The sequence below is a fragment of the Stegodyphus dumicola genome, chromosome 7, assembly GCF_044657685.1.
Source record: "Stegodyphus dumicola isolate Sdum_Otavi_A_Nest chromosome 7, ASM4465768v1".
Lineage (NCBI taxonomy): Eukaryota > Metazoa > Arthropoda > Arachnida > Araneae > Eresidae > Stegodyphus > Stegodyphus dumicola.
Window position 1 is genome coordinate 161,967,574 of NC_140774.1, and position 144,179 is coordinate 162,111,752.

The window sequence follows — 144,179 nt, forward strand, 5'->3', positions numbered from 1 at the left end:
AATAAATATGCAGCGTGCTAGGGCGGCAATTGTCCAGAAGATCCAATTTGCGATAGAAAACAAAATAGATTTCATCTTTGGCCAAGAGTCATACACCAGAGAAGGAGTGGCAGCTGGATTTCCATTACAATGGACAGTGTTTCAAAAATCGGATCATGACCATGTTCCTAGAGCAATCATAGTCAGCTGTAACCCCGACTGGTCCCAACAATTATCTCGCTTGACCAAGACAACGTTGCAATTCTTCTAGAAGTCCATTCCCTCTCCCTCATCCTAGCGTCAAATTATTCCCGACCAACGGCGGAAATCGGCCCGATAACCAGATTCATACAAAGAATACTGCACCAATTCAGAATCCCTGATATGATCTTTGCGGGAGATTTCAACTCACACAATACAGCTTGGGCTTATCATACGACAGATCCTAAAGGTCGGGAGCTAGAGAACTTTCTCTCCTCAAACAATCTCATAGTTCAAAATACGGTAGAAGCACCGCTCTCTTTTGACAGGGTTTTTGCGCAGGGATGGCCAGATCTTACCCTGACTAATCTGCAAGCAGCACCTCTCCTGCAGGACTGAAAAGTCGAAGAGGACGAGAGCCTCAGCGATCATAAGTTCATAACCTTCTCCCTATCCGAAACTACCAGAGTATCCAAAATCCAACGTTACAACCTTCCTGACTGGAAAATAAAAACCTTTTCGAGAAAAGTAAAAACGCAACTAACACGCCTTGAACCCTCTCTCCAACAAGTTCACACAGCAGCAGAACTGGAAGATTTTTCATTAAAACTACAAGAAACTATGCAAGCCGTATGCAATCAGAATCTCCCATTTAGAAGCCCTAAGAGATTACAAGGTATAAATTGGTGGTCGAGTGCTCTCAGAATACAGCAACGCAAATGTAAAGCCCTGCGAAGAAAACGTAAACATGAAAAACGATTGGAGATCCAGTCTAACACCTTAACCATCTTCCAAAGGGAGCGAGCGCAGTATAAGAAGATGATTATGCAAGCTAAAATAACTTCCTGGCGGGAGTTCTGCACACAGACGAAAGACACTTACGACATACTTCATAAAATTACCACCGGTAAAATCTTTAAACCATCCTAGCTGTAGATCCCTTCAACACTTACCAGAAATCAGGAATACACATCAGATACTTTAAGGGCTGTTCTAAATGCTGTCTTCAGCCATGCCGACGCACAGTAAGACGCGTCACAACAAGCAAATATCAGAACAGAAATGACCTCTTTGGACACACCGGCATACCCAGAGATCACAGTACATGAGCTCCAAAAAGTACTTGCCAACCTGCCGCGTAAGAAAGCCCCTGAGCCAGATGGGATGGATTATGCAGTCTTCAAAGTTACGATAAAAGCGCATCCGACATTATTCGTCACCTACTTCAACAAGCTCCTATCAACCGGAACATTCCCAAAGCCCTAAAGATAGGACAGGTATTTGTAAAGAGGAATCGAAACCCAGCAGATGCCACATCCTTTCGTCCCATTTGCCTCTTATCGGCAATGGGTAAAGTACTGGAGAAAATAATTATGAACAGGCTGTGCCACCATTTGCATATACATGGCTACCTAAGCCCCAGGCAATACGGGTTTAGGACAGGCACGTCCACGGTCCATACGCTTTATGATCTCAGATAAGAAATACTAGAGAACCGTCATAGTGGCCACCATACGGCCATGATAAGCATTGATCTTAAGAATGCGTTCGATACACTATGGTGGCCGGCTATCAAACAGGCTCTGCGAAAGGCACAATGCCCGAGCAACTTGTATAGGCTCATATGCAACCACCTACAGGATAGAAGACTCCTGGCAATACATAACACGGGAACATTATAGCAGGAGCAGACAAGAGGATGTCCGCAGGGGTCGTACGCGGGCCCACATCTGTGGAATTTGACTTTTAACGAAGTTCTATCAGCAACATGGCCAGCGCATACCCAGATTTACGCATATGCTGATGACGCGGCATAAATAGTAAAAGGTCGGACTAGAGATGAGTTACAAACCAACTGTAACGAAGTATGTTAACTATTCCACGTCCTATGCAGTAACTTAAAACTGCAAATTTCCAGAACACAAGTCGAAGATTTTGTTAATCCCAAAAAAGGGAGGATCTCTTGTAAGAAGACCCACAATTAAGATCAATGGACAGAGGATACAGATAGTTAACCAGCTGAAGTATCTGGGTCTAACGTTCGACTATAAGATGACCTGAATTCCACACATCCAGGACATCAAACTCAGGACAATGTCCATAGCGAAACAGATGCGGCTATTCTATGGTCACAAATGGGGGCTAAATCCCCACATTGAAAAGGTTCTTTTCATTACCGTGGTGGAAAACATTGTTACTTACGCAGCTGCTGTTTGGGCTCACCCAATGTAAGGTAGGAAAGTAAAACACCTTTACACCATACAAAGACCCTTTGCATTTGGTATCACCAGAGCTTACCGTACGACCTCCTCAGACGGCATTAACGTGCTCGCTGGCCTCCTTTCTCTACACATTCGTGTCGAAGAGGAGGCAGCAAGACAATTCGTATTGCAACTGAAACGACCAGTTTCCTTTGATGAAGTCAATTACCATCCGGAGGATTACGAAACAAAAAGCTGCCAGTTCAGTGTCCATCCAGCGGTCAAAGGCACGGGAGTAAATATTACCATCAATCCCACTAGGACTGACCATCCTGCACAGCACACCATCTACACGGATGGTTCGAGAATTGACGAAAAAGTGGAAAGTGCGTTTGTAGTTATGCAGCAAGGTACAATAAAAGACCAATGGAAGGGACAGCTGCAGAAAAATAATAGCGTATTTCAGGGAGAAGCAGTGGCGATTGCACAAGCAATTCGTTACTTGCAATCCCACAACATCCGCAACGCTACTATCAAGACCGACAGCCTCTCATCCCTGCATGCAATAGGAAATCCAGACCATCCTTCCGGCATAATACAAGGTGTCCAAGAAGACCTGCGGAGAAATGCATTTCTCCGTACCAAATTGGAATCGATAAAAGAGCATGCCGGCTACCACGGTAATGAATTGGCAGACCATCTCGCCAAAGAAGCACCGATTTACAAATTGACCGACCGATTTACAAATTGACATCCCATGGCCTGTATCATTCTTTAAGAGGACTCTGCGTTTAAAGGCAATTGGGCTATGGTAGCAGACATGGGACAATAGCGAAACTGGGAGACGGGCTCATTACCACATCAGCTACGTGGATACCACCAGGAACATTGCTAACACTCAACTGGTCAGGTACATTACGGGTCATGAACCATTTCCAGAATATTTCAACAGATTCGGCATAAGCCAAACCAGTCAGTGCACCTGTGGACAGACTGGCTCTAAAGAGCACTACTTAACATCCTGTCCCCTTAATGAAGAGCTTCACGTCAGCTTTCCGTCCACAAATCGATAGGCCTTCTGTAAGTTTGTAATAAAGAAAAGGCACCTGGTCAGAAAAATCGGGCTCCTAATGGGCAAACTGGCAGAATACTGGTGATTTGGAGATGCCAAATATTCGTGCACTGTGGGTGGATCTCGGACTATGATTTGCTTGACAACATGTAGGACACGGTCAATGGTCAATATGTTGAATCTTCTGCCGAACTGCATGCAACTGTCCATATGTTTTGCGCTAACACCTCAGAGAACTAATACCCCTTCGGTCCTCCCAGCCAGACTGTATTGACATCCGACGGGGATTATTTCCAACCGATGTAATCTCAGGTTTTTGGTTATAAATTGCATTCCGCTCTGCGGCAGCACTTGTGTCATTCATTTATGTCCTACGTAGATATATTCACTATAACTATCACCAATCACCTCGACATCATAGCAGTGAGTAAAAATACCACAAAAAAACAAAAAGAAAAAAACCATTTACTACATACCCACCGCTTTACCTGTTGTATGCAAAGCAATTGGTTTTCAAAAATTTAAATCGTGGTACATTACATAATTTTTCATGATTTTGAACTACATATAGTACGAAAAAAGTATACGAAAAAAGTAGTATGTAAGAAATTACAAATTTTAAAAAGCATAATCTTAAATAACAAATACAAATTTGAAAATCAGTGACGTCATTGAATCAGTCCAACTCTTTCCATGACAGATCATTCGAAATCTGTTTCCATGACAGATGTCTTTCATGAAAAATATTTTTAAATTTGAAGTTCTAAATTTTATGAGAGGTTTGGAGGTACGTTTAAGAGTGATAAATACAGATGGCTGCATGACGCATAGTCACCCATTTTTTCTCCATTTTAGAAACCGTGCCACCGGTCTGGGCATTCTTATGTTATGCGCCCCTTGTGACAAATATATCACTAAGCTGGATACATCGCGAGAATATTCATGTATTGCCAGGATTCCCGCCAATACATGCATGGATGCATGAATAGCAATGAACGAGAATATCATGCATTTGTTTAGAAACAGTAACGAAATATTTGCGAGGTTTCCTGCATGACCAAGTCTCAATTTATTACTTTTATATTAGTCTCTAGAAGACGGGCATAATTTAAGTTTACCTCACAGTTACCTTAACAGGGTACGGAAACTTGATTCAGACTGTTAAAAAAAATTCATCTGCATTTTACTTTATGGCTTTTTTTAAAACTTAATTTTGTTAAACAACAAGCCTGTAATGGATGTGCGCACTGATTTAATGACGGAAGTTCCCACAGACTTCAATCATCTTCACACAAACTCTTCTAAAAGTAAAACATAATTAAGTAAATAAAATATTCTAACAACTATTGTAATGCCAAGTCATATAAATAATCAAATCTGTATCAACCAAATCCTTGAATAAGATTTGTATCACAGTTTTTGGATTTTGAGAAGCAATGAATTTACTGGCAATCAAAATAGTGTGAAACTGGTTTCAGAATCACTAACATCTGAAATAGCTGCAAATTCTTGCCATAAAAATTAATGTCGTAATAATGCTAATTAACGGAATAAAAAATGTATTCGCTGGCCGCGTAAGTTTGCTTTAATGTCTCTATATTCAAACAACTGGCTTTTAGGATACCAGTTTTTTTCCGTACTATAAAATGCTAATTCTTAACAGTGCTTCAGGACCACCAGTAGCCGAGCCGTTAAATCCCTGAACACTGGTAGGTGCGACCTGGGTTCCAGGCGAACGGTCTTGCTGCATGGGCATTTTCCTAATGTGTATGGAAGCGAGGTGTTTTTTCAGAAAGTGCTGCACGAAGGTGGGCCTTCGGTTAGGCAGACAGCCCTATTGTTATACCGTTCGCTTGCAGCCAGCTCCATCTATGCATTCTGAGTAGCTGACGCCTTCTTGTGCCTATTTCACTTGTTTTCCCTGTGCATAGTGTAATAGTTTCGTTGTGAGAGCCGTTGTGTCAATCACTTCTGCACGATACATATATAATTTTAGCTAAATAGATTTTAAAGGCACTAACTCTTCAATTCATAAATGGACATTAAAAGACGAGTTTCTCAAACAAAAATGTCTTTGCTTTAGATTGCCTTTGCTGATGATTGAAATCAACCGCTAACTTCGACGGGCAGAGACTATTTCAGCATTGCACTACATACCTCATTACACCCATTTGCTATCCAGCTGCTTGCCATGTGTAATGCTTTTCCACCACCTCAGCACTTTACTTCAGTTACAATTCATAGACTGCTTCACAAACCATATTGCTATCGGCAGGCTCCTGGGCGAAGGCGACTCAGGTAGAGTTCGGATGATGTTGCGTATGTTATTCCACTGACTTGAATGCTATTAGCATTATTACTACTGGCTCCTAATTACTGTCGTCTTCACGAAATGCTACTCCACTGCTGTTTACCATATGATGATATGAACGCTCTTCAAAATACTATGGAATTTCCCCCTCTACTTATTCATTCTTTTCATATCAACATCTGATCGAAAATCGTACAACTAACCGTATTAAATTAGTACCCGCATCTCAACACATATCCAGTCGAAAAATATCGTACTGAATACCGAATTCGGTTACTGAATATTAAATTAACATATTTCAAAATTAAAGAACAGTTAGGTATAGGAAATTGATATGCAGTTAACGTAAAGGAGAAGGAAAATATCATTATATAAAACAATTTATTCTTTTTAAAATGGCTGAATTATAATGAGGTTTTAGCTATGTTTATTTTTAAGTGTGCATTAATTGCTTGCCTTTGAGGCAGCACTAATGGCAGGAATATAGCAACTCTGAAGAAGACAGCTAATGTAGAACTCAAACTAGTGACATCGCCTTCAGCGGGCAGAACACGCTGTCACTAAAGAGTCTTAAACTTTCCTTTAAATACTATTTCTTTCTACACCATTAAATACGCGTCAGCTAAAATTTACATTCTTCCAGTAAAAAAGGAAAGGGAGAACACACAGGAAAGATGCGTAACATAAAATGAGTGGTTAAATAAAATAAATAAAATGTTTACCCTACGGAATCCTATTTTGATAAAACTATTAGGTGTGAACAGATTTACATCCGTCATGCTTAAACGCGTACCTACATTTGTATCTTCAATTGATTCCTTTACGTTAATAATCTCCAGTTGTCTTTTTATAATCCGAAACATGAAGTTAGTTATTCTGAAACTTTGAGCAAAGACTTCAAAATATTTATAAGCAATTTTACAACTATTTTCTAATAAATATTTGACATCAAATTTTTTTTGACAAAATAGTAATTTAATTTTGTAATGATTATTCTGATGATTGATACCACGTTCAAAACCCTGTAATGATTTGCAATCTAGTGAATCAGATGTTCCTGTTTTAAGTTCAGTCCCTACAGTTTCCAATTTACAAGAATTGAACAATTACTTCAAAAAATTAGTTTTTTTCACTAATGTCTCTCATTTTAAGGAATTCAGAAGACACGGTATCCCTCCCTATTCAACAAAACATCCAACTAATGTTTCATTTGCAACGATATTTTTATTCAAACCCTTCCTGTAACAGATGACCGATAGTAATGAGCCCATATACGAATTGTAAATTCATCATTTTGATATCTCTTGTAAGAGTCGGATAATTTCAAAACATTCAGCGTTTTAATTTTATTCGATAAATCTACATCTGAAGACAAGATATATGCCGACGCAGTATTTTCAATTTCTAGCAACTCGACTTAAAAGAGAGAAAACTGATATAAAGAGAGAAAACTCATCATAATTTTCTAATTTATTTTTCGCGATATTGAAAACTTTTCTTTCAGAAATTTACAACCAACAGAATATGTACTGAATGTAGTTCTTTCTAAAGAGGTTAAAGCTTTAATTGTTCCGAAACATCTCTACAGGTAAAACTATGCATCGAATATCAATGACGCGAACATCCAGAAAAATCAGTAGCCTTAAAATCTATGCGTGAAATTTTACTTGGATTCTCTGCATCCTCACTAAAGTATTCATGAAGAAATTTTCTCAGTTATAATCATAATATTGAGGAGTAATTGAAAGCTGTACCCTGCGACGTTATTCCCCCCTCCTGTTAAACTGAAATAAGATAAGCAACATTCCCTGTTAAACTGAATTGAACTGAATTCCAAAAGAAGGAGGATCTTCTCTTATTGTATGACTCATTTTTACGCTTTCCGCCATAGACAGTAGATGAGGCCTGTATCATTGCTAGAAATTTGTTTGTCTTCTTATACATAATAAATATATTGTGGTGTGGTAATAATAATGATTGTGCTTCTTAGAGAAAGTTAGATGGATTACCGATTTAAAAGGTAAGAACTTTGATTCTGTTTTATTTATCCGCTGTCTCGAGTAAGCTGCGTTCAAATATTAAAAAAAATGAACCGGGCGAATCTTCACAATTTAATCATGAGACTGATCGCATGTTTACTTCAACTAAATGCATAAAACATATCGAGATTAGCTATCTAGAACAAAAATACGAACAGAACAGATACTCTGCCATAAATTACCACTGGATAATCCGAAAACGAAAAGAGAAGCCTGCCTTCAAAAGCGAAACAAAACTAACATAGTTGTCTACTGCGTATTCGAAAAACAGAAGCAGAAATGGCTACTTGCTGCAAAAATAAACATTCAATTATGAAACTAAACAATAACCACTATCAATTGTCGAAATACGAACTTGAAATGATTCTGAAGAAAGAAAATTCCTCGGATTTTCTTGCGAATGAAACAGTAAAGGAAATCAACGCCGAGTGGATAAAAAGAGATGAACAAGCACAAGCTACCATAAATTTACTCGTAGAAGACGATCAAATCGTACGCATAAAAAATAAAACAACATCTAAAAAGATATGGAACGAATGAAAGAAAACTCATGAAAGAAAAATTATTTCCAGTAAACGTTACCATCTCAGAAAATTATATGCGTTAAAGGCAGAAAACGAAAAGAAGCTGAAAGAACACATCACGACAGAAAGAGGGAAAAGTGGATGGAGCACCAGAACTTCGTCGGTGGCTTTTACAGGTATTGCTCCGCGGTACTACTGTACCCCCTGGGCGTTGTGTTGGCTCGAGGTCGTGAACGAATTGCGAGGAATTGGTGAGGAAATAAAAGAGAGTCATATTGTAGCACTCTTACTAAGCGGCTTACCAAAAAGCTACGAAAAACTTATCACAGCTTTCGAAACACGGCCAGAACTGATGTAGGAATACGTAAAAACGAAACTCATTGAGGAATACTTAAGAAGAAAAGGCACGCTAACAGAAGAAACAGTTTCTTTGAAAACCAATTTTAAAACAAAGTGCAAGCATTACAATCAACGAAGATGCAATTATTGCAAAAAATTAGGATGCTTAGAAATACAGATTCTTTCATAAATGCAAAGAAAAAAACAAAAACGAAAGTAACTCATTTTTCAAAAATCAAAGAAAATAAATGCAAATGTTGTATTAGGAGCAAAATATCTGAATTGGCATATTCTAAGCTAACCGCTATCTTAAAACAAGCTGCACTTGGGACATAATAAGCAAGAATGATAACATTTTTTAAACACATTTAAAGACCTTTCTGCTGCACGTGCAAGATATTTTTTCTTGTAATAAATTTTCCATTTATACGAGATAATCTACTGCGTTTCCTTATTCGATTGCTATAATCAATAAGTTTCCAACACATATATAGATATTTAGTAAATGGAATATTCTGAACTGTCCACAGTAAGTGAAATATTCGAGATTAGGTGATTAAATGGTGTATTAACAAGCTTGTTTATGCGATCGGTGTCCGCCGATAATATCGCGGCAAAAACATCGCAGACGAAAACGTCGCGGAGAAAACAACGCAAGGCGAAAACGTCGTGCTACAAAACATCGTGGGAGAAAACATCGCAAAGACAAAACATCTCAGTTCTAAAACATCGTGGTACAAAACATCATCGTCGAAAATAAAGCGGTTCAAAAACTTCGCAGTTTAAAAATATCGTCGTCGAAAATATCGTGGTAAAAAATAAAGTATCTACAAATCATCGCATGACCATAACATCGCAGACATGCTTTTTTCAGGCTTTAATAATTGTAAATGGTTATTCACATAATGATTTGTGAGCGTAAGATGGAAAAAAGGATAATTTTTACTTTCATAGTTTTTATTAACTAATACATTTTTGCTGATAAAGTAAGAAGGAAACTTAAGCATAGAAAATTTAGCATAGAAGCAGGAAACTTAAGCATACAACACGACTTATAGCACTTAACAGAATTTTAAACCGACATAGTTAACTAGCAAAGGTCATTAATAAATTATTTTTTATAAAGTTTTTACTGGTAATTTTTCATGAAAAGTATAATATAAAAAAGATTAGAAAAAGGAAGGTAAGTAACTGCATGACCTTATCTATAAAAAAACATTGCTAACTTAATTGTGAGATTATTTTCTTCCCTTTTGTTAATCTAATACTCTTATAACGAAAATTATTTCTTGTTTTGCTTCAGTTTATTCTTAAAGTGTTATTAAAATGTTCATGCACAGCGTGCAGTCAGTTACTTGAAGGTCGATTTGTTAGTTATGACGAAAGTCAGCTACATAATATTTTAGTAGGCTTTGAATTTACTAGATTATGCCAAAGCACACTACGGCTATCTGGTTAAGGGGTGGGATTCCTTTCTGGAGTACATTCTCAGAAACTGGTTTATATACTTTATTCATTCATTATACTTTAGAAAAATCCCGAAAATCTTCACGCAGCCTTTTGTTTGCTTGTTTTTTGTTTCTTAGAAATAATGTATACTTGCAGTGAACCTTCTTGGTAACTATCTCCCTAAGACGAACAGTGCTTTTGAGATCAATAAACATAGGTTTTGATCATTACGCAAGTTCAGCACATTCACACAAGATTAAAAAAATACAGAATTTTGAGTAGTCGCTTTAAATTGGATTGCTTAAATTTACTTTTAGATTTAGACATTTCTTATTAGCACTTTAAAAGTATTATTTAATTTTTCATATACATTTTATTCGAAAATTTCGTAGTTAATTACTGAACTTACAGTGACAAACTTCCGAAGACAATTTTAATGTTTTTCTTCGGTGTTTCTTAATTTTAAAAATATCTTAATTTATGCACACGAGAAATCTGTAGCGAAAATAATATTTCTGAGTGAGCTTCTATTTTGCGGCGATTCTTTGTCCTCGGAATTCTTTGCCTAGCAACTATGAAGCGACTAATTTTTCTTGTAAATTTTTAATTAAAGATAAAATTTAATAAAACAAAGGCTTAATTTCCCTTAAATTGTTTTCAAGGAATTAAAACTGCACACATTTTACATTGACTTTTATTTTCAGTGACTGAAATGTTTCAAGTACAATTTTTTTTTTTTTTTTTTGTATTTAAATGACAAACTGTTTAGAATAAGAAATTATGATATTTTTATGTATCATTTTAAAGGTTTTATAAACATATGATTTTGAATATCAACCATAACTAAATTTTAAAATCCGGGTTCGCTTCGTGCATGACTATATTTTAATTAAAATAATCAGAAAGAATATTTTTAAATAAAATGAAAGTATTTAGTGCTTCTACGCATTAAACATATTAATTTTTATAGTTTACGTTTTAAATCAAACAAAAGTATCTTTCCGTTTTAATAATTTTACAAATCTTATAGTTTTTTTCTTTCTGTAATTAACTAGTTTTAGTTTCACAGTTCATAATAATAAAAAAAGATATACAATGAATTAGCTAAATCAATGAGAGGTGTGTTATAAGGTAAATGTAGAATTCAGTTTATCCATGTACACCACTGTAAATAACAAATATACTAATTGCTTGTCTGATTTTTGATGATTGAACTGGAAAAAAACACAGTACTTTTAAAGCATTATACCAATTTCATATATACATGCAAGGCTTAATTAGTATGTTGGTTGTGATTCGTACTATATATTAATACTTGTATATACTTGAATCACATGTTTTTTTTGGGGGGGGGTACTGGTTTGCTCAGACTACCACTTTTTTGTTAATTTTATTGGTGCAACATGTTTAATTTTTATATATTGGCCATGGTGTGGGAGCGTGAGAAGTTGTATATAGCCCTTATTTATTTTAAAATATTGTCCATCATTCATTTTTGTAGTCTTTATTTTATTGTACATTGTCCTTATATATTTTGGTAATAACCATGGTTTCTTACTCATCCTGTGACTCAATTATTTTATTGCATGTTATATGTTAGTGCATATTTCCCACTGAAAATATATTATAAAACTCTATTAATATACGTCTTACATATTAAAAACAATTAATTCAAATAGACTCATGAATCTATGAATTTTTATGAGCAAAAATTTATAATTTTACATGTGTTATCCAATTTCAAAAACAAAGATGTACAAGTTGTCAAAATATAAAATCTTTAAATGAAAGGAAAAATACTTTTTTGAGGAGTTAAATACATTTGACAAATGGCATTTAAAGAAGACGATTTTGCTGCTTGAAATCTGAATATCTAAATACTGAAAATTTAAAAAACAGCTTAAATTGTTTAATACTTTCAGTCCCAATTTATTTGTTTGTTTCAACTGACTTGACTTTTTTTATGTATTCTTGGTAATTATCACAAATGACACAAATGAAATTGACATAAATTGACAGTCTGTCACGAAGCCTCTATAAGAAGAGGCGCGCGACAATTTTGTAGTAGGCATGTTAGAAATGATGCCTACTACCAGTCTGACATCAATTATGTAGTAAATTGATGCGTGTAATTCCATCTATGCTTCTTTAAACATCTATTGGGACTGAAAGGGTTACGGGAAAGAACTAAATGCTATATTTCACCGCAGTTAAAATTTTCAGAATATTGATTTATGAGTTTTTTACAAAAGTTCATTTTTTAATAAATGATTTGATTTCACATTTTATATTCAGTTATTTTATTCATAAAATGAAATTTTTTCTTCCATTAATAGTAGTATATATTTGTTTGAAAAGAGAAGTGAGAATCCGGGTTTGGCTGGAAACTGTAGTAATCTGTATGCAAGATGAAAACAATTAGGAACTTTCGGGAAACTAAAGCTTGAAGCTCATAATTCTGAGAATTGCGTTGAAAAACAAGCTGAGCAGCGAAACTCTCCATGGCTGAACTCAGGAGGGAGGGACGAATTACAGCTAGGAGAGTCAACCATTAGAACGGGTGTTTCGAGCAAGCTTAACTCCTGGGGATCTGTCCCCTCTAGGCACTTAAAGCTATTTGGTTAATAAAAGACAGCTGAAAATTTCAGTCATTACTGATGATGCTCCACGTACAGAACAGAAATAGCATTTCTTATCTTATTAGTATTTGTATGTTTTACAGCTATTACACAGTTTAAAAAGAGAACCCAGAAAAGCTTAGTTTAGAGTTTACCAAACAAGGAGCTCCTTGTTACCAAGGTTGTAGGAAAAAATGTCACCCGGAAAAAAGGGAAACGGAAAGAATATCCCCGGAAAATAAGGAACGGAAAAAATGTCATCCTTCGTTTGCAATGGGAAATATAAGGCATGTTTAGAACGATCGCCAAGCTGGGTGATAAAAGTTTTATCTCAACAATCGTAACTTCGGATGACCGGAAACATGTGCGAGTAGAAGCAAGAAGATGTGTTGGCTGCTTGTTTCTTCCATGGAGCCTACCTCCATGGTTTCTTCGTTAAGGTTAAAAATAGAGGGTTGTTTAGAGAGGGAAGCTTTCGCGATGGAAGCCAGGGGGGAAGGCGGGTTGTCCAGCGTCGGTCATTGTCAGGTCTTTAGTAATTACTCTCCTGGCACCGCATATTGTTATAGCCTTAAGCTGCGGTTTAGTGAAACATTTATTGACGCACAACAGAAAACTAATTCATCCTGAGCTTTGGTATAAGAAACAGTTGTAGATGCAATTTCAAGTTACGGTTTGCGATAAGAATAGGACTAACTTTTTTACCTAATTAATTTTTGCATAATTTTTTTTCTCATTTGATTTTAATTAAAAGTAACGCATCTGCACAGGAAACAATTGTTTAATTTTGCACTTAAGTTTGAAAACAAGAATACCACAGTTATTAAAATTAAGAGGTTTATTTCAAAATTATTAGTCCCTGAGGGACTAATGTTTTCATTTTGCGATTTTGCGTCGAATCACTTTGAATGTCCGTTTCACTTTTCAAACTGTTGCCACCAAATATTGTGATAAAACAACGGTACCTAGAGCCATCGAGTTTCGAATGACGTAATCCTACTGCGAATATGGGCAACTGGAAGCCCAAATTTGAAATTTGGAATTTGTTTTATTATCGATTTTATATTTTGTAACGGATTTTTGATTAACAAACTCAAGAATTTCAAAGCGAGCCATTGCAATGTTGTACAGAAAAAAAACATTTTTATCTCCAGCGCGTGAGCCTGTGAATCGGAAATTCTAAAAATGTGCTCAATTTAAAATTATTTTGCGATACTGCTCTTGAACTGAATTTTATGGTTTAACCCGGCGGAAGGCGCACCAAGAAAGTTGCCCGCACATTTGCCATCTTTAAATCACCATGCACAATCGCCTGCAATGTTCCTTGCGCAAGCCCTATCTCTTCCTGCATCTTGCTGAACTTTTTTCTCCATGTGTAACGTGGATACGAGCCAGTTTCCCTTAGAAAGTCCTCCTCGAAGGCATCGCTTAGGCAGATAGCCCTCGAAGCTTTGCGGTAATTAAATAGCCTAACCTAACCTAACAATTCGCATACTGCAACAGTTTCGTTTTGAGAGTCGTTGTGTCAATCATTTCTGCACGATACATGTATAATTCTACTTAAATAGATTTTAAGGGCACTAACTCCTCATTTCATAAATCGACATCAAAAGACAAGTTCCGCAAGCAAAAATGCATTTGCTTTAAATTCGCACAAACCAATCGCTAACTTCGACGGGCGGAGTCTACTTCAACATCGCATTACGTTCCTGAATTACAACCATTTGCTTTCCTTCCGCCTGCCATGTAGGACGCTTCCCCACCAGCTCAGCAGTTTCAGTTACAATTCATCTACTGCTTCTCGAACCATATTGCTATCGGCAAGCTTCTAGGCGGAGGCGACTCAGATAAAGTTCGGATGATGTCGCTTATGTTATTCCCCTGACTTCAACGCTATCTGCACTGTTACTACCGTCTCCTAATTACTGACGTCTCCTAATTACTCCACTGCTGCTTATGATATGAACTCTCTTCAAAATACTATGAACTCCCCCCCTACTTATTCATTCTTTTCATATCATCATCTGATCGAAAAATCGTACAACTAACTGCATTAGATTAGGTCTACTGCCCCGGTACCCGCCCCTTAACACATATCCAGTCGAAAAATATCGTACTGAATACCAAATTTTGTTACTGAAAATTACAGTAACGCATTTCAGAATTAAAGAACAGTTAGGTATCGGAAATTGATATGCAGTTTACGTAAAGAAGTAGGAAAATATTATTATATAAAACAATTTTTCCTTTTTAAAATGGCAAAATTATGCTGAGGGTTTAGCTATGATTAATTTTAAAAATGCATTAATTGCTTGCCTTTGAGATTTTGTACGTTTCCATTTTTTTATTTTCCTATTTAAATAAATTTAAAACTTATATTAATAAAATTTACGGGGTAATATATTTTTGCGTTTATCTACTTCAAACCCTGAACATTAAATCTGAGTCATAATTACATTAATTATGAACCACAATTAGAATTAAGCTCAATTATTAAGTGAACTCCATAATCTTTTACCCATTTACACATTTCTAGTACACATTGTGCGAGCCGTTACTTTATCGAAGAACCTGTGTCGAAGTAGAACGAATATTTCGATTGCTTGCGAAAGAAGTCTTACGGAAGAGGGATCTGTTCACATTTTGGGAATAAAAATCAAGCATTCTTTTTACAAATGAAAGGGTAACTCTTGTCATACAGATGCAAATTTCTCCGAAGTATATCGTGTGTGACCAACCTGTATCTGATTGAATTTCTCGTTAGATTAATTTCATAAAAAATTATTCAATTCTATTTTCTAGGCGGAGGTTATGGTCTTAATCAGGCCAAATGGAACATTTTAAGTTTTTAAATATCGAAAAATATTCATTCGTTTCCAATTGCAACCTTGTGTTCAAAAATGAAGGCGAAGAAATCTCGAGTTTCGGACGAGCATAAACAAAATTTCACCTTTAGGTAGCTAGCGAAAACTATTCGTAAGATGCATTAACTCCTATATTTTCAGGTGTTCTATCCTTCTTTGTTCATGCCACAATTCTGGCTCAGATTAGAAGGTTATACAAATTTAAACTCAATGAGACAGAGCGTAGAAGTAGGAGTTCAGCTCGGCTGGTGGAGTGTTCTCCATTGCCTCATTAAAATATAGTTCCTGCCAAATGCATCTGAAGGCCAACATTAGATAGTGGCTGTGCAACTGGTAAGCTACATAAATGTTTAACTTAAGTGCAAAAGTCCCATATAGTTATTTTTGAACTAAACTTTATAAATATTTCCAATTGAACTATAATAGAAACTGCCTCAGCTTTGCCATACTATTTTTATACATTTTACTCGGGATAGTGCCCGGATCGACACTGGAAGGGAAACTGAAAGAAGATTCGAATGTTTTGTTCATGGATATTTTACCTGCGTCATGAGAGCTTTGCAAAGATCCGAGCGATTTTAAACCTCTGCTACTTGTGGGTTTGTTTCTATAAGCAGAAAAGACTAAATATTTAATTTTGAACATGCTCAGATAATACACGAAACTGCATATTTACCCAAGCAAATAATCAAACGAACAGAAATCAGACTCGGACATTCCCTTGAATACAGGCATTCAGTACTTACAGCATACAGACTCTTTTCTGTTTGATACATACAGACTCTTTTCTGTTTGTATCTCTTATCGAATATCTTAGGAAACTGAAGCATTTTGTTTTATTTATTTATGATAATAATAAATATTATTCAATTTTCGTCACCCTTGTACATTCACTTCAAACGAACACGATGTATATTCCCAATATCAGATATACTCCCTCCAAACACAACGTGTGTTAATGTGTAAATAAGTACTTATGTATTAATAAACTGATATGTATACTAAAATGTACTAATAAAATACTTATTAAGTAGTTTTAATCTATAACTGAGCACTGAATAACTGAACAAGACTGAAATAAGTTTTAAGTTACTCTTAAGAGTTAGGTACTCAAAGCGAAACGAGTTGCGAGGTATCACTTCTCATATATCTTTCTATCCATTCCTCATCGTATAGAGATTATAGGTGTTGAAGATCGTGAGCATTCAGGTGACGAAATATTTACAACGGACAAAGCGAACTCCTCATCCTTCCAAGCCCACCAGCGGCCGAGCGGTAAAGACGCTGAACACTGGTAGTTCGGTCTGAGGTTCGAATCCCGCGAACGGGCTGGCTGCATAAGCGTTTTCGTGGTTTTCCCCATGTGTAACGTGTATACGAGCCAGTTTCCCTTAGAAAGTCCTCCACGAAAGGCATCCCTCCCTTTAGGCAGATAGCCCTCGTGTGCTTTGCCATAATTAAATACACCACACCTCATCCTTCCCCCCTCACAATGCGAGTTGATTGCAAAAATTTCGTTCTCTAGCATACTATCGTGTCATAGCTACAAGGGGAGAATATTTTGTAGTATTTCATTGAATTTAAAATATTTTCTTGCTACTTTTTAGTACCTTAGAGGCATTTTTTTTAGGTTTATATTGCACAACGCATTTAATTTAAAACTCTAATAGTACCCCTTCGGAGCTCCATATGGTAATGTATTGTTCCGCAAAACTAAGGAAATTTCGTTTCTAAAAATCTGAAGCAGCCTACGCAAATAAAGAAAATTAGCCGGTTAGTAGATATCATGTCCAAAGGAACGACTTTCTCTCGGTGTCCTTTTTATTTTTCAATAGTGGTAGAACAACTGCTTGGAGTAAAGATAAAATAAACAAATTCACCAAGTGAACAACAATATAATCAATGCAGGATTTCCGAATAAGCTACACAAGCTATAGCTTAGGTCCCTCCACATTCTCGGGGACACCCCCCAAAAAATTCAATATAGTATAAATATCGTATAACAGACTTATAAAGAGTCCCATATATCAAGTCTGAATACGGCTCTGAAAATAGTTGAACACACGCTAATTTACTGCGCACGAAAGTTTTCCTAGAAAACATTGTACCCCTTTGGAGAAGACTGTATAATGTTCCCTGGGTAGCACCGGCGTCGGAATATTCCACCACGTGTGCGCTCCGATCATAGAAGTTATGATGGAAATATAAATTTTAAATTTGCTATTAATTGAATATTAAATTTTAAATTAAACAAAACACATACTTTGGGTCAAATCTTGAGTGCTGTTCCTGAAGAAAAGTTTTCCTTCCCTTACTAGACTGCGCTTTATTCACAGCTTTCTTTTCCTTTAAAATGCTGCTTAGTCTAAACTTTTTAACAAAGGCGCAGCGAAAACCTCTGGATTACTAATCAGTATCTGATTATGTTTACTTTTTAAGTCATTACAGATGGCTCATATTGAGATAAATACATAAACTGAACGATGGAGTTCCTTATTAGGTTGTTTGTTTTTCCTAATTCCCATACAGCAAGTTATAAATTTTCTTACAATTAACTTCTTGTGTAATATAAAGCCTTTATTTCCAAGATTTTGTTTTATTTCTAAAAGGTGCATATACACTATTACAAAACATTAAACGGCTAGAAAAGCGATCTCTACAAATGTATAGGGAATATTTCCGTCTAATCTGAAAGTTACAAGGTGCATTATATAATACATAGTTTCGAAGATTAATCTTATGTTGTAAACATTTTGCCTGTAAAGAATTGGTTACAAAGAATGGTTTTGTTAAGAATTATTTGTTTTCTTACAAACGTGTGCTAATTACGATTACGGAATCAAAACCCGGTAATATCTAATTAAAGTTTTTTGATGTGACCATAAGAAATGCGGTTTGTATGCTCAATATTGCTCAATATTTACTCAATGCTCAATATTTACGTTCCCTATAGAACGCGCTTTTTCTAGGACATTTTTTTCATTTGAAGGACTCGCTTCTTTAGATCCAAAATTCACTGGTATGTTCACACATTTTTTTCCTGGGCGGATGCCCATCGAATCCGGGAATGAGCCATCATAGATCGAGTATCCGAAAAGTGACACTTTTTGGTAGATTAAAAGAACCATTTCTTGTTTAATTTAGGAACGAAGTTATCATTAGCGAAAATAGACTTCATAAAAGTTACCACCACGTCGGATTACTTTGTGACGTCTTAAGTACGCGTGGGAAACATGCTTAACGAAGTCTCTTCTTTGCTTACTTATCCAAAAGGAGAAGAGGTTTTTAAAATTCTAAAATTTGTTGTTGTTTTAGATACTGAGCCTTTTAGTTCAATGCATAATATTCGGACTTTAATTCCTAAAATTTATAGTGATTCCACGTGCACAATATTTTCACTTGTAATTATTCTTGCATGTATTCCAGGTTAACGCCTGCATTGTCGTCTTTATAGCTATCTGTCTATCTATCTTGTATGTATACACTTTGATTTTATAATTTATTATTAATATTATTATTTTTATATTTATTTTAAAATTTGTTGTTGTTCAAAAAATCAAGTGGAACCGAACTTCAGTACTCTAGTTTAGTTCGAATTTTAATGTTTTAAATTATTTGCCCTTTACGAGTCGATTTGAAGCATTAAAAACGAATAATTAATTTGCATTTTCATAGAGTGTTTATTTAGTTTTGGTTAGTTTGACGTTATTAATTTATTATTTATTTTAAATATTTGTACGAAACATCAACATATTTTAACATTTCAATTTACAATTTACTTCGTTCTAAAATTTAACAGTGGCATGAGTTTTATATTTAAACTCTTTTCGAATTTTTTCCTACGATTTTATATTCTTTTTTCCTTCTATTTTTAAATTTTAGTTTTTATATATAACTAAAAGCTGTAATATGTATGTTTTAATTATTAGTATTTAACGAAAGAGAAACAAAGTTACATTGTGTGGTAATGTAAAACTGGGCAAACTTATTCTTTGTGTTTAAGCTAATATATGCTCTTCCAGTTTGGATGATTTCAGCGGGAAATAGAATATATCGATAGAAGCCTTGATTCAAAGAAGTAATGGATTTTAAAGTCAAAATAATCCACTGTAATACTTAATATGAATAATTGCTAAATAACTGACCACCAGTATTTTATTCCTTTCTTCTGATATAAAAATTTACAAAAGCACAACATATGGTATTTCATAAGGTTCTATCTATTAAATAAGACTGCACTGCCGCTTACAGGCAAAGCGGTGGGGTTTTGTAGATTGTGATACGGTTCTATCTATTAAATAAGACTGCATTGCCGCTTACAGGCAAAGCGGTGGTTTTGTAGAATGTGTTAGAGTTAGTTACTAAAGTTTTCAAGCTATATTGAAACTTTTCAAACATTTTATTTTTTCCGAAGTGATTTTAAAAGTACGTTTGTTAAGGTGATGCTTTAATATTTTAAGGGGACTCATACAACTTAAACCCCTCATGATCTTCGAATATGTGACTGTTGCAAGAATTGGGATATTTTATTTATTTTAAAAGCAATTACTTCCAACTTTTTAGAGCTGACTACATAGTATAGCTGCTTTGGAAACTAGTAACCAGAAAGTTTGTGTTGCCACAAATATTTTTGTAATTTAATCTTCTTTCTAACAAAATATTTCGCCGTGTTTCCACCTTGCTCGCATGATATTTTAAAAATGGCTAATGGTACTTGAATTTTGATGGAATTCTTTATATCGGCACTATTTTCTAACTGAACCAACAATCTGATGAATATTTTAATACTAAAAAATTTTATGGGCGAAAAAATAAAAAATTTTTTTAATAAAATACATTTTATAAACTCAACTCCGAATAAAATAAAAATTTAACGTGAAATTTTTAGAATTTTAGGTTCACAGTAGTTTCCAAATGTTATAAAAGCTATATATTAAATATGGAATTAAATTATGAAACGGAATGTTTTAAACCGTGCGCGCAAGTTGGAAACATGACGAAAAATTTTGTCACAAAGTGGATTAAATTATAAAAATATTTGTGGCAAAGCAAACTTTCTGATTACTGTTTCAGAAAGCAGCTATATTATGTAGTCAGCTGTAAAAAGTTGGTAGTAATTGCTTGTAAAATAAATAAGTTATCCCAATTCTTGCAACAGTCACCTATTCGAACATTTTATGGGTTTTAAGGTGTATGAGTCCCCTTAAGTGTTTCGCCCGCTGAAAAAAACAATTGCACGGTAATTCATGTAGTATAGCATGCTCATTGTTTACCCTTGCATCTATGGCAGTCTTTCATAGTTTGGTTTTATGTATCTCATGTTAAGTGAACAGCCAATTTAAAATCACTACTGACAACGACTACATAATTTAGAAATACTAATATGTATAGCAAAAGCTCTTAATAATAGAATTTAAATGCCATTCGACGGAACATAAAATGCATCTTGGATATGATCTTTATCCTTCTTGTTTTGAAAGGGAGGAGGAATTCTCTTTTAAATTAATTATCAATCAATGATAATAGTGATAGTAATAATAATAATAAACTTTTATCCTAAAATTTAATATGTTATTTGCATTTCTGTTCAATAAAAATGTTTTAGGTAGCCTAGCGTAAAACATTATTTTAAGAAGAAATTGTGATATCTAATGCATAGATAGATTAGGTTTTGAAAACGTAAATAAATACAGAAGGACAAACTTGAAAGAAACACTAAAGACAAGTCATTTTATATTATTAATTGTTTATAAATAAATCAGCATTTAATCGGCGAAGGCCATCTTTAGTTACATAAAAATAAATTTTAATGATACAATACATCATTTAGTAAAACTGATCTGCATTATGAGATCAGAGTTACTCCTAAGGTTTTCAGAAAGGATGAATTTAGAATTCATGATTGATTGTTGATATATTAAATGTGTTTTTTTAATTAGTCCGTAGCATTTCTCATTGTTTATTCATACATCTTATTTTTCTTATCGAATTTGGAAATGCCTATTAAAATCATAATGATGAAGTCAGGATGAGGACATTATTTTAATTACCTAGTTTTACTTTAAATTCCAAAATTTTACAAATCCTCCCAAATATATAAAAGCAATAAAAAACTGAATTCGTTTTACCCAAATTTAGCTTCCGAGAATAAGTGAAGACAATAATTAATGAATTTTTAAATCGATGATATAACTTTTGTTGTGTCAGAATTTTCGCGCCAGTTCTCTTTGATACTGACATAGTTTTAAAACTAACTGTGTGTAATTTCTTTACATAGATAACTATGTGTAATTTCTTTACAATCTCATACTTGCGAATAACTATATATATTAAAAGCAACCTTTATTAAGTATGCAAAAGGTAAGTAGAATTAAATTAAATAAATCTAATATGAGTATGATACGGCAATATAAAATACAGTCATGTAAAGAAAAATATGTCTTGACGGCGAAACGGCCGTGGGGAAATGACGTCGGCGAAAAGTAAAGACAGAGGAGGATACAACACGAGACACAAGTTTATTGCAAAGAGTGCAGTATGAGCTTGTCTGCCGTACCGTGTTTCAGCGTATATGACACTGTAAAAGATTTGTGAAAATTGAATATTCAAAATGATATTTTTTAATAATATTGGTTTACATTTTATTTACCTTTAAAATTTTGCTCAACTTGCTATAATTCAATAATAGGTGTTTGTAGTCCATTACGTTTTTATGTGTATGTCTAAGTAGAAAATATATTAATTATTGCATCTATTTTTTTTTTCTTTTTACTGTTGGCGTCAGAATTTTTTTTCTTACATCCACTATGTGTATTGTTTTGTTTTTACGTTATTTATCAATACAGAAATTCACAACCAACATCATCAAAATACTTTATTTTATTCGTATTTAAAAAAAAAAAAAACGCATGAGTACTTAATATCGTCTGTTGCCATGGTTACATTCTTCATTTCTCGTTTTTATTACTACAAATGCTTTGAATATGTTTTCATATCAAGACGCCATCTGGCGATAGATTGCTAACATTACTAATAAATGAAACACGGAAATTGCTAACATTACTAAATAATCTTCTTTGAAGTAATATATTGATATAAAGAACACAATTTAACCACAAAAAAAATTTGGATTTTGGGTACGATTTTCTGAAATATATGCATATTTAAGGACTAAAATTAATTTAGGAATTGAAATTACATGCATTATGAAGAAAATCTACTCTATTATTTTAAGTAATTTGTCACCTACTACTTTTTTCGCACACTGCTGCGGCATATAAAGTTTAAAGCAGCTCTACAATTCATAGTACCGCAAAATAATGTGTAGTTTAATGAAACCACTCTGTCGTTTTTAGGCAGAGTGGTGGCTATGGAAAAAAAAATTAAGTTCTATTTATCTGTTGTGTGCTCGGTATGCGTAGTGTTTCTTCCACTTGTTCATCGCGAAAGCTTTTAGGAACGTAATTCAGGAATTTGGGCGTGATTGACGATGATTCAGCAACTAATGTAAATTAATGGAATTTTAAAGAAATTCTGAAATCTTTATCTAGGAACGCAGTGTTAGGAACATGCGTAAACGCTCGTTCTTCAAGTGAAGCAAAGTTTGTAGTTAGGGGATTCCATTTTCAGCCGTATTCAAATTTGGATCCCATCATTTACTTTAACATAACGAAGTGACGATCCATCATCCAAGGTAAGGTAATGACGACATCGATCAAGATGGAAACTGTGTTCTGAAAACGTTTTTTAATGAAATGTGTCTGACAATCAAACAGGTTTCCATTCTATGCTACCGATGACTTTTAAAATTATATTCACAATTCGAGATTATAATTAGTATGACACAAATTACAATCAATTTGTTACTCACTAGTTTCCTCATATTTTCCTATCTTTTTTTTTAAGAGTAACAAGCGAAAAAGAGCATACTTCTTGTCTATTCCTTTTTTAATCAAACTGCTTTGCCTATTTTAGGAAGAGCGGTGGCTTTTGAATAAATACATTTGTGTTATATCCACTGATTGTTATTGTGCTTAATTTGTTTCTTCAGTTTGGTTTTTCTTTCAGAAAGTTAATGCAATAATATGCTTTAAAGTGTATATGATAATGGTGATTAATTCAGTTTGATTATTTTCTGATTAAATCTTATACTTGTCCACAAGAATTGCCAATAAGTAAATAATGAAGCTATTAAATATTACTATAAAGGGGATTTTTCGTCAGAACTCGTTGGTATACAATTAAATAAAATGCTTGCATAAATGAATGAAAAACTCGTTATAGTTACCATTTCGACGTTTCACATGCAGAAATTTTGTTTGAGACCTAATAATAATTTAGACTTTCTCTCTCAGTGAAATGTTTGTTGATACTTTTATAAATTTTGTTCCGCACAAATGTTTCCGCAAAATTATTACAATACAACATTAAGCGTTTCCCCCTTACTCGTATTCACGTTCACTCGGCTCGAGAACTCAGTAAGGGATTTCTGACCACAACGGCCACAGTTGGATAATCTTAAGGTTACTGGTAAGTAGTACCTAAACAGGAGAAACCCGGTAATGTTCCGGTATATGTCAAAGTATCAGTTATCTCTAACTTGATCTGAGCTGGTACCAACAATAAAGTGTTATATTCACATTGAATTTTCCCATTTTTAGCCGTTGTCTATTTTTCCCTTTCTGTTCACTTTTTGAATATTTGATTTGGAGTGAAACGATCTTTAAGTTAGTAGGTGCTTCGCAATTTATAATCCTTGATCCTTTGGTATTTAATTAGGAAAGTTCTGAACGCAAGACACAGTGTGGAAGTATTTTAGTTACAGGGAATTAGTGCTATATGCTGTAATATTACATCTGCGTTCAAGGTATGAAACCGGTCCTTTAATGACCTTTCAAAGTTTTCGTGTGAACGTGGACTTCTGTTAAATTCAACTAGTTTCGAAAGAGTAAAACTTTCAAATTTATTTTGAGATAGTGTGGAAAAAACGTTGCCTTATCAAGCTTCATAGACCTATAAAGGCCGAACATAATGTTGTTGAACACTGGTAATTCCACCTGAGCTCGATTCTAGGCCCGCAGGGGCTGATTGCATGGGAGGTTTCATGGTATGTCCTTCTGTTTAAGGAATATACTAATTAGTTTCCTTTAAAAACCCTTCCAAGAAGCCATTCTCCTTAGGCAGAGAGCCCACGCGTGCTCTGATATAATCAAATAATACATATTCTATGTTACATAAATGATCGTGCCTGTGGATATATATTTGATATAAGATGAAAGATATAAGTTGATAGAATAAGATGAAAGATATAAGTTGATAGAATAAGATTAAAGATATAAGTTGAAAAAGTAGATAACCTTATTATTTGCTGACATAGTGTGTAATCTATACTCTGTAAGTAAAGTATTCATTTCAAGAAACTCTCTTCAGCTATATATAATTAAGCATACATTTGCTTACTTGTATAATACACTGCTGACCAAAAGGTAACACGAAATGCAAATTTTGAACTTAAAAATTTTGCTTGAATGTCATTGGTGAAAATTCAAATGTCATTGCAGAAAAGAAACTGAAATATCATGCGATACGATCAGTTCAATTGGATTGTTCTTCACAAGTATAGAGCAATAGCATTGCGGGTAGAGATGCTTTCTTGATTTGAAAAGATGAGTCAAATAATAGTGCATGTTGAAATTTTCCCTGACAGAAAAAAACGTCATCTGACAGACAAAAGTAGGATAAAAGTATTGTTTTAAAGCTAAAAAATGTAAACTTAATTTAAGTGTGTGACGTTTTAATTATTAAGCCAATGCTCATCTTATAATACAAGGCCATAAATAAGAGGGCAAATCTTTCTCACTTTTCGGGGTGATAGGTAATTAGAAAGGATCAGTGCAATCTCAAAAGTGTATCCGAAAGGAGTGTCACCCACACATTTTTTTGCGGTTGTCAATGACCTTCGAAAAATCGGTGGTAGTTGCCGAAGAAAGATAATGCCATAGGAATATGAATAAATGTAACTCCTGAATATATTTATACACTGACAAATCTTTCATTCCAGAAATGGTTGCTTTAATTTCTATATTATATATTCTCAGATTCATCACTGAGAGCCGCCTGAGATAAACACTGACCTGACTTTGTTGTAAAAGTCTTACAGTGTTAATAGTCATCCTAGCAGATGAGATTATTTCTCCCGTATAAAAATATAAATATAACATGGGCATACAAGGCCTGGGTATAAGTAAAGATATGTTAATTACAGACATTGTCTTATACATATTACACGTGACAGTTATATAAAATCATGACATTTATGTTCCCATTTAAACATTATCTGAATTCATATTGTTACGAATTTGGTATTTAAAAAGCTAATGTTAGTTCAATTAGAAATTAAATGGTTTTATTTCTCGCGCAGTGCAGCGCGTGACGAATATTAAAAGAAAGCTAAGCCGGAAAATTGAAAATACAAGAGCGCGTGCATTAAATAAATAAATATCTCTTTTTATTTCGAGAAAGTACTGGAAAATTCTAGCGCGTGATTTTAAAATCTTATAAAAGGAGGAAAACATCTCAGTTTGTAGTAGTTGCTTAGTTTGTTGTTGTTTAGAAAACTACTGTTGTTGATTGTAGCGAATTCGCGGATTAGCGTTCTTTAGCTGTTTTGAATTACGTTCTATTGACATTTGAGTAGTTAAAAGAAAACTACTGTGAGATATTGTAATACTGCATGATAATTTGAGAAAATTTAAGCATTTTTGTTGTGATAATAATAAATTTTTGTTCATTTTTCATCGGACTTGTGCATTCATTTCATAACGAACCCGTACGCACGCAACAATTTTTGGTGTCAGGAGTGGGGTTTGAATGCCAATAACAAGAGCGATGGAAGAACAATTGAGACAGCTCATTAGTGCTTTTGCTGCATTCCAAGAAAAGATGGAAGCTGGCCAAGCATCATTTAAGGAAGAAATGAAATTGGGCCAGGAATCCGTTAAGGAAGAAATGAAATTGGGCCAGGAATCCGTTAAGGACGAAATGAAAGCCGTTCAAGCTGGTCAAGAAGAAATGAAAAGAGAAATTACTTGCATAATAGAAAATAAATTTGAAGCTATGGAAGGCAGAATTGACGCAGTTGAAAATAAAGTTGGACATATTGAAGAAAGAGTTTCTTCGGTGAAAGAAGAAATAGAAGAAAGAGTTTCTTCTGTAAAAGAACAAATTGACGAGAGAGTTTCTGCAGTTGCCAAAGAAATGGATACTTTAAAGAAATTCGTAGCGTCGGCAGGGAGCAGGAGTGATGATTTTAAATTCTTACCAATGCCTGCTCGTCCACCTCTGAAGCTATCCACATATGATGGGAAGACCTCCTGGCAGGTGTATAAGACACAATTTTCTATCGTGGCGGATGCGAATGGATGGGATTCCCAAGCTAAGGCCTGTCATCTCGCCGCTTCTCTAAGAGCCGACGCAGCGGATATCCTTCAGACTCTTCCCGAAAACAAAAGGTTAGATTTCGAAGCTCTGTCCGGCGCCTTGGAGTTGCGCTTTGGGGAGAAGTGTTTAAAAGACTACAGCAGGCTCCAATTAAAATCTCGTCAACAGAAGCCTACCGAAACACTTCAGGAGCTCGCCGCGGATGTTGAAAGGCTGTCCCATCTCGCCTTTTCGGAATGCCCGACAGAAACAAGGGAAATCCTGTCCTTGCAATACTTTATCGACGGCATCCGAGATACTGAAATACAGAAAGCTCTACGAATGGCGGATGTAAAAGATTTAAAAAGTGCTCTAGTGTACGCCATGAAATTTGAGGCAGCCCAGCAAGCCACTCGTCGAGACCGCCACCCAGTCAGAGCTGCTCAAGTCCAGGAGCCAGGGGATCAAGTCACCGCTCGACTTGACGATTTAACTAGACAACTGAACGCCTTGAGACGAAATATTGGTGAGAAGAAACCGACCGTTAAGTGCTGGAACTGCGGTGCTGAAGGACACATACGACGAAACTGCAAAACACCCCAGGGTACTGATGTTAAGACCGCTTCTAACAAGCAGCAGGGAAACTAATTAGTGGCCATCTCGCGGGGCGGAGGTTGCCAGATAATGAAAAGCCCCCGTTTAAAGCGCTTCAGATTTCTGCAGTGAGAGGCGGCAGTAATGGACTTTTCATAATAGGACATATTAATGGAGTTCCGTGCAATATGACTATAGATACAGGAGCCAACGTCACCATCATCCGAAAAGATTTGGCTCAACAACTAGGAAACAAACTTATCTGGACGCCGCCCTGCGTTACCCTCCAGACTGTGTCCGGTGAGAAGATCGACATCGACGGAAAAGTAAATGTTAACATCACGTTTGGAAGTGCCGCTTACCATCACACGGCATATGTAGCAGAGATCACTGATTCTTGCATACTCGGATTGGACTTTCTAAGGAAATACAATTTTTCCTTGGATTTTAAAAATAACGAATTGCATTCTACATCTGAGGACATAGCGTTATTTCTCGTTAATGATGAAGAAGTTAAATCTGTCCATAAAATCATAGCACAAGACTATATTACAATACCGGCAAGAACAGAAATTTTACTTCCTGGATCCATAGCCGAAAATAGAAATTTCCGCTACGGCATCATAGAATATCCCAATAACTGTAATATCCCAAAAGGAGTATTAGTAGCCTCAACACTCGTCGACCTATCCAGAACGGTTATCCCGGTGAGAGTCGCCAATGTAACTGAAAAGTCGAGAGTTATTAAGAAAGGTGAAGTGGTTGCAACATGTACTCCAGTAACCAGCGTTGAAAAAAAGAGTAACATCCCAGAATCCGTGTCCTCAGAGAGCATTACATCGGAGTTATTGCAGAATGCACAATTAAACGATAAAGAGAAAAATGCTGCCGATCGCGTCATTAAAGATCTTCAAGTTGTTTTCTCCCGCTCGTCTTCTGACGTGGGTCGAACTAGTTTGACACAACATAGAATAGATACTGGCGATCATCCCCCGATCAAGCAACATCCAAGACGTCTACCGTTTGCTAAACAGGGAGAGGTGCGAACACTGTTAAAAGATATGGAAGAAGGCGATGTCATCGAGCCTTCAGCGAGTCCATGGGCATCTCCCATCGTTCTCGTCAGAAAGAAAGACGGCTCAACAAGATTTTGCGTTGACTATCGCCGGTTGAATGAGGTTACGAAGAAAGACAGTTACCCTCTTCCTAGAATTGATGACATTCTAGACATTCTTTCTGGAAGCAAGTGGTTCTCAACACTTGATTTAAAGAGTGGGTATTGGCAGGTAGAAATCCATCCTGATGACCGAGAAAAGACGGCATTTACTACGGGACAAGGACTTTGGCAGTTCAAAGTGATGCCGTTTGGACTGTGTAATGCGCCGGCAACATTCGAACGTCTTATGGAGACTGTTTTGAAAGGCCTTTCTTACGAAGCCTGTCTGATATACCTGGACGATATCATCATCGTCGGAAAGAGTTTTGAAGAGCATCTAGAAAATCTTAGAAAGGTGCTTCAGAAACTGAAAGAGGCCAATCTGAAGCTGACTCCCGCTAAATGCAAATTGTTTCGAAAGGAAGTGACTTACCTGGGACATGTCATCTCTGCAGAAGGTGTGCGCACGGATCCTGAAAAGGTATCAGCGGTTAAATCCTGGACGCGTCCCGAAAATGTCCATCAGCTGAGAAGCTTCCTAGGGCTTTGCACCTACTATAGGAGATTCGTGAAGAAATTTTCTTCCATCGCAAGACCACTTCACAAGCTGACAGAGAGCAAGCAAAGATTCTTCTGGACAAAGGAATGCGAGGATGCATTTAACAACTTAAAGGAAGCTTTAACATCTGCTCCAATCCTGACGTATCCTCAGCTCGACAGACCATTTATTCTCGACACCGACGCGAGCAATGAAAGTGTCGGTGCTGTTTTGTCCCAAGAAATAGACGGCCAAGAACGTGTAGTAGCTTACTGGAGCAAGTGCCTGTCTAAACCGGAGAGGAATTACTGTGTCACAAGGAAAGAGTTGCTCGCCATAGTCAAAGCTGTAGAACATTTCCATCATTATCTATACGGGAGAAAATTCCTCCTCGGCACGGACCATGCCTCATTGGCGTGGCTTTTAAATTTCAAAAATCCTGAGGGTCAAATAGCCAGGTGGATACAGAGACTCCAAGAATATGACATCACTATCCGTCATCGTAAGGGATCATCACACGGAAACGCCGACGCCCTGTCTAGAAGACCTTGCCAAGAAAACTGCCGATATTGTTCCAGGGTGGAAGCGAAATACGAGCTGCTGACTCCGGTCGCAAGACAAATTACAACATCAACATCGGCTGCTCGAGACCCGTGGAGTGATGATGAAGTCAGGAAAGACCAGCTGGAAGACCGCGACATTAAACCCATACTTGATTTAATAGAGTCATCAAACAGAAAACCTACATGGCAGGACATTTCTATCTGTAGTCCTACAACAAAACAATACTGGGCACTCTGGGATTCACTTCACATTCGAAACGGCGTCTTATACCGGAAATTCGAGTCGGATGATGGGAAGACGTTCCGATGGCAACTGATACTTCCAAGATCCCGGATTCCTGATGTCCTCAAAGAACTACATAACAGCCCTACAGGAGGTCACTTTGGAATTATGAAGACCTTACAGAGAGTTCGTGAGCGCTTTTACTGGAATAATGCAAAGAATGACGTGCAAAAGTGGTGCCGATCTTGCGATGCCTGTGCAGGTCGGAAAGGACCGAGGAAACGCAGCCGAGGCAGACTGCAACGTTACAACGTAGGTGCGCCTTTTGAACGTATCGCCTTTGACATCCTGGGACCTCTGCCACGAACTGCTGATGGCAACAAATACATACTCGTTGTCATTGATTACTTCACCAAGTGGCCTGAAGCTTATCCTATTCCTGATCAAGAGGCAGTCACAGTAGCTGAGGTAATGATACAGCACTGGATTTCCAGGTTCGGAGTGCCTCTTCAGTTACATTCCGATCAGGGAAGGAATTTTGCCTCGGCAGTAATCAAAGAACTATGCAAACTACTTGGCATTGACAAAACTCAAACGACGCCATTGCATCCCCAGTCGGACGGCATGGTAGAGAGGTTCAATCGCACCATCCTTAATAACCTCTCATTAGTGGTTTCCAGAAACCAACAGGACTGGGACAAGAAATTACCACTCTTTTTACTGGCTTACCGCAGTGCTGTCCACGAGACTACCGGCTATTCTCCATCACAGATGCTCTTCGGTCTTGACCTTCGTCTGCCTTGTGATCTATTGTTTGGCCGCCCTCCGGATGCTCCTTCATCGTCTGAGGAATATATTCAAGATCTCCAGGCCCGGTTTGAAGTGATGCACAATTTTGCACGAGAGCGAGTCAACTTGGCGACGGAGAAGATGAAGACCCGATACGACACAAGAGCTACTGAACATCAATTCCACGAAGGAGACAAGGTGTGGTTGTGGAATCCGACTCGACGGAAAGGACTTTGTCCGAAATTACAGTCACCTTGGGATGGGCCGTACACAGTCCTAAACAGGCTGAATGACGTCGTGGTTCGGATTCGTAAGTCTTCGAACTCTAAACCTAAAGTCGTTCATTACGACAGGTTAGCTCATTACTATGGCCATAGTACATAATGTAAATAATTGTAAATAGTATAAGACCATGGTCCATTTTGTTTTTAAATGTGTATTTGATTTGTATTTGATAGCATTTGATTTGTTTTATGTATTACATTTATTGTTCATGTTGTTTATTATTGTAATGTTATGCTTATTAATGCATTTATGCCACAGTTGTAAGTTTTGCTTCCTGTCCAGGGATTGTACTGCCCGGGACGTGCAGTCCTTGGGAAGGGGGCAGTGTTACGAATTTGGTATTTAAAAAGCTAATGTTAGTTCAATTAGAAATTAAATGGTTTTATTTCTCGCGCAGTGCAGCGCGTGACGAATATTAAAAGAAAGCTAAGCCGGAAAATTGAAAATACAAGAGCGCGTGCATTAAATAAATAAATATCTCTTTTTATTTCGAGAAAGTACTGGAAAATTCTAGCGCGTGATTTTAAAATCTTATAAAAGGAGGAAAACATCTCAGTTTGTAGTAGTTGCTTAGTTTGTTGTTGTTTAGAAAACTACTGTTGTTGATTGTAGCGAATTCGCGGATTAGCGTTCTTTAGCTGTTTTGAATTACGTTCTATTGACATTTGAGTAGTTAAAAGAAAACTACTGTGAGATATTGTAATACTGCATGATAATTTGAGAAAATTTAAGCATTTTTGTTGTGATAATAATAAATTTTTGTTCATTTTTCATCGGACTTGTGCATTCATTTCATAACGAACCCGTACGCACGCAACAATATTTACAATACCTTTGCTGAGATATTCAAAGTAAACTTGTAATTCAGTTACACACTGAGTCGATTTTCTATGTCATTTTTAACTGCTTTAGAACATTATTTTTAACAAGTACATACGAAATGGATAGTAATAAGCTTACATTACAATAGTTTTTCCTCAAACAGTCATTTTACTTTTCTACGGGATGAGCTGTTTTTCTAATGGTGATCTTCTGTTGTAATAGCTTACATTACAACAGCTGGCTTGTAGTACTAGCTGGCTTAAACTTGGTAGGGAGTTACGTGACTCAATTTTCTGGTGCCTTAGCTGATTTGCGTGAAAGTGTAGCGACTGCTATTAAAGTTGTATTAAAGTCGCATTACCTATCGAGGAAGTAGCTTTGTTACTGTTCAATTACTTGGATACTACTGCGAGAGACAACTACACAAATCTGCTGCTCCAATATAAGCGACTTGTCACCGCAAAGTAGTCTGCTGTTGTAAGGTTTCTCTGCACGACTTTGATTTGCTACTGAAGTAATGCTGCAAAGATGCAATTCTCAAGGGGGGGAGGAGATTTCTTAGGATTTTGCTGAGCATTGCCTGATCACCTCCTATGTCTTAGTTATCGCCTGCTTGTTGCCGCAGGTATTCTCCGCCCGTTGCCAGAATTCATTCTTGGTAATTTTAAATGCAACTAATCTGTGTGGTGGACAGTTGAAGAAGTAGTGATCTGCATCACCTACGGCACCACATTCCCACTATTATGAGACTCGTTTGCCGAATCTCTTAAGATAATGTGGGAAGGGACCATGGCCAGTGTGGAATTTGTGCACCGTATATTTTAATTCAACATGTAACATTCGGAAAAGTGTACGTGACTATTGGACAAACGATCGACATTTTGTCATGAGCTACTGAAAATAATTTTCTTCATAGATTGGACTAAACCGAGTTTTTCTGGGTCACTTTCAAATCGCTTAATTTCTTCTTAAAACTAACTTCGAAGATTAAATGATATGCTGCCTAAAACCACTTTTGGATGTGTGGATTCTAATCGATTTGTGGTGTAAACAAAATATTTGATGCTTTCTAGCGTTCTTTCAGTTTTGGGCTGTAACATGTTGCGTACCTAAATGACGTTGCATGAAGCGAAAGTACTTACAATATATTAACACGTATATGTCTAATCTACATAGGAAAGGGAGTACTAATGAATTTCTGTTTGGCATTGTTATGAAATAATGAAGGAATTTACTTCCTATCAAGGAAGATATTTAGTCAAAAATTGGCCAAAGATGTTGCGGATTTTTCAAATAATGTATTTTAGGGTAACTTATTCAGCCAACTTTGCAGTGCAGACAAATCTGAAATTTAATGTGCGGGAAAAATCAATGATATTTTGATTTTAATTCAGTAAACACTTTTAATATGTTTTGAACGAGAAATATCTCTCTCTTGTTTCTTCACAAAACAAAAGCATTTGCTCCCCTTTTGGTCATAAAAAGGAAACTGAAAGAAGTTTAGTAAAAGTAAGAAATTTGTTATCTAAAATCTTTACCATACATTCTTAATAGCTCATAGGATATTTCCTTACTAATACGAAATGTGCAATGTACACATATCGAAATATAATAATTCAGAATAGCATAAAATACTCAAGTAAATAATTGATTCCTGTTTAAAATTAAAAATTTATTGCTCGTGTTGCCAAATGATAACACGAAATAAATGTTGAATTAAATTAAGTCAACTAAAAAATGTTGTTAATTTTTACGGTCTTTCTTTTTTCAATGTATATGTTACAAATAATTAAGACATTTTTCCCAAACATTATTCCGTCAGAAGTATTTCTTGCAAATTTCTCAAATGAAGAATATAATTAGGGCAAATTTTGGCCACTGAAAAATTCGAATAAAATAGACTAATCATTCTAAAAATATATAACCAATAAGTTTTTAAAGCCTAATTTTTGGACCCTAATTCGTTTTTAAAGCATTAAGAATGAAATCAACATCATGTTTTTCCAGATCTACCATATAACATAAGTATGTACACTGGTGTGCAAAACATAAGCAACAGCAGGTTTTTTTGCCATAACTCCACGAGAAATCAACTGAGAGACATAAAATGCAGAAATGAAGAAGAGTGTTATGTACGTAAAGGATGACGAAAGCATCGGAGCTGAAAAAGGAATACAATGCATGCGGTATGGAATCAATCAAAAAATAGCTTTATTGAACGCATAGTATCGTGACTCATGATTGTCTATCTAAGAGGAAGAACAACAAGCATCCTTAATATGTGATATGCCCTCCCCTCACTGCAATGTCTGCTTCGCACCGTCTCCGCATACTCAGAACCAGCTGGTGCAACATTTCTCGCGGTAGGAGTGCCCATTCCTCAATCAGCATCTGTCTGAGTTGTTGGGTGTCCTCCGGAGGATGTAAGCGTGGTGCAATGCGTCTCCCCAAAGCATCCCCCACATGTTCGATGGGATTTAAATCTGGGAAGTACGCTGGCCAATCCATTCGATTAATATCTTCACTTTCCAGTAGCTCATCAACAGCAAGACTCCGATATGGCCGTGCGTTGTGATCCATAAAAATTAAGTCTGGGCCAATGGCACCTTGGAACAGACGCACCTTGGAACAGATGGAAAAGGAGTACCTCCTCACAATAGCGATGCCCAGTTACAGACCCTCTGTCGAAAACGTGGAGCTCAGTTCGGCCGTTCAGCATAATGCCTCCCCAGACAAGAAATTCAGGACCACCGTTACGGTGTCTTTCCTTGATGTTACTGGGATAAAACCGGGTCTTGACCTCTCTCCAAATCAAAATGCGTTGAGAATCGCTTCTGGTACTGAACCGACTCTCATCCGTAAAGAGGACACGAATCTCTTGATCAGTTGCCCAATTTTTGTGCTCTCTGCATCACTGTAAACGGTGGCTTCGGTGGCCAACTTTCAATGGGAGGCAGCGTTCAGAACGGCGGGCGAATAGGCCCCCTTTGTGAAGGCGTCTGGCCACAGTAAACCGCGACACTTGTCGCCCTGTTGCTGTACAGAGTTGCTGAGCAATGGCGCTTGCTGACTGCTGTTGGCCTCTTTTCGTCTGCAGGACGATATATCGGCCATATCCTGCAGTTGTCGTCCTCGGGCGGCCACCACTGACCTTTCTAACCGCTGTACCTGTGGTTCGGAACGCTTTCCAAGCGCGCGAAACGATACTTTTGTTTATTCCGAACTCTGCAGCTACACTGGTGACAGGACGCCCCTCCTCCAGCTTTCCGATCATTCTTTCACGTGTGAAGTCGTCTAGGTGGTTTTTATCTAGCCATATTTCAAGAAATGACTCACTGACGCTTGCAACGAATATGTTGAATTGCGTCTCCGTCCTTCCTTTTATTCTACTGTTGAGTTGCGCGCACCGACATCACGCGTTTTGTGTACACTCACGTCGTAATTATATTTATATAGGCATTTATTATGACCGTTGCGTCAACGCGACACCAGCGGCTAATGGGTTAAAATAAAAATTATAACCCAAGTGTTACTCACTAGTTTTGTCATATACTCCTGCGATTTATAGATTTTAAAATTAGAACATCTTACAGTATATCCGAATGTATCGGGTGTTTTATTTAATCAAACTGCTTTGTCTTCATCTGGTAGTGTGGTGGCTTTGGAATAAAATTTAAATCTTTTATATCTGATGCTCTGTATTGTGTTTAAATTGTTTCTTCTGTTTGCTTTGCATCCTAAATGCTTTCAGAAATCGGTATTAGAATGTGTTGATGACTGGTGTTTGATTATTTTCTGATTAGATCTTTTTTACGTCTGCGAGAAGTGCCAATAATCAGGTAATAAATCTATGCAGACTTTTCGTCAGAACTCGTTGGCATACAAGAATATAAAATGCTTCCACAAATGAATAAAATACTCCTCATATTACCATTTCGATGTTTCATATACAAATATGTTGGCTAAAACCTGATAATAATTTAGATTTTCTCTATTAGTGTAATGATTTTTTATACTTTTATAAACTTTTTTTTCATATAAATGCTTCCACAAAATTATTACAATACATTCTCAAGCATTCCCCCTTACTCGTATTCACGTTCACACAGCTCGAGAACTCTGTAAAGGACTTCTTATCACAACGGCCACAGTTGGATAATCTTAGGTTACTGGCAAGTACTACCTACAAGAACTGTCTTAGCTGGTAAAGCGCAGCAGACCAACAATAAAGTGCTATATTCACATTAAATTTTCCCATGTTAAGCTATTGTCTATTTTGCCCTTTGTTATCTTATTGTCTATTTTTGAATAATTGATGTGGAGTGGAATGATCTTTAAGATAGCAGGTGCTTCGAAATTTGTAATTCTTGATCCTTTCGTATTTAATTACAAAAATTCTCAAGAAAAATCCCAGTATGGAAGTATTTCAGGCTACAGGGAAGTGTTGCTATATGCGGTAGAATTTCATCTGCATCAAGGTATGAATCCAGCTCCTTAATCGCTCTTACAAAGTTTTTATGTGAACGTTGATTGCAGTTGAAATTCATCTAGCTGCAAAAGAAAAACTCCCAAATTTATATTGAGATGGTGTGAAAACAGTATTGATGTGTTTTTGAAGCCACGTGGACCTATGAACGGCAGAGGAGTGAGATTGTCGAACGTTGGTACCTCGACCTGAGTTCGATTCTGGACAGACGGTAGACGGGTTGATTGTATGAGCGTTTTTATGATATGTACTTTGTTTAAGTAATATACTAACAAATTTCCCATGAAAACATATCCATAGTGAAAACATTTCCATGCCAATGGGTATATATTTGTCTTAAAGGTATGAGTTCAACGAATAGATTAATTGCTTACTTGCAGCCATAGTGTATAATCCATACACTGTAAATAAAGTGTTCTCTCCAAAGGACTTTTTTCAGCGAAATATAATTAAGTATACATTTGTTTTCTTGTACAATAAACTGCTGACCAAAGATTCACACGAAATGCAAATTCTGTACTTAAAGTTTTGCTTGAATTTCATTGGTCGAAGTTCAGCTGTCATTGCAGAAAGGGATACTGAGATATCATACGATATTATCAACTCAACTGAATTGTTGTTCCTCACAAGTGCAGAGCAACAACATTCCGGGCAGAGATGCTTTCTTGATGTGAAAATAGAGATAAAAATGAGTGAAATTATGGGACATCTTGAAATTTTCCAAGACCGATAAATATGTCATCTGACAGCCATTGCTTTAAAGCTAAGAAATGTAAGCGGAAAGAAAGTGTGGGTAGCGTTTTAATAGATTAAGCCGATACTATTCTTATTACATGGATCATGAATAAGAGGTCAAATCAGCCTCACTTTACGGGCTCATAGGTAATTAGAAAAGAAGAACGCCATTTCAAAGTGTATCCAAACGGAGCATCATTTCAACAAACCGAAATAACTACTCACCATAATCTACACAGTAGAACCATCTTCCCTTTTGATTTCCGCGCAACACCTATTCCCATATCACCACAATATTTTTTCACACAAAATTTGATGATACGCATTATTACCACAACATTCTCACCTAACTCCACTTCCTGATTTAAAAAAAAAAAAAAAAAAAAAAAAAAAAAAAAAAAAAAAAAAAAAAACTCACCTCTTTTTGTGAAGAGGAGCGGAAATTGGACTCCGCACTCATTAAAATATCAACACCGCCATTCAGGACAAGACATTTATTCCTACTCACTATACATATACTATGATACAGAAAAACTAGCAAAACAATACCTTGTAAGAATATTAAGATCAATTTGTTTTCACAATGTGAATCAATTTTCCGTACCTATTTGAGTCACGTAAATAATGTCACACTTGTAGAGATTAATATTAAAATATTAAAACTGAGAATTGGTCGTGCAGAAAATCTCACAAATTCTTCGTCCAAAAATTGTATGATATTCTCGTTCATTGAGCAATATCAGCATTTATCTCTGATAACTATTTAAGAAAATCTGTGATAACACTTCACTAACTTTTAAACAAATGAATGAAGCTTATACTCGTTGAGCTGTCAAATACTTCGAAAATTGTGTTCTTAAATTTAAAAAAAAAAATCATATTTCTTAATGAAATTTGTCTCACATGGAAAGAGGTTTCCATTCTATGATGCCATCGATATTTAAAATAATATTTCATAGTTTGAGATTATTATGACAAAAATTATAAACAATTTGTTACTCACTAGTTTTCTCACACACTCTTGTGCTTTATGTATTTTAAATTGACGATTTCTTCCTCAATTTCTCAAGATTTTTACAATTTGTTTTTAGGAAACTGCTTTTCCTATTTCAGTCAGAGCGGTGGCTTTGGAATAAAATGTACTATTGTTTTATCGGATGTTTTTGTGTTAAAATTGTGTCTTCAGTTTGCGTTCAGCGTAAGTTTTCTGAAGGTAATTGTGAAATCTGATTTAGATTGTGCGTTACTTTCTTATTAAATCTTGTTTACGTCTGAGAGAAGTGCCAATAATTAAATATTAAACCTGTGGAGATTTTTAGACAGAAATTCGTTGGTGTACGATTAAGTAAATGCTTCAACAAATGAATAAAATATTTCTTCGGCGTTTCACATACAGACATTTTGGCTGAGACCTAATATTTTAGAGTTGATCTCTCAGAATGATGTGTGTTTTGTCCGACACAAATGTTTCCACAAAATTCTTACAACACAACATTAAGCATCCCACCTTACTCATACTCACGTTCACGCGGCTCGAAAACTCAGTAACGGATGTTCTCACCACCATACCCACAGTTGGATAATTTTAGGTTACTGGGAATCACAACTTAAACAGTAGGGAAGAATTTTAAAATTCGAAAAACTAAATTTCCGAAGTATTTGACGGTTCAATATGTGTAAGATGCATTCATTTGTTTAAAAGTTAGTAAATCGTTGTCACAGATTTCCTCAAAAAGTTATCACAGATAAATAAAATATACTGATCGAAAGCAATGAAGGAGAATATCATGCATTTCTTTATAAATAAAAAACAAGGTTGCACAACCGAGTCTAAATTTTGATACTTTTATATTAATCTATACAAATCTGACATTATTTACGTGATTCAACTAAGTTCGGACAATTGATTCTGACTGTGAAAAAAATTAATCTGCGTTTTGTTGCAAGATTTTTTTCCTTAATCGGCACGGCTGTAATCAATATGAGCATTGATTTAATGTTCGAAGTTCCCTGAGACTTCAATCATCAATATACAAGCTGAATTTAAAGTAAAACATGATTAATATAACAAACTATTCTAACAACGATTGTAATGCCGATTTATATCAATAATCAAATCTGTATCTTCAAGCCTTTGATTTGGATTTATGTCAGAGTTTTCAAATTTTTAGGGGCCTTAATCATGTTCGTTTTTATTGGTAATCAAAATAATGTGAAACTGGGCTGAACACCATCAAAATCGTAGAATGTTTTCAAATTCTTGTCATAAAAATTAATGTTCTAATAATGCTAATTAACTGAACGGAAAATGCATCCGCGAGTCACGTAAGATTGCTTCGACGGCCTCTAATTCTAGAATGTTTGCTTAAATGATTAGTGTTTTATTCGTTTAGAATCGTAGAAAATGGAGGCTTTCAATTCTGAACTTTTTAAATTTAACCAACATTCTAAAATCCTCTGACGTAACATTTTCAAGTTTACAATGAGTTTTAATCTTTTTTTTTTAATCTGCTTTAAAAGTAAACCTAATGGTGCAATTAAAATATTCTAAGAATAGATGATTATGAATGTACATAAATGACTTTTTAAAAAATCATTAAAGCAAAAATGAATTTTCATTCATAGTTTTGTAAATTTTCATTCAAAACTGCCAAACATAAGAATCGTATTTATTTGAAAATACGAATGCACTCTTCGTATACTAATTTAATTTCCAAGTTTATTACCCGAGACTAAAGTTCCTCTATCGCACAGATTTTTTACTTTTATTAAAAGTAAATCTGAAATTTTAATTTATATTTTACATCAGAATGCGAATAAAATAACTGCATTATGAATCTATTAATCTGTTCACTTTTGTCGAAGTTGAAACTGCAAATGATTTAAAACAGTGGTATTGAAACTGTGGGTCGCGACCACATTCTGAATAATTTTTTTTTCGTTTCGAAAATTTCCAGAGTTAACATGAAGTGAATAAAAGTACTAAAAAGTCTTCATTGATGGTAAATAACAATAAGTCGAGTCTCTGACCAAAGCGCGCGTCCCAAAGCAAGTATCAGTGCGACCCAAGAAGCGAACGAAGAAGCGTCAGAGATATAACAAAAATCCGCCCCCGTTGACATATTTTACGTTTGCGATCGAGATTCAGGATCGACCTTCAACACGCACAAAGTTCTGTTTGGCGCTCCGATTTGGAATGAAACAAATCGCGTGCTGAATGGGGAGATTAAAGGAAGCCCAAATAAATGCACACATTTATTTACATTTCAACCGTGGGGGCGCACATAGCTTTAAAAATGGGAAGAAATAGGCAGAATTTCTTTTTGGTTTGACACTAAAATATGAAAATACATTTCAGTACTTTCGGAAAAAATATGTTATGCACATTTACGACTCTATTTACAGTCGATATAGATATTGCCAACAAATTTTCAACAGAATACACAGAATTGCTATGTGACTTTCAGATCAGAGAAAACTGATGATGTCCTTTGACTGGAATTTTATAAATCATGCCTAACTAGAACTAAATATGCCTCATAGTCATATGCTATTTATCGTCATCATTATTTGGAAGCTAGTACATTTGATAAAAAATATTTTCAATAGTAAAGCATACTAAGAGGGGAATCAGAACCAGAGAACGGACATCTTGAGAACTCCCTAAGAAATGCAAACACTTCAATCAAACCAGTTATTCACAAATTTAAAGGGAAAATTACATAAACTTTATTTCTTGCAAGGACAAACAAATTGTCAATTAAATTTTATTTATACATTGTAAAATAAAATGTCAAAAATTATTCTATGTTCCTATCATTACATTAAAAGAATCATAAATGAATAAAGAATTTTAATTATTTTAATATATTTTTAAGCTACTTTTGTCATCATCCATCCTTAGAGTAAGGCAGCGCAGCCTTGCCAGATAAGTGACGTTAATCACTGATTCACTTAAATTTTCTATTTATGCGATTACTTATACAGTACATATTGTGCAAATTTGAAATAATGCAGTCAACTCTAAATTTACTGCTTATAGGGGAATTAAAAAAATTTCTTTCAGCAGTCAAACTAGAAAAAAATCTGAGAACTTTTAAGTAAACGTATGCTAATAGTATGTGATTTGCTTATTTGAGAGGTTATGAGTAGTTACTGATAATAGGAATTACTTGTGTAGTCCAAAATATCTCTTCTTCCGGTGTGGACCAGGAGGCTAGACTCCTCTGGATTAAAGCGTCAAACAGATAGTCTCTATAATATAGCTGCTGAATGCTTGTATTAAGGCGAGTATCCTATTATGATAAATGCTGCCCCTTTCCCTAAAGCCTAAATGCGTTTTTTTTTAATATTTTAAAATCTTGAAACTGCTAATTTCTTAATTTTGTTTTGCTTGAAGTATGTCAATTTACGCTTAATAGTGAGAATGCATCTTTAGAAAAGAACTTGCAGACTATCTTTGAAATTCTCTTGAATTTATACCAAGAGCAGAACCCTTGTCGCACACTTTCTAAAATAGATATCTAAACTAATTTCATGAAAGTACTTGGTGGGAGTAACAGCCGAAAAATCAATTTTAAGCACAAAATAATGCAATAGATATAAGATATTTTATTCGAAAGCCACCGCTCTGCCTCGAGTAGGCAGGGCTTTTTCTTCACAGAGAAACGAGTGGCGTCGGAAGTGGGTCGCACTCATCTGTATATTTAGATTACGTAAAGCGCAAGGCTATATGAGAAAACTAGTGAGTAACGCGTTGGTTGCATTTTTATCATAATAATTCTAATCTCAAACTGTAAATACATTTTTAATAGCTATGGCATCATCAAATGGAAACCTGTTTCCGTATCAGGCGTATTTCATAAAGAAATTATGAATATATTTATTAATTTTAAGAACACAATTTACGAAGCATTAGAGAGCCCAACTTGTATAAGCTGCATTCATTTGTTTAAAAGCTAGTAAAGGGTTTTTCATAGATTTTCTTAATATGTTATCAGAGATAAATGCTGATATTGACCAAAAGTAATGAACGACAATATAGTACATTTTATAGAAACAGAGATATTTAGATTTCATATTTTAATATTAATCGCTACAATTCAGACATTATTTAGGTGACTCAAATAGGAATGAAAAATTGAGTCACACTGTGAAAAGAAATTGATCGGCATTTTCTTACAACGCTTTTTTTCTTTAAATTTCATTTTTTTAAACTACATGTCTGTAATCAATGTGCGCACCGATTTAATACTGGAAAAACACTGCAACTTTAATGATCATTATACAAGCTAACGAAAAGCTAGGTCATACAATAATCAAACAGGTGGCTTCATATGTTTAAATAAGATTTATACCTCTAATTGTAATCTTATCCATGATTTGTAATCTTTGAATAAGGTGCATATTTTGCAGAGGAGTTACTCATGTTCATTTTTAATGGTAATCAAACTAATGTGAAAGAGGACGTAAAACCATTTAAATCTTAAAATTTCTACAAGTCATTGTGATAATAACTAATGCCATAATAATGCGAATTAACTGAATTGAAAATGTATTCGCTGGTGATGAAAATTATACTAACGGCCTCTAGATTAAGACCACTAGCTTTTAGGCTTCGTGTTTTTACATCCTATGAAATGCTAATTTTTAAGAAACGTTCAGTCTAATATGTTGTATCATCAGCTCGGAATTGATACTCTATTTTTAACTTCAGATAGCAGATAATGTAAGGGAGTCTAATTACAAACAATGTTCACTTGAGTTGGGTAAACCTTTTTTACAATGAAAAAAAAAAAAAAAACTGTTAACACAAAACATAACGGGTTCAAATTGAAAATTATCTTAACCTTTTGAAATATTAGTCAATTTAACAACTACTAACTGCAATGGCAAAGTAAGTTCGGTGAAAATCCAAATAAAAAATGATTAAGCCATTCCTGTGGTTTATAACCGAAAATACAACACAAATGATGAGGTTATTTTAGCTTACAATTAAGTTTGAAGTATTATAAACACCAAGCATAGCTGAAAGTTTAACATATTATAGGTTTACACTACTCTTGCATAGCTTACCGGTTAACAGTGCAACTATTTTTTGGCCTTCAAATGGATTTAGCATTAAGTACCTTTTACTGAGGTAGTGTCGAACACCCCTTTACCGAGTTAAATTCTAACTTTTGCCGCGTGTAGTTTCAATGCATGTAGTTTAAGTGCCGCATGTCGTTTAAATATTTAAAACTTTCTGATATGAGCAAAAATTGTGGCGTCAACAAAGAACTGCTTACATCAAAATGTAAGTGTTGTGTGAAACAAACAGACATAAAAATATAAATGCAAACGTAATTGAAACATATAAATAGTTGTCGCAAACTTTCTAAATGTGAAATTCTTTTATCCCGCTTCCGAAATTTAAAATTAGTTTTAATGTTTCAATGCAAGGTTTCAACTGGAAATAAAGGAATGTTTATTGTTATTCAAAAAGCTCAAGGACTTCCAACAGTAACGATATGCTTAAAAGAAATATTTATCTACACCAAAAGATTTACATCTTTAATTTGCTAAAAGAATGCTTAGACTTTTATTCGTCAGCAAACGGACAGATACGTCTTCTAATAGACTTCACTCGCAGGGAGTCGAAGTATATGTTCTGCTTAGACTCGAATTCATTGAAAAAGCAATGGGTCGCACAAAATGGACATAGTCATATGTCTAAGTGTGTATAAAATTATGCAGTTCGTTTAAGTATTCAACACAATTTTTGTTATCCAAAACTAAAGTAAAGATTGATCAGAGTTAAGGTAAGTAGAGTTTAATTTATGTGATTCAAAGTTAAATAATGTTTTATCACATTATGGCTCAGACTGGAGTAGAAAGACTGTGAAATATATTATCCCCGTAACATTAGCTAATATAACATATAAATATATTAAAACATGAATCATTAGGCACCATGTGTAACGGGAATTAAAAAATAAGTACAGGTATATCTGAAATTCGTTAATTCACTTGGTAGCCGCTAAAAAATTTCAATTTGCGAAAACTTAGAAATTCTCCTGACATTTCAAATTGCTTCGGAGAGAATTTGGAATTTGTTTCCCTAATTTGAATTTGGAGATTTTTTTCTGATAAAATCGTTCTTTTATTTGTTAGATTATTCTTTATTTCAACGTATTTTAAAGATTATATTAGAATTATGGGCAGCTAGAATTTAAAATAAAGCCATATCACCCTGATATGGACATGGTCCAATAGGAGGTGCATAGGTTTGCACTCCAAAACAGCGTCAATAACGAAGGATCAAAACAAGGGCGTCCAAATTTATGGACCAAAGCAAGTATAAATGAGACTTAAGCGAAGCGGAAGGGAAATGTCAAGTCCCATTCCCGATGACGTACTTTACAATTGCGCTCTGTATTTAAGGCAGGCCTTTAACTTGAGAGACGGGATCTTTGGCGACCCCAAATGGATTAAAAATTATGCATTCTGAATGGCTAGATAAAGCAACCCCAATTAAACGCATATAATTATTTAGATATCAACACGTTTGACAAACGTAACTGTAAAAATGGGAAGAAATATGCAGCCTGTCGTTTTCATTTTTTACACGAAAATGAAAAGGTAAGGTAAAGGTAAAGGTAAAAGTATGGGGGACACCAGCGATGTACCATAAGTCAACTGGTAATGCCTTCCTATTCTAACTCTTTAAAAAAAAGGGGGTGGGTAATTGCAATTTTTATAAGAATTTGCATAGACTGAAGCTTTTCAAAAGGTCTAGAGTTTCCCTATTATGGTACATCGTGCAATTCCCCAGTACGCTCCGCATCCAGTATTTATTAAAAATAATGGTGTAGGGCATAAGTAGATTACAGAATAGTCGGAATACAATTTGAGAGTCACAAGATAAATTGAACATCTGATTTGGTGCAACAAAAATAGGAGATAAACATAATTAATAAACAAATAAACATAATGAAATAATTATAATTAGTACTGGCAACAGAATGTTAAAATGAATTGTTATAATAATGCTAAAGAGGTGGGTTTCCATGGGTTATTTCAGATATATTGGTTTATTGCAGGTTATAAAGTTCACGAGCGGAGCCATTTTGTCCATAATCATAGCATGTAAAAGTTCACTAAGTTTAAACTGTATGTGGACTTACACTTGACAGAGATCTAGGCCGTAGGAAGAGAGTCGTTGCATAATTTTCTGAAACTTTGAATATTGATGTTTATCTTTGATTAAAAACCTTTGGAATGCCAGGAGGTCAGTTCTTGGGGATTTTATGTGAATATCCTCAGTTATGGGGCATGAGAAACTATAATGATCAGGAGTTCCCTGTTCCCCACATATACAGATATCAGAATTTGCCAAATTTCTTGCGTAGAAATATGTGGGGAAGGGACCATGTCCTCTTATAAAGTAATTTAGTTAAGGATTCGAGTACAGAGATGCGAAGCTTACATTGAGGATCAAGTTATATGTGCGTCTTCCCTGTGGAGACTTGTTCCACAAATCTTGCCAAGATTTTGAAGCAAGTTGTTTTAGTCGGGACTTGAAATTGGAGCTAGGCCACGGAATGATGAATTCAGAACCATCTTGATTAATAGCTGCTTCTTTGGCTAGTTCATCTGCCTGATCATTACCAAAATGGCCATTATGTCCATGAAATTTGAATTTTGTAGTTTGGAATTTCGCCAAGAAGAGAGTTTATGTCGGATATCAATGGAGAGGAAGGTAAGGGATTTTTAATAGCTAGAATAGCTGCTTGGGAGTCAGATTTTATGCTGAATCCGTTGAGAATTTTGAGAATGGCTATTTCAGTCGCTGCTTTTATAGCTGACAATTACGCTTGGAAAACACTATTATTGTTATAGAGATGACCTTTTCATTTGACGATATTTGAGGGGGGTAATTTGAAAAATGACTGTGGAACCAACTTTTCCTTCAATTTTTTATCCATCAGTATAAGCAATTGGAGATGAACGTGAATTTTCTTCAGACGTGAGGAAGCGAAGCACTGGATGGATAAGATTGGGGTTCATTTTCTTTTCATAGTTGGATGGCCAAAAGATTTGGTTGTTGAATTCTGCAGCTTGGTTAAGTTGAAGGACTTTCATATAGGTGCTTTCCATTTCTGCACTGATTGATAATGGAAGAGTACCAGCTAAAATATCAAGTGCTATATTTGAAGTTGTGCGATACGCCCGAGTAATGCAAAGAGTAAAAGGCCTTTGAATTGAATATAAACATTTGATCTTTCTCACTGTCATTGGTTGTGCCCAAATTTCTGCTCCGTAATTTACCATTTTTGAGATGACTGTTTTTAGAAGAATACGTGTTACATGGGGATTTAAGCCCCAGTTATATCCATGCATAAGTCGTAGGCAGTTAGCTATGGATGTTGTACGAAGTTTAATATTTTGTAGATGAGGAATCCAGGAGAATTTATTGTCGATTGTTAAACCGAGGTACTTGATTGTATTCACAGATTTGATCTTTTGATTGTAAATTTTTAGAGCTAAAGCTTTAGTTATATTTTTTTCCTGGTTTATGGATCACTGAGACTTGGGACTTACTATGTGAAATTTGTAGCTTTTGAATTTTGCAAAGTTGGTTAAATAACTGGAATGTTTCGTTGTAATTATTCTGTAAATGTCTCTGGTACGGCCACTTGTAATAAAAGCTACATCATCTGCAAAAGCTACACTTTTTGAGTAATCTGGCCATGGATAGGCAATGATGTTGTTGAAGCTGATATTCCAGAGATCTGCACTCATGCAAGACCCCTGAGGACATCCTCGGACTTGATTACGCACAATTTCAGTGTTGTTGTAAAGAATCATACTTTTCCGTTTTCTGAAGTAATCTTGAATAATTAGAATAGATCAGTCTATACATTTATCATCAATATCACCCATCTGTAACGCACTAAAATGTAAACACAATCCGATATTAATCAGTAATCCAGGGCGTTTTAGCCGCGCCTTTGTTAAAAACGTATAGACAAAACAGCATTTTGGAGGAGGAAAAAAACTGTGAATAACGCGCAGTGAATTTCGAGGGTAGTAAGGACAAGGGATCTTTTTCTTCAGGAACAACACTCAAGATTTGAGGCAAAATATGTGTTTTGCTTAATTTAAAATTTAATATTAATAACAAATTTTAAATTTATATTTCCACCATAACTTCTGTGTTAGAAGTGCACACGTAATGTAGCCCGTGGTGGAATGTTTCGAAGCTGGTGCTACGCAGGCAACATTATACAGTCTTCTCGAAAGGGGACAAAGTCTTCCAGGAAAACTTTCGTGGGCAGTCATTTACCTGTGTTCAATTATTCATTTTAATGCTGTTAATTTGTTTATTTCATCTTTACTCCATGCACTTCGTCTGTCACTACTGAAGAATAAAAAGGACACTGAGAGAAAGTCTCTTTGACATGATAACTACTAACCGGCTAATTTTCTTTATTTGCGTTTATGGCTATTTATTGTCTAAACTTCTGAAGAGATTACTATATTACTATATTACTAGAGTTCAAAGTGATGCAAGAAAATCTGAAGAGATTTTTAGAGAATAAATTTCCTTAGTTTTACATTATCATAAGCAGCTTGGAAGAGGTACGAACAGGGTTTTGCTTAATAAGGCAAATGTACTCCGTAAGCCAAAACCTTGGTCCTCGGTTGAGTGCAATTCTAGCAACTACTATGTGGAGGATTTGTGATGCCTAATCGAGTTAGATAGAAAAAGAAATCAGTAGAAAATTTAATGTTTCTATTTCGTTAAGCCCGAATTAGTATTCACTTTTAGAATATTCATTTAAGATTTAAATCACTTATTTGCATAATAGATGACGCTATTTGCTCTATGTCTTCACTCATTTCTCTCGGGAGAAGACGTGAGCTTATTCATTTGCTCCGCTAAACAGACATGGACCTTATAGGAAAACTTATAAGGAACTTATGAGGTCCATGAGCACCGAAACATGTTGGGAATGATATTTTCGATTTTAAAAATTTAGTTTCAGTTGTTTTACAGTTAATTTGATGATAACAAAAAGTTTTCTTTTTTGCAAAGTCTGATTCAGACGTCGGTAAGGAATGTAGTTTAGCTTCTTCGGAATCGGATACTGATATTTCTACAGAAGAATATACGTAAAGTGATGATGATAGTGATATTTCTTCCTACAGAAAATTAATGAGAAAATTTCTGGATCTAAGATTCAAAGTGCAAACATTTTTAAGGACATACACACAAACACAGAAAAATTATTTTTGCCTTGAGATTTTTTTTGGTGAGTAATTTGAGGAGCTACAATTCTAAGCCTTCGATTTAGTTTGTTTTAATTTGCGCCATTGTAGAAATACGATTCGAAATCCAAATGTTTGTGGGGGCACACATTCACAGAAAATTATATTTTGCCCTTAGATTCATTTAAGGTCACGCATACAATCCTTTGTCTAAATGATAATTATTTAAGTACAGGAAAACTTATTCTTCAGCTGCAGAAGTGCAAATAACCTTCGAAACCTAGTCCTGCAAATTTATGAATATTATGCCGATTCTTGTTGCTCTTATTCCTCCAATAATCTTTATTCAGAGTGTTATTTTACGAAAACTAAATTATAAGTTTATTCTGTATAGAACGCAAAAGTATACTTGTTTCACTTCTGTTATAAACACAATAAGAAAGAACAGCAATAATGTTTATGATCAGCTGCAGTCATTTAGAAATCTATCAAAGAATTAATTTAAAATACGAAAATCATAAAATATAGCAACCGATGCGCAAACAAATAAATAAAAAGGTCAAACAGTAAATTTGGAACCGCGCATTAGAAATTTTCAAAAGTTCACAGTGAAAAGACTCTCTTTTTACATATTATCTACCAATTAAAAATGCAGTGATTCCTTTAGCAGCGACCAACTTATTTAGACAACAGTGCAAGATTCAAGCTTAATCTTCGATATTTTAAGTTACGCTGGTGTTACTGTCAATGCGAATGCATTCCATAAACATTAATCGTTATCTTGATACCACCTTCAATGTGGTTACATCACATTCCACAACATATAACAATATATTACAGCGGAAAAAAGACTATAAGCAAAGAAGCCGCTGAACATCAAGAAGAATAAAAGGCGTAACGCTGAACATCTCCTGCGAAAATACCTTTCAAACGATGACGTATTCCGCCCTCTTGTGCAATGTAAAGAATTGAAAGGAAAATAGGTTGTTATAAATTAAGGAGTTCGCCAAGAAAACTAGTCTTGGCTCAACATGAAAAAAAAGGGGGGCCCAAGGTAAATTTTTGAATTTCTCTGCGAATTTCGCACCAGATTTTACAAAATTTAAAATGTAAGCATAATTTGAGTCGTAGAATCGAAATGTGTAAAAAACCTGGTATGTTATTTTAGAAAAAGTCCGATTTTGTGTCAAAATACCTATGTTAGAAGAGTGCTATATATAAATCTAATATACATCCTAAGTCTCGTTTTCGTGACATGTAAAACGGAATTTAAATTTCGTCAATCGTCCAAGTAGAACGAAAGAATAGACCTGCCCCCCCCCTTTTTTTGCGCAGTGTACTTTCACATTTCTTGGCCTAAGTGGGAGCAAAATCTTTCTTCGCTGGCCGGGGTCTGAAGCACTTAGAGCCATAAATTTAGATAAAATCTGGTATTTAAAATTATTACAGGTTAAATTTTACTTTACGTAACTAATATCAAAACTCGGGAATGATTTTCAGTGTGAGATATTATCTGTACCATCTGAGGACCTATATATAAGGCAGACGTTTAACGTTTAATAAAAAAATATCAAAAAAGAATACATCTGTCTGGTAAACAGTAAATCTTATGAGTAGTACTATGGAAGTAATGCAGCCGAATGTGTACAAACTCTATAATTATCTCTTATTTCCACAATAATTAATGGAAAGAATTTAGCTCGAGAACTGTACTGTAGTTTAAGATCACTAACAAGTTTCTGTTGTTAATGATATGCCCTTTTCCACCATTTCTGAGAATTTTACTCAAATTAAAGATCTTTGCAGAATAAGACGAGATTCTGCAAAGATTCGAGAAAAAATGACGACTTCTTTCCAGTTATCGGCATCGCAAGAAAATGCCGATGTTGTTCTGCCCTGGAATGAATTCTTTTTATATCCTGGTACTCGAGTCCAAAAGAATTCTAAGATTCCAAAAGTGTTAAAATAATTTTAAAATGCAATAGTCAGCATTTGTTGTTACATATTATTGCATTTCTTATGGCCTGAATTTTTTTTCATTATTTAACGCTTTTCTGTTATATAATATATTAAGAAGTTTTCTTTCATCCCTTGCATTTCTAAACATAACGCGTCATGTTTAAAAACCAGGTTTCGATAAAATCGTGAAGGCAATGGATTAACAGTTATTAAACTGAATTTTACAAATCCAGTGATATAATTTACGCAGAATATTCTTCAAACAGAACTACGTCCTAAGCGAAATTTAATGCAGACGAAAGTGGTCTTTGAAATGACACTTTGCATATCATTTAGTGCATTGGATTTAGATGTTCTCTGGTGTTTAAATCTTGTTGTCCATTTCTTCTCGATATCGAAGTATTGCGTGTAATGGAAAACGATTACTTAAAATTTTTGAATGATCATCATCACTCTGTTTCTTGAGAGGGACATCATTTTACAACAGATATCATACATTAAACACGTTTCAATATTTTGTCGCCCGCATGTAATGGCAATTTTCACTATAGTTAGACATTATTATCAGAATATATTATAAATAACTGCACTTGAGTGTGTGTTAAAGTCGTCCAAATTTCCCATGAGGCTTTCTTGCACTTTCGCATGCGTTTCTGTTTTCCTGCCTAGACAAATATTTATTGTTTACAGTTTTTAAAATAAAATGTAAATGACAGAAGAAAATATAAAATTATAAGTAATATTAAATTAATTTAGAGAACTGTAAAGTTTCAGTAGGAAGTGAAAAGGTCACTTTAAATAGATTCAAAATAAGACAGAAACTAAAATATCTCATATAGATTTGAATTGTATGTTAAGAATTGGTATATGTACGTGTTTAAATCTAGGATTTTAACTGGATGCTCTCGTTCCATTTCAATTTCTCATCTACATTTACCATCCGAGAAAAGATATACGAATTGCTTCAGACGTTGTTTTTGCCGCTGTCTTAACACACCTATAAATATTCCTGTGGTCTTTGAATTACTTCCCATAGGTGGCAGTTCACGCTTTGCGGTTTTCGAAAATAGAAAAAGGCCTGCAAAAATTTTATCCGATATAGTTTCCATAACTTTCTATGTTAATTTTTTTTTTTTTTTTTAGAATTTTGTGTTTTATTTATATACTTATGTCCTCATTTTAAGATACCGTCAAGTACAGTCACCTTCGGATGGTCCTTATACATTCCTAAACAGGTTAACTGATGTTGGGTACGAATCTGTAAGGCATCGAATTCTAACCTAAAGTCGTTCATTACCCCTTACTGGGGTCATAGTACGTAGTGCGCATATTGTACATAGTGTAAATATTGTAGCAAAACCATTTGGTTCTAAATTTTTAAACTTTTGCACTTATTCATTCATTTGGTATTTGACTTACTTTATGGTAGTAACAATTATACTTAAATTATTATTTATTTATAATTTAAGTATTATATAATTATAAATAAATAATAATTTAAGTATTGCATTCATTTGAGGGTAGTGTTACGAATTTTGTACATAGAGAGACGATTTTCATGCATTTATATGTGAATTTGTATTTGTGCCGTTATTGTACGTAACCGGAATTTGGAGCCTTTTTACTTCCTTGTACGAAGTAAAAAGGAAGTATTGTAATTGCGAAAAGTTTCAGGCAGCATATTTCAAAGGAAATATCAATTTTAACCGCAATCGAATGCAATTTAAGGATGTTTTTGCGTGATATCTGTACGTAAGGACAGAATAAAATACTCTTTCCCTTCAAAAAAATTATAACACTGCTTTAAAATGAATTCTGAAAAGAATTTTTCGTGGCGTCTCTACGAACGTATGTATGTACGTGCGTACGTTCATACGTACACGTACGTACGTACGTATCTCGCATAACGAGTAGCCTCAGAACGTTGAAATTTTGTATATAGGACTGCTTTAACAAGTAGATGTGCACCTCGTATTTGGGTTGCAATCGGCCGGACCAAACGTACATAAATATATTTATATAAATATCCACTCTGTTACCCGGCTTAGTGATCCCAGTTTCTTTACTCTTATATGTTTGTAAATTGTACAGATTTTGCTTTAAAAATGATTGAATTATGTTGTTCTTATCTTCCGCTTAAGATTTTTATGCCTTTCGTAAATCTGGAAGCAATATTTGTACAATTATCAACAATTTAAAAGCTGTTTAAGTGCGGTTAAGTTTTAAATAACATGGCGGACATATTTGTTTACATTTGAAACAGCAGAATAGTAGATTTGTTGCCAATCTAGAGAGACTAAGCTTCGCAGCAACAAAGATAACGCCTTCATTTATTATTACCAATTAAATCATGCTTAATCCTTTCTGAAAATTTTTCGAGGAAATAAGTGTTTAAGATTTACTTCGTAAATTTTAATACAGATATTTTGAGTTTTTATGCTTTTTTGCGTTCTCGCGAAGTGAGAACTGAATTAATTGAATGAGAAATTCTCAATCGTCTGTGAAAAACTGTTTCTTTTTTGTTTTGTTTGCTTAATTTCTTGTATACATCAATCTAGCTTTATTATAGCATTTGAATAGAACATGTGGCAACGATTAGATAATTCTATTCTTTAAAGAATATAAATATTGTGCATTCTGAGTTATAATATGAACGAAATATAATACTGTTAAGTGAACCTAGCGCCAGAGTGTCGCTATGGTAAACAAAGTGAATTTTAAAGAATGCATTTATTCTATTGTGGTTTATGCGCTGTCGGCGAAGTAGATTTAATTCAATCCAATAAGTTTAAATGAAATGCAAGAAAAAATGGGTATAATTTAATATTCCGTACAAGGAAGTCATGTAGTGTACACAGCAGATTTTTTTCTTTTGCATTACATAAGTATCATTTAACGAAATTTTGTTTAATAAACTGAAAGATTTCAGAGCGAGCAATGGCAACACTAAAAGGAAAAAATATTCTTATCTCCACTGCGCGATACTGTTTGTCGAAATTTCTGAAGATATTCTGTTTTTAATTTTTTTTTCATAAAGGTATGTGCTTGTAAATTGTATGTGTATGTAAATGAAGAAAACGCTTGTTTAGCGTAGTTTAAAACATGGAAGCTTTCAAATTTTTTTAATCTATATTTTATTTTTGTTTTAATGAGTTGGCGTTCGAAATGTTTGGGGAACGAAACGTTAGGTAGTTCTGCTTATTTGTTTGAATTTTATTGTTTAAAATTATAACCTCTTAACGAGTTGATTTGATGCATTAAAATATGAATAATTAATCGGAACTTTCTTAGTTTTAGTTTCAAATATTTTTAAATAAATGCATTTCAGATTACATTTTGCATCTTCCTGAAATTTAGTAGTCGTAATGTTTCACTTTTGTATTCCCTCTAAACACGTTTTCTAGGATACCATATTTTTTATTTTCTTATTTTAAATTTTACCTTATAAGACGTAGGATTTGTTAATATTTAATGAAAGAGAAAGTAGATTGCTCTGTTTAGTGAACGCAAAACTGGAAATATTTATTCTTTCAGTTTTAAGTCGAGATGCACATTTCCATTTTTTTAACCAAGCCTTGCTTCAAAGAAGTAATGGATTTAAATTCAAATACATATAATTCAACCTACGCCAAACATGAATTATAGCGAAATTGCTGACCACCAGTTTTGTCGTCCTCTTCCCTGGTATAAGTAATTAAAGATTGTTTTACGGGCACTGCAAAGCAAAACAAAAGCGCATTTTTTTAAATAAAACTGCATCGTCTCCTTTGGGGCGAAGTGGTGATTACAATGTTGTGTTAAATCCTTTTACAGTATTTTGGTTGTCGCTGATGTCTACCAATTGTGGTCGCGAAGTTTTTCGGAACTTTGATTTGTAATGCGAGTGAAGGCAATTCGGGTAATTTAAAACTGGCGGAATTTGTAATCAAATTAAAAAATCCTCACCCACACATTTTCAAAACATATGCCGAAACCAGCATGGTTTTTCAATTTGAAAGTTTTGATAACTTTTGCGGAAAATAAAGTTAGGCTAGACATAAAACCCAGTTAACGTTACATGCAGGAATTTCTATAAAGCTAAACGCTAACGGAATGACTTATCAATCGACCCTGTTAAATAAAGGTATGTATTGTTATTCATTTTTACCAAATGTAAATTTTGATTTCTAATAGAATTTTCTATATTTACCTTGCCTGCAAATTTTGGTATTTTAATTAAGCACTACCAGTTGCTATTTGATTGATGATTAATAATGCCATGAATCATCAATATGAAGGGCATATTTCAGCATTTCATTTACTGAAGAAAGACACTGTTCTGTTTTTTTTAATGTGCATAAAAATTAATTAAATCAATGTGTTTCAGTTTACTTAATAGTGAAAATAATGTAATGTCAATAATTTAATACGTTTAGTAACGATTAGAAATAAAGATAACTGTAAAAATACTAGAACCAGCACAAAGAAAATTTATGAATTTTTCCGATCCCATAAAGAATGGCCGAAGTAACACTAATTTGTTACACCTAAATGCTAACTTAGATTCTCTGATCTACAATTTTACATAAACAATCAATTTCTTGAGTTTTGGGGGCCGTTGAATGTTTTTGACAGAAGTTAACACTTTTCAACGAATATTTTAAGTTATTACTAATTACATACATTTAGGACATGATATAACTTTGCTAAAATCTCATGGCATGGATATTTGCATAACTGGAATAGGTCTGTCATTTAGCTTTCAATAAGGTTTATTTTTTGAATTCGAAGCTTTAGTTCTTGTTCACTATAGACAAATAAATTGTTTTATATCGCCGTGACAAACACTTCCATAGCTGCTCAATCGAAAATGAATTTAGCTTCTCCGATATTGTATGTTAGAATGATTGCGTGACAAATCAGCACCGTTAACTCTATAATCGCATTGACAAAGAGTCGATTAGTACTTCTTGGAAAAACGACGGTTGAAGATTCTTCTTCTCCATTAAACTATGCGGACGAACATAGAGAAGACATTATTCAGTATTACTCTTTCTATAACTGGTCAGAATACTTCACATTAGCAAAATTTATATCACGAACAGTACTTGAATTTTTGCAAAGACTAAATTTGCGTGTTTTATGTTGTAAAAAGAAACTAACATATCAAACTATTTCTACATCTACTTCTACTACTATTTCGAAGTTCTTTTTCAGCCCGAATTGTACTTTGCTGTGAGCATCATAATTTGAATATTTAGAGGAATTCGATGGAGCATATACTGCGACTTGTAAGGAATGTAAAAACTGACGATGAAGAAATGGAATGCGATGATTCAGATGTTGAATACATCAGACTCAAGAAAAACACCTGACATATATGTCTATTTTTCTCGCTGATTTCAGCGGGGATTGAGACCAGCTCAAAGACACACACGAAAAGCAGGAAATCGAAAAAATAAAGCGCATATTAAAAGTGATACATTAAAGATACGTGCTTACGGGATCGATGACTATCTCACGATAACAAAAGTATTCTATTCAGAAAGAGTGTCTTATTTAGTTAAAATTTACTTATTTAGTAAATTTGGATAAACCGATAAAAGTAGTCATTAAAAGACTTCCTCCTACCACAAAAATTGAATCTATACAAAAGAAATCGCAGAATTAGGAATCCCAGTACTTAAAGTTTGTAAAATCACTAGTTATCAAACCGGACAGATGGTAAACCTACTCCTCTTTCTAGTAGAAACTAATAGAAATCTATAAGAAAAGAAAATCTATCGCTTACAAAAATTAAGAGGTCTTGAAATAATTGTTAAAAATTATAGGAAAACCCTGACCCCCTCCAATATCACAAGTGCCAGCGCTATTGGAAACAGAAGAAGATTTACCAGCGCGCTGTTCACGACGGAAGTCACGTTTCCTCTTATAAAGGTTACGCAATATACCCCAAAATAAGGAAAATTGAACCCCAGCCCACTGCGAATGAGCAAAATCAAAATTTTAAGCTTAACCAGGAAGAATTTCAGGCGCTACTCGGCGCGAAAACAGAAGGAAATCCAAAAATGAATCTAAATTGGGAAAATAGCAGAAAAAAAGAACACCCAGAAATAAACTTCTTTGACTGGTTAAAGAAAGAAGTAGTAAAAGCTAAAAAACTTTTTAAAATTTCAAAGCGACAAAATCAATAATGATAAAAATTGAGGTGGACATGGAAGCCTTGGAATATTTCTCTAATTTAAACTATGACTTTTAACGCGTATACGGATACTCCAAATCTGATTCCAGCAAATCAATGCTTTCTCAGAATCTCTTATGGTAGCCTTCAAAATAGAGAGGCAGCACTGCGATCCTAATCAAAAATCATATAAAATATTATTATACCATCAAATATGGTATACACTGCTATTCTTGCAAACTGTGTAACTAATGGAAACTATTTTTTATAATCGCTTCTTATAATCCACCGAATGATATGAACTTACAAGACTTGGACTTACTCTCATCTACAAATTACACCACTATCATCAGCAGGCGATTTAAACGCAAAAGATCGCTCCTAGAGTGCCAGAAAAACAACAGACAAGCAAATAGCATGTAAAAGCAAATAACATTTGACTCATAGCTCTTGATTCCTATACACACTATCAGCAAAAATAGGGTGATATTTTGGACATAGTACTCCAAAACTATTTCTCGCAGACTCCCTATCTGGATGTAAATGAAGAAATAGCTTCTGAATATTATTTCTCCGTAAATGTTGACATTTACGGCTTTTACCCGTCACCGCGTAAAATCAATACAAAAGCACACTGGAATAGTTTCACTGGCAAATTAAGGAATTTGCCCTTTATTCCCCACCCTCCCACATTACGGTATTATCGAAAATGCAATTTGCACTCTTACTCTAAGAATTCAAAAGCCGTTAAAATTTCTTCATATGTTTGTAAGAAGTTCAATTGGTCCAAGCTGCCGGACTCAATTAAAAATATTATCAAAGAAAGGAACAGATAAGAAAAAGATATCAAACTTCAAGCTATAGAAGTTATTGCTTCAAGCTATAGAAGTTTTCGAACGCGATCTAAACCCCAGATTAAGAGCTATACACTTAGTTAATTTAGCTAAATATGTTCTTTGTGGAAAAGATAACCGATTTCTAGATTTGCTAGTTTCATGGGATAGTATGTTTCCATTACCAGGAAAGGTTAAATATCTAACCGAATACCTAATACCTAAGACTGTAGACAGTATAAAACAATTTCTCGCAATGCTTAACTTCTACCAAACCATAAAACAAACTCATGATGTGAACACCTAATTTCTAGAGTTGGTATAATTAATGTGTTTTAGGTATATTACCGAGTGTTCTATGGGACAGTAAACAACTCGCACATGTTTGATTGCTCATGTATTCATATGCTTTATTTGATCTTCATTTTGCTGAATAGTATCTGCTGGCTGTGAGAAGGTAAATATCAGCCATATAGATTTTTGTCATAAAAGGTTTTTTTTTTTTTTTTTTTTTTCTGTTTGTTTGAATGGACAGAACAGTAATTATGAGCCATAAAGTTAGTCAGAAAATGCTTTCACCAGGTCACAAATTTTCATTGAAATGCAGACAACAGAAAATACACATAAGCGATGTGTGATAAATAGACTTATCCAGCACATGTTTTTAAACTATTCTTAGTGTATACAGAATTTGGCTATTACTGATGTAATTGCTATAACCAGAAGTGTGTTTATCTGTTACATGAAGTGCCAGAGTAGATATCAAAGTGATTAACTTGATAGCTATCACCTTTCTATTATCTTCCATTACTAACAATAAAGTTTAAGACGTAAAGCGTGTGAGCGATACAAAACAACACGAAGAAGCGAATGTCACTTGAAAGGAAACGTCATTTTCACCAGTCTGAGCGATAATTGATTCTTGTTTGCCTTTCAGCCTGTTTACCAAGTGAAGATGCTAACCCTATTTCGCCAAAGGCCGTTTGTCAGAACTGGTGCTGCAAACGTTTTGTTCCGGCAACAAACAGCTAATGTGATAACGCTTTAACACGTAAAACTAGCAAGCAACTGAGTTCCACAAGAGGAAACCCAAAGAGAGTAGATAATGGGGGAGAACGTGGTCTCATAGTAAACCGGAAAAGCTTAATCTAAATGAAGAGGCCAGAATGGCATCTCGGGAAGTTAAACAGAATTAAGTGCAATCATACATTGGATAAGGTCTTTTCTTCTTGTGCTTGCGACTAATTTTTCAAAAGAGTTTCAAGTAATGGTAATATGGATTCTAGCTTTTGAGTTACTAATATCCAGTGAACGCATATTTTAGTGAAGTATTGTTCAATTTCTATTCTTATTTCAACGAGAGTGCCTTATTTATTTTATTTTAAAGATATCCTTCTATTTCCTTTCGAAGAAAATATTCACATTCGTATAGCCACTACTATCAGTATTTGGTGCTTAAAGAATTCCCTCATTATGTTCTGTATGTACAATCGTAGCGGCTTTACACATTTATTGTTTAAATATTTGCCATTGCCCGAGCCATCCAACTACAGGTTAAAACCATCACGGTTGTATGCCTATCCTACAATTTAAATAACGGTAACATTTCATTACGCACCTGCAATCCTGTCCTCAGGCCGCATTCAAGAATTCCGGTACTTCAAGTGCTCATCGTAGCACTTGAAAACTTGCAAGCTGGTCATTCGGAGGAATTTGAAATTTTATTACGTTTGCTTACCACCGCAAGCAAACTTACAGAGTCATTTAGGCTCCAGAAATATAACCTATCCAATTCGTCCTACGTGCAATTCACCCGTAGAGGCTCTTATTTGCGAAATGTTTATGTGTGGTTCTCCTTCGCCGCTTGGTAAATTGCAGAAAATGTTAATCTCTATCACTAGATTATTATAATGCTTGAATTCTTTATAGAGTAATCATTTTTAATTAATTTTATACATTTTTAATAGATTCTATTTTTCAATTTCTGAACTAAACAAGGAAAACTTGAGACAGACAAAAAAGTTTTGTACATCGTTTTGGCTTGGTTTCGTTTATTACGACAAAGCAGACAAGGGCTATCTCTCTGTCGGCAAGGATGCCTTCGGGGAGAACATTCTAAGGGAAATTGGCTCGTATATACGTTGCACATGGGGAAAACCACGAAAACGCCCATGCAGCCGTTCCTGGATTGTTCTAATTTTCGGGTTCTAAGCATTATTTGACTAGTAAGTCAAAAAGAAATTTTGTAATATAATCATTCCTATGCAACATTTAGAGCAAAAACAATTTTAAATAGTACATGCAACTTATATCACCTGACATACACGTGACTTCAATTTTACCAAAAAACAAAAAAAGGCTAGATATAAGAGAAATATTTAAGAAAAGTGTAGAACATATACTGAAATAAGTACATATTTCGTAATGAAATCACAGTGACTTTGAGCCTTATCTTCCGAAGGGGAGTTAACAGAAGAAAACATTCTATGGGAAATGCATTTAGCTCACAAACAGATAACAACCGCCACGAACGGTCGAGTGGTACAAGCGCTGAACACTGGTATTTCGGTCCGGGGTTCGAGTCCCGACGAACGGGCTGGCTGCATGGGCGTTTTCGTGGTTTTCCCCATATGTAACGTGGATACGAGCCAGTTTCCCTTAGAAAGACCTCCACGGGGCATCCCTCCCTTTCCGTGTAATGCCTAAGGGCGAAGCACGTAATAAGTTTAAAAAAAAAACAGATAAACAGATAAAATAATAAGTTGTTAAATTCAAAAGGAAACATCATTGTATAAATCTTAACGCGCGAAAGAAAAGTTGTTTTGTAAACAACCTGAATAAATGCCTGCTGTCTGTCTTTGGAAGTTTCCAAGAAAAATGTAGTTTGGTCAGATATAAAACCGATTTGCGTTTTGCTCATTAATTCATTCAACGCTAAACAGAAAGACCCATTGTTTTTTATCCTCTTATTGTTACGAATTTTGTGTTTAGATAGCTAATTTTAATAAAATTATAATTAAAATTGTTGTATTTCCCAGTGCAATGCAACAGGAGACAAATTTTAAGAGAAATCTGTGTTGGATAAGTGTGAATACACGTGCATTTAACATTGAGTAAAAGTTTATCTCGTTAATTTATATTTAAATTGAATAAATGTAAATGACCACTTATCGTAATTCCATATAATTGTCAGCTGTAACTGTAATTACAAATACCCATCACGTAAGGCTCATGATATGGACATAATCAAAATAGGTCTTTCAGTTGGAGCATCCAACCAGGTTCTATATTTGAAACCGCTGCTTCAGTATGTATTCACTGCAGAGAAATTAATTTTTTTATTGTTTATAAACAATTCCTAGCTGCTCAACTTTACAGTATCAAAACAGGTTGTAATTTAGAAATAGCAGCGCGATATTTTATGTCAGACTGATCAATGGCGAAATCAGCCCCCGTTCCTTTTTACAATCGTTGGGACAAAAAGTGGATTAGTATTATCAGATCGTTGACGACTAGTTGCGCAGAGACACTTTCGTGATTTCTGCGCATTCCGACCAGTCGTAAAGAGATGTTTGTTTACATTTGTGTTGATTATCGGAAGGGTGAATTGCTTTACCGTGTAGTGCTAGAATGTCAAGAAAAAGTTACTTTTTATTTCGTTTGATGACTAATTACTATCATTCTTTGATAGATATCTAAAACATTATATAAAATAAAGAACTTTAAATATATCTGAATATTATTTCTTGTTTTAAATTCCTAATGTTTGATCATTTTGTACTGATGCGGAGTTTACACAAATAATCAAAATTTCTTGAAATTCTTATCAACAGATTTAAATAAATCATGCATGCAAGCAGTAAAATCACATTCTTATGAAACGAAATTGAAAAATCGTCTTAAAACCTTGTGTAACTTTTCTGTCATGCGTAGCTAAATATTTCTATAAAATTGCATACACAAGCATTTATATACATAAAGAGTGTGTTCAGGAGATTAATTCAGAAATGTATGTGCATATCCTTGTATGTACGGATGTAGGTGTTCATGTAGCATATGTATATGTGTGTACATACGTTTGTGTGTGTGTGCACAGCTATACATGCATACATACATTTTTGAGTCTGGTCTCGAAAAAAGTCTTGCTGAAAAAGAATGTAAACAAACCACCCAGGTTCTTAAAAAAAAAGTTTAGAAAGTTTTTATCATAATTTTGGTTTGTACAGCAAAATTTTGTATGTGGGTTTGTTTTAAACTCTTAGAAGAACTCAAATTTTAATATAAAGACTTGAAAATTTTTTACCTTTTGATACTGGATCTGATAATTTATTAAAAATACAATTGACTCGACTCTCTTACGTTTAATATTGAAAAGGAGAAGGATACGTACAAAATTATAATAAAGATAATTCTAAGGTATTTTTCATAAATATATGTGACTGATTACACATTATGAATATAAAAAAAATAATCGCTTACAAATGACTTATGCAGTATTTGTTTCATTATCATATCCTGCCCCCATAAGCTCAAAAATAAAACTTTATACAGGAAAGTCATTTTACCTCCAAATATATTTTATGGTATTGAAGTATGATAACAGATGATTATTTTTGTTAGAAAAATTATAATGTTATGAATATTTTCTAAAAAAATATTTTCCTGAAAATAATTATACATTATATTCAAGCATATTTATATATTAATATATATATATATATATTATATTCAAGTAATAGATGACATATTTATATATTCTATTTAAGAAATAAATGGCAGCACTATGTCTTGTCATTAACTTTATCAAAAGAGCTTATAGGTTCAAAGCACCTAATTTCTAGTATAAGAACTGTACTTCGGATGTCTTTTTTTTTTCTGTAAGATTTTTGTTTTATACTATTTATAGATGTGACATCTAAAAATGCTTGGCCTTTTTTATCCAAATATCTAAATATGAAAGTCGGAAATAATGCGATATATTTGTATGTATATAGAGTAAAATATTAGTAAATTCTACATAAGTACATTATTATTCTAATATAATGTATTCAAAAATATTCAGTTTAATGCAAATATGTGAATCAATTTATACATATAAATTTTAAGTGTATGACTTCTGTTGGATGTTTTAAGTAAACAATCAAAAACATTAACCTTTTTATCAACTTATCTTGCACATATATACATTATTACTTTTTTTTCCTATAAGAATAAACTTAATCTAATATAATAATCTAAAAATAAATAATACACAACATCTATTAAGGCAGACCATTTTTAGTACAGTAACAAATAATACAAGCAATATAATTTAATACTTTCAGTCGTCAGAGAATGAAGTGAGTTTTGTGAAGCTATTTAATGAACAAATCTGAAAACAATTTTTGATGGTTCTAAAATACAAGTTCTAAAAGAATTAAAATATGTACATGAGATAAATGCCGCTCTTTTTGTTTTAACCCCTTTGAAAAAATTTTAACCAATTTGATACCTTTTTACTTCTTTTCAATACGTTGAAATACATGAGGAACTGATTTCAGGACCAACACATTTCAAGAAATGTTGCTAACTGCAATGAATCAGCACACATGTATGACTTCATCAGAATGTCTTGTATTACCTTTATTTATTTAAAGTTACTAATGGGTTTATATCTAGAAGAGCTGAGATTTCTAATACAGTTACCATACTGGCATTTTTAATGATCTTTTCACTAATGATTTGAAATCTCTCTATATATTTTTATCAGTATTCAAATGAAAAGTTTTTGTTCATTTGTTTCCAAAATAACAGCTACTTCCTTAGTTCAATTGTTATTTTTTTTTACTGGTTTGTCTGATGAACTCCTGTGAATTTTTTTTTTTTTTGTGTGAATACATTAATTCTGTAATTTGTTGTTTTCAGTTTTTAATTTCTCTTTTGAAAAGTTTTCTGCAGTTTAACTTAATAGCCTTGAAACTTATGATCAACGTTCAAAATCTAACTTCCATTTTAAATTTCAATGTTTACCTGGATTCATAACAAGTGTATTATTTTTAAATTATTCAGACAACTTAAGAGCTCTGTGTCTTACATCTGCATAATGGTAGAAAATTTCATTGTACAGCCTATGTACATTTTAGTTTTGTCATGTCATGCCATTTGTGAAATATTCCTTCTCTCTGCTTAATTTTATTCCATACATAGAGATATTCAGTATGTTTAAGCATAATAAATTTGTAGAAGATAAATTTCTAAAATTCCATTCTCAGTTTCCTATGTAGACTTAAATGCATTTAGTACAGCAATCAATTACGCATTGAATTCCAATATAAAAATATTTTTTATCACAGCCTTCAGATCATTCCTGAATATCATTCAAATCATCATCAGACTGCAGTATGAAATATACAAATACTTCTTCTGTTTTTGAAACAAAAAGGAATGATGACAAGGTCTAGTGAACATTGTGCATAGGGTATAAGCTGAAATTATCATTCCTGGAACAGCAATCTGGCAAATTTTAGTCTTGTGTGCTGCAGCGTTTTTATGCAAAGCGGAATTTTACTGCTGAGTTTGCGACACAGTTTTATAGTTAATAGGAATTGTATTGGATCATTACTTCAAAAAATGTGAGAACTATCTGTCTAAGAGAAGATATGCCTTTTCAAAGGAACAATATAGGGAAAACTGGCTCTGATTCACTTTATACATGAGGAAAACAGCAAAATCTCCTCTGCAGCCAGCCTATTCGTCAAGATAAAACTCTGAGCGAATTACCAGCATTCAGCGGATTTACCTCTCGGCCGCTGGTGGGCCTAGTACAAGTTGAGTCAACAGGTTAGCGTAATAAACACCTTTTATCATGATATTATGTGACCTATAATCTATAAACAATGCTCTTCATAAAAAATGTTAATTCTGTTTGCTTTCTGAATTCTGAACTTAGCTCTTGTTTATCTCTTGTCTCTTGTTTTGAGATCTGCTCATCAAAACAGAGCAGCAGGTCAATTAAAGAAGGATATACATGCAGTGCAATCATCTTCAGTACGATCTCAAGTCATACTCACGTCTTTAATCCACCTAAAATCCAGTCCCAGTACTTTTCACTCTTTGAGCAAAAGTATAATTCCTGTTGGAGTCTAAATTAAGATGAGCTCCGGTATTTCAATTTTCTACTGAACTATTTTCATTAATTAAATTGAATTATCTAATTTTATTTATTAATTAACATTTTATTTTTATTTTTATCTTTGTTGACGACCTTTCATAATCCTTCTTCTTTTAGAAATTAAGTACTGACCACAATGCATTGAGGCATAAAATTGAACAGGCACTCGTATAATCCTATGGCAAACATTCCACACTTGCTAGATAATGTGTTTCACATTGAGGACATCGAAGCACTGAGCCTACGCAGGCCAGATAGAGCTTAAGTCACATTATTTTGATCACTGAAAAGCACGCAAGGGCTTTCTGCCTAAGAACAGGGATGCTTTTGTGGAGCACTTTTTAAAGGTTCGATTTGGTTTGTTTGATTTTAGAAAAGCACTTGAGGGCTATTTGTCTAAGAAGAGCAAAGATTCTTGATGGCTTCATGATGGACTTTTCGAAGAAAACTAGCTGGCATTCACATTGCGCAAGAGAAAACACCAAAAACTCCCATGCGACCAGTCCGTTCGCTGGAATTTCAAACCAGTCGAACTAACAGTATTCACCAAATTTACTGGTAGGTTTATGCTCAACAAGGGACATATTTTTGGAGCAGGTAGGTTGTGTAAGTGTCAGTAAATGACGTAGCCAGTCTTGGGCAATAAGTTATGAGTGGCGTTCATTATCCTACTGAAATATCGTGCTTGGATTCTTTGTCAGGTATTGGTGTATATTGGTTGAGACAGACAGATTTTCGCATGTTATGTCTCATGTGCAAGCAGTAATTAGAATGGTGCAAAGCACAGTATAACATCGTCAACTTATTAGACAGTGAGAAATGTGACAACCCTGACTAAGAAAGGAATGCAAAGGATACAAAAGCAGATTCGAAATACATCTGTATTCTACTCAAATTAAAAGGTGAATGCCCATATGATAAGGGTAACACAAACGCAATTATCACTAGGGGATATAATCCTACTTAATTGTGATGCAGTCTCTCTACTGTATATTCATGCTCTGTACGACATCGTCCACGAATTTCTGAGAAATTATGTTCAATTCTTCTTGCAGGGCTGATTACAGCTATGAAAGCATTGAAAGGCACTAGCGACGGGCTGTCAAAAGTCCCCAGACCATACACCATATATTAAGTTGGAGCATACGACAGCCTTCAGAATGTCTACGCTAAGACAGGTGCTATATCTTCACTCCTTAACAAGCTAGCGACAGTTGGTATACCGTGAAGTGTAGCACTATTGTTCGCGAAGAATCTTGGAAAAGATGCACGTGAGGAGAAGAACATTAGCACAACTGCAGTCAGTAGTGAATTAATCTTCTTCAGATGTATGGAGCTTCATATAGCGACCAAGCATTTCATTTCCACAAACGAAAATTTGAGCACTTGCAAACTATTTTCTTTCACTTTGATCTTAGATCTTAGAGGGACGATTGCGTAATCTCTGCTTTATCTAGATATTTAGACTTCCAGGATGGCTAGATAATCTAAATATCGGAAGATTAAAGCTGTTATCTTATTCTTGAACCTGGATGATAACCCCTCATATAATATTGCAGCGGCTGCTCTATTGTCCTAGAAAACTGGATGACACCCCCTTTCCCTGTTTAGTCTTGCCAGCGACTGCTGCTATCCTTAAAGCTCAACTCCATTGCTGAGCTACTTAGTGGCGTAAAGGGGGTGTATGATGCGCCGGTCGCAGAGGGGCGCCAAATGGTTTCCAAACAAGATTTTCATCATATCACTGTGTTTTTTTCGGGAAGGGGGGCGCCAAAAAGGTATTTTGCCCCGGGCGCCAGTAATGCTCGCCACTCCACTGGAGCTACTCAGATCTTTTGTTTGCAACACTACAGAAGACACTGCCTCCGACGAGAAGGCATCAAAGTCCGCAAAGCGATCAAAACACCATCAGATTGTTTCGTAGTGATATCAGTGTTATAGCTAGAGACGGGCGAGGGTGGACAACTGTCCCTGGGCGTAGTGTCACGGAAATGCCAAATTGACGAAGTTTTAGAATGAAACAGTTTCCATACTTAGAAAACAGAAGGGTGTACGAAATCTGCAGTTGTCTTTAGGCGCTGAAAATTATAACAAGTCTTTAGCCATATTGGATGTCCAGTAATAGATTGCATGCATCTTAGGATGTCACCCACTGTCACCACCACCAGATGATGGGAGTCATTAGCATAGATATCGCATCATCTAAAGACGGCTGTCCAGTGGCCGAGCGGTAAAGCCGATAAACTCGGCCGGGGCTCGAATCCCGGCGAGCAGATTGGCTGCTAACTAAGTGTTTTCATGGTTTCCATATGTGTAACCTATATACAGTCCAATTTCCCTCAGAAAGTCTTCCACGAAGCCATCCCTTCCCTTAGACAGGTAGCCCTCGAATGATTCGCCATAACTAAATAAACTGAACCCAACTCATCATCTGTAAGAGAAGATATCAGTTCTTCATATCCTGGCGTGGTTGTTTGTGGAAACCACTACCAGAGTTGGATTAGCCATTAAGGAAAGTAAGCACGTGCTTAGGGCATCAGGTAAAGGCGGCGTTACAAAAAGGTGCTTAAAGATTCAAAGAAAGAGTGCAAAGGCTCCACAAAAGTAAAATTCTCACTGCAGATTTTAGAAGGGAATACATAGTGCAGTTAATCCAAGCCCGAGAAAGAGGTGTTATATTATAGATGGGTATGTGGAGGCAGCAAAATCTTTGAAGTGCTACGGGCATATAAAAGTCTAATTTGGCAATGAGCATTACTAAACCTTCAGATAGCTGCTCCCTTTGTTCGAAATGTAATTCAAACTACTGACATGATGTGTATAGTCGCACTTTGGCCTTCTTTCAAACTTCCAGACAAAGTCGTCCAGATATTGTCTATAGAACTGTCACGCTGAGACTACAAATCGATGTTGTTAAAACCAAATGTACCGTGCAGTAGCTTCCGTTCATGTTTTGAGCATACACCATGCTTTATACTCTCTCCTACACCCCATAGATGTCATGCTACGTATATGTGCATGCTGTACAATACCGGACCCTAAGTGATCTCCTAATTGATCTTTTTGTTGCATCTTCTTGTTTGTACTAACGTTACATTAATTTCTCCATTTCATTCTTAATTTTTATTTTTTATATAATTGCAGAACTGATCAGCTATTGTGGATGACTTCTTAAATCCCAATATTTTACAGGAGCGGAAGCACGCTGTCCACTAGGAAGGTTGGGATTTATGCTACTGACCGGGAAATTCGCTTAGCTACATATAGGAACTGTGTGCAGCCAAAATAAAATAAGATACTAAGTCACTAATTTTCTCTTTCCTTACCGCTTGGCTTCGTGTTCTAATTAGAAGCACGTTCGGCTGGCAATAGGGAAGTCCAGAATGCAAATCCTGGGGCGGTCATTCGCTGATATTTTCTATTTCAAATAAATACCTAAAGCCTCAACCAACTAACCAAGTGGTTCCCAAACTAAAATGTGGTAGGCGATAATTCTTCATCACCAGCAGGTGGTGATTAGGTTACCACCTCCCCAACTGCCTTTTAAATGGGGAAGAATGTACGGAATTTTCTTTTTTCTCAACGCATGCTTTCATGATGTAATTAGAAGCACTTCTGGATGGCAGTCTTTAAGCCCAGATTTCGAATCCAGGATAGGTCATTTAGGATAGGTCATTTCTAATTTTTTTTTTTTTTTTTTGCTTCTGAATAAACTTAATATTATATATCACCATTCCATGGTGCTCTACACTCATCTACAGTAGCACAATCGCAAATAGAGCTGCCAGTGCTTTAATATCGAGATTAGTGTACATAGTGACTCTGAAATTGCAGTTTCGATGGTAATGGTTCAGAGGCACATGTTCTACTGTAGTGTGGATTAGGTTAACATGTTTTTCTGGAGCTGTTTCCAAAGCAGAAGGGTGCTGATCATTCTACAGATTTAAGGCGAATGATAAGGCCTTTACCGAAGCTTATAAGTTGGGTAAATCAGTGTCTACATCATATTTTTTCTGATTACATACTTTTTGTTTTGTGTCATATGGGGACAAACTGTATACTAGTTTTTATGCCTGCTTTTGAATCAGACACTAATTTTTGTTTGCAGCACCACTATAGGTTTTGCAGTCATACCCTGCTACACGACACTTGAACCATTAGCATCTATGTTCCCATATTGCTCAATTGATTTATTATAGTTTATGTGCATACATTTCTTTGTCATATGTGTATGTATTTTAATATGAATCTTTTGTAAAAAATAAATTAGACTTGCATATATGCATAAGCAAGCTAGTTTCCTATACGAAAAGAAAATAAAATTAAAAACCCTGTTCCTTAGACCATATCAACTGGCTGTTTACCCAAGTCACATATATTGCTATAGCACCAGATGTGAAATTTAAATCGACCACTTCATTTGAAAGTTATAAAATGGACATCTGTATACTATGTTATCTTTTAGTACATGCTCAGCTGTTGAATTTTTATGGCAAAGGTCCTGAGGGCTATCTGCTTAAAAGAAGAGATGCCCTTCTTTGAGCACTTTTTGAATGAAACTGACTTGTATTCGTATTAAACATAGGGAAAACTGTAAAAACAGAGATGTAGCTAACTCATTTGATAGAATTCAAACCTAAATTGTATCACCAGTATTCTGTGGTCTTATCTATTCGAGAACCGAAACCAGTGGAATTCTTCTAAAGCAAGATTTTGGTTTATGTTTGCATATAGATATTACTTATGCAGTAGATCATTATCAGACATATAAAAATACTGATATCAGTGAATGAAATTAAAAAAAATAATAATAATTCCATTTTGCTACAAACTTCATACACAGAAAACAAGAGAAATAATGCTTTGAATTTTGCTCATCAGAAGAAGCATTAAATAATACAGCACTTTTGATGAGCACAGTTAATTGGTGTGTATATGTATTTTAATCAGTGAGCTGTTCTAAAAGATTTTTCATGGAATGGTCAGACTTTCTTAATTTCTCAACCAGACTAGCAGCATTGTTCATCTGACATGAGACAAACTTAAATTAAGATATACATAATTTTTAAAACAGGGCACATAAATTTCTATATAATGGCTAACATAAATTATATTTTATGTTAGCCGTTATATAGAAAACTGGCTAAATAAACAGAAAATCTAAAAAAATACAGCCTCTTATTCCACAAACAAAAAAGGACAAATAATCTTAAAATGAACTCAATGATTGCAGACTATAGTAATAACAATTTATTCAAAATGAATGTAGATGCAATATTTTACTTTTAAATATGTCAAGAAACTTGTAGTGATCATCCAGCTAATTCAGTTTGCTTTTAAAAAAGTATGCATTGAAATAAAAAAAAACACAAGAATTTAAAGAAAAAAGAACAAGAGCTTTTCATTATTAAAAACTGTTATGACCTAGAAGAAATCTAATCATATCCTTTCACATTACCATCCATGCCCACCAATCACATAATCATCCAGCTAGTTGGAGAAAAATGGTTTTAGGTAATGAATGTATTTTGCTTTTTTAATTCCCCTGATATGAAACTCAGCCAGATCAGATTCATGAATTTAATTGTAAAATATGGGTAATGAGAAGCAACTGTCATTGGCGAAGGGCTTGGGCATATTGTAGATGACAGTAGGAATCTGCCCCATAGTTATCCCTCTATGGGACGGACGGATAGAGGACTAATGTCAATTTCAAAAATATGTCTCTGCAATAATATTTTATTAAATTAATTATGTGAGGTTTGTTTGGTGCATTATGAAAAATGAGCACTATTTATGAACAACTTAAGATACTTAACAGTAAATTATCATCACATACATCACAAAAAAGAAATGTATCTCTTTGAGTGCGCATATAGTGAGCTTGGATATATATATATATAAAAGTATATTTTATTTAGTATTATAATATATTATTCTTTTTCATATTTTTATGTTAAATGATAATTCTTAAATAGATAAGAATGAATGAATTTATAAAAACAATCATCTCAAACTTTATAATAAATGACACCTAAAGGTTTTCTCAAAATTTAATACAGTTATTCCCATACATGTTGATGTTCCATAGTTGTTATGGCCAAACTATTATAATACAAATAACAGAAGAAAAACAAAAAAATACAAAATGCATTTTAAATGAGAACAGGCCACATCATGCCAAAATAATTTGTACTAAAATTCCAATCATAAGCAAAAATATACAAGTATAAAATAAAAAAATAAAAATAAATATTGTTCTGACATCAAATACAATACTGCTTACTTTGCTTATAGTACTTAACATTTTATTCAGGGTTAAATTAAAACATCAAAATTCTCAACATTAGAGATACAGAAAATATATTAAAAATGTATATGATATAGTATACAATCACAGCATGCACAATTTATCAATTAAATTTGACTTCCTTTATACATATTTTTCAAATCATGAGAAACAGTTTTTGACTGGTTCTTGTGATGAAACACTAGAAGATATTTTCCAAAAAGGAATGCTTTAAGGCAAACTGGCTTGCATTCATATTACGCGTGGAAAAATCATGTTGATGCTGATGCAGGCAGTCCATTTACCAGGATTCAAGCTATTAGTGTTCAGCTTCTCACCAGCTTGTCCACTGGTACACAACAGCCTCTTGTAATACATTATCTGCGGACATGAAATCCTTCTGTATTTATATGAAAAGAAAAAGTTATACATTCAATATTAATTACAAAACCCATTTTCATACATGCCTACTGACAAATTATAAGTAATCCTCAACTCATGATGAGTATTGTTCCAATAGTTCCATCATAAGTTCATACTGATGTTACTCAGGGTCTTAATAAAATTATACCTTGGTATGTTTGATTATATTGTTATGAATAAGGCTTCTGTTTCACATGAAAATGGTTTAAGGAGGTATAAACTTATGTGACATTTATAAACGATTTATTTGCATACATTCACATGAATTTTATAAAATTAATACATATACATCTCTTTCATTAGTTGATAAGAACAAAAATATATACAAAATTCTTTTAATTAAAATAATGGATAAGTAACTGTTACTTATTTGAAAGAATTATTGTAAAATACAACTTAGTGAAAAATTATTATTCAGGTATGATCAGAATCCTATAAAAACAATGCATGTATGCATAAGCTGTTTATATGTCTGTAAAATAAACATTTGATCTGGACAACTGCATACTTTTATTTCAAGATGCTTTTTTAGTTAGGACTACCTAATATACACTAATGTTTGTGAAAATCACAAGCATGAAGGAATTATGCACTTTTAACCAAACTTACATGAAATGTAAAGCGAGTTAAGACATACAAATGATTAGAATTACAAAGGGATTATGCATGCATGAAATGAGAACAGGCAGTTGTAAAGGACTGTAAAGTTGTGCTGAAATCTGTTTATCATCCTCCATCTGTAGTGAACATTTAATTTGTGCTCAGTATGCCTCGTTAACAGCGGAGGATGCCATACCAACAAGTTTGAACGAGGCCACATCGTCTGTATGCAAGAGAGTGGACTTTCATATCAAACAATCACAGCCCGCACGCAGCACAATGCCACAACAGTGATGCATGTTTGGAAGAAATGGACAGCAAGAACCAAACAAGGTGAAATCCTGGCAATGGGGCACACAACAGCACAGGACGACAAACACCTCATCTGCATGGCTGTGATGGATTGTAGAGCATCCTCTTGTATGTTAGTACAATATTGGAGCACGGTTACAAGTGTTCGTCGCTGTCTGCTGCAACATGAATTGCATGCAAGGGTTCCTCTACGCAGGATTGCCCTGTCGCTGAGTAACATATGCCTCCAACTTCAGTGAGCACTGCAACTCAGTGCGTGGCGTGCTCTGTGGCAACAAGTTGCTTTCTCCAACAAATCTTGCTACATTCTGGAATATAATGATGACAGAGTATGCATTATTCGATGCATTCCAGGCACTATATTTTAGGGGGAAAAATGCCTGTGCACAAGCCTTCTTTAAGGTACAACAGGTTTTGCATCTTCCCCAGATATGTTGCTCAATCAGCATGCCTAGGATTTCATCGGTCAGCGAATCGCACGTATAGCTAGTGGGGCACACACTGAAACTGAACTTTCACATCAAGTCAAAGCCATTCCCCAGGATTACATTCAGAACCTATATGATTCAATGCCACGATGTGTACAGGCTCTCGCTCAGCATGACAGAAACCCAAAATACTGATTTTCCAACTTTTGTTTTTTTCCCTTTGTAAATGTGATCGTTTACTTGTATCACTATCGGTAATATGCGGAATAAATTTCATTCATTTCCGACAATTCCTTCATGGTGTTGCATTTTTCACAAACATTAGTGTATCTACAGCTTCCAGTGCCTGTTCAGCATCCTCTCGTATGTTACTGAAGATAAATGACTAACTGAAGACAATTTTTAATCTCTATTGAAATGCTTGTAATGATTCATTGCTAAGCACAGAATCTTAAATAACACTTGTAACTCCTAGCGATGCCTCATTCTGCCTCTAGTCCATCATCAGAAAACTCCATCAACCTGCTGTGGAGGAAGCTCCACGTTTATAAAATCATTGCCGTCACCTTCAAAGGCAGAATTACAGAGGTTCTGGGAATCTCATATTATCTTTAAATTCTTTCAAAGCTTTTCTCAAGCCTTTTCTTGTACAATGCAATCATAAAATGCTTGTTGAAATTCTACTCAGTATCAACTGTAATCTCCAAATGCGGCTTTATGAATTTGTGTCCATCATCTATACAAATTACACTGACCAAACAAACAAACAAACAAACAAAAAAAAAAAAAAAAAAAAAAAAAAAAAAGCATTATCTAATTTTTAAAATTACATTATCTTTCGGCTATGCCGAACTGGATGACGAAAGGGGCAATTCTCAGAACCCGCACATTTCCAGGAAACCCATGTAGCTAGGTTACCATTTTCACTTACTACAAAGACAACGCCAAACAATAATCGATTATCGCTCAGATTGGGACCACGTGATCCTTCAGAAGCAGAACTTTCATCTGATTGGTTCATTTCTATCCGGGACAGAGTTTCAGCTGAGACATTTTTGGCGAGGTTTGAAGAAATATCACACAGCCGCTACATTGTTTCTGTAGCTAGGTGGGATTCTTTTTTTTTCTAAGAATCCTCCCATTTAAACCAGTGCTACCAAAAACTTGTTTCTCAGCAAAGTCCTGTCTAGCAGGGACTGTTGCTAGAAGTAAATAACTGCTTTAACCAACACTCACTAATAATATAGTAAAATCACAATGACCAAAATTAGCCTCAATCCACTATGTCTAATTCGTTTTCAAAACACATGTTTCGCTTTTGTGATAAGAGGAGAGTGGAATGTGGAAATGAACATGAGCTCAGCATAAGAGCGTATAGGTAGTGATCACTTTAGGTTTTCTACAAATGACATTCAGTGGATGAGTTGAATGTTGCCTTTTTTTCCCTCAGAGATAGCTAGATTGTGTTACTAGGTGGCTTAAAGTACAGTCAAAAGTCTTTAATCCGGAATGATCTATAATCCGGACCTCAAAGCTACAGACTTTCTGCACATGCTTAAACGCATGCGCATATGCGTTTAATGTATAATGGACGGTATAAGCTAAGCTAAAATTATCTATTTCAGTTAATGTTGCAGATCGCGTTGTTCCTTAATCTTCTAATTGGATCCGGCTTATTATTTTTTGCAGACTGTTAGAGCAATTTTATAAAAAGTAAGCTTGAACTTTTGATTATGTCAAAAAGAGTTTCCGATTCTGGAGATATTAAAGGATTTACAAGCGAAAGCATGTTTTGATGTCCATCAAACAAAAAGTGGAATTGCTGCAAAAAATGGTTAAAGGCATGAAGAAAGTGACAGAGAGGTGATTTGTTTCTCTAACCATTCCGAAATCTGTTTATCAATTTCGCGCTGCTCTGCGGGAGAAGGGGGGTACGTTGCAGCGCACAATGAACTGGAAGTTGATCTGTCAGCACTATCCTCATCTTCAGGGCAGATGTTTTTATTTTATTTGGCTTATAATTCCTCACTAAATGCAGTATTTCATCTCGATGTACTCCATCTTTGATATGATTTAAATCAAATTCATCATTATAAATATCACGAATACACATGAAATAGTTTTCTGGTTGCAATTTTCTAATTTCAACTAGCATAATGTATGCTTTACACATGCGCACGTTGAAAGAAAAGTTTAATAAAGTAAACAAATAAATATTAAACTTTTTTTTTGTAAATTTTGATACCTTTTAGATCATAATTGCTCTTTATTTCATATTTTTAATTTTATAATTTCTGCATGCCATCTTAAAAGATTTAAACTGATGAGCTATAATACAAAAAAAACCGATAATCCGAAATCGCCGAAGAGTCCAAATTAAAGACTTTTGATTGTTTATGATAACCAAATGAGCACCACAGCATTTAATGGGTTAATATATGACATAATTACACAGATTGGAATTTGCTAGCAAGTTTGCCCTTGAAACAGAAAAGAAAATTAAAAATCCTGCTCCAGAGGACATTCCAGCTGGCAACTTTATGAAATTTATATACTACTGTTACGATATAATTTGATCCAGTTTTGTGAAATTAACAAAATATATGACATTAATGAACTATACAATCATCTGATACATATTTTAACTTTGAATGTCAAAACAGAATAGGGATTTTTTTTTTTTTTTTTTTTTTTTTTTGTTTTGCACTGTGGCTGATTCTTACATTTAGTCATAGAGATGATTATTATGATGCATGTTGCTTTATCGAAGACCTGCCAATGATAGATTACTATATCCCCCCCACTTTACAGTGCTGAAATTTATTAAAAATATTTCCCTCATTTTCCACTTTTTTCAATACATTATTAGAACGAGCTTTCCTATAGTTTAAAATGTATTTGTTGATGTGGTAATCAGTGTCTTACTTACAAAGACAAAATCCCATAAATACATACAAAAGTTACATTGAACCTTTCTTCTTGTAATTTTTTACCTTAATGCCAACTTAACACAAGAACTGTTGAAACACAGTGAAGCAAACACAAACTAACATTCATTCTATGATTTCAGCTGCATACTCAACTTCTCGCCTACGACTCTGCAGTTGTGCAATTCTAAGATGTTTCTTCAAGTAAAAAATTGGTCGATGTGTACATGGATACCGAGGATGTGTAATTCTTAAAAACGCGCCAAGCAGTTGGTGATTCTTTATTGTTTTTCTTGAAGTCCTGTTTTAGATATTTTTGCACGTTTACAGACTTAATTCAAATTTGTAACCGGTGATATGATGAGTTAGCGATTTTCTAAAACACACGAAAACAATCGATTTGGCGACTTGGCAATTTTTTTAAAACTCGCCAATCTGGACCGTAATATCTAATTTTACCATATTGCTGTTGTGAAAAGACATGTTTGAAGATGAGTACAAGTTTAACAATTTAAAAATACTGTAATCCTAAAAACAAATCATATGGACCATGGCAGACAAAAAAATAAGAAAGGCACTGCAAAAGCATATGGTTAGACATGGCCAGAATCTCATAAAAAATAACACACATTAGCTTCCTGGCAAAACATACTTTGGCTCAACTTCGATGTTAATGTTTCTGGTTAAGTAGAAGATACATTAAAACTGGTTTGCAGTAAATGCTGCCAAATGAACACAAACTGAAATATTAGCCGATATTAAGAAAAATATTAATTTGTTCAGCTAGACATTTAGCACCAATGCTCATCCAATAACAACAACAAAATTATAAATTTGTTCACAGAATGTAATAAGAAATTTGTGTAAATAAGTACATAAGCAAAAAAAAAAAAAAAAAAAAAAAAAAAAAGGCAAATCAATATCACTGCCACACCATACATTTACGTTTGAATAAGAAAATAGAGTTATGTGCACAGCATTGAAAGAATACCTTTGAAGTACACCATATTCATTTCTTAACCTGAATCGAGCAGAACCATGTAATTTAATCTGCAACTACATTCTGAAATTTAATAATACACACAAATTATATACATTTAATACACATTTTGTACTGAAATTAAATAATTACAAATATAGATTTTACTAACCTATACATGCAGAAATTCAGGGAAAAAAGATCGCATTCACCAGTTTGCTTTAAAAAAATGAATTAACATAAGCAATTACAATTGAAAACCTATTCATTTAAGCAAATAATGGATTATAAATTTTAATTTTACCTTACAATCAAGAATGAGAATAGCCACATCACACCCACACCACGCTGCATACAGGCAAGAGAACTTTAACTGGGCTTAATAAGAAAACAACCATCACAGCAAAAGCTACTGCTTCTTGCTGCAATTTTTAATTTCGCTACAAATAACAGAATTATACTAGAATTGCTTACAATAAGTGTACATAGAATGTTAGGCTTTTGGTATTAATATTACACGCTCTAGCTCGACTGAAATTAATATGTTAATGTTTCTGGCTAAGCATGTTCAATTAGATGCATTATTAAAGCTGATTTCCAATAACGTCTGGAAAGTTGAGCGCAGATAACCAAAATATTTGCTCAGCCAGATATTTAACATTACTATTAATACGATATCAAAGAGAACATGAAAAAAATGAGTATATTTGTTCAAAAGAACACAGAAATACAATAAATATTAATTTCGCAGTATTTAATAAGAAAAATGGGTGAATAAGTACATAAACGACACGAATTTTTTTTCTTCCTTTTAACTGCACACACAAACCAATAAACTATATATAACTCATAAATAATTTTGTATTCAAAGTTAATTAAATATTTACAAAATCAAAAATAATTCCTACCTATACATTCAGCAGAAATATGCCTATAATTGCGGTCTGTGCAAGAAAAAAAATAATGATTAAAATTATTCAAAAAGACAATTAAATTAAAAAAAGACTATTCATTTAAGTGGAAAAAGCATTAGAATTTTAATTTATTTGAATTTCAACTTAAAATTTGGAACAATAGATATCACTCGTATACTCACCACTACACCATCCGACTACGTTCGAGAACTAAATGGCACTCGATTCGCATGGCACATCGGAGGCATGTTCATGCGCAGATGGTCTCTGCGCAACCAGTCGTACGTTTAGCATTTTTACCATGTTTGAGCTAGCCGTCCGACGTCGTACGGGTAGACACTTCCACGGATTTGCGCTTTGTAATCGATTACGAAGCTTCGATACTTTGTTTACGTTTTATGTGGAATTGTGGTAAGATTGTATATGGAAAATCTTGCGGAATTGATAAGGACCGCTCTTCATATTTAATTTTTTTTTTCTTGCTGTATACGAGAGTGGACGTAATATGAATAAATCTCTATGCTACAGTCAATTATTTCCATTATTCGAATTAATTCATCTTGAGAACTTTAAAAGTTTTAATAAACAGAAACTTACTCATATTGCTGATACAAAAGTATTGATATGCTTTGTTCAATTCTCTTGTTAATAAAAAACAGCAATTGTGCATGTAATGACAGTAAAAAATAGTGAAAATTTATATATGTCTGTATTGTTGCCTAAGTAGTAATAATGCATGATTATAAAATAAATATTAGAATCTACTGAAGTAATAATTACATATGTTAGAACACAAGAAAAGAATCTGAATTTTTATTTATTTTAGTGACCCGTATTTTTTCTTTTTTTTTTAAATTATGTTCACAGAGTTCTTTTTTAAGTTTCCCCCAAACAGCAGAGATGCGTGACCTAAATTTTGTTCTGAACAACACAAAATTATGTTCAAAGAAAAATTAATAAATTCTGCATTGCCTACGATTGCTAGTTAAAAAAAAATCATGTTTTCCATTTCTTCACATCGAAAAATTATACTGGGGGGGAGACACCACTTCATTTGGCATTTGATGTTTTATATCAATAAAAATCCCATGTTTTTAACCATTGATTCTAACTTTAATCCTTCTTCATTGTTAGCTTTTAAGTAAATTTTCTTCTTATTTGCATTTTAGTCTCTTTCTGTCAATAGCGGTATTAAGGATTTGGTTTTTATCATTTAACCATACTCTCCAGTTTCTATCTGTTGCTTCTCTTTCCTTACACCCAGTGTGCATGCCGTGCTGAATGCATTATTTCAGATTCAAAATATGTAGACAGAAAACTGTACCAGAACGACAAAAGTGGTAATTTAACAACACTGGCATCAATTATCCCCTCCCTAAGACAACCACTTCCGTAGAAATATTTTTATAGCAGCTGTGTCTGGCTGTCTTACATATGGTTCACTGTATTTTGTGATTTAAAATTTATTAGCTCGTTATAATACTGATGCAATTTAAAGTTTTTTCTTAGTTAGTTCAAACATCCCATGTTATGGATCAAAAAGTAGTATCTTATGATTATTAGTCATATTATTAAAAATTTCAAAATGGCTTTTGGAAATTTTCTTCGTTATGCAATGATTTGCAGTTTGGCAAAAAATCTTTCACAAGTTGGTCTTACTATGGGCAAGTATTGAATTTTGTTTCCGAAACGATAACCAGTAATTTTGTTTAGAGTTAAAAATCATTTCTATGGTATATGTAAATGTTTTTAGTTTTTAATATATTTCAAAAGTTCCTTTTCTTATGCCATAAGGCATGTGTAAAATAAGCTTATTTCCTTGTATTATTATTATTAAACCATTCAGAAGAAGCCTTTCTGATAATTAATCACTGAAACTTACATCGTACCTTTCTGTTAATTAGAAAATAATTTTGGATAATAAAATAAATGTTTTAGAAAAGTATTATATTATTAAAATATTTTTTAAAATATATTAAATTAATGTATTAGAAATCTCTGCAATTTAAAGCAAGCTTTCGTTCTTCAACTACATGTCCATTTCCGATACCCAAAAGCTAATTCCATCATAATAACTTATCTTTTACCCGGTCATTATTCAGTGAAACCTTTCTATTTGAAAATTCTGTGATTCAGATATTCAAATTAAATACATTAGGCAATTTGTGTTTATTATCTACATTTGTTTCAATAATAATGTTTTTGTTGGCATTAATTTCTCCAAGTAATTTAAACATGAGGTTGTTTAAGGCCATTTTTTATCTATTCATTTATTGAAATATTTACATTTATTACTTCTTATATATTAATATTTACATTTATTACTTCCCCCCATTAGATAATCCAAGAATTTTATATACTTATAATTTATGGTATAGGCTTGTATACATGCAATATGAATTTTTTTTTTAATTTTCCAGAAGAAAAAAATTCTTATCTTCTACTTGTTATCTCATTATCGGATTGTTTTATAAGGTATTTCTCCTGCCTTCGTAGCATGCCTCGGCACATATTCGGGAGGTCCATGGTTCTAGTCGCGGAGAGGGCATTGCTCGTTTTTCACGTCTCTCAGCTTCCAAAAAAATCCTAATGTCTCTACAATGTCTTCTTCAAAATAAACAAATAATCTGATGGAATGAAAATATTTTGGTCATTAAAACTTTTTAATCACTGCTGTTTACATCTACATTTCTTTTTTCACATAATTTGAAGTTTTCAAGTAGTTTGAAGGTTTTCAAACTAAGTTTCAGAGAAATTTTAGATATCGTGCAACTCCTCTGGGGCATCTTCAAGTTAAAATCAAAATTTAAAACTATTTTTAATATCACTGGACATGCAATAGAATAAAAATATTTCTTTAAGTTTCTGTTACAAAAAATATTAAGCAGATCTGTTTTTATGATTAACATTATAATGAAATAATGATTTTCTTTTCACTTTCTGCATAAAATGCACAAATTTTGTATTTCAATTCTTTTTTAACATTTATTTTTTTGAGGATGGAAATGCTTCTCTCTAAAAAATTACAATTTTAGAGTTTTTTCTGAATTTACAGATTTGAAGACAGTTGGATAGAAAAGCCACAATTTTTTAAATGGAGGAATAAATACAGCCCTGGCTTTTGTTATGTTTTATGCATTTAATAAATTTCCGCCCGACTGTTTATTAATTCTACCTAACACAATTAATCGATACTTGTTTCTAATATAGAATTTTAGCATCAATTCTACATAATAACATGAGTAATCTTTTTTTAATTGAATTTTATCAATATTAACAAAATACTTTGGCACTATGAACTAAGAATTTTTTCCTTGACTTTTATCTTTCAATACTTTAGGAACTGGTCATTGATTTACATCTATAATAAAAGAAATAAATGCTTGTATGAGTTTTAACATATTGTTAAAAATGCAATAAACTTCAGCTCCTTTGTTGCATGAATAATGTTAAACTCCCTGTTAAGTATTTTTTTAGCATCTTCTATGTAACAGTATAGACTCCATGATTATTCCTTAAAATTGGAAGTATCAGAAATAGATGTAAATATGTATTGTCTTCTGCATTAACTTACAAAAATAAAAGTGTGAATATCTGAATGGAATTATATAGAAAGAGCTACAGGACGCTATGTTGTCATGATGGTCATTCCACTTTACAGGAAATATCAAATCAAACAATAAGTGCAGGAAAAGATTCAGTAAGAGTATATACTCTCTTCTGAAACAATACATTTGGCTGTAGTTGTTCCATATGATATTCCTATACAACATCCCAAAATCTTGGTAAATAACTTTCTAAACCAAGATTACAGTGTAAAAGAAGTAGTGGAAAAATGTTATAGTCATGTAACTGGGCTACCATACATAAAAATTAAGCAGTGTTACAAGTGTTTTTATCTTAACTGCCTGTTACAAACCAAATAACAAGCTATGAGAAAGAACATGTAGTGTCAGTACAGCTGGATGATCCCTTTTACAGAGTTGCTAATTTGAAAACAAGTTAACCTGTAAAACTACCCTTCATACTGGTTTGCTTTAGATTCATTTGGTAACAAATATGCCATTAAAGTCTGTTCCAATCAATCAATAAACCTTGTTACAAGCAAGTTTTTGTTTGCAGGACGCTGTTCATAATTGGCTTTCTTTTGGTGGTATAGCAACAGCGAAGGGAGAAAGATTCCGTTAATTTAAATTCAACTAACATAGCAAATTCCATTCTTCTGTAACTTTATAATTTGATACAGCTTTATTTTTCAGAATTTTATTCACACCACTATTTCATCCATTGCAGACAAACTCCACAAGTGCATATTTTAAAATTAATTTCACATTTAAAAAAGTATGATTTGTTTATAAATGATTTGTTATAAAAATATGAGTTATAAAACTCATTCTAACTTGGACACAAAAAAGGGAAAAAAATACAAAAATGGTGATGCTGCTTATTAAAAATTGAAGCATTGTTATATGCATATACACATGGTTGACACAGTTTGGTGCATCCTGTGAAATTTGTTATGGTAATATGATAGCAAAAAAATTTTTTTGTTATTTTGTATTAAAATTATTAAGGTTTTGACGGCTATGCTAAGTTACACAAAACAAGGTAACTACAGTAAGAGCTATGTACCTTAGGTAAAGGATGCCTTTGAGAAGGTATTTCTATGAGAAATTGACTTGTATTCACATAATACATAAGGAAAAACAGGAAAATCAGCTATCCCATTCACCAGTATTTGTACCTGGATCAAACATCCAATGTTCAGCTATCTTATCTGCTAGCCTACTGGTACCAGTCAAAATAGACAGTAATGTAATATTATACAAGCTAAGTAGCATTGACTTATACATCACTAAAGAAATAAATACACTTCAGAAAACCTGTTTTAATTATAAGATTATATTGAAAAACGTTGCTCATTATAAAACTAAAGAATGGATTTTCTTTACACACTGACTGTTAAATTATTATATTTCAAATCAACAGACTGCATTTATACAATAAGACAGGATGAAAAATACAGTAGTCATTGAGTTTCTGAAGAAACAATAAAAATTTTCAAATCTATCATAGTATACCCTGTTTAATGTTTAATATAGTATGGAAGGTTTTGTAAAGCATCAGCTATTTAAAAAAAAAAAAAAAAAGCATGCAATAGCTGTCAATGAAACCAAATAAAAATCAAACAGAGTTCTGTTACACGTTATGCAACAAAATTAATGAATATGAACGTCTATAAACATTTTTTTTCTTTTTTTAACTTGGACCAGATCTGGAAACATCAACCAGATCTTAAGCAATAAAATTAATAAAAATTTATGTTGATAAATACTTAAGAACAAAATGGCCAAACTTTCAACTAGATAACCAAATAAAGTGTTTGCGTTTGAGAGGATTTTATTTACTTCACATACATACATACATTATCTTTACATTTACTTTCATAACTCGTATGATATATAACATACTTCGTAACATACTCTTATCATCGAATGGTTATGATTTTCTATAATAATAAGCACATTTTTTTAACAGTTTCTACTTCGTGTCTGCAAAGTATTCCTTTAAATTGCAAGGTTTCGCGATATTAATTTTCCTTCTGACAAAGTTTATACACGAATCCAAACATTAAAACCTTCGTAATCGATAAACAACGGCCATTTCATTATCGGTGGCAAAAAGCTGCCTATCGATAGTAAAAGGACAGTTTGGGCCATCCGAAAAAGCGGCGACCCACAAAATAATGCGTAATCGGAACTGAGTACTGCTCACATTATTACCAATGTGCCAGGTAGTAACCTTTATCGCCTCCAAAATGTCGCCAAACTACCAGTTACCATATTGTAAAGATCAACGTATATTTTTTTACAGTGAATAATGCCTAATCATTACCCCTGATTACTTATGTAATTCAAAAGACAAAATATTAAAACAAATTTTGGTACTTCCATATTAACAAAACCATCTTGGTGCAATTTGGCATTTTTTATTAGATTAAAATGTAAAAGTCACTTATTGGTTGGATGGTGGTGGTTTTTGTATACTTTCGTGTTTTAGAAAGATTCCCAAACTAACAGAATTTCTCATTAAGTTCCTGAACAAAACATAAAAATAGAATATACTTCAGAAAATGAAAATACAAATTTTAATTATTAAATAAGGATTATGTGATAGTACATTAAAAGAATAAGACATTTATATTAATTTTTTTAAAAATCTTTTTCCGCTACTCTTCTCCCCAAGCATACAGTGATCTGTTTTGCCTTAGAAAGACATCAGAGGTTGAGTAGAGTGCAACACTGGCTATCTACTAAACTCATTTCCTGACTGTGCCCTTGAGAGAATTTTTCACAAAATTCTTTACTTTTACACTTATGCTTGATGCATTAAAAATAAATTAATAAGTCGATTTACAGCTATTTTGTGAAAAGTTGATTTTAAAGAACTTGTATCAGGTGGCACTGACAAAACTCATTCCATAACCTACTTTTTATAGATATGGTATAGACATATTAGTTAATATTTGATTTAAAACAAAACAATGTTTTCAGATATTTAAAAGGTATTTAAAGCATGCAATTACAAACTTTCATAATACAAATATTAGAATTCTTGCATTTAAATATCTCCTTAAATTCAATACATTTATTTCTTCAACTTTTAAGCCTTAATAATGATAAAAAAATTATAGTTATAATTACAAGAAAAAACAAGATTCATTATATAAAACAAGCCAACTAAAACAGATGTTACTGCAATCAATCCCATGAAATAAAATTAAAAGGACTCGGCAAAGTTACATTCTTTTAAAACTATACAACTTTGCCTGATCACAATTCTTATTTCTGTTACGAGACCTGTTTGCGAACATCAACTGAATATAATTCTAATACAGAGTGTGTCTTGAGTTGAAATAACAAAAGAGACAATAAAGCATGAAATTTGGCAAATGCTTTCATAGTCTTAAGTTCCATTATACCTGAAATATTTTGCCTCAGTGAATTTCATAACAAATTTAAGCTCCCATTTATCATAAGGTTGATTTGTACAAACACTTCCAAACAAAGCAGAAATTACACAATAAATATGAGAGATTACTTTGGTACATAAGTGTTAATGCATATCAAACACTAGTATGTGCCTTTGAAAATTAAAAATTATGTCTTGTTAGAAAATTTTTCAAAAATAATATAACTTAAAAAAAATGTTCCTTAAAAACGTATTTAGTAAATAACTGTTTCTTACATTACAAAGATATTTCCAAATGCTTTTTGGTTATATATGCACATGGGATTTTTCTATAGCATTGATATATGCACAAATTGATTCAATCATTAACTCAGCTGTTATCGAAGCTGAGAAACATTTTCATATCTAATTTCAGAACTATAATTAAATTTTTTGTTAGCACAAGAACAACCGAGTTTAATAAAATGAACTTAAGAGCTACAGCACGCACAGGGTAATGAAATATTAACCCATTCTTCAGAATTTCAGATCAAGAAGAATTTGAAGGTGGTAAAATGAAAGTCAGCAAATTCCACAGGAATCAGATGTCAAAACTGAATACTTAATAATAGACAATAAACAGACACATATTAGTACAAACGTATCTGAAACATTTGCATGGACCCATGAGCAAATAAAAAAAAAAAAAAAAAAAAAAAAAAAAAAAAAAAAAAAGGTAGTAATATAATAAAGAAATAATCTTTGCACAATTTTTTGATTTTTTACACATGAAAAGTTACTTATTGGGTGCAAGTTCGTGGTTTTCACACCTTTATTCCAGAAAGATACCCAAACTGTCAATATTTATTATAAATTGGTACAACATTATCAATATAGCAAAACAAAACATACTTGAAATTACAAATTTGAATTATTAAATAAGCAATGAATAAAAAAAATAAAATACATGCTTCTATCTTTCCGTTATTCTTTTGCAATTTTCTCCTCCTCAAGGACAAAGCTATCTGTTTTTGTATAAAAAAATGGTAGAACTGCTAAAAAACTGGTTTCGTGCAACACTCGAGTATGGAGGAAAAGAATTTCCTCGTTGTTCTATTTCGAAAATTTTCAGCAAAATTTTCGTGTTCTTTTTTTGAAATTTTACACCAATATTTTCCATTGCTTGCAAATGCTGCAAGGCCATAGTTTAGGTTTAGGCAAAAAAGACCACTATTTGTTTACAAAAACTGTTCGACTTTGAAATACAACAAAAACGAAACACACTAAATGGCAGAATTGCTAAACTGAAGAATTATTATACCCATGATTGCTGGAAGAATGATTATGCACTACCACAGAAAAAGAAAACCTCAAGAAATTCTGACTTTGTTCAAAGACACTACAAGCTGCACTGGACCATCAAACTCATAGTCCAAAATTAACATTTTAAATATATGACACTGAACACATAAGCTTACTGAAATCTAAATTCTAAGCATTCTCAACATTAAAAAAGCAGTTCCAGAAGTTAACAAGGAAGATAGAACTACTTAAATCCTGCAGTACCAAAGTTATCACAAAACAAGATATTTCACATTCCATACTTTTTTATAAAAATGCAGGGAAAAGTGGATTACAGTGCAAAATGTGAATGAAATTTCCAGTCAAATGAAAATATTCAACATTTCATGATATTATCTGAATGGGAGGAATGTGACGTGAATACAACTTCTTGATTCAAAACATTATAAACAGTCATTACCTTTTCACTATTCGAACACGCTGTTTTAAATCTTTCATTTCTAATTAAATACCAAGAATAAGAATTGCTTTAAATCAGCAATACTTTAATCAGCCTGCATATGTGATATGAAATACTAATACATATCGCACAGAAAACACATGTAGTGGGATATACTAATGGTATGATTTTCAGGAAGAAATTTCATGAAAAATAAGTCTGTTGTATTTCGCACTAACATGATGATAAAATGTCTTGTGACTTATCTCGCAAACATGAAGTTTTAATCTTGTGGAAACAAACAAATGATTTATTCAGAATTGATATGAAAAGACAAGTTAAATACACCTCATAGAAAGACATTTCTTTATAGCATGGTCAAGTCATTACTGCACAGATGAGTAAACTTTCTTGTTAATCTAGCTTTTAAACAAAAGACACTAGCCTTCTATTATTTGTAGGCATCCAACTTTCAATTTTTATAACATCTAAGCGATTTCTTACACATGTAACTCACAGAGTTTCTCCCCTTGTGAATAAGTATATGGTTGTTTAAAAGATGTTTGTGAGTAAAAACCTCCTCACATATATTACACACATGAGGTTTCTCTCCTGTGTGGATAAGTACATTTTTGTTTAAACTATGTTTGTGAGTAAATGACTAATTACATATATCATACACATAAGGTTTCTCTCAGGTGTGGATAAGTACATGTTTGTTTAAAGTACATTTGTCAGCAAATAACTTATTTCATATCTCACACTCTTGAGGTCTCTCTCCTGTGTGAATTAGCATATATCTGTTTAAATTCTCTTTTAGAGTAAATCAGTGATTCTCAACCACTGTGCCGTGGCACTTTTGTGTGCCGCCAAATTCTTAAAGTGTGCCGCCAAAATTTAGGAATGTATATAGTAAAAATAGTAATGGGTTTAATTCTAGTATACGGTACGCATATTTCACACGTGCACATCTGTGTAACAACCGAGGAAGTGGCTTCTAGGATGGACCAATGGAAATCCAATAATATTTCTGATATGTCACATGACCTTTCGCGTGCTTTAAGATTCAAGCAAGGTGGTTGAAAATATTTTGTCACACAATTTTCTGTACAAAAATATCGTCGATTTCTTCTGAAAATTTTCATTGCGATGGTAGATCAAATATAAACAACTGTGAAGATTTCACTACCTGGTTGAAAAAATTTTAAATAAATACAAACACATGTTGGATACTCCGCAAAAGTACCCATGTGAAGTACTACTTAATTAATAGTAAATAAAATGAAGAAAGAAAAATGTGATAAACATCTGAGCTCAAATGCTATCTTTAAATAAAAGAATGCATGTAAGAAAAATATTTACACCAATTATATATGTAAATAGAAGTCAGAGCTTTTTATTGCAATCTGTATGAAAAAGATGTTCTATAATAATAGCCAATGCAGAATGTTATTCAAAGTGAACCTTGCTAATTCGTATAATAATTCGTATTCATTTAGTGTATTAAATTTCACATTTAATAACTGCTCACTCTTAAATGCACTATTTACACAAGAAATAATCATCAAACAGAATGAATTTACCTTATTCACAATGAATATATTCGATTTATTCACATATAACTTTTAATGTTAACAATGGATATAATTAGATCAAACACAATATCTATTCTGAATCTTACACTTTAAAAACCAAAAGAATGCAAGCACTGAATAAGAAAACACTAGATTCATTGTAACACTTTCAGTCCCTCTCAGCTTAATTAAATATATACATATGTATATACTCACTTAAATTCTCTTAATCCACAGGTGTTGGTAAATGCATATTATTCGAGGCTCATTGTAGCTTGAGTCATTTTCTCGATGTAAAGAGCGATAATATGCCGTGAACAACAATTCAAATATTAATGTGTGATAAAAAATCGCGAAAGTGAAATGTCGGCGATTCATTAAACTCAGAAAAACGAAAGAACTACGAGATTTTCTACTGTTACGCCACACATTTATAACTGCGAAACAAATGCAAATTAAAACGTAAACTTACGCTCACATGCATGAAGATTTATCGTCACAAGAGCAATAGAAGCTTATTGGTCTTTTTTCGAAATCCCTCCCTCAGTGGCTACGCTGATGTGCACTTGTGAAATATGCATACGGTACACATGGGAATTGGCAAAATTCGGTTTTTAAGACATTAATTAGCGCGCCAATTGTGGTATCCAAGCCGAATTTCTGCCGAAGACCTTCTGTATTTGAATTAACTTTGAACGAAGAGGAAAAACTAATATCGCTTTCTATTAATCGAGATTCAGTTTTAAAATATTCGGAAGAATCAATTTATTCATTTTGGATTAACATTATCCTTTGATGACCAAAGAAACTTTAAAAATATTATTACAATTTTCTACATCTTATTTAACTTGTAATTAATCCCTTAATAAATATACTGCTGTTTTTGTAGTACATATTATTTTATTTTACATTCAAAATTATTATCATAAACTGTTTTACACAGTGTATTATAGGTAAGTAAACAACTATTAAACTTATCTTTTTCTTTTATATTTTCTTTTTTTGTGTGTGCCGCCAAATTTTGAAATCATTAAAAGTGTGCCGCGACAAAAAAAGAATGACAATCACTGGAGTAAATGACTTGTTACATACCTCACACACATGAGGTCTCTCTCCTATGTGATTAAGGATATGTCTCTTTAAATTTCCTTTTTGAGTAAGTGACTTGTTACATAACTAACACACAAAACATGCCAATAAGTATCTGTCTTTTTAAATCACCTTTTAAAGTAAACGACCTGTTACATTCCTCACATGCATAAACTCACATATTTCTCTCCTGTGTGAATAAGCATATGGGATTTTAAATGATCAGTTCCAGCAAACGATTTGTTACATACATCAGACACACAAGTTTTCTCTCCTGTGTGAATAAGCATATGGGTTTTTAAATGACTTATTACATATCTCACACACATGAGGTTTTTCTTCTGTGTAACTAAGCAGATGGGTTTTTTAAAGTTCCTTTTTCAGTAAATGTCTGATTACATATCTCACATATATGAGGTTTCTCGCATTTATGAATAAGTATATGATTGTTTAAATAACTAGTGGGAACAAATGACTTGTTATATACCTCACACACGTGAGGTTTTTTTCCCTGTGTGATTAAGTATATGCATATTTAAAATGTCCTTTCATCCAAATGAACTCTTACATGCCTTACACACCAGTTTTTTCTGCTGTACGTATATGCAGATGTTTCTCTAATGAACCATATCGTTTCTCACTCGCATGGAAACGGTGTAGCACCAGGGTGCCTGGGTCAAGAACCCTACGCCTTGTCGAACATGTAGGTTGTCTCAAATGTTGTCATGAGTAAATAACATAAAATATATATATTTATTTCAAATTATTATATTATTATTTTTTAGCAAAAGGAGAGTGAGATAACTGTTAATTCTAGAAGAAATAAAATGTTCGCCGAGTTTCGAGACCATAATGCCATCTGCAAAAGCTGAGAAAGGGGAAAAGAGCTGGCTTTAACCTGAATCTAGAGATGCATATAATATGTACATTCAACACAGGTACTGTGAGTCAACTGGTGCACTTAAATTATAACATAAGTCACAAATGCACAGTACAGGTAAAGCATGTCAACAAATAATATGTGTACTAAGTATGGCCATAGGCCGTTTACAATTATTTGGATCATTCCAATCATAATCGTAAACCCTTATAATGGGGTTGCTCATACTTGAGAGGTTAGCATAAAAATATTTCACTTGTTCAATTGCCTAATTCATCATGAAGTTTTTGATTTCGAACGTACCAGGGCAAGTTGGAGATCTGTCTTAGGGCACAATTTTGTGCCTGCTGTAACTTTTTCCTATATGATTTACACGAATATGCATAGTATGAGACGCAATACAATTTTATAAATAAGCAACTTGTAATCTATTGAAAGTACACTGTTTCGAGAAATTAAGGGGTTATGTGTAGGTGCCACGAGAGAGTTTTACTGAAGATCACCTGAGTAATAAAAAGGGATTTTATAAAGAAATGCCACTGACAGTCCGGCACTACAAAGGATATTTTTATTCTTACTTTTGAGAAATTATGTGCTGATGGTAGTATACAGATTCCAGTTCAAATAATTTTAAACTGTTTTTGGATGCTGTTAAGGAATTTTGTACAAAACACTCCAAAGACACAATTTCGAAATAAGGCAAGTCGACATTTCTTTTCCGTACTGCACAGATTAGATAATCTGTATATTCGTGTTTTATTTTGATTTAAAATGCAGTTTATTTAGATTATACTTTTTTGTTTTAACTATGTTTCGGATGACATTTTACTTGAAAGGGCACTGCACAGAAACAGGAATAGCAGCCCCCCAAAAAAAAAATCACAACTTCATCAAGTTGGGCCCCGAAATATGTTTTTTCCATCAACACAAAAACAAAACAACTTACACTGAAAAATATGCTTAATAAAGTGAACAAATAAATATGAAGCTTTGTTTTTTGTAAATTTTTATACCATTTAGATAATAAATGCTTTATTATAAGTCATTATTTCACACTTTTAATTTTATCATTCCCAACTGCCCTCTTACTAGATTTAGGAAGATGTTCTAATATTCAGAAAAATTCCAAATGCGGAATCGCAACATCACACTTTGTACTGCATTTACAGCAAATAGTGAAGACAATTTTCACAATACTTTTGAAAAATGCCATATGAAATACTTCAAATAAATCTTGTCTGTGTGCCTTACTTAGTAAAAAAAAAAAAAAAAAAAAAAAAAAAAAATCCATTTCTTGACTCTAGTGTAGAATTGGCTGCCCTTTCAATTGGCAAGAAATTTTGATTGATTTTGGCGATAAAACCCCTATTCTGGTCACCATGATAGTTTTAACTTTTAGCTTACTGACTTTATTTAAGTGAAAATAGATTGATGCGCACATGGACAAAGTTAAGGAAGTGCACAATGCCTAGCTTGTGCGATTCTCTGATTTTTTTAAAGTGAAAATAGATTGATATGTACATAGACATACAGTTTGTGCAATTCTTTGACTTCTTATTTTGGTTTCATGTAGCGGGCATCTTGAAATTGTGCTTTTCTGGTGCTGATATTGGCATCATAAAGAAAGCACCAAAATAACAAGGTGTACACAATTGTAAACTGTTACCCCATTTTTCTTGTATTGTCATTGTTTTCCTTGACTGCTATGCACAATTTGCACATTATATCAAATCCTCATTGACTTCCTACACATAATTTATTCTTCACTAATTTATTATTATTTTGCATGATTTCAACATTATCTTTTTCAATAGTGAAGCTGCAATAAAGTGGTCCACAATCTAAACATCTAACAGATCACTCATTTGAATACTTGTACATGAAATTAAACATAATGTGCAAGACTCACTGTAGGAAATTTTAAATACGATTGTTTTCCGACAATGTACTATTCTTAACGGTTTTGTTTTCGGAAAAGTGGCCAGAGAAATTTAATAAAAGGCAAATGAAGTATCGTTGTATGTATACAAGTATTTGTAACTGTTTTACAAATACAGAATTAATTCAAAACAATTTCCATAATTAGCATTTATTTTTATGTTAATTTTTAATTACATATTGTTTTGCTTTTCTTCTTAACATAAATTTACATGTTCAGTACAATGTCCAAAATCTGGACTCATCGGGACTTCAGCAATTCCAGATTTGGGATTATTCCGGATATTAGATCATCAATTTAAATCTGGTGAGATGACATGCAGAAATTATACAATTAAAAATATAAAATCGTGATTTATGAAATAATGAAGTACTTATGATGTAAAGGATATCAAAATTTACAAAAAAACTTAATATTTATTTGTTTACCTTATTAGACATTTCTTTTAATGTAAGTTGCTTCCTTTTTGTGCTAATACATTCTCTTTAATTCCATAGACAGACAGACATATCTCCTGTTCAGTTACACTGTTGAAGTCCTGTAGCTGCTATTTCAAAAATTCCGACTAACTTGTCAATTGAAATTTTCTCGTTTTCAGTAACTTCTCTGCTGCTTTCTTCACTTCCGGTAGCGGTATTTTCTGGATTTAGAACCATACTACAGATTTTGCCATTCATTAATTGATTCATGATTGAGAAGCATTGTCATCACAAAGAAAAACTTCTTTCTTATCATCTTCATTTATTACCGCTTCTCCACATTTATTTAGAAAATACGCTAATTGGAAAATTTCACCTTGTTTGGAATATCCGAAAACTTCTAAAATTAGAGGCTATCATCATCAAATTTATCTATCCTTCACTATGCATAATTTGATATGCATCATGAGCTTGGCAACCAACGGCAAGTTATTCCGTTAAATTTTTCTATCGCACACTGAGACAATTAAGCCTGAATTGTATTAGTTATTTATTATACTTATGTCTATTTTTTGCACATGCTTAAGACTTATCAAAGTTCTGAAAAAATAAACTGCTACATAAACAGGCCATACTCCAATATATACATATACCTTATTGAGGGTTCGCGCTAGCTATCTTACCGCGTGATGCAGTCTCTGAGGGTCCTAAATTCTGCAACTCGATGCCGCTGGTTTTGGATTTACGTGAACAACAAATCCATTATTCTTAATTTAAATAGTCCTAAATGTAATCTTTGGGTCTATGAGTATTATCAAAATCTATTTTTAGCATATAGAAAGAATTTTTGGTAAATTTTTCACCGTCAACACTTTTTAGCTCATTTAATTTAATATGTAACAATTGCCACGCATAATGTCAACATAAAAGGTTATCACACTCATTTATTATTCAATTGTGTGTGTGTGATTATGGCAAAACCTCGAGGGCTATCTGCCTAATGGGGGAAGTGCCTTTGTGGAGGATTTTCTAAGGGAAACTGCTCATTTATTATTCAATTAATAACACAAAAAAATTCTTATGCATCGCTACATGAGTCATTATTCAAGTTGTCATGTTTTGGTTGGCATCAGATCAACGATGTATCTATGTGGAATGTTTAGTTTCGAGATGTATACCAAGGGGATATACAGCAAAGGAGCCAAATTATTGCAGTAGCCGTAATTTGGCCCCGTTGCTGCGTATCATACAAATTTATGCTTAAATGATTGCTTCTTTAATATCAAGGTATTTTATTTAGTGTCGAAGTGAAAATAAGAATTGTGACTCTCCAGATGTTTTATTATGTGTGGAGGGGGAAATCAAACACATGCGTAAAGCCTACGAGTAAATGTTGGTAATTTTGAGGTCCGGATTTCGGACTCTGAACTGTATTAAATATTATGTTTAAAAAGGCAAATTTCATTTACATACACTTAATATTCTTTCCCCCCCCCTAGCTTTAGTGCATATGGGGTTAATCCTAGTATCCGGTGCACACGGGATTTGGCTACTTTTGGCGACTTTATGATGAGCAATAAAAACGGGACATACACGATGAGTAGTAAACGGGTCATTCAAAGAATATATATATTTATACATAGTATATACTTAGTATATAGTGTATATATAGTATATACATAGACGTTGTTTGGGTATGTATATAGTGTATAGTTAGACGTTGTTTGGGTCATTTTTGGTGTTAGCGATAATTTTCAAAATCGCGCCCCAAGGCTGCACCGTATACTAGGATTTTACCTGCATATGCACTAAGTTGCATGTTTAATGAGCTAAATGAGACTTATACATGTTTAACATCATTATTTTCCGCTATTGCTATGCTTAATATCATGTTCTTTTTTCTTTTCTGGCATAAATATAAATTCCATATGCTTTATGCCACACTGATTTTGCCAAATAACATGTTTAAAAAGACACATTAATGCTCAATATCATGTACTTTCTGCGGTTGATCTTTACATTATGGTAACTTGGCGATTTTTTGGCGAAAATTTGGCAACCAACTCTCCTACAGCAACCCTCTATTTTTTTTCCCCCGCCGCCATTTTGTCTTCACGAAGTAAAGACATGTTTCTTTTCTTTTTATCTACTGAACACTTCTTCCAACAATCTACTACCCGAATTACACTTATGCTAGAAATTTTATCTAACAAAACTGCTTAATCATGACAAATATTCACTGCAAAATTGGGAAAAAGTGCACAATACCATACTCCTTACGCGTTTTTCAAAATAACACATACACATAAACCATGTACACGCCGACTTATTTTTACTTAAAAAAAACATCCCAGAATTACACAAAAATGGCATTGCGCACACTCTTCACTATATCCATGTACACTGCTTTTTTCTCATAAATTAGAAAATTTCACGAAAATACATGACAATTTTCTGAATCTTTAAACCCGGTAAAAAGAACATATATGAAATTACCTGATCACGAAAAAGTTTATACCCTTTCCAAATATGAACATTTCCACATATAAAATAAATAAAATATCCAAAAACTTTTACCTCTAAATCATCTATTACATTATACACGTCACCAACGAATTCATACCGCAAGCATTACAAATACTTAGTATCAAATATTTAAATTATTTCCATGCACGTTTACTTCAACTTAAACGTATACCAAATTCCTACAAACATAAAATTCACAAAATAACTATCATTTAATTAAAATATCACTAAACCATGTACACGTCGACTTATTTTTACTTAAAAAAACATCCCAGAATTGCACAAAAAGGCATTGTGCACACTCTTCACTATATCCATGTACGCTGCTTTTTTCTCATAAATTAGAAAAATTTCACGAAAATACATGACAATTTTCTCAATCTTTAAACCCGGTAAAAAGAACATATATGAAATTACCTGATCGCGAAAAAGTATTTACCCTTTCCAAATATGATCATTTCCACATATAAAATAAATAAAATATCCAAAAACTTTTACCTCTAAATCATCTATTATATTATACACGTCACCAACGAATTCATACCGCAAGCATTACAAATACTTAGTATCAAATATTTAAATTATTTCCATGCACGTTTACTTCAACTTAAACCTATTCCAAATTCCTACAAACATAAAATTCACAAAATAACTATCATTTAATTAAAATATCACTAAACCATGTACACGTCGACTTATTTTTACTTAAAAAAACATCCCAGAATTGCACAAAAAGGCATTGTGCACACTCTTCACTATATCCATGTACGCTGCTTTTTTCTCATAAATTAGAAAAATTTCACGAAAATACATGACAATTTTCTCAATCTTTAAACCCGGTAAAAAGAACATATATGAAATTACCTGATCGCGAAAAAGTATTTACCCTTTCCAAATATGATCATTTCCACATATAAAATAAATAAAATATCCAAAAACTTTTACCTCTAAATCATCTATTATATTATACACGTCACCAACGAATTCATACCGCAAGCATTACAAATACTTAGTATCAAATATTTAAATTATTTCCATGCATGTTTACTTCAACTTAAACCTATTCCAAATTCCTACAAACATAAAATTCACAAAATAACTATCATTTCATTAAAATATAATTAAATTCAAAAACACTACTTAAAATATAACTGAGCACATACATTAAATTAATAAAAATTACCTTACAATCCTAATTACTTTAAACTAAATCATTGCTAATAACAATTTTCCCAATAATACCAAATTCCTTTCCACCTTACATTTAGAACAATGCATGAAAATAATATCCTCAAATAATTAAAAATACTAACTTACCTAATCTTCTTCAGAATCTTGATTACGTGGCGGATACACTTTTCTAATTCATTCAATAAAATTATTGAAAGATTTTTTCTGCGAATTTTTCCTCCATACTTCCTCCGCTAAATAAAAAGCAAACTTCTCTTTATCACAATGCCTAAATACCCATTTCGAATTCACTTTAGTTAGGGCCATGGGATCCAAAAATTAACCAACACTGTTTCACACAACACAGAATAAAGCTAAATACAAAATTTCCAGATTTTTTTCCCGATTTCCCCCCTTTTCCGATTAAAGAACCGTAATTCGTCCATTAATATCACATGACATATCCCATGATCTCTCATTTCCCTCACGCAAAATAATGCGTAATCGGAACTGAGTACTGCTCACATTATTACCAAAGTCCCAGGTAGTAACCTTTATCGCCTCCAAAATGTCGGCAAACTACCAGTTACCATATTGTAAATATCAACCCTTTCTGCTGACAGTATGCTTAATATTATGCTTAGAACCCTGCTTATTAGCCATTGGTGAACTTGACAAGAAAAAAAGCAACATCACAAATGAGATGTCTGCGGTAGTAAAAGCAAGGGAAATGTTTCAGCATTAACGACGTAAATGAGACTAATGCTATTTTAGTTAATATTTGGTTCCCCTTTTCTACTGGGACAGGATTCAGAAATTTATGTATGCATACATTTCTGAATCTGATCACGATACCCGATGAATACCTAATATTTATATCTAAAGAGTTGCATCTTACTTTATGCATACAAAGTTGCACAGAATGCTGAATTAGATGCATGCTGCGTAGGTATTTTTTTACATTCAATTCATGAGCATATCATGAAAAATGTCTTATGTCTGTGCAACAAAAACTTACATGCATAAATTTAAGAAGTTACTGACTAAATATTAAAATATCTATGCTTGAAGTGCTAAATATTAAAAAAAAAAAAAAAAAGAAAAGAAACTGAAGCATTTACAAAATTCCTCTCATACTTCCATTAAACACATATATTAATTAACATCAAGGGGGGAAAACATTTAAAATATAAAATTTGATATACTTATATTGAAAAAAATTTTAATTTAGTATCTTCATAATTTAAGTATTTTTGGCTAATCTTTGGAATATGGTAACAGCTAGTTTGGCGACATTTTGGTAAGGCGATAAAGGTTACTAGCTAAGACTTAAGCAGTGTACATGGATAAAGTCAAGAGTGCCATTTTGTGCATTTCTGGGATGTTTTTTAAGTGGAAATAGGTCGTGTACATGGATGATACCGTGTATGTGCAATTCTTAAAAACGCGGCAAGCAGTTTGCGATTCTGCACTTTCTCCCAATTTCGCACCTAATCTTCATCATGATTAAGCATTTTTGTTCCATAAAAGTTCTAGTATAAGCGTAATTCGGCTAGCAGATTGTTGGAGAAAATGTTGAGTAAAAAAAAAAAAAAAACATGTCTTTACTTGGTGAAAACAAAATGGCGTCCAAAAAACAAAAACTAGCAGTTTGCTGTAGCAGTGTTGGTCGCCAAATTTTCGCCGAAAAATTGCCAAGTTACCATAATCCAAAGATTAGCCCAAGTTTCTTTCAACACTGCATAAAGAACATAGAAGTTTCTGACTCTAGTGTAGAATTCGGTGCCTTCTGATTAGCAACAAATTTTGTTCAGTTTTGGCCATGAAACCCCATTTCTGTTTACCATGATAGTTTTAACTTTGTTTTAGCTTCCTGATTTTTGTAAATGAAAATAGATCAATGTATACATGGACAAAGCTAAGGCAGTGAATAATGCCTAGTTTGTGCAATTCTCCAATATTCTTTTAAGTGAAAATAGAGCGATATGTACATGGACACCAGGTTTGTGAAATTTTTTGACTTCTTATTTTGGTTTTGTGTAGCAACTATCTTAAAATTGTGCCTTCCTAGCACCAATCTTAGCATTTAAAAGGAATCGCAAAAGAAAAAAAAAAAAAAAAAAAAAAAAAAAAGAAAAAAAAAAAAAAAAAAAAAACAAGGGGCACCCAATTGTTAACTTCTACCCAGTTTTTGAATATATATGTACTATATTTGAGTTTCTTACTTGCATCGAAATATCACAATACTGATTCATTTTTTCAAATGTCTTCTTAGGTACTTTACACACATGGCACTGCTCTACTTGGTATGTCCAGGATTTGAAAGAATTTTATCTTACAAGACCTCATTTCTCTTTATCAGTATAATGTCATAACCATATACTCCTTTTAGAATGTTATAGACTCGAGTCATTTCATATTGCAGCTGCATAGTCATACTGAGAATATTTCCTGATATAGATTTAATTAGATAAAAAATATGTAAAAAAAATGGAACTGTCTAGTTTGACTGCAGGTCTTTAGTATTTTAACACAATAAAGAAATCACCTAATATATTATTTCATTACAAGAAAAGAAAGGCATCTCTATCATTAATTCAATAGCTTTGATTGATAAACTCTGAAATGTCTTTAGCACAAAGAAGATACAAGTTACAATACACTTATGGGATGAAGCATTTCGCCCTGCTCCTAAATTGCATCTCAGAAGTATGCCAAATTGGTAACAATCATAATATCACCACAGTGCATTTTGCTAGGTAACAGATGTAACACTGAATATGAGTGATTCGAAAATCTGTGAAAAGTGATATCCAGGATCAAAAATTCAAATTTCCAAAAAGGTGGAAGAAACACAAAACACATCATGGCAGATACTGAACAAAACAACAATCCCACCGTTTTCAGTCAAGGTCGGAATAAGTAGTTTTTAAGGAGTCTTTAAGGTAGGATATATAAGCAAATATAGCTTCAAATCAGCATTAGTTAAAAATGCAATTGAGATAAAACTTGCATAAACGTAGTTTTTTGCTTTTTAAAAAAAATAATTAGATTATGATTTATTTATATCAAATGACAATTCAAAAACTTGTCCACAGCATCAGCAGCACCCAGTGTACCTTTAAATCTAAAACTCTGCCACTAAATGGCTCTTTTATTACCAAGAATTTTCCCATCAATTAATACTGACAACTGTTGTGTTTCAAACTGACTTCATCATAAAAAAAAAAAAAAAAGATTTCTTCGCTGTGTACACAAATCTTTACTACACTGATAAATAAAATGTTCATACTAATTTAACATCTTCTCAAAAGACAGAAGGCTTTTCTTGTGATTAGATCAACGCATATTTTTTCGAATTATTCTGCTGTCCAAATGAATACTTCTACGCACGACAGATTTCCCTCTTCTGTCGATATGTATATCTTAATAATCCTTTATTAAAAATGAATTTATCCATACTTTATACACAAGTCTTCTCTCCTGAGTGAATACGTATATGAGTGTTTAAACTACTCTTCTGATTAAATGACTTCATACATACTTCACACACATGAGGTTTCTATCCTATGTGACTAAGCATATGCTTCTTTAAATCACCATTTTGTTTAAATGACTTCGTGCATACTTCACACACATTAGGTTTTTCGGTTGTGTGAATATGTGCATGAGTGTTTAAATTACTCTTCCGACTAAAGGACTTTTTACATACTTCACACACATGAGGTTTCTCTCCCGTGTGACTAAGCATATGCCTGTTTATGTCACTCTTTTGTTTAAATGATTTATTACATACCTCACACACATGAGGTTTCTTTCCTGTGTGAATAAGTATATGGCTGCTTAGATGAGACTTCTGACTAGACTTTTTACATACTTCACACACATGAGGTTTCTCTCCTGTGTGAATAAGCATATGGGTGTTTAAAGTAGACTTCTGACTAAAGGACTTCTTACATACTTCACATACATGAGGTTTCTCTCCTGTGTGACTAAGCATATGGCTGCTTAGATAAGACTTCTGACTAAAGGACTTCATACATACTTCACACACATGAGGTTTCTCTCCTGTGTGAATAAGCATATGGGTGTTTAAAGTAGACTTCCGACTAAATGACTTCATACATACTTCACACACATGAGGTTTCTCTCCTGTGTGACTAAACATATGCTTCTTTAAATCACCATTTTGTTTAAATGACTTCGTGCATATTTCACACACATTAGGTTTTTCGGTTGTGTGAATATGTGCATGAGTGTTTAAATTACTCTTCCGACTAAAGGACTTTTTACATACTTCACACACATGAGGTTTCTCTCCCGTGTGACTAAGCATATGCCTGTTTATGTAACTCTTTTGTTTAAATGATTTCTTACATACCTCACACACATGAGGTTTCTTTCCTGTGTGAATAAGTATATGGCTGCTTAGATGAGACTTCTGACTAAAGGACTTTTTACATACTTCGCATACATGAGGTTTCTCTCCTGTGCGAATAAGCATATGCTTGTTTAAATAATCCTTTCGTTTAAATGACTTTTTACATACTTCACACACATGAGGTTTCTCTCCTGTGTGAATAAGCATATGGGCATTTAAAGTAGACTTCTGACTAAAGGACTTCTTACATACTTCACATACATGAGGTTTCTCTCCTGTGTGAATAAGTGCATGAGTGTTTAACTTACTCTTCAGACAGAATGACCTCTTACATACTTCACACACATGAGGTTTCTCTCCTGTGTGAATAAGCATATGGGTGTTTAAAGTAGACTTCCGACTAAATGACTTCGTACATACTTCACACACATGAGATTTCTCTCCTGTGTGACTAAGCATATGCTTGTTTAAACCATTCTTTCCTTTAAATGACTTCTCACATACATTACACACATGAGGTTTCTCTCCTGTGTGACTAAGCATATGCTCGTTTAATTGATCCTTTCGTTTAAATGACTTCTTGCATACTTCACACATACGAGGTTTCTCTCCTGTGTGAATAAGCATATGGCTGCTTAAATATGACTTCTGACTAAAGGACTTCTTACATACTTCACACACATAAGGTTTCTCTCCTGTGTGAATAAGCATATGGGTGTTTAAAGTAGACTTCTGACTAAATGACTTCATACATACTTGACACACATGAGGTTTGTCTCCTGTGTGAATAAGCATATGGGTGTTTAAAGTAGACTTCTGACTAAATGACTTCATACATACTTCACACACATGAGGTTTCTCTCCTGTGTGACTAAGCATATGCTTGTTTAAATCATCCTTTCGTTTAAATGACTTCTTACATACTTCACACATACGAGGTTTCTCTCCTGTGTGAATAAGCATATGGCTGCTTAGATGTGACTTCTATCATTAAAAAAACTATAACTGCGGTAATTATTCAAATAATAAAATCAGTTTCAACGAAAACAAACCCTATTACCACGTAAGACAACAATTACTATGCCCTAACGTCTTGAAACTGGAATATCTATTATTATTGCCAAGCACTAATTACTAAACTTTACTAGCAAAATCAAAGTGAGGCTTGCTCATGAGCCAGCAAAATTAAAATACAAAATAATAAACATTAAAATAAATAATGTATTATTAACATCCTCCCAACTTCTGATTACAAATTATAATCAAAAGTAGCGTTTTTGCATTTTGTTTATAATTATTTGTTACATTATTATTATATATGTTTGATTACAAACGTTGTATTTGATGATAAGTTTTAAAAATTTTGGTTTTGATAATAAATTATAATGGGACACCTGTCAAGATCGATGTGGAAAAACCAGTCGGGGTACTTTTTTCACTCGATAGCAAACGGGAAAGCGAGTCTGACCGTGACCTTCGAGAAACAAGGGGTGAAACTGAAGAAATTTAAGACGGAGGGCTGTGTGATCACCGAGGCAAGCGGCAGCACGATCGCTGCGCTCCGTAAAAAAGTGAAAATTTTTCCTTTCCTCTTGGTGATTATCAATTAAATTTCTTTGAAAAATTTTTTATTTTTCCTCTACAAAACCTATATCATTCCAATGAATTTCGGCTCCGATGTTGACGAGAATAAAACAGCGGACAATGTAAGGATATACTTCAAAAGACTGGAATTTTAAGATAAGTACTTTTCTTTCATCTAAACTAAATCAAATTTCTATAAATAAGTGCCTTTAAATCAATAAATCTTAATTTTTCATCAGTTTAAAGCATTAAAAAATACTTGAAATTGCCATTGCTTGTGGCTTCCTTTGTGTATCAACTCGAAACAGACGCCAGCGTTATCAGTTCACCTCTGTCAACACTTACAAAGCCCTTAAGGAATCTCGAGAGAGGGAAAATTTGGGGATGAGAGGGATAATTTGGGCATCGCGCTATTTCCCTCTCGGATCTTCTGGATTCTCTTTTCTTTCTAGATCGCTTGAATATAGTTTCGCCTTTAAATAATATTATACCTCACCGATTTTTTCTCATACTGTTCTTTGCTATCTGTTAAATGTCCATATGTAAGGGATGGTTTATTCTTCACCGCCTTAAATGAATTTTTAGAACTATGAGCTCATATAAATAACAGTGTGCCTCATTGTGTTATATTAACATTATTTAACTAGTAATAAATTATGATAGTAAAATAATTAATCTTGTAATAAATTATGATAGTTAAATTAATAAATACTGTTTAATTTGTGTTTTTAATACATATACTCAGTTATTTACACACATAAATATATATATATATATATTATTTTATTTATTTATTTATTTATTTATTTATTGGGTGTATGCGGTTGTGGTCTTGTATTGTATATGGTTCTATGTTGTTAGTCTGCTGCTGCTTTTTGAAAAATGTATGAAAATGTTGAGAATGAAAGTAGCATAAGTTACTTTGGTTAAATTAATATATACTTTTGTTTGACGACCTTTGTTGATATCTCAGGATGCAAGCGTACATATTACTTTATATTCCATGCTAAATACCTTGATACGAAGCATTTTAACACCGTCAATATTTGTTTTTTCCCCAGTAACACATCTATTCACCATTACCAAACACACTCACTACACAAACACACCTGTGAGACACTATTTATTGTAAATGAAGACAGTTTCTTCTCCTTTTAACTACACTCATGGACACAATCGTATTTTAGGATATTTTCTACTTCTTTTCCTTTTCTTTCTATAGGCCCCCTTTTTTTTTTCTTTTTCCCTCTATTATTTTTGGGCCATTTATTTAAAATTTTATTTTGTCCCATCTTTTCTTCCTGGCCTTTTGAACTCGTACAAGATGTACGAAGTTCCTTTTTACTCTCCTCAAATACGAAATTGCCCCTCTTTCTATATACCTTTCCTTCGCACCTATGCTTGATTTTTCGCCCATCGGTGCAGAAAGACTTAGCGGGTGCAAAACAAGACATCTGTCTACTTTGTCTGTCTGTCTGTCTGAAGAAATTTAACCAATCAGAGAGGACCGTTGCGTTAGGAACTTTTGGAATCATTTCTCTTTCGCCAAACGCAATTTTAGTGCAAAACTGGTATACCAGAATGTGCTTGTTAATGTTATGGTAACTTGTTCGTTTTTCTTTCGTAGTAGATAGATCATTTGTTTCGTTTATTATTTTGAGGAAGCTGATGTGATTTAATATTTAATTTACCGTAGAGGCGAGAAGTAATGTACAATATTTTTTGGGATTAATTTAAATTTCAATTTCTAAAACAAATACAACTGTAAATTCTACTCAACTTGCTATCCCGATACCGAATAACTTTTCGATTTTCTAATACCCTTTTAAATAAAGTAATAATTGATAAACATTACTGTATTGTAAAATTTCTTGGCTGTTTGTGTTTTCGAAAATGTTTGGTGATATTTAGGTTTCTTATTATTTCATGTATTGTATGTACATAAAATTCGATAAAGAAAATATTTTAAGAATGTGTTTTATTTAAACAACCTGATCTTAGAAATCTCTCTTTTGTGTATTTTTCTGTAAGCAAAACTATATTAACAAAAGCGCTTACTGAAACATATAAAATGGAGTGATTATTCAGAGAATCTACATATTAAAAGGGTATGGGATAGCTCATAAAATTTCAGCTGACCCAGTAATTCCCAAAAGGGCCCACCAGCGGCCGAGCGGTAAAGACGCTGAACACTGGTAGTTCGGTCTGAGGTTCGAATCCCGCGAACGGGCTGGCTGCATGGGCGTTTTCGTGGTTTTCCCCATGTGTAACGTGTATACGAGCCAGTTTCCCTTAGAAAGTCCTCCACGAAAGGCATCCCTCCCTTTAGGCAGATAGCTCTCGTGTGCTTTGCCATAATTAAATACATCAACATCAATTCCCAAAAGAAAAAAAAATAATAGATTATGCATTATTCTGTATCTAAATAATTCTGTTTCATTTCATTGTGTTATATAAAGATGTAATTTTTTACGTCTTGCAAAAATGTAGTATTAGCACATTCAAGTAAGTTTTATTCATGATAAATCCGTGGATAATTTTACACTATATGTGTTGGTATGTACATTATTTTCTTTTATTGTCAGGACTTTTCTGAATAATATGCCTTAATTTATCACCTTAAGTAGTCTTCAGAGTTTGTAATTATACATATTTGGAAATCACAGAATATTTAATCTGCAATTTTAATTTCCTTTACTTATGATTGCTGTAAATGATTATGATTTCGGATGTCATATAGTAATCCCTAGCACAAATTCTAAACAAATTTTCTTGAAATCCCATGCATTTTCTTTTTCTGTAAAAATAAAATATTCCAATAAAACCTACCACCATTGGATGACTCTATTTTTTTTTTTTTTTTTTTTTTTTTTTTTTTTTTGTAAGCAGCAAGAAATTTTATACTATAGCCTACACATCTATTGCCTATGTGCCTATAATTTGCTATCATTTCTGATCGTGAAAATGTGGTGAATTTTCATAATTATGTAGTTTTTCAGTATAAATATAAATAAGAAAAACTAAATTTATTGTTTTTTGATAAATAAATTTTTTTGTTCTCTTAAACCAGAACATGCATAAAAATATTTATGTTGATAAGAGATCGTACAATTCCCCCCCCCGGAGTTCTATACGGATGGTAGAAAATGAGAATGTTTTCTTATTTGCTTAACTGATTTTTGCAAATCATGAAAACAGTATCTTTTTGAGCGAAGAAGACTCATGAAGTATATTACAAGAAAACGACTTCTGTTTTATGTGACACACAAGAAATATCCTAAAAAGCTAGCCTGTCTACCAGCGTTCAAACTGCCAGTGCACCTTAGTCTTATTCACTCGAATGAATACTAATCATGTGAATGAATACTAATCATGAAAGATGATAATAATTTTACTTGTAAGAATTTTACGTTCATTTTATAGAAGGTTTCTCAGTTTACTCTGCTGTAGAATCTTCGGATGAAGTTACCATTACATGATGTATCATCATTGTTTTTTCTTCATATCAAAACTGATTTAGAAACTGCACTTTTTTTTTTTTTTCATTTTTAATAATTATGAATAGTAGCAGAATAACTATATAAAAAGTGTTTATAATTGTTATTTTCCAAGCAAATTTAATAGCTTAACATCATTCAATTTATTATACCATTGTTATATAAGTGTCAAAAATGGCTTATGTGCATTTAATTACATAATTAACATTCATTTATTGTTTTACAATGGTTTAAACTAATGTTATGTTTTCATAATATCTAATACATTAAACAGCAAGTCTATTTTGCTTGGTTTAATATTGGTTTCCTAGGTACCAATGCAATATTTAATGTGTTAAGAAATTACTGATGAAATGTTAAATGGATAAAAACAACGCATTTGTATATAGAAAACAAACAATTGAAATATTCCAACTTCAAGTTATATTTTGTAATTATGCATATGATCCATGTGCAAAAAATATATTTGAATGCAGTACTAAAAAACTTAATATTTACAGATTTTAAGAATTTATAAAAATATTCATGTTATGCAACATAATCTGATGTTTTTGGCAATATATATTAAATTGTAATTTAGCAATCTAAATAAAATTTTGATTAAATATTAGCTACCAAAATATTAACAAAGAGCTCACGCTTTATTCCATAAAACAAAATACCAAATTATAATTAAATGTTTTAATTTTTACAAACACAGAAAACAAATAACTGTGCATGAAAAAAAAAAAAAAAAAAAAAAAAAAAAAAAACGAAATAAAGAATATTGTAGAAATTATCTTAAATATCGAATAAATTTCATTACATGCAAAATTTATGCCAGAAATTGCCACACGCTATTTTGTTCTCTCACCTCAGTTGATCATTCGAAAAGTTTTAAGAACGAAGCTCAGATTTTTCAAAAAGTTTTTACATTCTGCTAAATGTTTCCCCATTTACAATTGTCTTTAAATTTAAAATTTATTGCGAATGTTAAGGATCTTACTGTGGAAATACTATTCATCAAGCTTAAAGCCTGTTTAACTTCACCTATAAGCAATAATCTCCGTAATGACTGTAACTTCCTTTACACAATTAGGAATTTCATTATGCAGTTTCCATGCTAAAGCCATTAATTTTTTAAACTATGGGTTGTATCAAAATAGAGTATTTTGAAAGTAGATTTATGCAAAATAAGTATGTTTCACAGAAGATTCATAAGTATGACAGAAATATAATTTCTAATCATATTATCAGTCTATAACTTTAAAACACATACCTATAAATGTTTGGTTATATGATATCTACCCTCATACTGCTTCATAATCTAGCTGATCTATTTGTATAATATCTACAACACCATATAACAGTTTCACTGGTATGTCAGTCTCCACAGCCACAGTAATCTTATTTTGCAGATCAGGTATTATATTGGGTACAAATACTACATTTTTCATTTAATATTTTACAGAAAATATCAGACCAGATAAGCTGTGCAAAATGTGTCCAAAAGCATATTTTATAAACCTAACTATCAGTATTCAACAGTCTTACCACTCACGGGCCTCTTTTTCGAATGATTATAAACTGCATATGTATAATACATTATAAAGAAAATCTTCACATTTTACATTCCTCATGTTATGCTACTGACATTTTTTCTAAAAATCTATTTGTTATGTGAATTAATCCTTCACACACGTAAAGTCTGTAAAAGTATTGCAACTAATCTTCTGTGAGAAAATACTATTGCAGGAATGAAATACTTTAATTGAACTGAGATTTACATATACAAATTGGAAGACTTTCCTAATATATTATTTAGTGTTGAAATTGGCAGAGAATTCCAAATTTTATTAGATAAATAAAACAATTTAAAAATTATATATTAAGCTTTTCAAAAATACAGTATATTTGAGAATTTTACTATCAATTTATACAATATAATGTATTACATTTCTTGAAAAACAAACATCACACAAAAATGCAATACATTTTAGAAAACGTTCAAATTATAATTTGTTAGTATTTAGAAACTTTCTGAAAAAAAAAAAAAAAAAAAAAAAAAAGTATAAGCTTGTGGCTTTGTGAGCTAAATTTAGTACCCAGTACTGAAAGGGAAAAAAAAAAAAAAAAAAAAAAAAAAAAACATATCTTTTGCGCACGAAAACGTGAGAAAGCCTTTTTTTGTGTGTATTTTTTACTTGGTGATAAAAAAAAATGCTGTCTGTAATTTTCAGCGCTAAAAATGAAGCGGAAAGTTAGTTCTATACGGCAAATAATTTTTGCGATATACCACCTTAAAAAAGACACAGCTGATTCACTAACACACTGTTTTCGCTAGAAATTTATTACACATTTCACATGAGAATCCACCGAATTTTCCACTCCGTTGCCTTTTATAAAAATAAAAGTTACAAATCTAAACAAAAAACATATCATCAAAAGATACGAAAAATAGAATATGAGGAGGAAATGAATACAAAGCAAACTCTTCAATTATTGGCATAAAAATTGGCGGCCAAAAGCAGTCTCCGACGGTGGCTTATTCTGATTGGTTCAATTTCTTCAGTTCCCGGCGGGTTTTAGCCGCCCGTGAGACTAAATTTCAACTTGGCAGGAAATTTTGATTGGTTAGCTTTGGTGACGTCATTTTGACGTATTTAAACTCCACCTCTCATGTGGTTTACAATCAAAAGTCATTATGCGCAATGTTTGGGCATGACCAAAGATGGGTTCTTCTCTTGCTTTACCAAGATATCCATATAGCCAGGGCTTAAATTGCGTCGGAGCCCACCGGAGGCTGGCTTCGGTACTTCTTAGTTTTAGGAAAAATTCATAATTTTAGCCGGAGCCCTAAATAAGAAGGCTTTGGCACTTCTTTTATGTAACTGAACTATAATTTCAGTAGAAATCTGGTCTTGGAAACTTTATTTTTAATAATAAAATTATATTAAAAATTGCTTATTAAATTCTAATTTATCACTTTGCATTTTATTAAATTTTAATTATTTAATTACTTTAACCATTAATTTTTTAATAATGAATTATTTAATTTTTTAATTGTTAATGAGTTTATTAGTCATCTTATTCTCTTATTTATTCTTGTTCCTCTTTCCTGAAGGTCTTCTATAGGGCTCTGGTACTTCTAATTTTTGAAATTAAACCCTGCGTATAGCTGACCGTTTTGTTTTTCTAATATGCTTCCTTAGGGATTATGACAGCCATATACTGGTAAAAGGCCTTAGACCATTTACCAAAGCAAAGATCCGAAATGGTTTATATGGTAAATAAGAGAGTCGTAAGGAAGGTTATATTGTAAGAATTTCGTTTGGTTTTCATAAAGGAAATGGATAAAATGCAGATATTTTTTCCCCATGAGAGAAAAGTTCTAAAACTACTTCAACTGTTTTATTTTGTAAATGAAGATAAAATAGCGCCTGATATGTGTATGTACTAGAGGACTTTAATTATTTAGTGAAATAAATAAGGACAAAATACAAAATTTGAAATTGTAGTTTAAAAATAGGTTTTTATTTGATTAAAGCACTCGAGAGCTAACTGCCTACAGGGAAGAATGCCTTCCTGGAGAACTTTCTAAGGGAAACTGGCTCATATACACGTTACACATGAGGAAAAACACGAAAACGCCTATGCAGCCAGCCCAAATCATGTTTAGAATAAAAATTAATTTGTTATTTATTATCATTTGCAATTATTAGTGGTAAATATGTATTGAAATCCATTTAGAGCAAGATCTGCAAAGAAATGAATGCGGAAAAATCTAAATTCTCAGAAGAGATATGAAATTATCTGATTATAATCAGTAGAATTTGCTTTGAGTTAATCCATATTATGTAACGTTATCAAGTGGCTAAAAGTATAAAACACTGGTAATTAATTCTCCTTTCCTTGATTTGTAGTAGTTGAATGAAATGATCATAAGGTAATTTCATGACAAAGAAGCACTTAAAAGTCTATCATGCCTGAATTCTGCTTGAATGTTGAGTCATAAGGGTACAAGATCTCAAAATATATGTTAGAATGTGTCCGCGGTCAAAAAAGGGTTGGAGTAACTCCTATACATTTTGTGTTCATTAAATAATCTTGTACAAATGATTAGGTAAAGTTTTTTAAGTCTTTTGCCATTAGTTGATCCATTAGCATGCTAATATAGTCTAACTTCATGCTTATTTTTACCCTATGTATCAATGATTTCTTATTATATACAGATAATATTAAGTTTTGGTCATTATTCATACTGTCAATAAATCAATATGAAGAATACATTTGTGATTTCAATTGAAAACTATTAGTTCAGTGTTTACAGATTCATGTGATGTAATGAAAGTTTATAATAAAATTAAGAATATTCTGTGGTTTATTTTCTTAAATGAAACTTTGTTTTTCCTCTGGAAAAAAATCCAAATAGCTTTATGTAAGAATCATTAAAGAGATCTTCATCAATAACAATGTGTTAATTAATGGAAACTATACACTTGTGTCTATATCAATAATATTTTCCTTTGAAATCTCTGTACAAGCCTTAGTAATCTCAAGGTGTGAGATTTATAATGTTGTAATATTCTGAAAAGTCACAGTTTCATGAAAAATTAAAAGCTGTATAATTTGCATCCATACATAAAAGCAAGAACTATGTATACATAAATTCTACAGTTTTACTGTGTGGAGCAAATCAACAAAAGCATTATCAAAGCATCACTATCAACAGTTTCATCACAAAACAACTACATTGCAGAGCATGTTTCCAAAGTATATCAATTTTTTAAAGTACTGATTCTACTGAAAATGTATTGTTTACAAGATAAATAAATAGCTCTTGCATGCTTCGCCACTTTATAAAATTTTTAAAGATTTTATTTTTATTTCTGTTATTGGTTGTCATATATCTGCATATTTTTGCAGCCCAATGATTTATTTACTGTATGAAATTTATTAATCGATTCTCTTGGAATAATTTAAGTTTTCACTATTCATAAATTGTTATTGTAATCACTAGGGATTCAAAAATGCTCAATAACAAAATACAGTAGCATTTTCAAAGTCACTAAGATTTACACTTATATGAATTTAAGAATTTTAAAGCACTTATTATATTTTTGTGGCATTTTTAATCATTTATTTAGAGAAATACCAGCACACTCTGATTTGTCAGCAGATACTGAATTATGATTTTCCTTTGTAATAATCAAGTGCGATTGTTATTCCTATTATGTTCTCTATCTGTATATGATGTTACTATCTATATTTGACTGAATCTGTAACTGCATATTTCATGCTGAAACTTTTAGTTCTTTTGCACATATTGTTGTGATACGTCCTAATAAACACATTATATGCCGATGTTTTGTAAAATGATGTTGCTAACTGTACTGTACGTGTACCATCAACTAGAGAACTTTACACTAACAATTTAGTAGTGAAATACTGCGACAGAATATGCAGATCAAAAACTGATTAATAAATTACTTGTGTAACTAGCAAGGATGAAGTAGTGACAAGATTAAGAGCATTTTAAATTTATATACTGTTTTTAATTCATCATATTTTAATTTATAAACTATTTAGAGATTATTTTATATACAATATATTTACATGATGAGATATCAATATGCATGATCAAAAGAATCATGAATTATAAGAGTTTCATTATTTCCAATGGCATCTATAGCAGCTTTCTTGTATGAAGTTGTTGAAATATTTTCAGTACTGCATGGACTTTTTCTTTTCTTTCTCGTAGAAAAGAAATTCTTTTGTTTCTCTGCTTTTTTATTTGTAGGTTCATTGTTCACCATTTTCAATTTCGGCTTTTCGTTCTTTAATTTTGTAATCACTTTATTTAGTGTGTTTTCAATATCTCCCAAAGTTATATTATTTACTGTTGTTGATGTTACAAGTTTTGATATGATACTCAGTTGATCTATAATATGGTACTTCGTTCCTGATTTTTTAAATTTTTGTGCTGATAGTTTAAGAAAGGATTTTACATCATTTGAGTGTTTAGTTTTAGCTGGCTGTTCTCTATTAGGTAATCTTGTCTTTAAAATTATTGCATGTACAGTCAAAAGTCGTTAATTCGGACACCCATAATCCGGACCTCAAAGCTACAAACTTTCTGCGCATGCGTCGCGTTCACGCATGCGCACAGGCGTTTAAGTGTGCGCGTAAGACCTTTACGGCTGCGAATATGTTTGTGCGCATGCGCGTTTAATTTCGATTATGTCAAATAGAATTTCCGATATATATTTACTAATATGTAATTTGTATCAAAAAGCGAAAGTATGTTTTGAAATCCGAAATCTGTTTATCAATTTCACGCCGCGGATTGGAAGTTGATCTGTCAGCACTATCCTTATCTTCAGGGCAGATGCTTTTTTTTATTTGGCTTATAAGTCCTTACTAAGTGTAGTATTTCATCTCGATGTACTCCGTCTTTGATATGATTTAAATCAAGTTCCTCGCCATTATAATTCGCATCCGATAGTGAAGAAAGTGACCCAGAGGTTACTGAAAACGAAAACATTTCGATTGACAAATTAGTCGGTATTCTCAACAAAGCAATTATAGGACTTGAACAGCGGAACTTTGTAACTAAAGAAGAAATTACGTCTGTTTAATAGAATTAAAGAGAAATTATTATCACATGAAACCAAGCAACTTACATTGAAAGAAATGTTTAATAAAGTAAACAAATAAATACTAATTCAGAAGTCAAACAACAAAAATCAGCGTTAATTTACAAAATTTTCACAGGACTAGTTTCGATGGTTTTACCGAACCATCATCTTCAGCTGCAAAACCGCAAATGAACAAGATAGGAAATAATGTTTAGATAAGATAAGATTGCCTGGACAAGAATAAGCAAGTGGCGCCATCTATTGGCGAAACCAGAACTAAAACATAATTTCTCTAAAAGCCGAAGGCAAATTTGGATTGGAATTAGGATCGTTAACTAGAACAGAAAGATTTTTATGAATGTGAAATGCCTCTAGAAAATCCAGTTCTCCAATGGAAGATATTTTTTGAATAATTTTGGCAGTAGAAAAATTGAAAGTGTGATTTTCGGACCAACAATGTTGAGCAACAGAAGACTTCTGTGTTTCCTTTTTTCTAACATATGCCTCATGTTCTTTGACGCGAAATTTTAAGGCTCTCTTAGTTTGGCCAATGTAAATTAAACCGCACTGGCAAGAAATCCTATAAATACCCCAGGAATTCATATCCGGAATGGGGTCCTTGAGTATAGAAGTTGGAATTTTATTGATGGGAGAGTAAACAACCCGAAAGTTAAATTTCTGCAAAATATGTGCAACTTTATAGCTAATTGATGGAAAGAAGGGAATGACAACAGAATTTTTATAATCTCCTAAAATAAGAGTGTGGCTTTTAGTGTGTTGAGATGAGAATTTTTTAACTGCTTGATTAATAATGTTGGGTGAAAAGCCCCTGTCAATAGCTATTGCTTTTAAATAATTTAGTTCTTCATCAAGGGCTAGTTTGGAGGAGCAAACTTGAAGAGCACGGAAAACATAGGAATAAAATGAAGCTAACTTTTGTTTAGTCGGATGACATGATTTAAAGTGTGGTGGAAGGCAAACCGATGAAGGTTTACGGTAAACTGTAGTACTAAAGTTGGATGTGTTACGTCTGACCAGAATGTCGAGAAACGGAAGAGAATTGCAAGTCTCAAGTTCAAAAGTGAACTGAATAGCAGGATCAATAGAATTCATTGTTGAAAGAACTCTATTTAAATCATCTTTATTACCTTCAAACAGGGTAAAAGTATCGTCTACGTAGCGGAACCATGCCGGGAAGTTTAAAGTTTCAAACAATTTTGATTCATAATAATGCATGTAGATATCAGCCAGGATGGGACTGAGGGGGCTTCCCATGGCTAATCCCTCAGTTTGCTTGTAATATTTATTTTGGAAAACAAAATGTGTTTGTTTCAAACAGAGTTGAGTGAGAGAAATTAGCTCATCAATTTCGATGCAAGAGAAATGAAATTCGCGAAGTCTGGTTTCTAGACATCTTAATGCACCCTCCACTGGGACATTGGTGAATAATGATTTTACATCAAAAGAAACCATGAGTAAATTACGAGGAGAAATGTTTTTAACCTTTTTTACAAACTCTATTGAATTTTTTATGGTGTAAATGTTATTGTCTAATAGATTGGAAAATCTAGAAACTAAATATTTAGCTAATGGATACGAGGCAGTACCTAAATTTGATACAATAGGGCGGAAAGGAATACCACTTTTATGAATTTTGGGAAGAGCATATAATCTGGCACAATTCGCAACAGATGGGATAAGCGAATGTTTTAAGTTGCTTGAAATGATTTGCGAAGATTTGATCGCAGTTTTTATTTTGGATAAGTCCGAAGGTGAAGGATCTTTAGGGATTCGATAATATGGTCCTTCGTTTAAGAGTTTAGTGACACCATCGATGTAAGTGTTCTTATCCATGACGACTATCTGGCCACCTTTGTCGGCCTTTGAAATGACAATATCCGGGTTAGAATGAATCTCGCGCATTGTAGCTCTTTCTCTCGCAGTTAGATTTGGTTTCAAAGGTTTATTATTGAATTTCACATTATGAGCGATAAGATGCCTAATCATTTCTTTCTGTGAATCTGAAACTTTACTGAACTTGAAAGCTTTTTCGATAGGAGCCAAAATCTTTGGAATCGAGGGTTTACAGGTTTGTGAGAAGTTAAAATTATATTTTAGAATTCTCTCTTGTTCTTCTGAAAGACTAACATTAGAAATATTAACTATTGGCTTGATGTTTACAATGGGAAGATTTTTTGAACTACTTGAACTGGAAGACTGTAAAAGAAGTTTTTCGAATTTAACTGCAAGGGTGTTTTTATGACGGTTAACTGCATTCTCCGTTCTAGACCAAGACTTTTGTTCAAGGGCAGTGAATTTTGGATATGTTTTAGCGAGTTCCAGATGAAGCTTATAGAGTTCATGTTCAATTTTGGACAATTGTTGACGGGTATCCCTTATCACGGACCGAAGTAAGGCAAGTTTGCAATTTAACAGAATTCTTGAAACGCGACTCGAAGGTTTTTGATTAGATTTGATTTGAATAAAATTGGGGATCAATTTTTTACATTTACATTTAAGTAAAAAGTCAAGATGATTCAGGAATTTTTGCCGTTTCAGGCGAAATTTAGTGAAACGATTAACGGATGAAGGCATGATAAACAATGCAGAAAATCAAACTAAATTAATTGAACAATAATAAAGTACACACAAAATAGCAGAAAAATCCCTCACTGAAATGAATAGAAAACAAAATGTTTGTAAGCAAAATGCATGAAATCAGACAAGCAAAGCACAATATCCAAATGTACAAAACATAAACATAACTTGAAAAGTGCAAAAATGTACTCACCGAAACTCCTACAATCACAAAATGGCGGCCACACCACGTGCAAAAAAGAAAGCAAAATGTAAGCCTGTTTGGGGCTTCTATAATTAAGACACAATAACACGCCGAATAAATACTAATTCAGAAGTCAAACAACAAAAATCAGCGTTAATTTACAAAATTTTCACAGGACTAGTTTCGATGGTTTTACCGAACCATCATCTTCAGCTGCAAAACCGCAAATGAACAAGATAGGAAATAATGTTTAGATAAGATAAGAAAGCCTGGACACGAATAAGCAAGTGGAATTTTATTGATGGGAGAGTAAACAACCCGAAAGTTAAATTTCTGCAAAATATGTGCAACTTTATAGCTAAATGATGGAAAGAAGGGAATGACAACAGAATTTTGTGATTGTAGGAGTTTCGGTGAGTACATTTTTGCACTTTTCAAGTTATGTTTATGTTTTGTACATTTGGATATTGTGCTTTGCTTGTCTGATTTCATGCATTTTGCTTACAAACATTTTGTTTTCTATTCATTTCAGTGAGGGATTTTTCTGCTATTTTGTGTGTACTTTATTATTGCTCAGTTAATTTAGTTTGATTTTCTGCATTGTTTATCATGCCTTCATCCGTTAATCGTTTCACTAAATTACGCCTGAAACGGCAAAAATTCCTGAATCATCTTGACTTTTTACTTAAATGTAAATGTAAAAAATTGATCCCCAATTTTATTCAAATCAAATCTAATCAAAAACCTTCGAGTCGCGTTTCAAGAATTCTGTTAAATTGCAAACTTGCCTTACTTCGGTCCGTGATAAGGGATACACGTCAACAATTGTCCAAAATTGAACATGAACTCTATAAGCTTCATCTGGAACTCGCTAAAACATATCCAAAATTCACTGCCCTTGAACAAAAGTCTTGGTCTAGAACGGAGAATGCAGTTAACCGTCATAAAAACACCCTTGCAGTTAAATTCGAAAAACTTCTTTTACAGTCTTCCAGTTCAAGTAGTTCAAAAAATCTTCCCATTGTAAACATCAAGCCAATAGTTAATATTTCTAATGTTAGTCTTTCAGAAGAACAAGAGAGAATTCTAAAATATAATTTTAACTTCTCACAAACCTGTAAACCCTCGATTCCAAAGATTTTGGCTCCTATCGAAAAAGCTTTCAAGTTCAGTAAAGTTTCAGATTCACAGAAAGAAATGATTAGGCATCTTATCGCTCATAATGTGAAATTCAATAATAAACCTTTGAAACCAAATCTAACTGCGAGAGAAAGAGCTACAATGCGCGAGATTCATTCTAACCCGGATATTGTCATTTCAAAGGCCGACAAAGGTGGCCAGATAGTCGTCATGGATAAGAACACTTACATCGATGGTGTCACTAAACTCTTAAACGAAGGACCATATTATCGAATCCCTGAAGATCCTTCACCTTCGGACTTATCCAAAATAAAAACTGCGATCAAATCTTCGCAAATCATTTCAAGCAACTTAAAACATTCGCTTATCCCATCTGTTGCGAATTGTGCCAGATTATATGCTCTTCCCAAAATTCATAAAAGTGGTATTCCTTTCCGCCCTATTGTATCAAATTTAGGTACTGCCTCGTATCCATTAGCTAAATATTTAGTTTCTAGATTTTCCAATCTATTAGACAATAACATTTACACCATAAAAAATTCAATAGAGTTTGTAAAAAAGGTTAAAAACATTTCTCCTCGTAATTTACTCATGGTTTCTTTTGATGTAAAATCATTATTCACCAATGTCCCAGTGGAGGGTGCATTAAGATGTCTAGAAACCAGACTTCGCGAATTTCATTTCTCTTGCATTGAAATTCATGAGCTAATTTCTCTCACTCAACTCTGTTTGAAACAAACACATTTTGTTTTCCAAAATAAATATTACAAGCAAACTGAGGGATTAGCCATGGGAAGCCCCCTCAGTCCCATCCTGGCTGATATCTACATGCATTATTATGAATCAAAATTGTTTGAAACTTTAAACTTCCCGGCATGGTTCCGCTACGTAGACGATACTTTCACCCTGTTTGAAGGTAATAAAGATGATTTAAATAGAGTTCTTTCAACAATGAATTCTATTGATCCTGCTATTCAGTTCACTTTTGAACTTGAGACTTGCAACTCTCTTCCGTTTCTCGACATTCTGGTCACACGTAACACATCCAACTTCAGTACTACAGTTTACCGTAAACCTTCATCGGTTTGCCTTCCACCACACTTTAAATCATGTCATCCGACTAAACAAAAGTTAGCTTCATTTTATTCCTATGTTTTCCGTGCTCTTCAAGTTTGCTCCTCCAAACTAGCCCTTGATGAAGAACTAAATTATTTAAAAGCAATAGCTATTGACAGGGGCTTTTCACCCAACATTATTAATCAAGCAGTTAAAAAATTCTCATCTCAACACACTAAAAGCCACACTCTTATTTTAGGAGATTATAAAAGTTCTGTTGTCATTCCCTTCTTTCCATCAATTAGCTATAAAGTTGCACATATTTTGCAGAAATTTAACTTTCGGGTTGTTTACTCTCCCATCAATAAAATTCCAACTTCTATACTCAAGGACCCCATTCCGGATATGAATTCCTGGGGTATTTATAGGATTCCTTGCCAGTGCGGTTTAATTTACATTGGCCAAACTAAGAGAGCCTTAAAATTTCGCGTCAAAGAACATGAGGCATATGTTAGAAAAAAGGAAACACAGAAGTCTTCTGTTGCTCAACATTGTTGGTCCGAAAATCACACTTTCAATTTTTCTACTGCCAAAATTATTCAAAAAACATCTTCCATTGGAGAACTGGATTTTCTAGAGGCATTTCACATTCATAAAAATCTTTCTGTTCTAGTTAACGATCCTAATTCCAATCCAAATTTGCCTTCGGCTTTTAGAGAAATTATGTTTTAGTTCTGGTTTCGCCAACAGATGGCGCCACTTGCTTATTCTTGTCCAGGCTTTCTTATCTTATCTAAACATTATTTCCTATCTTGTTCATTTGCGGTTTTGCAGCTGAAGATGATGGTTCGGTAAAACCATCGAAACTAGTCGTGTGAAAATTTTGTAAATTAACGCTGATTTTTGTTGTTTGACTTCTGAATTAGTATTTATTCGGCGTGTTATTGTGTCTTAATTAAACAAATAAATATTAAGCTTTTTCTTTTTGTAAATTTTGATACCCTTAGATCATAATTATTCTTTATTTCATAAATTACGGTTTCATAGTTTTAATTTTGTAATTTCTGCATGCCATCTTAGCAGATTTAAACTGATGATCTATAATCCGGAAAAATCGATAATCCGGAATCGCCGAAGTCCCGACGAGTCCGGATTAACGACTTTTGACTGTATATGTTTACAGACACTTTCTTTAATCGTGGCATCTGTGCATGTGCATACAAATGCATCTTTACAAATTTTGCACCATTTACAAACAATGTTACAATTAATGCATTGTGTATGTATTTGAGTAACAGTATATTCAAGAGTAGGGTCACTTTCTGAAATCACATGCCAAGAAAACTCATTGATTTGTGTGATATTATTAGCTGGAAAATTCATTGCTCTGTTGTGTCGTAAATTTGTTTGGTTGATCTTTGATGTGTTTGGCCCTTTTGTTGTTTTGATAAATATCTGGAACCATTTATCTTGCACCATATTAATAAGCTTCGCAATGCATCTATCAAGCCTCTTGTTTTTCAATCCATGAAGATAAGAATATTTTAAAACTCGATGCAGTGCTTCAAGATGATTGTTAGTTGTGATGTTACATCTTTTTCTATAACATTTAGCCCACAATTCACATCTGTTTCCATAATTTGAAGCAAAATAATTAGCAAACTTGTCTGTATCTATATCAGCAAAGAGTTTGCTGAGGAAATCAGATATCAGTGCTTCAAATTCTTTTATATCATGACATTCAGATACTACATTTAAAAATTTCAAAACTTCCTTTCGCTTTGAGGGGATAATTGAATTTGCTGCTTGCAGCCATGCCTTTTTAACGTGCCAGGTGCATAGAATCCTAAATTTGGCATCACACATTACTGATGTCCATGCAGTATAATATACTGGTGCAGCATCACTCATAAAGCGGTTTACAGACAGCAGTCCAACTTTGTCCCTAATACACTGAAAAAATTTTTGCATTGAACCTAAATTTACTATATTGCTTAGGCAAAAAGCAGCAGGAAATCCTGAATGTTCTCAAAAGGCAATATATGAATAATAAATAGATTACAAAAAGTTTGTCTCAAAAATAAATACTTTACAATAATTTGTAATCACGTGTTTAATTACAAGCAAATAATACCAATTAAAATATTTTATCAAAAAATTCTTTTAGCTCGCCAAAAAATATCACTGCAGAGCTCAGAAAACAAGCAACCGAAAATGGCAGGTAATCCTGTGGGGTAAATCTAAAACACCCCGCTTTTGACGTCACATGTGACATGTACCGTTGACCAATCAAATTTTCCTGCCGAGTTGAAATATAGTCGCTCCCAGAAACAAAGCCGTCCAGCCAAAACCGACTCTACTTTGGTAAAGGTAGTAGAGTCGGTTTTAGTCCAGCTCTCTCGTGACGTCACGATGAGGAGTGCATGGACCTTATAAGAAATAGACTAATCCAAACAGGTTTTCTCCCTCGTTTGAGGCGTTGCCGGCTGTTACCTTGATCAGATCCGGAGGAGTAGGGACGACTTGCAGAAATTTAACATTGGTTGCCTATTGCAGCGTGTTTAATTGTCAAGAAAAAGCTCGTTGTAGCGCCTCATTTCACAAATTAGAATTTCTACATAGTTTTATTTTTGAAATTGAGATTGATTTTTAAAAATTTAGCATATTTATCAAGCATAATTAGCATTCCAAATAATTATAAAGCTATTGCATGCTTTCAGGACTGGATATTTTTTTAGCCATGCTGTAAGGAAATTTGTAACTACTTCTTTTAGAAAATAATATTTTAAATCTGAACTAATAGAAAATTTCAAACAAGCAATTTTTATGCTTTTTATTGGTGTAAATAAGTAAAAATTACTAAAATATTTAAAAACGAATTTTTGAAGTTTTGTTTAAAATTCTAAATTGTGCTGTTTTTTAAAATTATAGATGAGTATTATAGCACAATTTCTATAAAGGAATTTTATTTCAATTATATTTCATTATACATAGTGATAAACACTTTTGACTCCTTAAAAATGTTTATACATTTAATTCTAATATTAAAATTGTATTAATCGTAATAATTAATTTTGCTTGTATTTTCTAGTGATTATTTTTTAATTTATTTTTAGTTTTGCATAAGATTTTTTTATTGACTGTTAATTTACTTTATTAGCCTAAATCGGCGGTAGCCTAGAAAGGCTCTTTGTTTCGTAGCGGCTTTTTGCGCTGTTTTACTATAAATGCCCGTGTCTGCTTGCAAATTGTAGTTACCAAATATTATCGCACTGTATTATTAAATAATGAAGAATCTGCATGAATAAATGTATGTTTTTCGCACTGTGACAAAAACGACAGTATCTAGAGGCATAATATTTTGAATAATGTAATCCTCCACGCGAACATGGGCATCTAGACGGCCGAATTTCGAATTTGTTTCAATCTATTTCATATTTTGTAAAACTTTAACGAATTTTTGATTAACAAACTCAACGAGTTCAGAGCGAGCACTGTACGGAAAATAACAGTTTTATCTCCAGTCGGAAATTCTAAAGCTATGCTGTTTTCAAATGTATGTGGTTTACGGGCGAAGAACATGATATTCAATAAATATAGGTAACACACAATACTTTAAAAAAAGGTTCCTTTTATCCGTAATATAAAATCTGAGTGCTTCTAGATTTTATTTTATCATTTTTTCTCCCTTCATTACGCTCAGGAAATTTTATGCTCCGAAATTTACGAGTTATTAAAATAACTAATCCACTTTAATGTTAATAGTTTAATGATCATATAATCAAATAAATATGATAATTTCGTAATGTTATTATAGTTTGGAAAATCACTGCCTGAAAATGTTCATTAAATTTTTGAAAAAAATTATCAGATCTTGTTTAATTTTACCTTATTTATTTCAAAGCATCACGTACTATCAATCTTATTTAATTTTACTTTATTTTTACGCAAAATTAAGTTCATAAATTTTGTGCGTAGAGTTTTTACCGTTTTACCAAATTAAAGGTGTTTGTACAAGAATTACGCGTGAAAAAATGCGCGAAATGCAGTAAAAAGGGCTTTAATGAGATACTATATTAAATCTTATTTTAAAAAAACTGTGGCTTTCATAATCTCATCACTAAACAACGTATCACATTTAATAATTAAAAAGAGTTATGTGATACAAACGCCATAGGTTTCAGTGTTAAAGTAAACCAGATCGTCCCTACTCTTTCATGCCGACATGTCGGTGACGCGCTCCCCGCCCACTGGGTTAGTCTTTCTCTTATAAGGTCCATGGAGGAGTGCGAAGAAATCTCTCTCCTGCATTCGAAGCGAGTGAACCTACAGCGCGCTAATTTATCAGATAAGCTAATTTTATGTTACTCTGATGTAAAATAAATAGGAGATTTTTAAATAAATGATACTATCTTAACATTTATTATATATCATGCTTTAAGACTTCAGATATCTGAGCTTAATCTTCTTAATACTTGATAAAAATTTTCACCTGGATGATCAAAAATTATTATTTATATTATTCTCATTTTTTTTTTTTTTTTTTGCAACACTTCATATAAACTTTCCAACACTTCATACGCGAAAATGTTAAGCTTTCGAACTGCAAACGAAACATTGCATATTATTTTTCATTCATATGTAAACATGAGAAATATGAATAAAAAAGAGCGTTTTACAAGAACCAACCTTTTTCTTACAGACTTTTTTAAATAATATTTAATTTTCTTCAGTATGGCAATAAAATGAAAGAACTAGCATTTTAAATTATTACATTAATTTTATTACATTTAAGTAAATTTTAGTGTAGAAGATCTTTTATAATAAACTAAATATTAAAAAGGAATATTTTATCATTTATTTATCGATATAAATGTATTAAAACTTATTTTAAATGAAAATTTTTAATGTCAACATTGTTTTAAACTGTCAAATGGTGCTATTGTTATTATTAAAATAGTTATTAAACTTGCAGTGATCCGGATTCTTACAGAATAAAAACCAAAGATCTATTTTTAATCTGTCACAGAAAATCATTTTACTTTAATTTTGCAGACTGTCTTTATTAAACACTTTTTTAATTGCGATATGAATTCTTACTATTCTGTATTACTCTTTAGCGAAACTTGATATTTTCACGTTAGAGTTTATGATCATAATAGTTAATTTCGTAGCTCTCTAGATCGAAATTTATGCCCGCAACTATGTGTGAGTTTTGATCTTTTGGATCACTTATGCGTATCGTTAAGGAATTGTAAAGGGGAAAAAATAATAATTCTCTGAAAATTTAATAGACAACATTTTGAAAGGAACAGACTGCAGAATTATGTTTTAAATTTTAAAATATGCAAGGCAGTTAGCCGAGGTTCCCACATCTCGTTTCCGAAGCGAGCGCTATATCAGATCAGGAAAGTGCAATGATACTATAGGATACCGGACGTCCCTTGCAAAAGCTATTCATTCTTCCAGTATATTTAATCTTTTTTAATTATTTAGTCTATTGTATCCATTTAAAATATCACATATTCTACAGCTTTTCCAAAGTGTAGCATTTTGCTAATGTATGAAGTTTAATTTAAAAAACGTAACAGCAAAATTTTAGGGTAAAAAAATTCTAAGCTTTATAAGCAACTGGAGCAACAATATTGTTTTCAAGTTTTGTTTATATATTTTTAAAAATATAATTTTAATTACAATTTTCACAATAATTTTGAAAAATGACCAAAAAAAGTATAAAAAAAGGGTAATGTGGAAAACACAAATTTGAATTTTTAAATGAAAAACATCATTACTTTAAAATCTTTAAATGTATAATGACAAGAACATTAAAAATAAAACTGAAATAAATTAGATATTACAAATCATTTAATACTATATGGTTAATATATAATCATAATGCACAGCGTTTCAGCAATATATGAAACAAAATTTAATATACATTAAACAGACCTGTAGTATTATGGACTTAATTAATTTATTGTTTACTTTTATATTTTACACTAGTTTTTCAGTAGAAATCATTTTAGCTCTGAAAACAAACTCATTAACCCTCAGCCTTTCGAGTGATTTTCTGCGAATCCTTTTAAAACTGTCGCTAGTTTTGGACCGAACTTCCCGTAAAATGTCGCGAAAATAACCCTAAACCTCTGAAAATTGTCAAGCAGTTCTTTTGTTATTTCCCATCCCTCCCAGAATTTTACTTCAATGATTCCGCTAAGTGAGATTGATTACACTCGATATTGTTCGGTAGATGTGAGCTCTCAAGAGAATTGCAAAAGGCTAGAGGCTGCAGCTGCGAAACTTGAAAGTTTCCTTCCCTTAAACAATCTTATCTCTACATATCTTCTCTACATATAATAAAAGAAAGAGTCTGTCTGTGTGCGCGCGACTGACCCCTTCTAATTCCGTTGGCGGAAAATGAAGTGGAAATTCCGTCCGGAAGTGACGTTTATTGCATAGCAACCAGTCTCTCTCACTTCTACATCGCTCGAGGCTCAGGCAAAGGAGGTAGTTTGTGAAAAAGGCTGTTTCGCACGTGCTGCACAGAAAATGGCAGCAGCGAAAAAAACAACTACCAACCAATTCGAATTAATGGTGTCATTTTTCGAAAAATATCCGCAGCTGTTAAGCGGAAAAATTGACAGCACATTTAATAAAGAGAATAGGAAAAAAAAAAAAAAAAAAAAAAAATGGGAAGACTTAACGGATATTTTAAATGCAGAAGGAACTGGCCCTTCCAAAACTGCAGATATGTGGAGGAAAGTAAGTATAATTTTATATATGATCTTTTGCAAAATGGAAATATTTGAAAAGTTTACATCTTTGTAAACTATTTGTTAACAGGAACTTTATGTTAAAAATATTTGTTTTTTGTCTTAAAAGGTTATTCAACAATGTCATAAATCAAATAATTGAAGTATAGCATCGTGTACCCGTGGTTAATATTCCTATTGAATTAGAATTTTTAGCAACTGATGATTATATCAATGATTTTATTTATTCATAAATTATACCAATAACGTAGCTACAGGTAAACTATGTATTTTAGATGTTATTAACTATTTTTTTTTCTGAATGTTGTGTCAGAAATGTTAAAAAAACATAATATATTTACATCTTTGCATAGATTTCCAGGTCTTCTCAGAGCCAAACTTTTATCTGTATTTACTTCTCCAGAAGAAAATCTTATTGAATTCTCTTGTGACAATAAATTGAAGACAAAATTCAACAGTAAGGAACGAAGTCACTTTCTGATATTATTAAAAAAAGGAACAATCTGAACATGACTCCATATTTGTGCTAGCCAAATTCTCAGTTGTTTTCTATGATTCTAAGATTTTCAAAATGTGTTCTATGGAAAGGGGTTTATTCTTTCCATTAATTACAGTTCATTTAGTCAATGATATAATTGTTCAAAATATTTAGAACATTTGTATAAATTGTTTCTTAATATAAAATATTTCATTTATCTTTAAAATTTAATCAACCTAATTGTATTAGCTGCCTGTATGCTGGAATTGACAGGTCAAGCAGAAAGCTGAATCTGAGTACTATTGATTTACCATGAATTCCATAAACTGCTAATGCTTGGGAATATTACTACAAATCATGTGCACGTTACACAACATAAATTTACTTAATTAAAATTACACAAATCGTTCTATTAGAGTGTATCTTTCTGTATAGCATGCTTATGAATATGATCTTGTTTTATATGATTCCCTTTTTAAGCATGCATAGGAGTACTTACACACGAATGATTAACAGGTTAGAAAATATTATTATTATACTATATGAAAAAAGGGCTAATCTTTGGAATATGGTAACAGGTAGTTTGGCGACATTTTGGTAAGCGATAAAGGGTACTAGCTAGGACTTTAGCAGTGTACATGGATAAAGTCAAGAGTGTGCGCACTGCCATTTTTGTGCAATTCTGGGATTTTTTTAAAACTGAAAATAGGTCGGCATGGATGATACCGCGTTTGTGAGTTCTTAAAAACGCGGCAAGCAGTGGGCGATTCTGCACTTTGTCCCAATTTCGCATCTAATCTTTGTCATGATTAAGCACTTTTGTTCCATAAAAGTTCTAACATAAGCGTAATTCGGCTAGCAGACTGTTGGGAAAAATATTGAGTAAAAAAAAAAAAAAAAAAAAAAAAAAAATGCCCTTTACTTCGCGAAAATGGCGTCCAAATAAAAACTAGCAGGTTGCTATAGCAGGGTTGGTCGCCAAAAAATCGCCAAGTTACCATAATCCAAAGATTAACCGAAAAAAGTGTTGCATATTTAAATTACACTAATGTCACTACATGTATAAAATTCTATGAAGTGTGACAAAATACAACATGAGCTTGCTTATCAGTAATTATTTTTGACTCGAATAAAATACAAATCATAAATTTCATCAATATATCTGCTTTGTGTAAACATGGAGAGATTACCAATTTTCAATCAAGAAGAAAGCAGCTAAAATAGCTCAACATAAGAGAGAAACTGGAGGAGGCCCGGAAATTAAAGACATTTTGACACCATTAGAGGAGCGAGTTCTTGCACTTTATGGCAGCGTTATGTCACGTGGAAACGATGAAGTTCCTGAATCTGCTGTTGAATTTCAATGCTTTGTAAGTACATTAATTGTTAAATTTAAATCATGTTAGAAAATAAATGCTAGAAGCTTTAATGACTGGCTATATACACTGTGAAGTAAAAATGTACATATATTTCAGAATTATAATCCAATATATGACCTTCTGATTGTCCACACATTCATATTTAATTATGATTCCTCGTATTAAATTTAAATAATATTAATCTTTTGGAATTTTAGGTACTCTTCTTTATCGGAGTCCGATTCAGATATGCATGCATGTTTATTTTCATGCATGCATACATTTCTACGTAAGTATGTGTACACATATTTGCATATACATACATACATTTTTGAATCCGTCCCTATAACAGAAGAGTACCCAATTTTATTCCACAAGATATGTTTGTAAATTTTGCATATAAAAGTGAAATTCATTTCCAATTTTGTTAGTATCTCCTGGAAAAGAGAACATGTTTTTGCACCTAGTTTTCAAATTTGAAAATGCAGTATGTTTTAATAATTAGTATGTTTTTAGTTTTAAATAATGCATATTCATTATCTCGTAACATTCTAAAACCATACCTTATAACTTTTTCTTTTGGAGTACTTACATAAAGGCATACTAGTGTTACATACAATTTTTATAGCATTCAGTGAGTTTTAGTTTGCTGTTTCAATGATAAAAAGTTATTTTAAATGCTATAATTCTTTCAACTTCATTGCCTTAAATGAAAGCATTTTATTTGTATAAAAGTCTTAATAATACTTATTTTCAAAGCTCTTTTTTATTTGTATAATATTTCTTAATAGTCAATATTGTCAGTCATCAATCTTCACAACTACTTTTATTTCAGGAAAATGTTTCTCCTGAAAATATATCAGAAGGAAACATTCCACTGTGTGATGTCGACTTCAACACATCATATGAGGTGCCAGTGCTTCAAATGGTGGGTCAACTTTTATAAAAATCATTTTAAGAATTAATGTTCTAACTAAAATGTTCATGGTTTCCTTTTTATAAAATGCAAACTGTTTTATTTTCAAATCATTATTTAAAACTTAACCATTAATCCTCTAAAGCAGCCCTTATCTATTGTCTATCAATCTTACTTTCAGAACAAAAATGTTAAAATATACATCATATAGCAACAAAATGTTGAAGTGTATAATAAAAAATCCACAATTATGATTACACTGTTTAAAAATGTCATGCAATCTAAAATATCAATTAGTTCAATATTTGAACATTACACTGGTATGCAAAATTTAACGATAAGATGGTTTTGCAAATGTAATATTACACAGAAGTGTTGACCCAGATCATGCGATGTGTACGTTGTGCAAATGATTCAAAATTGGTGAAATGTGGAGTGTACTAATTTTTTATTTTACAATCATAATCACATGCAAGCCATCTTTCCAAGTGATGTCTTACTCATGTAACCAAAAAAAAAAAAAAAAAAAAAAAAAAAAAACTGAAAGCTTTCAGATTTTACATTACATCCAAAGGGGTGTTTTTTTTTAACATTTTGTGTGTTACCTTTATTTATTAACTATCATGATCTTTCCACTTAAACCATAAAATTCAGTTCAACAGCAATATTGCAAAATAATTTTTAAATGAGCATATCTTTAGAATTTCCGATACACAGTCTCGCGCGCTGGAGATATATTTTTTTTTCTTCCCCCCGTACAGTGTTGCTATTTCTCGCTTTGAAATCATTGAGTGCTTTAATCAAAAATTTCTTACTGTTACAAAATAAGAAATCGTTAATAAAACAAATTCCAAATTAGGGCTTCTAGATGTCCATATACAGTGGAAGATTACATTATTGAAAATTTGATGTTTTTAGGTACCGTAGTTTTTTCTCAATGCGAGAATTTATCATAGTTTGGATTAAAAAAACTGAGCGAGCCTTGCAGGTTTGCTATAATGACAATACGCGCCATGCAAGGTGCCAAAAAGAGAGAAAAGACATGAAGAAATTTTAAAGCTAAGCTGTTCTAATGACTGAACAATTCCCAAGATGGAGAAATATAGGACAAGTGAGCAAAACCATCCAAACAAAAAATCAAAAGGATGAAAATGCTCTCCAAAGGCTTGTGAAAGGATGCTGTGTGCTTGTCCTTAATTTTTGCACATCAACCTATTAAATATTGGAGATTATATTAAGGATTATTGTTTACTATAATTAAAATATAAAATATTTTTCAGATAATTTTTTATTTATTCTGACATGTCTGAATTTCAATTACTATTTTCAGATTCTAAAAGGAAACGAAAGCCTACGGCAGCACAGATAGCTGACAGGCTTCTTCAGAGTTACAAAAGCACTGCACAACATCAGTTGCATATAGCTGAGTGCAAAGAAAAGGAAATCAAACTACTAGAATTGCAGATAGAGCTGCATAAACAGAAGCTGGAGTTTTATGCAATAAAAGCAACTGCAGCAGAAAGAAGAGCTGTTGCAATGGAGAGACTAGCTTTGGCAGCTAAGAGGCAAGCAATGGCTGCAGAAAAGCAGTGTGCGTGGACAGAAAAAATTTTCCATTTAAAAAATAAAAAAGTTAAGACTGATAATCAAAAAATAAATTTTCAAATGAGAAAAGAAAATCTAAAATATCTGTAATGTGTATTTTTGTAATAAAATTGATTTAATAATAATTAAAAAAAGATAAATATTTTGGATATGTATTATTTGTGCTTCTATAACTTCAAAATCTAAATCAAATACATATTATTCAATTAAAATATTTATTATCATTAGTTTTTAAAACGAGTTAAAATTAAATTATCTCTGATTTTAAGAGCAGCAGCTCTTAATGATGGTTCAAAAACTGTTGGTGGAATTGGTCCCCATGGTTCTTCTCTGCAATCATTTTCAATATCAGGTAATTTGTAATGCCTGCAAATATTATGCAACACTGCACAGGCATTTACAATTTTCCCAGCAGTTGTTGGTTCATAATTTAATTCTCTTGCATGCAGTAGACAGCGAAATCTTGATTTCAAAACCCCAATACATCTTTCAATGCAGTTTCTGGCTGTTGCATGCTTCTTGTTATATCTTTCATTAGCAGATCCTACAGTTGGGGAAGACACAGGAGTCAACAACCATGGTTCCAAAGGATAGCCTGCATCACCTGAAGTATTAAAATATATTTTTCACACTTGTGAAAAGTAATTTATTTTTTAAATACTTTGCAATTAAAGTCTTAAATACTAAATACTTAATATATATTAACCAGAGAGATATATACCACATGAAAAACAATGAAACTTTACATAAATTACTGGCACAAAACTAAAAAATTACTTTCCTAAAAGCCAAGAGCCAGTTTCATGATGCCTGGAAAGTGCATGCCGAACTCCTGAAGATCGCCACACAAATGAATCATGTGAACTACCAGGAAATTTCGCATTGACGTTGGTGATCATCAAATCAGAATCGCAAATCTGAAATAAAACGAGGTCACATGAAATCTTCATACTGCTTTAATATTATTTTTGACCACTAGACATAAGATGTCAGAAATATACCAATCAAATTATCGTCAATCTAAACTAGAGATGTGTGTGTCGTGTACCCAATGGCTACCAAAACAATCACACCAGGTGAAGGGCATCTATGGTATTGTTTGGTTTGGTTTATTAGATTACGGCAAAGCACTCGAGGGCTATCTGCCTTAAAGGAGGGATGCCTTCGTGGAGGACTTTTTAAGGGAAACTGGCTCACATACACCCATGCAGTCAGCCCGTTCGCGGGATTTGAACCTCGGACCGAACTACCAGTGTTTAGCGACGTTACCGTTCGGCCGCTGGTAGGCTTGGGCATCTATGGTGACACTGAATGCAAGCAAGTGACGTGCAGTCTCCTTGAAGCCTCTAGACATGCAGATCAGAATACTGTATGCAGAACCGGGACTCGTCTGAAAAGATGACACTGTGCCACTCCTGTATCCAGCTTTATTGTCCAACGCACCAAAGTAGTCATCTCTTTCTATGCTGTATTATCAAGGGAAGTTGAAGAAATGATTGCCGTGCTGATAGTCCACACTGCTGCAAAGTCGACGCTCTGTATGAACGGATACTGGGCATGCTGCAAACATGCCCATTTCCTGACTAATGATTTGTGATATGGTTATATGGTTTTTCAGGGCTGACCTCATAATATATCTGTCCTCTCGGGCGTTGACATGCTGCATGCTATTCAGTATGACACTCAGCAACCCATTGATTCCCTATTCACATGACTATGGTTGGATGTCAACCAGTGCGTCGGGCGATTTCACGGAATGATAATCCACACTCTTGATAGAAAATGGAGTATTTTGCGGTTTCGCAGCTGAGTATGGTGGTTCGGTAAAAACCATCGAAACTAGTCCTGCGAAAATTCTAAAAATATAACACTGATTTTTGTTGTTTGTCTTCTGAATTAATGTTCTACTGTATTTATTTATGAGGGTTGGAACTTTAATAGTGGCAACACAGCTGAAAAAAGGCTATGCAAAAAACCAAGGAATATCACGTATACCACACGTGAACTACATACCTACCTTACCTCTCATCAAAAAGACTCGTCCTGCCTACGTAACGCGCCTGCGGAGTGACGCGAAGAACGGATCCTTGTATTAGCTCGCGGTCTAAAGTAAGTGTTGTCAGGATGTTTTCAGAACAAGAACAAAGATATTGGATAAAAATTGAATGTGCCAGAGGTCGTACAGCACGACAGGGTCATCAAGGGCTTCAAGAGGCTTGCAGGGAATCTGCATTGCCTTACAGAACCATAGCATGATGGGTGAAAGCATTCAATGAAGGACGCCAAAACATGGCAGACGTGCTGCGGCCAGGTCATCCGAGTGTCAGCGATGCAGACGTGCAAGCTGTTGCCGCACTAATGGACAGTGATTGCCGCCAAACGATTCGTCAGCTGGCCGGACAAACGGGATTAGCGCATACGACTGTGCTGCACATTCTGATGGAACGCCTGTCCATGAGAAAAATTGCTTCACGATGGGTTCCACATCAATTGACGGAAATGCAGAAATGGCTACGATACGATCCTGCCCGAACCCACCTGGAGCGCTTTGAGCGCGAAGGAGAGGCTTTTTTACGCCGTATCATTACGCTGGATGAGACTTGGGCCCGATCGTACCAGCCAGAGCTGAAACGCCAATCAAACGAATGGTGTCATCACGGGTCACCACGACGTTCGAAATTTCGTCAGAACCCCAGCAATGTGAAAGTTATGGTGATTCTCGTTTATGACTGTGATGGTGTCATCCTAACGCATACCGTTCCCCCACAGCAGACCGTCACTGCGCAGTATTACTGCTCATATTTTGGAGCACAATCTCCGACCAGTTTGAGAAAAAAACGGCGACACTTTCTGCAGAACACTCCTCTCATTTTGCATGACAATGCTCGGCCGCATTCAGCGCAAGCTGTGACTGATTTGTTCAAGCAATGGGGCTGGGTAGCGGTTTACCATCCACCATACTTCCCAGATCTAAGCCCTTGTGACTATGACTTAATTCCTAAGATGAAGGAACCACTTCGTGGCACTCGCTTCCAAACTGTTCCTGAGACTCTTGCGGCAGTAGACCGGTCCATTCAAACTATCAACAAAACAGGCGCTGCTACAGGTATTCTGCGACTTCCACATCGTTGGAAACGGGTTGTACACAATGCTGGCGACTATATTGAAGGACTGTAAAACATGGTGACATGAATCACTTTTGTATTCCTTGTAAATAAACAGTTGCCACTATTAAAGTTCCAACCCTCGTATTATCAGTTAAATGTTTTTATGTAATCTTCAAGTGTTTGTTTCATATGTATGTTTTTTCATTTATGTTTATGTATATTATACATTATTATTGGAATTCAAATGGGTCACTCAGTGATCTACAGGTTGTAAAGATTAGAACAATTAATATCGTAAAGTTTGCATTAAAGTAGACAGTAAGTCAAAGTTATTAGTACTGAAATTGCAACCACTGAAAGCCCATGCATACACTGATACAGCCAAATCATTCCATTTCAACAAAACAATTGCAGTATTTATGGCTTTGAACACTCGTTTTAATTTTTGAGAGTGATAAGCATTTTGCTTGAATTTAATAGGTGAAATACTACATTATTATTTTATGCTATCAGGGTCAATGTTCCTTCTAACCTTCTTCGGGAACATACAAGGACCTGACTCGGAACAGAGAGCTTACTAAAGCTATGTTCACTAATTGTGGTAAGTAGACAGGATACAGACGAAGGGTATACAAAACCCTTTATTTTTCTCTATATACAATAACTTCCGTACTTCGGAATACACTGACCCGCCACTTGGGGTCTAACGTAAAAGTATAAAAATAAAACTAAACTCTAATTTAACTTTAAATTAATAAACGTGGAAGATTGGCCTTATATTAACAGGAAGCGTATGTAGTACAGAGACTGTGAACACTACAATACGTTTAAATTTATCAAGAGGATTAAAACCTCTGGCCCGGAAGGCAAACAGCAACTAAGTAACTTCTGAGGTAAGCGGCCTGCTTTAACTCACTGCTTCCTCTCTCTCGCTTGGCAAAAAGCCACAACTTAAATACTTGGTGTTCGCCAGACAACTTTGCATAAAAACCTTCACGCTTATAATTCTGGCCGGAAGTAGAAAATAAGAAGTGATAGTAAAGATTTAAAATAAAATAAACGTTAGTAAAACTTAAGATCCTTACATACTTCCCGCCAGAGTTAATTAGTTTGAAACTGAGGTCTAAAACGACCTTGTTGAAAACTTTTAGCTCTAGAATCTAACGCGAGGCCAATCTTTTACAAACATACTTCGCTAGAAACTAGAAATTTAAAAGAAAGAAATTTGTTACAATAGCAGCTCCCATGATATACAACAATCTTTTTTCATCTGTACTGCATCTAAACAGGAGCTTTTATTCAATTCTGGTTCCTTCCAGAGATCTGGAAGAAAAACTAGTTTAATGAAATGTTACACAATGAAATGGCAAGTAACATATACAATTATACTTCTCTTAACATTCTTATTTCATTCATGACTATTTTAATTATCTCTCCCCGTGCTCTCTGACATGTGTTGTAAAAGAACACCAAACACGAATGTGTTTCTGTCTACGTGTGCCACACTTCCTCCTACAATCAAAACACTAACGTGTTAAAATTCAACATAACGAGACCTCTTAACACACCCTAATTTCAACTCTAAACCCTGAGGTACTATTGTAAAAGTGGCTAACTCTAAAGTGTAGCGTCAGAGAGCCTAGATCGTCAGAGATTCAACCTTTAACACATATTCGCCATGATTTAGTCTTTACAGTCACACGAATAACAAATTTTTAACATTACTTTCACTTTTACCATATCACGGTATTTCTTAACATTTAAAATAACAGTTCACATGTATATAAGAACATATCAACATGCCGTTAATTTTACACATTTGAAAACATACATTAGTAGTACATTGTTAACTTCTATTCTTTTCAAAGCAAGTGCCAATTCTTTCTACATTGAAATAATACATTTCAAAAAGTCTTTCAGACTAAAACTTCTTTCTTGCTAGAATGTTTTAAATAAAATTTATACAATAACTTTTTACAATATTTAAGTTTTTACACAACGCTATTATACATCAACTTTAGTTTTACGCGCGAGTAATTGAAAAACATAATACGAAAATCGGTCACAACTCATTTCTCGCCCTTTTGGCGATAAAGGTAGACCTCGCATGAGGTAAAACTTCTTGAAATCTGCCACTTGCAGTAAGAATGAAAGATTAACTTAAGTTTGCAAAGTAACATAAAATTTTATTTATCTTTGTAATATTCGGACATCCTTTTCTGGGCCCAGTCTTTAAAGGTACTGCAGATAGTAGTTTGATTTATCCTCCTTCTTGTACGGGCTCGCCCTTCAGTGCTTTCCTCTGGAAGCTTCCTTTTTTCACCAGTTCGGCCACCCTTGAATACCTTCCTTTTCTCCTCTGCTTGTGGTCTTGGCCGTTTGATGGCAGCTGGTCTTGGCGGAACCGGGAAACTTCTGTCGTGTTCCTGCTTGGACCTCGTTGTTGGCCGTTCAAATTTTCCTTGTAACTTTTCCTCCGCCGCTGATGGCCCTTCCGCAGTTCGGCTACATTTACTGCGGAGAGTCCTGTCGGATGAGTCGATCTTCCGTTTTAGAGCCGGGTTATAGTTGCCGTCATTTCTCCTGGTTCTCTTCACATACGTCGTCCTTCTCCCTTCTTCATTCTGGGGGTGTTCGTGAACTCTCTTTCCTGGACGGTGGAACGGCTTCTTTTTCTTGTTACCTTTAATTTTTCCGCGGGGAAATTTTCTTTTCACTTGCTCCTGCCTCTTATTGGCTTGCCCTTGTACTTGTCGTTTTTCCACCTCTGGAGCTTGTTCCCGCGGTGTCTGCCGTGCCGGATCCTGCAAAAGATCTGAAAAGATTTGCATTTTATTACGATCGAAGTAGGGCTTGATTTGATCAATGTTTGCGGAACAAGTTTCACCATTTCTGGCTATTAACACTACTACAGCGTGAGTTATTTTTTCTATAACATATGGTCCTTCAAATCGTGGAAAAAATTTGGCAGTTTTATCTTCTGGTGCTGAAGAAAGTGAATGCTTAATTTTTAAAACTTCATCCCCTACTTTATAAGTTACTCCCCGTCGTTTCAAATCATAATAGAGCTTCTGTTTTCTTTGTGCTACTTCCGTATTCTTTTTTGCTTCTTTTATTAGTTTTTCTATATCACCCATTTTAAATTCTGGGGCTCTTTGTTGCACATAAAATAATTTATCTAACGGTGTTATAATCTTTCTGCCTAGAAATAACTCAGCAGGAGTTTTGCCCGTTGTATCATGTTTTGCGGTCCTAAGTGCGAAAGCAAATTCATTGACATAGTTATCCCAGCTTTTATGAAAATTTTTAACATAACTACGGATAATTTTCACTATATTTCTGTTTACCCGTTCCGCTATATTTGATTGCGGCCGATACGGGACCATTTTTAAATGACGTATGCCCAGTTTTTGGCACATGTCTTCAAATATATTACTTACAAATTGAGCACCATTATCCGATAATACTTTTAGGGGCGCCCCGTATTTTAAAATATATTTATTTAAAATAGAATCAGTAACTAATTTCGCGGAGGCTCGTTTTAAGGGAACAATTTCGGTCCATTTACTAAAATGATCAACCATAACAAGGAGATAGCGACTTTTATTTAACTGACTTTTTGGGAAAGGGCCCAATAAATCGATGCCAATTATTTCATTTGGAAATTCGGATTTAATACTATTTAGAAACCCGGCCGGGCGGAAATTAATATAATTAACGGCTTGACATGTTGGGCAGGACTGGACATACGCCCTTGTTAACTTTTGCAGTTCAGGAAAGTAGACTGCCTCGCGTACGCGTTGGATAGGTTTTCGAATACCAGCATGAGAAGCTAAAGGGCTGTCATGGAGCTCCTGCAGGATATTTAATCTAAGACTAGCTGGGTAACAGGTCGAAATTCGTTGTTGGAATTCATAGTTTTTGTATAGAATAATAGACCATCTATTAGTTCGTAATGGGCCGCCCTATTTCTTATCGCCACAATATCTTGGTGGCTAAAATTTTCAGGATCCTTCAAATACTCATAAATACTTCCAAACTCAGGATCCTTACCCAATTCGGTTATTACAGTTTCTCGGGAATTTATTGTACATGCTGTAAGCATTGCCACCTTTACGGCATTACCTTGTTCGTCAATTTTAATTCTTGATAGGGCATCTGCTACGATATTTTCCTTTTCGGGGGTATGCTTGATTACCAGATTATATTCTTGCAGCTTGAGTGCCCATCTTATTAACCTTGGGGATAAATTTTTCCATGAGTACAATCTAGTTACCGCCGCATGATCAGAGTACACTGTTATTGGCGCCTGTCCAAAATAGACTCGGAACTTTTGCACTGCTAACAGAACTGCAAGTGCCTCTCTCTCGGTCGCGGAATAATTTCTTTGTGTTTGATTTAAAGTTCGGCTAAAAAATGCCACGGGCTGCTGATTTTGCGAAAGCACCGCTCCTACCGCATAATCCGAAGCATCCGCTGAAATTTCTAAATTCTCATCCTTTTCAGGAAATTTCAACACAGGGGCTTGCGTTAATGCTTGTTTTAATTTTTCGAAAGCACTATTGGCTTCGGCCATCCACGAGAATCTTGCCTTTTTCCTTTTTAATTTTAACAATGGCTCCGCGATAGCCGCAAAATCTTTTATAAAGGACCTATAATATGAACAAAGTCCTAGAAAAGAAGAGAGCTTCTTTGCCATGTTTGGAGTCGGATACTTTTGTACAGCGATTATTTTTGATTCATCTGTCTCGATCCCTTTTTGAGATATTTTGTAACCTAAATATTTTAATTCAGGGGCTGCAAATTTGCACTTTTCGACATTAACTTTTAGACCGGCCTCATTTAATAAAGAAAACACCTGTCTTAAATCCTGTACATGTTGGTCGAGATTATCACTAGTAATAATGATATCGTCTAAATAGATAAATGTGGACTTTCCAAGAACAGGTCTTAACACAATGTCCATGCATCGCTGAAATGTTGCCGGGGCCCCTGAAAGGCCAAACGGCATACGCAAAAATGCATAAGTGCCAGACTTGGTTATAAAAGCAGTCTTAGGCACGTCTTCAGGCCTAACCCCTATTTGAAAATAACCAGTCGTTAAGTCTAAAGTCGTCATAAATTTGGTTGATTTTATGTTCCTTAAAATTTCTTCTATGATCGGTAACGGATATACCGGATATTTAGTTATGGAGTTTAATTTAGGGTAATCAACAGCGAATCTCCACCTTTTTGGATGCTCCAAAGGATAGTCATTATTTTTCTTACATAAAACCACCGGGCTAGCATAACTACTTGAGATGGGCGTTATGATCTTTTTACGTAGCATATCGGTAATATACCATTCTATAATTTTTTCCTTATTCTTATCATACCGGTATGGCTTTTGGCGAACTGGCATTGCATCTCCGGTGTCAATACTATGGTTAGTAACCTGAGTAAATCCTGGAATATCACTAAATAACGAAGCAAATTCACTTACCACTTGTCGGATTCTTCCTTGCTCGTCATTAGGGAGGTGGTTTTAACATCGGCGGTTCAGCTTTTTCTGTACGCACTGGTTTCATTGTCAGCTTAAGGGACGCTTCATTAAAATCCAGCGTAGTTGTGCGTCGGAAAGAAAATCTATCCCTAAGATTAAATGTGCTTGCAGGTTCTTTACTATAAAAAACATCATCTTTACTTGTTCGTCTTTGATACGGATATACAAAGGTACTTTACCTACGCACTTACATTTTTCTCCTTGCGCCGCTAACACTGTCGTATTATCCGCATTATATATGCGGTATTTGCGAAAATACTTCCTAAAAAAACTCTTCTGCCACACAGGAACACTGCGCGCCGGTATCCAGGAGTGCGGTGGCTGGGATATTATTCACCAAGACTTCAATCTTCGGAAGAGTCAAATTTTTCACCATTACTGTATTTAACTTGTAGGAAGAGGGGTTTTCGTGGCCTTCGGATTTCTGCACCCTCTCGTCAGCAGAAATCCGTTTTAGTTTAAATTATTTTTCCTTTCCGTGCTTTCCTTCTTTTTCCCCTGGTCTTGAGACTTTTTTCCTGGGTTGCTATTGAACTGTCGACGTTCGCCGGCTGTTTTTGAATGCTCGGGTTTCCTTGCCCACTGATTCGCTTTGCCTCCGTAGCCGTGTGTTTGAGTTTGCTGTAGTCTTGGCGTACCAAATTGGTTTCGCTGTTGATATTGGCGTCTTCTTTCGACGTCCGCCGTTCTTCTACTTTCAAACTGGATTGCTAGCTCAAATAACTTTTCCAGTGTAGTCGGATTTCTCAATTGAATAAAGTCTTGAACTTGGCGTAGTAACCTCGGCAAAATCACTTGAATTATTTCAGGATCCGGACGGTTTCCATACAAGAGCTTGAAAACGTGAATTTTTCTTAAAATAAAGCTCGAGAGGTTTTCGATTCTTTGTTGATATATACTGAAAAGTTCCGTTTCTAATTTCGCACGATCCCTTACAACAGGGAAGGCTTTTAGTAGGGCAGTCTTGAAATTTTCGTAAGTATAGGTGGGACTTCCTGCTTGACCCAAGAGACTTCTGCCTATACATTTGAACCAGTTAAGCGCTTGGCCCCTCAAAGCGCTGGTAGCTAAGGTAACTTTTTGAAACTCGTGCACGGGGTAGAGCATGAAGTGGTCATCCAATTTTTCCAAAAAACTGGTTACCGGTGAGTTTCCATTAAACGTTGCTTCTGGTTTCATCGAAGCGCGCATGGTCTGGACGATGTAACCGAATCCTTCCAGGGCGGCAGCTGGCATTTCTGGATTCTGAGCCGTTTCTGCAGGCAGCACAGGTTCTTCTTGAAACTCGGCCATGGTTATTCTTCTTCGTTGGGCGCAACTATCAGGGTCAATGTTCCTTCTAACCTTCTTCGGGAACATACAAGGACCTGACTCGGAACAGAGAGCTTACTAAAGCTATGTTCACTAATTGTGGTAAGTAGACAGGATACAGACGAAGGGTATACAAAACCCTTTATTTTTCTCTATATACAATAACTTCCGTACTTCGGAATACACTGACCCGCCACTTGGGGTCTAACGTAAAAGTATAAAAATAAAACTAAACTCTAATTTAACTTTAAATTAATAAACGTGGAAGATTGGCCTTATATTAACAGGAAGCGTATGTCGTACAGAGACTGTGAACACTACAATACGTTTAAATTTATCAAGAGGATTAAAACCTCTGGCCCGGAAGGCAAACAGCAACTAAGTAACTTCTGAGGTAAGCGGCCTGCTTTAACTCACTGCTTCCTCTCTCTCGCTTGGCAAAAAGCCACAACTTAAATACTTGGCGTTCGCCAGACAACTTTGCATAAAAACCTTCACGCTTATAATTCTGGCCGGAAGTAGAAAATAAGAAGTGATAGTAAAGATTTAAAATAAAATAAACGTTAGTAAAACTTAAGATCCTTACAATGCAAACAATGTAATATTTTGCATCATCACATACACTACTTGAGTAACAGAAAACACGCCCTGCATTTTCAGGGAGTAGGAAAAAAATCTCATTATTGAGATTTTTCAAATATTCAGACAGATGTTAGTTTTACTTACTTTCATCATCAGCACTGCCAGGAGAGCCCAGAATTTTCTTTTCAAAGATCGCCTAGGCTCTTTCTTTCCTCAGAGTTCACGTCTCTGAAGAATAGGTTAAGACTTTTTTTTTTTTGCATAATAAAATACTGCTGTATTTAATGTACAATTTTCGCTTTTCTGCAGTATGAAGGTAATTTGTTATGATGTGTAATTAGGTAAATCAATCATAATATGCAATAACATGTCTATGTAATTTTAATAGGATATAAAACCTCAACCAAACAGTTATACACACTATTTGACAAATTTATGTGTATGATTAAAATTTAGGGTGTGACTTGATGAAGCTGGTTAATAAAAATATATAACGCTTTGACTTGAGAATTAATTCTTGCATTTTCATGTGTAATTTTTCTTTCAGCATAATCCATAGAATATTAAGCACAATGAAGTACATAACACAATGAAGTTTAAGAATTTCAACACATTTTATATATTTATAACAGTACAGTTGTCAATAAGGAGATAAAAATAACCACGTTTTAATTGAACAAGTGGGAGAAGAACAAAATAGTGATAACTGGTACTTGCATTAAAAATGATGGAGTTCTAAATAGGAAGATATAGTATCACTTCATTATTACTCTTTTATAAAGTTTTGATTTTAATACTACTGAGAAAAACAGTTCACATTTATTACCTTGTTAGTATGTGTGCCAGCAGCATTATGTATGAATCATATGATAACAATTTTTGAATGATCCATTAAAGAGCGATTTACTAGTGAATAAAGTATAAGAAATTTTTAACAAAAGTAATGGAAAGGAAAATAATAATAAAAAAAAAATGATATAACTGAAGTTAAATCACATATAAATCACATATAAATCACAGTTAAATCACATATAAATATATCCTCTTGCATATAAATGCACACACACACATATATATTATGTAAAATGGAAGGAAAAGTTACATACCAACTGCACATTCAGTGAATGGAATGATTTTCTGTTTATATAAATGAACCCTTGGCATTCTTCCGTGTCTTTCGGTGCAATTATAGCTACATGGGTGCCATCTACAGCACCGATGACACCAGGAAATCCAAACTTTTGATTAAATCCTAATTTAATTTTGTTTTGTTGGAAACTATTTATTGGAAATTTAATCCATTTGTTGAAAAGGCCAGAACAAATAGCATTTGTGACGTCTCGAATACACCGGCTGACAGATTTCTGGCTCAGCCCAATATATCGGTCATTACCTACGTATCTGGTAACTTCCTGACGCATAAAAGTTTAAGGCACACAAAACCTGTTTTAAATAAATATATAAATAAATAAATATATGCATAAAACTAATGTAAATATTTTAACATATGCAGTGAAAGAAACTGCAATACATATTTCTCTTTATACCTTTTTTAAATCTAAATAAAAAAATACACAAAACTGATATAATATCTAAAAGTAGAATCTGGTAATTAATTATAAAATCTGGTAACTAATAAATCAAGCATTCAAATATTTACAAGAATGTAATTTAACTGAAAATTGTACAGGAATTTAACTTTAATTATATACAAGAGAATCTGAAAACTAGTGGAAATTGACATTCATATTGGTACAATTAAAATTACTTAAATAAATGTTTTTAACTCAAAGCAATTTAACATGAAAGTTGAATTTAGGATGTGCTTAATTTTGAATATATACTGTGTATTCTTTAATGTATTACATTTTTATACACTACAAATTGAAATAAAAGTGGAGAGAAAAATTATAATTTAAAACATAAAATTTCAAAATTTATAAATTATTCATCAAAAGATAAAAATTAAGTACATTAATATAGACTAGTTTAAAAATTACATTTTAAGTATGCACTCCTACTCTGTATGTGAAACAGAAAAATACCAAATATTTTCACTAAAATTAAATTAAGGAATTGCTTTTCTAATAAATCAATAGAGAAATATGAAAACTAGCGAATTATTCCTTACCTTTAATTCAGGAGTTATTGCTGTCTTTGACGTCGATGTACCGGTAAAGCAGGGCTTTAATTCATTTATAAGGCCCATGCTATAGGTTTTGTAACTCGAAATAATGCAATGAAAGTGGAATCATCAGCATCAAAAGCATTATTTCTATCACGAAATACCCGAGTTCTTCGCAAATCTTGAGAAATCAACAAATCGGTTAAACACACTTCCAAAAAAGTATCCGTGAGCTCCGCCATCTTGAATTTAGCTCTAAAACGACAGTCAGAAAGTTAAACGGCAGCTAGGCAGCTGTCGGAAAAATTTCCGACGCGTCGATCTCTGTAATGATCGAGACGATGACACCAGACTCGCTCTCTGTCGAGTAGATCGCAAAAAACGACCCGTTCCTCCATCTCGACAGTGTCCAGACTAGGGCCCCAAGTTTGAATGACGTAATCCTCCTACGAATATGGGCATGTGGAAGACCAAATTTGAAATTTGGAATTTGTTTTATTACCTATTTCATATTTCGTGAAACTTTAACGAATTTTTGTGTAACAAACTCAAAGCCCACCAGCGGCCGAGCGGTAAAGTCGCTAAACACTGGTAGTTCGGTCCGAGGTTCGAATCCCGCGAACGGGCTGGCTGCATGGGCGTTTTCGTGGTTTTCCCCATGTGCAACGTGTATACGAGCCAGTTTCCCTTAGAAAGTCCTCCACGAAGGCATCCCTCCCTTTAGGCAGATAGCCCTCGAGGCTTTGCCATAATCACACACATGTAACAAACTCAAAGATTTCAAAGCAAGCAATAGCAACACTCTACGGGGGTGGAAACCTTTTTATCTCTAGCGCTCGGAATTGTGTACCGGAAATTCTAAATATATGCGCATTTTAAAATTAATTATCGACATTGCTATTGAACTGAATTTTATGGTGTAAGTGCAAAGAACATGATATTTAATAAATAAAGGTAGCACACAAAACGTTAAAGAAATGTCCTTTTGGACGTACTTTTTTTAAAAATTTTTATTGTTTTTTGAATATATGTTGGCGAATGACGCAGTAGTCGTGTATAATCTGAATATATAATAATTATTTGTGCTATTTTTTATTTGAAATGCATAGAATTCTCTAAAATAGTAGCATTCTTAGATTAAATATTGTCTAAGCAGGTGCAATGATATTTTAACTTCATTACCATATCAAATACAGTTTCTTTTTAATTTAAAAACTTCGGTCTGAAGCACCTTTTTGAATCATAGTATGAGTTTTAATAAAATTTGTAGTAGTCCGAATTTTTAAAAGTATTTAGAATTACTGAAATAAAAAAAGCTAACTTTTTTAGAATTTCTTTATCAAAGTATTACATCTTAGGCCAGCAAGACTTGATTAGTAAAATCTGGGAAAGATCTATGATTGTTTAGTAAGAAGTAAAAAAATAGTACTCTAGGCCTAAGCAGTAAAAAAAAGCTTGTCCCTCTATAGAAAATTGTCACGTATGTCAGAAAAGATTTTGCAAGACATTAATATTTTAGCTCAAACATGATTTTTTTAAAATTTAGTCTCTTGTTTTGGAGATGGTGTTCAAGCATTTTACCATAATTTTATTTTCACATGTGCAGAATTTTTATATTTTTTATTGATCGCTGTATTTTTAACTTCCATAGCATAAATTAAAGAAATACACATAGCAACTTCAGCCATAAACAGATGACTTAAGAGAAATTTGTTTTGACATATTATGTGAAAGACTAAATAAATATTAAATGCTTTTGCATTTATGTTACATGACAGTAATTAGAAAACAATAACTGTAGATGCGCAAAAAACCTGTACTTATAAACCTTCTGCATTTTTAAAGAAAGTACAAAATAGTTCAGAATAGCAGATGGCTTTCAGATCATTCAGTAATGTCATCGTAAGTACTGTTTCGGAAGAACTGCAGTAGTTCAGATTTGTCGTAAAAGACTAATTACACCCCTGGGGATTGGCGTACTTAGGGAACGGAAAAACAAGCTTTGAAACATACTCATACAAAAGTCCTACCTTTTCTTCGACAGATAAATGACAGATGTGATATTAGAACACATGCTTTCAATCAGTTGTTTCCTTCTAACAAAGCGTCTTGCGCGGCTAGCAGGATCCTAGCAAAGTCTTGTAATAGTCTCTCGTTTTAAATATGCTGTGTTCGAACTCAGACTCAAAGACAGGCATTTAAAGATTTTATTAATGCTTTCTTTTACATTCGGCGATTCAATAGTTATTAAAAAATAAACACATAAATGAACTTGCATAGCAGATCAAAATTATGTTGCTGTGGAAATGTTTCATCAACAGTTATTAGTAGTTATAACAGCATAACTAAATAAGCCCATTTCGAAATATGGATGATATCGCATTCATTATTTTTAATCTGAAACAATATCATGTTGTTATTACTAGATAAAATGGCTTAAAATAAGCTGACACATTATAAGAAAATTTTTTAAAATGAAAATTGGATTCACTTTCTTTCACATAATTTATGACCAGTTCTTCCAAAATATTTTAAAGCTTACTTTACTACATAATAGAAATGTCTCCACGTTCGTTGTTTTTAGTTAGTTAGCAATTTTAATTGGGGCTGTTATATAAGAAGGCTATTTATCGTTGTTGTTGTGTTATAGTACTTATTTTATTGTATTGATCAATTGGTTAATTTTATAATGTATAGAGGAACTTCAAAAAGAAAAAAAAGTAATTTCCACCGTTATAATATGTCCTTAAATGGTTCCCCCAATAAAAACATAGTTAACTAAGTAGTATACTACATTATATTAATTAATTTACTAACCAAATAGCAAAAACATTTCAAATTCGAAATCCATCTTTTTACTAAGTACTTTTTGCAAAGTAACAAAAATTCTAATCCCTTTGTTGTTTAAATTAAAGATAAAAAAAAAATTTTTTTCCATGAAATGCTAATTTTATGTTATTTGATAAAAACTGGGAAGTGCAAAATCAAAATCCTGGCGAAATACATATATTTATGAATGAAGGTGTGCGGAAAAAATGTCACCCGGAAAAAAGGGAAACGGAAAGAATGTCCCTGGAAAATAAGGAACGGAAAAAATGTCACTCGGAAAATAAGGAACGGAAAAAAAGGAACTCTAAAATCTCGCCAAATAATGTCGCCGATTGGAGATGGGGAAACCTGCCAAACGGGCAGGGTTATAGCGGGCTCTCTTGAGGGAGGTTTTAAGGGTAAGACGTTGAGCTGGCTGCAGCTGAGCAAGGTCATTTCGATAGCAGGTTTTTCCAATTTGTCTGCGGGAAAATCGTATGTTCTCCCCCGTGGTTTGCTTCACCCGTTTCCTACAAGCGTCTACGGAGAGAAGGCAACTTTTGGGATCATGAATCTGATCCTCCCGTCTTACGCGCATCTCAGTTTGCGCATCATGTGACGTTAACAGATACGTCAAAAATGTGTCTGTTTACATTTTGCATTTGACTTCGTGCGTTTTATGCTTCGTTAGTATGTGAATTTTGCTTTCACATATTTATAATGAACTGAAGAATCTCTCAATAAAAGACCCTTCTCACGGCCAAATACTTAGGAATATTGTGAGGATTCTGCTTC

At 33.6% G+C, this 144,179-nt stretch overlaps 1 protein-coding gene and 1 long non-coding RNA gene across 2 annotated transcripts; one reads left to right on the forward strand and one right to left on the reverse strand.

Moving 5' to 3' along the window:
* Positions 1-3,187: 3,187 nt before the first annotated feature.
* On the reverse strand, positions 3,188-101,176 carry LOC146996569 (uncharacterized). The gene is made up of 2 exons (XM_085821445.1): positions 99,407-101,176; positions 3,188-3,363 (listed from the first exon to the last, which is right to left on the reverse strand). The coding sequence occupies exons 1-2, from the start codon at positions 101,064-101,066 to the stop codon at positions 3,188-3,190; spliced, it is 1,836 nt and encodes a 611-aa protein (XP_085677571.1). The 5' UTR covers positions 101,067-101,176.
* A 22,005-nt stretch (positions 101,177-123,181) lies between these two features.
* LOC146996570 (uncharacterized) lies at positions 123,182-127,969 on the forward strand. The gene is made up of 3 exons (XR_015041918.1): positions 123,182-123,541; positions 126,224-126,316; positions 127,635-127,969. It is a non-coding gene; the product is annotated as an uncharacterized LOC146996570 (long non-coding RNA).
* Positions 127,970-144,179: the final 16,210 nt, after the last annotated feature.

Bases quoted from the DNA above. Each gene is read 5' to 3' on its own strand.
- LOC146996569 (XM_085821445.1), bottom strand. From the start codon at position 101,066: ATGCTTATTCACACAGGAGAGAAACCTCGTATGTGTGAAGTATGTAAG. The intron at 3,364-99,406 runs GTAATTTAAACA...GTCTGTCCACAG, and splicing joins AAAGTCCTTTAGTCGGAAGA to GTGCACTGACTGGTTTGGCT.